The 144,179-nt window shown below is 38.2% G+C and overlaps 2 protein-coding genes and 1 long non-coding RNA gene across 8 annotated transcripts; 1 reads left to right on the top strand and 2 right to left on the bottom strand.

Moving 5' to 3' along the window:
- Positions 1-14,079: 14,079 nt before the first annotated feature.
- Positions 14,080-20,398, bottom strand: LRRC14B (leucine rich repeat containing 14B). 2 transcript variants are annotated; one of them, XR_001921825.1, is made up of 3 exons: positions 19,494-20,398; positions 16,589-17,998; positions 14,080-14,313 (listed from the first exon to the last, which is right to left on the bottom strand). XR_001921825.1 is itself a non-coding variant. In XM_008920695.3 (2 exons), exons 1-2 carry the CDS (start codon positions 20,396-20,398, stop codon positions 17,353-17,355), a joined length of 1,551 nt encoding a protein of 516 aa, XP_008918943.2. In that variant the 3' UTR covers positions 14,080-17,352. The 2 variants fall into 2 exon arrangements, 1 of the variants encoding a protein (XP_008918943.2); XM_008920695.3 differs by having other exon boundaries at positions 14,080-17,998.
- Positions 20,399-38,877: 18,479 nt separating this feature from the next.
- LOC108641200 lies at positions 38,878-40,256 on the top strand. Its single transcript, XR_001921826.2, has 3 exons — positions 38,878-38,983; positions 39,085-39,198; positions 40,214-40,256. It is a non-coding gene; the product is annotated as an uncharacterized LOC108641200 (long non-coding RNA).
- A 5,185-nt stretch (positions 40,257-45,441) lies between these two features.
- On the bottom strand, positions 45,442-99,791 carry SLC9A3 (solute carrier family 9 member A3). Of its 5 annotated transcripts, XM_018081699.1 has the most exons (17): positions 99,520-99,791; positions 76,362-76,664; positions 71,646-71,806; positions 69,586-69,664; positions 68,568-68,745; positions 67,480-67,700; positions 65,379-65,581; positions 64,490-64,579; positions 62,693-62,763; positions 60,658-60,787; positions 57,384-57,499; positions 56,700-56,829; positions 55,998-56,174; positions 55,356-55,431; positions 53,558-53,671; positions 51,987-52,230; positions 49,366-49,666 (listed from the first exon to the last, which is right to left on the bottom strand). In XM_018081699.1, exons 1-17 carry the CDS (start codon positions 99,707-99,709, stop codon positions 49,663-49,665), a joined length of 2,487 nt encoding a protein of 828 aa, XP_017937188.1. In that variant the 5' UTR covers positions 99,710-99,791; the 3' UTR covers positions 49,366-49,662. The 5 variants fall into 5 exon arrangements, with proteins under 5 accessions (XP_017937186.1, XP_017937187.1, XP_029819070.1 ...); XM_018081697.2 differs by lacking the exon at positions 51,987-52,230 and having other exon boundaries at positions 45,442-49,666; XM_008920694.2 differs by lacking the exon at positions 49,366-49,666 and having other exon boundaries at positions 51,454-52,230.
- Positions 99,792-144,179: the final 44,388 nt, after the last annotated feature.

Below are 144,179 nucleotides of genomic sequence, written 5' to 3' on the forward strand. Positions count from 1 at the left end.
GAAGGGAATTTTCTTGACCAGATAAGAGAAAGTAATTATCAGCGGGGAAAACTATATGGGTCACAGCAGATAGAATGCCAGAATCTACCAAGGAGAGACACCCTGTGGTAACAGCCTAAACTGTCATTCCTGCAGTCACCTGCAAAAGAAACAGCAGAGCAAATGATATATTGTGATTAAATAATTGCTTATAAAGCCATCTCTTTGAATCATACAGGTAACAACAGCACAGATCTGATATAAAAGTGCCATATTCTGTTTCCAAAGTGCCACTTACAAATTTAAGCTCATCTTTAAGCTCACAAATCAAAGTGTTGATCTTTTCTGTGCCTTTCTCTCCCCTTGCCTGAGATGTGACTGTCCATGCAGCTAGAGCTCTCATTCTGTCACATCCTGTATTAACTCAATTCACAATAAACACTTTTGCCATCAGTGTCAGGCACTCCCACCAGCTCACCACAATAAGGAAGTCCTACTGCTTTAAATTTGTTTTTTCAAATTTCCTGTCTTCACTTAAAAGATCCTTCAAAGCTGTTCCTCATCTGCCTTTTGTAGATGCCTTTGTACACTTACATTACCACTAGATCTCTCTAATTCCCAAACAAGGGATATGAAGGAAAAATTACTCTTCCCCAACTGTAGGAGCCACAAGAACTCACACCTGTAGATGTCATTGCAGCTTTGGTCAGATGTGGTATAATGATGTGCCCAAGCTGTGTGTTGAGGTCTCCTCACCTCCTCTGCTATACTCTGCTGCTCCCATGCAGAGAGGCCATGCTGCAGCAGAGGCCATGCAGCAGATGTGCCCCAAATGGCACCAAGTTAAGCTGGACCCTCTCTGCAGTTAAGAAAGCAGCTGAGCCCCAGGTGAATTGCTTAAAAGAAGTTCTACCCTCACCAGAGTAGAGGTGCTGCTCTATATTTCTCTGCATGTGGTCAGAGATGCCTCTGAAATGGCAGGATCAGGTAGAGTTGCTGCCAGGTAGGTAATTTTTCTAACGCAGTCAAAGGACAGTGAGGAAAACAGGGCTTTTTTTTTAGAGGGTTTCTTGATGATTCTCATGTGCGTTGGAAATAAACACTGACTGAGGGACTTTTCATTAGGATGTGCATGGTGCCTGGACATAACACTTTCTTTCAACTCTAACAGACCAGCTAAACATGCACCCTCTCCCTTGCCTGGTTTTATCAAAATGTGTTTTCCCTATATAGTTTAGTCTAATGGAGATGGGAGAAGATTGTGTCCATAGAAATAGGCTCAAGTGTAAGTACATGTGCCTTTATACTGGCAGCTCCAATGGACTGAATCTCAGGCTCAACTGAAATGAGTTTGACAGCAACTAAAATACAAAGATGGAGAAAAAAACATCAACACTTACAGAATCTGGAAAGATTATTTAGTTAAAAGGTAACTGAAATATATATATTTAAATTTTTCCATTAAATGAATATTTCTGAACACAAACAGCATCAAGGAGCCAATGCCAGCTGTAGTTTAATAAAATCAGCTGCGAAGCATATGGCTGAGCAGCCTCTGCTGTCTCATGGTAGTGCTCCCAGGTAAGACCATTAACACCACTGACTTAAAATCCTCTGACTCATTTAACTTAATGGCTTGGAATAAATGTCCATCATCTTCCTGCAATGCTAAAACCTCATTTGTTATTCCACTGACATTTCTCATCTTTACAGGCAACAGTTACACACTGAATACATATTTTAAACTTCCAGCTCCCTCTACTGTGCAAACGTTAAAAAAAAATAGTGTTTTGATAATTAAAACAACGTAGGAGTAAATAGATTTAGCACAAAAATAATGTAAGGAAATACTTAAAAGTTAATTTCTTATTTCCCTTTCTGTTTAGCAGCTAGGTTTTGAGCTTGTTCTGTACTGATATCCAGGAATCAGGCCTTGTGAACATGATCTTGAACGACCCTAGAGAACAACATCACAGTAGAGGAAGTAGCCATGCCTCACTGTATATTGCTTTTAAAACTCAGTCAGACGCACTGGACTTAAATACTGAAAGAACTTCATGCAGCATTCCCACTGTGTTGGGGCCACATCAATGTGCTTCAATATACATGTTGCACTGGTGAATAGCTGCCTTTATTTACATCACACTAAAATATCAAACCATTGCAGAAAACAGCTCTAAAAACACTTTCAAAGACACAAAATGTTCCAAGTGGAAACAATACTTTACGTTGGTTGATGAATGAAAGTGAGAACTTTAAGAATGAGGATCGGTAGTGACCACATACAAAAGAAGAATGAGATGTGTGATATCACGGGATGTTTTCCAAAGCAGGACACATATTGACAACGAGCACACCTTTTTCCTTCCAAAACATACTCTGCCACTGTGTATGTGGGCCAAGGAGGCATCAAAAGTGCTCTAGTGCCTGCCCAGAGCTTGCGTCGCCTTAAGGGAGAGCCAGGAAGCAGAAGCTCTGAATGGTGCAGCAAGTCTGGAGCCCTTCCAAGCACAGGCTCTTTTGCACAAGCAAGACTCCCTGGGGAAATGGAGCCAAGGGAAAAGCAGAGTTCACTGCCATTCCAAGCTTGCAGTGGGCAAGACAGACAGAGAGAGCTACAAAATATCAAACCACTGCAGAAAACAAAAAGAAACAAACAAACAAAAAAAATAAAACTTTTATTAAGCATCAATGAAGATTATAGTTCTGCTTCATTAGGAGCAGGTTAGCTAGTACTCAAAATAAAAATGAAAATAATGAGAAGCATAACCAAGGTTGTCTTTCAGTCTGTAAAAACTCCTACAATGAACAAGCTATAAGAATTAAAACCAATGCTGTATGGTGGATATCAGGCTCAAGAGAAACCTTTAGCCCAGTGAAGAAGGGGGTGGAAACAGAAAAGACAGAGGCTTAGTGCATCATTTCCCACAGTTCACAGCAGAAGTATTAGGAGAAAAAAAAACTACTTCTGACTGGAAGATTGAAAAGGAAAAAAAAAAAGAAAACTACCATCTTCTTTCATTATTAATTCCAAGAGCTGACATATGTTTTTAGATGTGCGAAAAAATATTCTCAGTTCTGGAAATTAAAATACTTTCAAGTTGGGAAAAAGGTACAGATTTACTTATCTTTCACAGAGAGAAAAATAATCCACCTTTGCTCTGGACAGACAGTTGTAGCATGGAGTCTGTATATAATAAATAAATGGACTCAGCTCCTTGATGAGATGGCAGTCAAAGAGGTTTATTCAAACTCGGCGCTCCTTCTTATCCCTTAAAACCATGTGACCTTGTGACCAATGGGGTTATCTATTTCGGCGCATGTCCCTTGGGATTCCCCGCCCTCGGTGCATCCTCTGCACCCTGGACACACCTCCTACAGACAGTGGTGCTCCACTTACAATCTTGTGATGTTCCATAAAGTTTCCACATTCTACCTCGAGATTAAAATTATGTTTAGGATTTCTTTGTAAAAATTTCTTGGGTAAAATTGATCAATATCAGTACAGCGAACTATCTTTAACCTCAGAACCTGGAAGAATGACAGAGAAGGTCATGCTGGCTAAGGAAAAACAAGAGAAGGAATCTTCACAAGGGAAGGAGCCTTCACTGGACAAGCAGGCTTCAACAAGTGACTCTGGCATCAGAGGGTAACAAGGTTCTACAGGAGAGGAGGCTCATCGCAGGAGGGAGGCTTCACAGATACTCACCCAAAACATGGGAAGGAGGCTTCACAGGTGCACTCTGCCAACACAGAGGGACTCCGGCATCACAGACAACAGATGCTTCAAACAGGGACTCAGGCACCACAGCACAAGGAGGCTTGCAAGGGGAAGGAGGCTCCCGCAGGGAATGGAGGCTGCTTACAGGAAGGAACCTCCAAAGGTGGACAAAGGCTTTTCCCCAGAAGGAGGCTTCACAGATGGACTCTAGCATCACAAAGAGACTCTGAATCACAGAGTCTTTTCAGGGGGACTCTGGGATGACTGCAGAATAAGGCTTCACATGTGGAGGAAGATGCTCAAGAGGGTAAGTAGGCTCCATAGATGTAGTGGGTTTCTGTGCTAGGTTTTAGTAGTGGGGGGGGCCTTCTGTTAGAAGCTGTTAGAAGCTTCCCCTGTCTGGTGGAGCCAATGCCAGCTGGCTCCACGACGGGCTTCCTGCCTCTGGCCAAGGACAAGCCAATCAAGAGTGATAGTAATGCCTCTGGGATAACATATTTAAGAACAGAAAGCTACTGTGCAGTGAAAATTCTAGCCAGGGAAGAGCGAAGTGAGAACATAAGACCAGCAAGGCAGACACCAAGGTCAGTACAGAAGGAATGGGAGGAGGTTCTCCAGGCACCGTAGCTGTGGGCCCTGCAGCCCTTGGTGCAGACCAGGGTGGAGCAGCTGTGCCCCTGCAGCCCATGGAGCACCATCGGGGTGCAGAGACCCACCTGCAGCCCATGGAGAAGCCCATGCTGGAGCAGGTGGATATCCAAAGGAGGCTGTGACCCTGTGGGAGGCCCAAGATGGAGCAGGGTCCTGCCCAGGACCTGAAGCCTGTGGAGAGAGGAGCCCACAGTGGAGCAGATTTTTCCCAGGCAGGACTTCTGGCCCCTGTGGGGGACCTATGGCGAAGCAGCTCATTTGTGAAGGATTGTATCCCATGGAGAAGTGACCCACGGGACAGCAGTTTGAGAAGAACTGTTGTTGGGGTGGTGTCATAGGTTTACTTGTTCTAAAAAACCAAGCAAGAATTTTTCTTTCCCCTGCCCCACTGTAAAAGAAAGATGTTGAATGGGGGAGGATGGTTTGCCTAGGGTGATTCAAAAGAACTGGCTGACAGCCCACATTCCAGGTTGATAGCCCTCAGAAGACTGGGGGGGGACCTGTGGAGTTTTTTTCTTTCTCCTCAGGAAAACGGACAAGGCACTCCATTTTTGCCTTAACTCAGGCAAGGTGTGTGTTGGAAGGCTCTACGGTCGTTTTGTTTTCAGCCTGGTCATCTGACTGTTTTCTGTCCCCGGCTTGTCTGCGCCCTGTTCTGCCCCCAGCCCAGACCTACTCGGACTTCACTGGAGAGGTTTGACCCATCTGCAGAGGAACATTTTGGGGAGGAGGTCAGCCTTTTCCCTCCCCCAGTCCCGTGTTTGGCAGCGGTTTGTGCTCATTGACAAAGGGGGGGAAATCCCAGCCACAGTCAGCCACAGCCAGCGTGAGTTTTGTGGGAAGAACCCGCCTTCTTTCCCCTTTTCCCCTTCCCCTTCTCGGTGGGGAGGGAGATCTCCATTTTGGCTTCTCCCGCACACCAGGGCCCCGCAGCGACCGCCAGAGCCCAACAGCGCCCCCTGCCGACCGACACCGAGCACTGCAGGCTCTGCTCCTCCAGTGATCCAACAGCGCCCCCTGCTGGCCGTGGTTGGAATTGCGCCAAAAAACCCCAGAAAGTACTGAACTGTTTCCTTTTGAGGGGGACTTTTGGGTACAGGATTATTGTTTAGTTGTTTTTGTGTTCTTTTGTTGTTCAGCCAATACACATATATTCTTTAATAAAGGGCTGTAATTTTTTTCCTTTTTTCCATACTTCCTCAGTTGGAGCCTCTTAATTTCTGATTTACAATTGCTTAGAGGGAGGAATTTGGTCTTCCTCATAACTCATCTTCCTTAGCAAAACACTTCAGTCTCATTAAACTGAGACAGGTAGACTCATGCCGGACAGGTGCGTCAAGGACTGTCTCCTGTGGGAAGGACTCCTCTCCCTGAGCAGTGTCAGAAAGAACAACTGACCATAATCTCCATTCCTCATCACCCTGCAATGCTGGGGGGGAGCAGGGAGAAAGTGGAAGGAAAGAGAGGTTGGAGGAAGGAGTTTTTCAGATTATTTACTTCTCACTCCTTAGTCCTGCCCCTGTTGGTAATAAATTCAATTAATATCCCCACTTTTAATTTTTTTTACCCGTGATGGTGATCATTAAGTGATCTCTCCCAGCTCTTATCTCAACTCATGCATTCTGCATTGTTTTTTATTTCTTTCCTCTGTCCAGTTGCAGAGGGTAGTGAGAGATTGGCTGTTGTGAGTCTCTGGTGTCAACCAAGGGTAAACAAACAACTAAAGAGTAATTATAATTTCAGAAGGGAAGGAGGCCTCACAGAGGGACTCTGCAACTAAGAGAACTCAAGTATCACTGAGGAAAGAGGCTTCAAAAGGGAATGAATTTTCACAAGGGAAGAATGCTTTACTAGACAAGCAGGCTTCACAGGAAGAGTGAACCTCTGCCACAAAATCACTGCCAAGTGATTCTGGTATCACAGGAGAAATAGGTTCTATAGGAAAAGAGGCTCATCGCTGCAGAGAGGCTTCAGACTTACCCAAAACACATGAAGAAACCTTCACAGATGGACTTGCACATCACAGACGAAGGATTCTCCACACAGCGACCCTGCCAACACTGAGGGACTTTGGCACCACAGATGACGGACGTTTCACATAGGCATGGAGGCACCACAGGGATAAAAGCCTTTCAAGAGCTATGAGGCTCCCACAAACATTGGAGGCCTCTTACAGGAAGGAACCTCCACAGATGGACAAAGGATTCGCCCTACAAGGGAGTCTCACAGACGGACTCCGGCATAACAAACACACTGGAGAACAGAGGAAGGGGGCTTTTCATGGAGACTCTGCCATCACAGTGCAAAGAGGCTTCACTAGAAAAGGCCACTCTCACAAGCACTCTGGGATGACTGAGGAATGAGACTTCACAGAGGGACAAAGATGCTCGAGACGGGACGTAGGCTCCACAGATCGATTCTGCTTTCAGAAGGGAACAAGGTTTCACAGAGGGACTCCGGCAAATAAGAGGACTCTGACATTCCCGAGGAAAAAGGCTTGCAAAGAGAAGCAATCTTTACAAGGGAAGGAGACTTCACTGGACAAGCCGGCATCACTGGACAAGTACAGCCTCTGCCACTAATTCAGTGCCAAATGATTCTGTCATCACAGGAGAAGAAGCTTCTATAGGAAAGGAGGCTTGTTACTGGAAGGAGGATTCATGGGCACTCAGCCAAAACACATCAAGGAGGCTTCAGTGGAGAAGGAGGTTCACAGATGGACTCTGACACCACAGAGGAAGGATACTCCACACAGGGACCCTGCCAGCACTGAGGGACACTGGCATCACAGATGATGGACGCTTCACACAGGGACTCAGGCACCACAGCACAAGGAGCCTTGCAAGGGGAAGGAGGCTCCCACAGGGAATAGCGGCCGCTTACAGGAAGGAACCTCCAAAGATGGACAAAGGCTTCTCCCCAGAAGGAAGCTTCAGAGATGGACATGACTGAGGCAGCACAGGGGAACGAGGCTTTCTTGGGGAAGTAGGCTGCACGTGGAATGGAGACTTGTTGTTGGGCAAAAGAATTAAGCTAAGAAACAGGGTTGAAGTGTTTTCGCCTATCCTGTAATAATCTGAGGGTTGCCCCAGGGCTGGGTTGGGAGATGTGGGAAATTTTGGAGGTGGAAATTGCTGCCTGGGGCTTTTTTGTAATGTGGCTCTGTTTCAGGGAAACAGTGCTCACAGCATTGCAGAAGACTGCCGAGGATCGGAGCTCATCGCTCAGCACATGGATTCGGGGTTTCATACAGCCTGGTCCTTCCTGACCACCAGAAGGCACTGAGAGTTCTTATTTAAAAGCCTGTTTTTAAAATCACTCTTTCAAAGTGGAAATTGGGATTTCTGTAGCCTTGATCATGATGTTCCACATAAAATCACTGAAAATTGCATTTAATTGCCTATTTGACACAGCTTCTAGTTGCTAGAAAACCCTATATGGCATTGCTCTAATGAGAGGGTGAGACCCGCCCCAGACACCAAGGTGTGTTCCTGGTTGGACACCTCTGACTGGAGGGGTTCAATGTTACCCTGCCAGCCTCAAGAGTACCCCCGTCCCCCCCCTTCACCCTCAAATCTTTCTTTATTTGAGACAGAAACAGGTGGTTTAGGCCAGGTTTGAGAGGAGGTGTGTAAATGAAGTGCGGGGGCTTTGTAAACGAGCGGGCCGGCCCCAGTGCCGGGGCACGGAGGGGCCGTAGTGTCTGTAAAGAAGTGGGGTGGGGTTGTGGCATTCCGTGAGTGCCGTCCCGGTGCCACCCCCGGGCAGCATCCCGGCCGCCCTTGCTGCCTGGTCGCGAGCCATCCCGCAGCCTGGCCATTCAGGCAGCGCCTTATCCTCCCCGGCTCGCCTTTCTGTGAAACCACAAACGTGCGGTCCGCCCTGTTACAGCGAGTTCACCCCGTCGGCACCCATTTGTCGAGGGGTGAGAACCTTGGGGGGGGGGGAATCGGCTGCTGGTAAAATTAACTGAGGTAGGTTTTGGTACCAAATGGCCACCGTTTGATGTGTGACGGCACCGAGTGCTTCCTCGGTCCATTAAAAATACATCAGGTGAATAAACCACAGCTTGTTGCTCTTCCAATTCTTTTCTAGTTTTCATTTGCCACTCACAGCTCAATTTCACATGTATTTAGTAATTACATCGTGGTTTGGCTTTGCCTTTTTGCACTGATGACTTAGGGCATTGGATTTGGTTTCTGTGGATTTGGTAACTCTCGAGTTATTTCGTAATTCAAACCCAGTGAACAATCTCTCCTTTTGACGTGGTTTTCCCTCTATTGGCTGTGATAATCCTGTTTATCCCATCTGTCTTAGTGTCATTTCAGTATCTAAATGTCTGAATGTGCTTTTTGTCACCATAACCTTTATTTTGCTGAAGAGCAATAGTTGAACTGGTTAAAGGTTAATTTGACCCAAAGGGAAGCTAAGGTGCAGGAGCCTCTGGAGTTTGATTCCCCTCCCCAGGTTCAGTGCAACAGGATTCAATATCGATGTGGACTCATCCTGTGTGACAGAAGTCGTGCTCTTAAACAGGGTTGCTGTGGCACACATGGGAGTTGCCTGTGCCATGCTCAGGTGCTGTGCTGAGGAGCACCCCACTAGTTCTGTTGTGCTCAGGGTGACTGCTGTAATCGTGGCATTTTGGGGCTGTTTCCTCATCCCCTGACATCTGTGGTGACTCTTTGTTTACATCTATTTTGCTTTTTAGCTGGGAATTCTTTGCATTTAAACTAATAGTGCTGATTTTTTTGATCTATTATTGCTACTATTGTTTATTATTCCACCTTCTATTCTGCTCATTAATCCTAGAGTGAGAGATAAGGTGACAGGATACTTCTACCCTGATGGTTATCCAACACCATTTGCTGCTTAACTTCAGAATAACAAGTGAATGATGCTTCTTAATACTCAGGCAGATAGTATTTCACAGTAATCAACTTTTAAGTAATTTTTAAGACATTAAGTAAATAATCAGTTGATTTTTAGTTTGCTGTCATCCAAATCTACTGGCATCCACCACAATCCATCTCTGAGCTCCTGCAGTCTTCTGATTAGAACACAGACCGACATTGCTACTGGAACAGCACTGAATTGGTGTCTCTAAGTCATTGCTTTTTTTCCCTTTTTTATAAAAGCATCAGAGGGAAGTGAGAAGGAAGAGCAGTGAATTGGTGTTAACACACAGCAGCCTCCTGATTTTATTTGGATACAACTTCTTATCCCATCCCATCTCAAAGTCAAGTGTTCCTTATTTCAGAGCCTTAATATGTGACATTTTAAGCAATGTGCTTGTCTGATCTCTTCCTGACCATGCACAAGTGCACAGACTGTGTGGTATGTCCTGAATAACAGCATGGAAGCTAGAACTTACACTTGTGTATCTTGAGTAAGAGTCTGAAGGCTAGAAATCAAGTCCAGTGTAGTGTGAGTGAGAGCCTGGAGGAAACAGTTTGTGACTCAGAATTTCTTTATGCTTGCTTTTTCACAATGTGAGAGGCTTAAAGCTAAATTAATTCTCTATAAGAAGGAGAAATACTCAAAATACACCCTCCGGATGATGATTTTTTTCCCAGAAGTAGCTAAATTTCATCTAGTAGTACAGTGGAATGTTTTACTTCAAAACTGGGCAGATAGGCAGCACAAGCAAGAGTGTTACCACACTCTTAACTTTTTATAGCTATCTTGGTATGGAGCTCCATATTTCCCAACAAACCACTGAACTTTGAACATCAGCTTTTTATTTTTTACCTTTTAGCCTCCTTTTCCCACTCTCCCATCAGAAATTGATATATTAATATCAAAACACAGAGCTTTAAATATTGTGAGTGGCTTAGTGTTTAACCTCAGTCCCATTTCATTTGCATTTTCCATCATGGAGGTACTAAAACTTGTCTCTGAATTCCCTGGGACCTGCAGAAGGTGAATTAGGAACTTCAGGGAAATGAGCTGCCAGACTATGGCTAGCTAATTATGTTGCCTTCACTGAGTTTATTATGACTTGTTGATTAATTAAAAGCTAAAGTTAGCATAGGTGAAGAGGAAACACCATGTTGATCCTCAGCAGGATTAGAAATGGGTTTGGATTTTGAGGAGAGGGGAGGTTTTTGATATTTTCTGCCAAAATTCATGAGCAAAATAATGTCACATGCCCAACAATCTCTGGAGCCATCCCTGTTGCTGCACATCGGTGATCTTGGTGGTGCTATTGGTAGAGTGAGTAATTGCTATGGAGACTGAGCCGTTGTTCATCTCTTGAGATGATCCTCCTGGCCCTGGCCTGTCAGAGAAGCCAAACAGGGAAGAATTTTGATGGTTTTGGCCGCTCTGTACTTGACTGGTAAAAACTGGAGGTCTGTGTTGTCCGGAGTTGTCAGACCAGTGCTGCTCACCTGTCCCAGCATGAGCAGCCCTCAAACATGGCTCCTCCCCGGTTCCTCTTTGCTTTTGCAGAAAGTTAATTTCCCTGAGTAATCAGGGAATTAACACTTCCACTCTGATACAGAGCCCAAGGACCATTTTCCTCAGTTTTCTGCAGCTGAGATGGCATCTTTACCCATTTGATAACTAACCAAAGCAAATTTTCCCTTCACCTGTTTGTGGCCCAAAGTGACTGAGTCGCATGCAAAAGCCCCTTTTTGGAGACACTCCTGCAGTGTCAAGGTAAATGCCCTGGTTCACTAAGCATCTGCAGGCTGTCTGCATTGTATCATTTATTATTATTACTATTATTATTATTATTATTATTATTATATATTATTATTATTATTATTGAAGGATATTTTATTGCATTTTCTTGATATCATCTGCCAGACACAGGTTAGGTCTGATTGGGCTCAGAATCAACTTGACTCTAATTTACTCCATATTCCCCATTCCTACAAGGAAGATGTAACATTTTTATGGGTTTAGCTTTTTAGGCTTTTTATGGGAAGAGAGAACCATGATGCAGGCAGTAGCTGATGACACCCAGCTTGTCATGGATTTACATATCTATCCAGTTTTATGTTTTTAGCAAAGAAGCAGAGATCACAACTCAGTATTTGTTGGGTTTTGGATGTAGCATGGAGTTGGGATGCAGTTTGAGTCTCTGTTACAGTATGGATTTATCTTCAGTATTGCTGTTTCATAGCTGAAATATTCCAAAATCCTCAAAGCCACAACGTTCCTGCAGGTGTGTCTGTGTGAGGAGAACCCTTGTAGGGGCCTTTTTTCCTCCCTGTCCAGCTGCAGCTGGACAAATTCTTGCAAAACTGGGTTACCTGTTTCCCACAGAGGTTTTTGGCATGAAAGATCTGTTTACTGTTCCCTGTGCAGGATAAAAACCCCAAGTTTAGTCACAGTATGTTGCTGGCTGCAGATAAATACAAAATTATGTGGGACACTTTGTTGGGCTGGCTTTTTCCTGCTGTGAACTCCTTAATGTCTTTCCTTTGAGCTCTTATTCCCCTTTTTCCCCTGCCCCAGCCCTTGCTCCTCACCTTCTCCAGCAGCAAATTGACCCAATTTTTGTTGTTTGCATTGCAAGCTGCAAACCAGGACTCCCGTGGCTGACAGGAAGCCAGCAAAAGATTAAAAAATACTTGAGTTCACATTTAGAGCATGTTTGAAAGTTGTTTTTGTTACCATAAAGAGTCAAAACATTTGGTGTGGTTTTGTCAGTAACATCATGGATCTGCATGGAATGATGCATCCACCTGCATTGAGCTTTTTATTGCTCATTTCGTGCAACAATTTCTTGGCTTTTTCTGAAATGAATGCTGTGAAATTGTTGAAAAACTTGAAAAAAACTATCAATATTATTTTTCTTTATAATTTTACATTAAAAGTGGCAGCCACTAACAGCTTTCTCGAGGGAGATTCTACAGGTTCAGACCCATTTCCTGTGTGTAATTGAGTATATATTAGAAGTAAGCTACTAAGCTCAGGCATAGCACATGTGTAGCCCATAAAAATTGACAGAAGTTTTGTTAGTTCAAAGTTAAGCTGCTCAAGGTTAATAAGTCCATCTCCAGGGGTGGAAAATATTTCCATAACTCTGATTATGTTCCTTTACTGCAGAAAGGCAAAAGTAACAACTGCCAAGACCTTTGTAACTAGACCTTTATCCATTAAAAGCTCTATATAATCACTTTGCAAAGTTTTCTGGACTAATTCAATAGGAAGTGTTTGTTTTCTTCAAAACTAAAGCTGCTTCGTCTAGGTATGAGACTATTAAAAAAAAGCATTAGAAAATAATGCTTACAATTGTAGCTTTTGGGATTAAACAGAGGCAGATCTGGACATTTGGCCACGCATTCATTGAAAGAGGATTTAAATTTCCATCATAAATTATTATCATACACACAATAATTTTCACAGTGTATTTTTACTAGAAAGCAGTATGGAGAGAAGCAGCAGCTCCTTCCCTTGTTTCTTTGCAAGAGTAGTTCATACAGTCCTGCTCCATTGTTGACTGATGCATGTTTTAAGGAGAGAGAGAGAAGAGTTTTGTAAGCAAAGCTCATACTTTTTCAGAAGAACTGACTTGTAGCTCTCAACTTCTGATCAAAAGAATATTAATTTGAAGGTGTAGGATTATATCAAGAAGCTTGTTTCAGTTTCATTAATGACAACTTTCTTGCAACAGTTGTGTTTATTTGCCTTTTTCTATTAATAGGCTTCTATGTTGTTCAGGTAGCAATCTCCAAGCACATAGCTACTGTGCTGCTTCTTCCACAGTAAAAATCTGACTGTCATCTTTTTTTCCCGCTACTTCTTTCAACTGCTCTTTGTGTGGCCAAAACATAATATGACGAGTTATGAAGAAATCAGAAGTAGCAAAGGTCTGTCCTTCAATTTCAAATTCTGTGGTCACAAATTGGTAGACCAAATCAGGAAAATAACTGCTGCAGTATATAGAGATTTCTTACCTGTTCTTCAATTTCATAAAGTTTATCAAAGTAGAATCATTATACGCTATGTACTAAGTATTTAACTGAAGTTGGTCTATGCACAGTTACTGAATAGGGGAGCCTAGCAATTGCAACAGCAGAAAGCTCTTCTGGCAATTCTCACCCTGCCACAGAGAAAGATTTAGAAGCAACTGTTGCTGAATAATGTATGTCTCAATTAAGGAAATGAAAATATGCTAATAAATAAAAAAAACTATTTGGTGAATAAAATGTGGATCAAATTAAGTATGGTGAATAAATACAAATTTAGCAGTTTTTTTCTTTTTATTCAAACAAAAAGTCAGCCTTTAGCTTCTTTATGATACCCACTATTGTGTTTTGTATTTAGAACACTTGCTTGAATATGGTGAGAATGGTGTTGGTTTTATCCTGATTTTTTTCAATGTATTTTTTCTACATGCATCTCTTCTGAGTCTTTTGCAAATAAACCTCAAGGGAGTTCAAGTGTTCATCTTCAGACACGTAAAGGGACACCATGAGCAGATGTTGTAGCAGGGTATTGAATACACCTTTGTTCAGAACACAGACATCTCCACTCCATTGACATCTGTGTGGTTTTGGTGTTGTGGCAACTCCTGTCCTGCTGGGCGGACTTAACTGGAGCCTAGAAGACTGTCTCTACCCCAAGGTGGTATGTTGTTAAGGCTTTAGACAGTTTTCTGAATAGACAGGACAAATGGACTTGAATCCACTCAGTTCTGAACCCAGTGAAGCTGATAGTAGTCACATACAGGAAGACAGGAGACACAGGGCAGGATTCAGTCAGTATCTGTCTGCATTTGCAAAGTAGAAGGTAACTTTATATGTTTAGGTCATTGTAGCATTAGTCCTTTTTCTCTAATAGCAGAATTCCAAGTCCCACAGTTCTACACATTGGAAAAAGGAAGAAAGAGTAGGCCCAAACCATAATCAGAACTGCTGGGGCAAAAGAGACACAGGAACTCTTCTGAGAGATGGCACAAATCCTTGTTGCTGGAAGTCAGGCCAACACCAAAATGCTAGTTTGACCTGCATTTAAAACCAACAGTAACAACCATAATTAAGAAAGAAACCAAAGAGACAAAGATGGGATATCTAAGAGCTAAAGCACTAGAGTTGGCTCTAGAGTTGGCAACTGTGTGACTTAAAGAATATCTGATTCCATTCCAAAAGTGTACAAATCCCTCCTTGCCCAAAATGTGGCATTTATCTTGAGAATTTCTAAGGGAAATAGAGTTTGGTGTCAACAAAATAGGTTTGGCCTTTTGGATTCAACAGTGTTCAAAGTACTGATACTTAGGTTATGCATTCTATATACTATATTTCTTACAATAAAATTTTAACATGCAAATGTAGACAATAAGACTATTGCTTCAATTCCAGCAAAATGCATTTTAGAAGATCACAAAACTTTAAACATGTGTGTGTTTCTGCAGAACAGCTGGTTTCCCAGGAAGAGGATCCGAAACCTTTCTGCACGTGTATTCATGTGCTCCAGCTCTTTGTTAGTCATTCACTGCTGCGCTGCATGAAGTGCTGCATGGACACCACTTCTGTAATGCAATGCACTCCATACTGCAGGCTCAAAGGGAATATTTGAAATAGATATAGGGGTGATCCTCTAACTTGGCACTAAAACAAAAGCTATGGTCTCTACATACTTCTCCTGGCCCAGGACCCTGCATATAGATGGGAGACTGAAAATGGAAGATGGGCAAGAGTTTGTGGGGTGCAGAAAAAGGAGGAAATAAAATAAAAGAGTGGACCATGACTGGCTTTAAGCAAGGAGAAAGCAGAGAGAGCTGCATAGACAGCAGACGTTGTAAGGTATCTAAATATTCTGAAATAAGAGCTGTCTGTTTTGTGTGTACTGAAAAAGGCAGGGATTGGCTGTTGTAACACAGTATGTTTCAAAACGGCCAACCTTCACCTCCAGGTACAACCTGTTAGGATGGAGGTGGAGGAATCACTACACATTTGCAGCTACAGTACAGAGTGTCCTCTCCCAGCAAGAGGAAGTGCCACTACTCATCCCAAAGGAGTAGATAATTTGCATAGCAAAATTCAAATTACTTAGGTCTGGCTGAGAAGTCATGGGTCAACTCTAGGATGAAAAGAATGGCAAGGTCAGAAAGAGGAAAAGGTAGAGTAGAGGCAAGAACAAAGGAGCATGTGGAATTCTGTCCAAATATATGCAAGGCCATGTGGAAACCAACTCTGGCATTCTCTGAATCACAGATGCTTGACAACTTAGATTACTGTTTATTTTTTTTTTTTAGTGATCTGTAAACATAAACAGGTCATGTCCATTCACTTTCAATTTTACCATCATATGTTTAATCAATAAAACATGTTAGAAGGATGAACATAAGAAAACAACAAAAAAATCATTTAAATGCACTCTGGAACCTGCAAGCTTTGCTTGGTACTCAGCCCATTAATTTTTTGTTTTGTTTTGTTTTGGGTTTCTTTTTTTGTAAATTAGGTTAGCAGTTGCTTGCATATTCTTATTGTGGAGAAACAGAGAGCTTGACAAACCAGCACTGCCTAAATGAAGAAATTTCCTTACCCTCAGACGATGAAGTCCAGTATTATTTCAAATAAATTGTCCTTGTTATCTTAATAATGATCTTTAATACTGCAGTGACACCTCAACTGCTGCTGCAACATTCACTTTCAGTGCTGTTTGATCAAGTTTTCATGAACTGGTAAATTGCATTTAATGGCAGAGTAGTGGGTATTAACCTGAGCTTCTTTTTTTTTTTTTTTTGATTACCTAGAAGCTAACCAGGTCTCTAGTTTTACAGGTGAGAAGCTAAGTAGACTATGACAGTACTTTACCATTCATCCCCCATTATAGTACTCTCCAGATGTGTGTTTTGTGGCCCTACTTCTGTATCCTGACATCCTGTTAACCCCTTCACCTGTGCTCCAACACAGCATATGTGAAGTCTGGGATTCTGTTTACTCTGTCACTCTAATACTTTTCTCACACTGGAGCTTGACAAATAAATGTGATTCTTCCTGACACTGGTTGCAAGTCTGTAGCAGAACACATACTCCTGACAGAAGAAGGCAGTGTTGTACACAAATGAACTTCTAGTTACTGAGCAACCAGCCTTGTCCCTTTTCCACATTTTTTAAACTGACATTAGATTCTTTTTTTTTACGTATGTTTTCAACACTTTTCTTTTTTCAGCATTACCGCTGTCCTAGACTTTCTTTAAAGCACCTGAAAGCAGCAGGGTACATTCTTACCAGCCAAGAAGCTGATTCCATGAAGGGAGTGGCTTGAGGCACTTACCAGCTGACGTGACAAGCATGGCTGTGCAGCACTGTCCTGGTCTACCATTCTAAAATACACATTGCAAGAGCACCAGGAGACTCCTCCGAGGCTGCTTTATATTTCTGGGGTAGGTGGGGTGGGATCCTCTCCTGTCAGCCAACCACTTGGTTTGCCACCTCCTTGGTATGGAATTTTACTCCTCACCAGCACAATATATTAGACAAATTGTGTTTATTGTTCCTGCCTCTGCACAAGAAAGAGAGGCACAGGGACGTGGAGGCTGTTGCATGTCCCCCACTATTGGGAGTGTACTGGATAAAACACAGATTGGTGAATTCAGAAGGCCTAGGGCAAAAAAAAATTAATTTCAGGAGCCACAGATAAGAATATGTGCACAACCTTTGGGACATCCTGCTGGACTTGAGAAAGGACTTTCCTGTCTTTTTTGCAGGGCTGCAAGCATCATTGCCAAATCCAGAGGAACCTGCATAAGAAATCAGCCAAGCTTAAATACTTATTGCTATACTGAGAAACAAAGTTCTTTTGTATAAAATAATAAGCTATTAAGTGTCCTCCCCTCTTGTGAGCATGTAGTGCTTTGCAAGGTGCATGCAATATCATAAGTTACAATACCTCAGGTGATCAGAGGCTATTCAAACAATAATAAATTCAGCTGAAAAATTAAAGAAAATACATGACTGATGATTGAAGGTGCAGTTCTAGGAAAAATTAAATTAATTTCTGATTTGACAGAGCATTATCATCACCACTATGTTACAACTTTAACTCATTTTGTTAAAAGATGTAGTGAACTTTTCTAAAGTCTCTTTGAAGGACTTGATCAAGTAAGCTCCCAGTTCGTTGTTTGTCTCCTGAACAGCTGCATCATAACTCCCAAAGAGTGGTGTTGAAGCCTTCACATCCTCCCTATTTGCTTGGAGTAAAATGAGGTTAAGATCCTCTGCTACACTTTCATATTTTTGGTGATCAAATCTGCAAATACTGGCATCATCAATGGGGTAGGTGATGCCAATAGGGTAGCAGTCCCTTGGAACTGGGAACTCCACATTTTTCAGCATTGGCAATTCACAGAGAAATGTGAAAAGGTGTTTAAGTGCTTGGGATGACAGTGGGTTTCCCACAAACTTAAACTCATGTAATTTCTGGCAAGGGCTTAAACCTAAAATCAACATGTTGACATGAGTATCTTGGATGTTACAGTCCTCCAGGGTAAGACTCCTGAGCACTGAAGAGGAATGGCTGAGCAGCTTAAAGAATGTTGATGGGTAAAGTTCAGGTATATCATGACCACTCAGGTCCAGGGCTTCTAAGTGATTAGCATGGAAGCTGTTGGCTAAATAGGCCATATCAGCATGGTTCAGTGAGCAGTTAGAAACATCCAGCATCTTCAGTGGAGTTTTTAGTGGGCTGCAGAATTAAAGGGAAAACAGTTTTATTGCATAAAACATTGAAAAGCTACATTTACAAAATTACATACAACTATGCATATTATGAGTGTAGCCATCTACCACATTCATTATTTTTTCTTACCTCTCTTGAGAAACAGAAGCATGTGCCAAAAATAACAAGTATATTTTTCTTCTGGAATCAGTTCCATGAATTAGCTTCTTCTTTATGTGACTGTTGTGCTATTTTAATGGGGATTAAACTTTCTATGTATCTATTTTGTAACCAGTTTTATGTTGTCAGGTGTCTATGACTTGCTGAATTAATAGCAGATCACTACTACCATAAAGAGATTGGTGGCTGCTTCTTGTAGAAAACTGTCATAATTCCAGAGATTTAGATAATTTCCATGAAGGAAGGATTAATTCCAAGATGAAAGCCAATCAGTATTGTAACAAAACATCTGCTTTTGTTTCTGGGGGGGGCAGGGTTTGCTGTTTTTAAGTGCCTGAAAGGTTTACACTTTGTAGCATTCTGCAGTTGCAAAGAGATATTCTCATAAAGAAGGTTGGAAGAAGTATAAGTGAGATTATTCTCAGATATTTTAGTTGAATATAAAATAGTTCTGATAAATGAAAATCAAGAGATCCCTTTCATACATGCTAAATCTTAGTGAGACTTCTGTTACAGAGCTCAGCTGGATCAAAGTTAGAAACTTGCAATTTATTTCTATTGATATAAGCGGTATGCCACTCATAAATTTTAAATAAAATTACTCCTTGTATGGGAGAAATTTTAGACTAAGGTGATTTGTCTGGATGAAACTTTTGTCTACCTTTTTTTTTTAGATGCTCTGAAAAGCATGCAGTTAACTGTATTTTCTGTTCCAATATGAACACTGCTCACTGGCAGTTTGTTATCTTTTTGAGAATTGCCAGTTTTTCACAGGAATTCATAATGAATATTTTTGTATCAGCTTAATTTGCAGTACAGAAAAGCATCAGATCTCTCTTGCCTTGACATCAAGAGACACGACAAACAACTGAAATCAAAGTCTCAAATCAAAGTCTACTATTCCCCTGCCCACCTAAAAATACAATATCTGTGGAATCCTAGTATATTTACTGCGTCTTTTTTAGAGGACAAAAATTCACTAGAGACTCTAAAAAATATTTGGTATATGACTCAGGTCTTGCACCAAAGCCAATGCAAGCTGCTTAATACATAAGCTAATATAAAAATTGTCTGAGTACCACTCTTTTATGTGGTAGCCAAAAGCATATTCTCCCCAGATAGGTTCTGGAAGACTAATAAAAACAGTCTGTTCTTCGAAGTGCATTAGGTATATATTGGCTGCCAATTCTCCTCAACAAATAACCTTTCCTGCTTCCTGCTGCCCCTTCCCACACACCCTCCAAGATACACTCACTTCCCTTATTCTCAGAGATTCTCAGCTTGCTGGTGGCACAAAGTGCTGTTCTTTACAGTCTGACTGAAAGCAGGAGGACCAAATTACCTGAGCAGTTTCTGTATTCTTCCTGTGAGTATAGAAAATGACATACACAGCTCAGTGAGGTGTGTCATTTCACCCATCTTTTCTCCAATATTAGTAAGCATCTGTTCATCTGTAGCTGTGAACCTCTGCACATTAAATGTTCGTGCTGGCAAGGTCAAGGACATCAATAGAGGGAAGTGGATACTGTTGAAGAGTATTTCCAAGTGTTCCATTTCCAAGCGAACATTGTGAACTATTTCCAGTTTGCGCAACAAAGAGGGATCCGTGAGTTTTATGATGTAGAAGAATTTCTGCAAGGTCAGGTTGTCAGATCTGAATGCTACACAGCAGATCTTCAGTGGACAACAGCATTTCTTCAACAGGGCCTCCACGACCAGCTCATAGTTCCTCTCTGTAACAAACAAGTCAATTAGCACATCAATACTGATTTCAAATGTACCTGGATTGCACTGTGCTTGTTGCAGGTAAACCACCAATTCCAAACAAAGCTTGGAGAGCAGCTGCGTCCTGGCCCACCTGCCCATTGTCTTCTTGCACTCACAAAACTGAACTTCAACATCTTTTATACCTGTCAGGTCAACCACTTTCAACCTTTTCCTGTAGGGAGAAAAATTATTCAGCACATAGTCTCTCAGCCCTGTTAGACAGCTTTCCAAGCACACTGAGCATGTTCTATGGCTCAAGTCTTCCTGGTAGTCCACAGTAGCTCCCAAAAGTTTTCCCATGTTAAAGTCAACAAGTGGCCAGTTCTCTACCAAGTCATGAATCACTTCCCCTTGCTCCAGTAAGTAGCTGGCTTTAAAAAGAAGAGGAAAAAGATTATGGGCAACAGCGCTGAGACTCTTCCTGGCAAACTCTTCATTTGACACGAATGCTTCGGCACTAAGGAATCGGAGAGACTTCATTGTTGCTCTGGACTCCTTACTGTCATGGAGAATGACTTCTATATTTAACTAAAGATTCTAGTTGCTTATCACCTTCTATTTTTGTCTGCAGCTGTTGTTTGCTGCTAGCAGAAGCCTTGCTGGAAAGGCAGAGTGGACAGTCACATGCTGTTCCTCTTTCTATTTTGGAGCTGTATCGTGACACTGCAGTACCTAATTGTGAGATCATTAGTCAGAGAGCTCTTAAACCCCCATGTTTATAACAAAGCTAACTCAACTAAATAGAGACCACTATCCAGCAGGAAGAGTAAAATCAAGGCAGCACACATACATGAGAGAAAAGCACTCAGACTTCCACTTAAAAATATAACATGATCTGTATTCCACTTTCTTACACAAAAGATGCTGTGCTGGGGATTCACGTGCTGATTTCAATGGGGAAGATTTCCCAGAGTTAGCACAGAGCTTCTCCATAAGGAAGGATTGAGGCACTACAGCCACTGAGCTACAACGATGTCCCTCCATTTTGCCCTTTGCCAGGAGAAAAACTTCTGTCACCCAGCTATCGCAAAAGCAGAGAGCATGTTTCTTTCTTTAAACTTGGCATTTCCTTCCAGGGGAAGCAACGAGGGATACCTCCCTTACAGTATCTTCTCATGTCTTTTGCTGGGCAAACAGAGGGATGGAGACCTTTTTTCAAGCTGTGCCGACCCTGATTTTCCAGATAATTCCACACCTGTTTTGCTGTGGAAAATTCATGCCACACTTAAGATTCGGGTTTTTTTCTTTTTAAGTAAACTTATTATGGAATATTTTATCAAAAGGAAAAGAAAAACATAAATATGCTTTAAATTACCAGGGAAGGGACATCTTTATTAGACTGTGTCATGCTGAAGAAGCTTTTTATTTTTGCAGACTTTTGGTTTGTGTCATTTTAATTTTGCCTTCAAATAGATGAGTTGCAAAAAACAAGTAAGATGAAATAGATAGAACTTGTCAAGGTATTAAGTATTTTCCTCTGTTTTTCAACTCCAGTTCATATATATCAAATGATGATGATATGATGTAGGTATTACAATATTTTGTGCAATTTTGTAAATCCCAAAAATGACAACAATATAACTGATCCCTATATGACAAGAAAAATGTACAAATAGCTTGAAACTTTTGTAAGAATAGTTTTATGGCCTTTAAAAATGTAATGGGCTAGTCACTAAGGCATATACACAACTTTTTATATGCTTATCTAGTACATTTGGACCTCATTATCTGCTTGCCTACTATATTTGTACTGGTGGTCCAAAAGATCCAAGACAAACTACTCCACTATTGTTGTATTTTATTTGAATACAGGAATAGGAATTCTGCCTGGTTGTGTAGAGATAGGGTCAAAAAGGCCCAGACATGGCTGGAACTGAAGTTGGCAAGGGAGGGAATAAGAAGGGCTTCTAAATTTATGTCAGCCAGAAAAGGGAGATCAAAGAAAGTATACTTCTCTGACAACCCAACTGGCAAACTGGTAATAACAAACTAGGAGAAGGCTTTTTAGTAGGATGTGTAGCAATAGGACAAGATGTAACATTTGTGAACTAAAAGAGGGTAAGATTTAGTCTAGATGTAAGGAAGACATTTTTTGCAATGAGGATGGTGAAACACTAGAACAGGTTGCCCAGAGAGGTGGTAGGTGATCCATCCCTGGAAACATTCAAGGTCAGGTTGGACAGGGCTCTGAACAACCTGGTCTAGTTGAAGATGTCCCCGTTAATTGCAGGGAGTTTGGACACTAGATGGGACTAGATAGGACTTAAAGGTTGCTTCCAAATCAAACTATTCTGTGATTCTATGAAACACTACTTAAAATTGTTTCATTTCAAATATTATTTGGTTTGGGGCAAAAATTTATATTTTGGGTGAGGATATTTTCCAGTTTAAGTTTTTTAAGGCTTTACAAGCACTTTAAGCATGTGATCAATAAATTTTTTTGTCTGTGAAAGAAAACTCCATATATTTCGTTTCTCAGCAAGCTACTATCTTTGCACAAAACCAGGTTGTGTTTGTAGACCACCCTAAGTGTAATATAACCCATAGTGATACTTGCTGGTCAGCATGATCAGAAAGGTGGATACAGGTCATGACTAATTTCCTAGATACTACAGCAGTGGAACAGCATATTATAACACTATCTATAGGTAGCTTAGAGATAACAGAGGTTCCTAATGAGCATGGGAAGCAGGAGAGTTAACAGAGCAGTGGTGGAGGTTCTATTTGCCCCAGACTAATACCCATGTAGCCAACTCAGCCTTCCATACACTCAGAGAGTCTGGCAGCCTTCCATAACTTGAACAATCTGACCCAGTCCAAAAAGGCATTAAGTCAGTTCATTTGCACATTTTCTGTTTGATTATCAAATTGGTACAAACAACACTGTCTAAAATTCAGTACTTGAAATATCTGTCAGTACATATTTAATACACATGAATCACAAAACACAGGTAAAAATGCATTGCTCTGCTTTCTGTCAGAGAATGGGTTTAATCTGTGATACTACATCATTTCATATACTTACAAGCAGCTCCCAAAGTGAGCTGCTTCATGAAAGTGACAGTGGTCTGAGAAATACTGAACATTCAAGTGAAATAAGAAAACAATTTGCAAGAAGGAGGTACACACAAGCTTTCCACCAGACTACCCTTACAAGAAGTGCTACAGATGTGATTCAAGCTCAAAAAGCTTTCTAATATTGTTAAAGCATGCAAGACAGATTTAGGAAATTCACCCCTATCCCAATATAATTGGCTATTTTAAAATAAATATGGCAACAAGCAGAGTTTTCCTTTTCATTGTTCTAGTACTTAAGAGAAAAATGTTACTAGTTTATATCTGTCAGTCAAACTACTGCTGAGAGATCTAATACATGAGAGATTTTGTTCTGATGGAAAAGGAAAACCTTTTTAAAACCAACCTTACTATTAGTGGGAATGACGTAAGCACATTAATGCATTAAAAAAACTCACAAGAGTGGGGGGGGGTTGGCACAGGAATTAATATAACATTTTCTTTGCTCGTGGAGTGGTTAGAAAAAGCCTTTCTAAGCATACCTTTCATCTTAACCTCAGTATTGATGTACTTGTGTCACACACAGATTGTAAGTAATGCCTCAGAACAGAAATTTTCTTAATGAGAAAATTTTCACAAAAGACAGCAGCTTTGACAAAGTAGAAGCAGAGATGTAGCAACATGTCAGCCATAAAGTAGAAGCATTTGAAAGTAACACATTAACATCATTATGCAGAAAAGTTGAAGCCAAGCTCAGCACTGACACTACTCCACACCTGCCAGATCGCTGTGAGCTAACACAGACAATGCTGTAACACCACCTTGGTTTCCCAGCAGGCTGGCTAGTAAGGTTAATGCAGGTTAATGTTGATGACTGGGTGAAAAAGGATAAAGTAAAGCAATCTCTGGGTGTGGGTTGTGTAGAGAAATGCTTCAAGGTGCGTTGGCTTTGGATCCATGCTGGCCAGCAACTTAAACTTGGTCTAATCCAAAATGAAGAGCCTAGTCCTTTTTCTGCCATATATATGAAACAGATTTACATATGTTCCTAATAAAAAACAAATACTAGCTGGGAATAGTATTGTCATTCTATCTGCATATTTGACTAATAAAGAGAATCTAGGTAAGCACTGTGCCTTCATATCTGCTCCTATTCCTTTATAAAATAGTATTACTTTTATTAACACTAATATTTCCTTCTGCTTCATCTACTTCCTTGAATGAATTTGCAGACCTCTGCTGGTCACATTTCTATACATACAAATATATGCATGCATGCAGTGAATGCATTGCACTCAGCTATTCTAAAATTCCAAAACTGATTTTACCAGGACTGTTTTTCCCTGTCTAGCCATACATGTACACAGAAGTGCTGGTAATGCACAACTGTATCCCAACTGCAGTTAGATGTCAGATGTCAGTTTTGATTGTAAATTCGTGGGCTTGTAAGATCCAGAAGTCATGTAATGTCCTTACATCATATACAGTATTTATCCTTGCAAAATCTTGCAAACATCAGGGGATCAAACACTATGGCAGTCTTGCTGACAGTGGTCCCTTGAGACAACAGGTAATTTTACCAAAGGTTAAAGACACCTGCACCTTACTTTAGAACTTATATATAAGGGAATTAATCTTAAAGAGGTAAATGCTCTGACTAGCAGTTGTTTAGCAGCATGCAACCTTTGACCTCCAGTTAGCATCAGCATTACAATATATTGTTATAATTAGCCGTACTTCTACCTAACCTTAAACTTTCAGTGTTTGTTGTGCCTAATTAACTAAGAATCACTTTGTAACAAAATCATATTCAGTCTCTACCTCTTTTGGGTGCACACCCCATCAGACAGTATTCCAGTTTTCTCTCTTTTGTAACTGTGAACGTACTGGTGTTCAAGATAGTCTCTAGTACATACAAATGCTATTTGAATACCACAGTAGCTCTATGGACAGAAATGCCCTCTCTCAAGTTCCAGGTTCTAGGAGGAGCTGTTAGACTAGGAGTCACTCGTTACAACAAATCTCTTAAGATTAAAAATATTGCATCACGCTGGAGTAGAGAAGGTCTAATATAACCAGAGATTACATAAATGTTTTGACAACTCTGAGCAGTTTTAACTTACCTGAATTGCTGTGTCCCAGTCAGGTCTAAAAGCACCCTCCTTATCAGTCAATATTAGCACACTGTGAGGAATTTTATTCTGTTAGGGGTGATGAGAGGAAATTAGAGTAAATTCATTACTATGAATATCATACTCTCTTCTGGTTTTTATGACACTACAGAAAGAAGTTTCTCTGTCTTAACTTCTACTCAGAATACAATCAAGAAGGCAACTTGGTTCACATGAAGCAACTTGGTTCACATAAATTCCAGGTAAATTCCATTATGCTAAAATAATTCATGCTAAAATTGCTGTTAGTTTGTGGAAGTTAATTTAAGTTTTACATAAATCTGTTTATTCTAAAATAAAATTAATATTGATTAGTTCAGAGTACCTTAGAATATCGTCCCTTCTAAGCTAATGCTGAATTTTTCAAATGTTTTGTGAGCTTAAATATGTTGGATTCTAGCCTATGAGCTATATTGCTGCTAAGTGTTTTTAAAATGGAATTTTAAGCCAAAAGACTTGTTATAGCATCAAAATGTGTCATCATTTCTGTAAGATCCCTTTTTTGAAAAATTAAAAAAATTTTAAAGGTACTAAAATCTTGGACCATTCTATAGATTAAATGATGTTTTTCTGAAGTTGAGCCTATATTTTAGTTTGTACTGGTTTTTAGTGAACAGTGTCTCCTGTTAGGAGAATATATTTTGAGCACATTTAAAAATCTGTTGTTTTGATGTTTAAAGGTTGAAACTGCTCCTGACTTATCAAATGGATATACCTAATCCATGGGATACAATAGAGTACTTCCTAAGTGTGAGACTGACTTGTGCTCTGTGTGAAGACATGGCATAAGGCCATTGCTATTGAGTACATGGCCTCAACAGGACGTGACGAAGCCAGTGTAGGCTCAGCTGCAGTGAAGATCAGTTTTGTGAATTTGCATCAAGATTTGTCCATGTGTTGCCTATTTTGTATTCTCAAAAGGTCTGTTGAGGATATGCATTCACCGGTGAACTGAAAATGTTTTTCTATAACAGTAAAATTACATTGCCTCACTCATATCCTCAGAACAAGTTTACTTCCAGTTCATCACACCTGCTGTAATTTCAGAGTCCTATGAACAAAGTTTTCTTCTCCTCTGATCCTTCCTGCATTATAGGGCAATCTTAACATCAGTTTAATCTTTGATGTGTTGTCAGCTTCAGCTAATACACAATATTACTTCCATTTTCATACCTGACCATTAAAAAACTAGACCCCCACCAAGATATTCTCTCACTCCTCTTCCTCAACAGGACAAGGGGAAGAAAATAAGATGGAAAATTTTGTGGATTGACAAAAAGACAGAGAGATTATGTACCAAGTACTGAGAGATTTCATACCAATTACTGCCAAAGGCAAAACACACTTGGCTTGGGGAAAAGGAATTTAATTTATTGCCAATTAAAAATCAAGTAGGATGATGAGAAACAATAACAAAACTAAGCACACCTTCCCCCATCCCATATCTTAGGCTCAGTATCATTCCTTCAATTACAACTCTTCTACCTTTCCCCCAACTAAAGCGCAGGGGGACAGGAAACTGGGGTTTGCAGTCAGTCCATAACAGTTTGTCTCTGCCGCTCCTTCCTCTTCCCAATTTTCTTCTGCTCCAGTGTGGGATCGTACCACAATTCCATGGCCTGCAATTCTTCAAGAACTGATCCAGCATGTGTCCTCTCCCCACAGTGCAGTCCCTCAGGAACAAACTGCTCCAGTGTGGGACTCCCATGGGCCTTAGCTCCTGCCTAAAAATCTGCATATTCATGATCTCCTCTTCCCAGGTGCAACTCCTGCCAGGATCCTGCTTCAGGAGCATGGGCTCTCCATGGGCTGCAGCTTCCTTCAGGGTACATCTGTCTCCTTCACTGTGGGGTCCTGCGTTGGCTGCAGAGAAATACCTGCTTCACCATGGTCCTCCACAGGGTGCAGGTGAATCTCTGCTCCAGTGCCTGGAGCACCTTCCCCCTTCTCCTTCTTCCCTGACCTTGGGATCTGCAGGGCTCTTCCTCTCACTTACTCTCGCTCCTCTCTCTCACAGCTGCAGCACAGCATATTTTACCATTTCTTAAATATATATTACACAGGTGCCACCAGCTTTGCTGATGGACTCAGGTTTGGCCAGCAATGGGTCCATCCTGGAGCTGTCTGGAAGTAGCTCTGTCTGACATGGGGGATGCTCCTGGTCTCTTTTCACAGCAGTCTCTCCACCTGCCAACAGCCGCTGCTATCAGGTAAAGTGCTGTTCTCAGAACTAATCTCTAGGATAGAGGACTTAATGAATTGCATCAGGTGGATAAACTTTGCCATATTCCCACAGCTAGCAAGATAATAAAAGCAGTCCAGAAAACTTAAAGTAGACCTGTCTCAGCCTGCTTTGTTTTCGGCCATAGAAGTTAAATGAAGTGGGCTGACAGAACAGGCAGATAACATAGATAAAAACAAAAACCAGATTAAAAGAGTTTTAATGGTAAACCTAAAGTGAAGCTTCTCAATCGCAAAGGAATATAAATAAGGGCTTAAAGCATCAGGAAGATGGGGATGCAACAGTCACAGCTAATTACTACTGCCACAACAAGAAGTTGCTTTAGCTCACAACATTGGCATTTTATTATTCTTTTTAACAAACTGCTGCTACGTAAAAATTTCCTTCATTGCAAAAACAACAAGGAAAAGTCAGAAAAAGGCAGGAAGTTTTGTGTTCCAATAAACTAGACAACTAACTGCAGATCTCAAGGATTCTTAATTAAAGATGGTCAATCTTCTTTAATTTAGAATTGCTTAGCTCATCTAACAGTTTATGTAATCTACCACAACCTCATCTAGTAATTCCCTTTACCCTTACAGATCTTTCACACGTGTAAACATTGATTATTGTTTCAGTCTTTCAAGGAAAAAAAAGATTGAAGAATTTTTGAATGCTTTCCACTTATGCCCCTGGAAGGAGGGGTGCACAAACTGCCTGACATTCTGCTGCTAAGTAAAACACCTAGATAACCTCTATGTTATTTTTCAGATTAGTTATTGTCTTACTGAGGTAATGAATATCCATTCTTTTTAACCAGGACTTTTATCCCACCAAACTGAATTAATCAACTCAATGAATTATAAACAAGAAATTGACAAAACGCAGAACTTGAACATTAGTATATCACCTCAAAATAATTAATAGGAGAATCACACACTTCTTTTAGCTATTGCTTGAGCAAAAAAAAATAATTACAATGCCTTCATGTAATCTTTAGCTGAATTTAAGTACCAACTGACATCAAGAAAAGATGTCGTGTTAAGAACTACAGATGTCTCTCAAGATTCATATTATTTATCACTATCAATACTACTTTTAATACTAGTTTTCTGTAAACACCACTGTTACTGATAACTTAATAAGTACTTAATAAGTTGCAAATGCAAGAATTTCACTTTGTGTAATAATAATAGGCCTCTGATTAATTCATGCTATTTATGTCAACAATTACTTGTGTATTTCAAACATGTTTCTGATTTTGTAAGCATCCTAAGATTAAATAAATCTTCTCACGTACTCATTGTATAAATCAGTGAAGAGCCTCTGAAAGATTCAGTTGCTCTGACATTGATCCAGCCACAGATTAACTAGTAGAAAGTCAGGAGTCAGGGAGTTTACTGTTCAAGAGACCTAAACTACTGACCTGAAGCTTGATATTTTTTTTCTTTCCATGTGTTACCTTTTAATTTAGCCTGACCATCTACTGGGCATCTTACTGGTTATTTTCACAATGTCACTCATCATTGACTTCCACCATAGCCTTCCAGAAGAAATATGCAGAAGTCTTTGTGCCCTTTAAAATCTATCTTTCTCAAAATGCACCAGCACCCTTCTTTCTCACCAAGTTAATTCAGTACTTCTAGATACTGCATCAATCTTGATGTTCCTGTTGCAATGCATACTAACACTAGAGGGTGGCAGCTACATGTAGCATAATTGTGGATAATGCTGGCCACTCTAAGAGGCTTTGATGACACCAAGATACTTGTAAATCGAAATAAGCTATTGAATAAGGGTGAGAAGAATGTTCTGTAAAAAGCAATTACATCCGTCATCAAGAGAAGGCTCTTTTTGATCTCGGAACGCAGAGAGACAGCATTAACCCAGTTTTCACAAAGGAGGAAGAGACTGAAATCTGCCTGTGGGTCTGCAGCTTTATAGTCAGTATCTCACAGTAAGGCAATAAATAATTCAGACTGACAACATACAACACCCAGCAGAGCTGAGGAATCCTGCCATGTTTCTGCAATTCTGTATTAGCTGAGAGACAGACTATCTAAAATACATTATAAAAACAGCACCTGCAGAAAGCCAGGCCAAAGATAACGTCTGCATCCTTCGTGGAAATCGTGGCAAAGATAATAGTATACAAGAAAACCACTTTTGCCTTAAGCTGAAATACCAGAGAATAAATAATGCTACTTCATTCTGTATCCATCCATAGAAGGAAATAATGAAAACTGAATGTCTGGACAGGACCTTACCTCCTAGTGAAGCCTTGCTCATACTGCTTATGCTGGTTAAGCATAGCCAGCAGCTCTGAAAAAATTAGAAGGTGTGCAAAAATAAGATATGTAGTCAGGTCTCGCAGATGTGTCACATTTCTGAACATTTTAATTCCAATGACAGTTTATATGCACTAAGTAGAGCCAAAATCTATATTTGCAGTAGATTTGTTTCTTTTTCTTTTTTTTTTCAATAACCACTCATACTTCAGTTATATCTCTGCATTTATTAACTTAACTAATCTTTCTCTTTAACATTTATTTAAGTTGATTGTCTTGGCTTAGCTGCACAACAGGATATGGCTACCTTACAGTAAGAGAACTGACAGCTCATCTTTCCTGATGTACAGCTGTGTATTTTAGCTGGCACAAGAATATGTGAGTAGGTGTGGTTTTCAAACTTTTCCACATTTGGTGGATATAGCTAGTAACCTCCCCAGTCTCCATTTCCAAGTCACTTAGATGGTCTGTGGTGCTTCTTCTGTCCCAATCATCAAAGCAGCTGTAGTTACCAGTGCTCCACAATCCTATTCTCACCTTCCTGATACATTTCAGAGCTCAGTCTTCTGCAACAAAGGGAAGCTGAGCGTAGCAGTCCGTAACTCTGCAGAGAATTCAGGACAAGAGTCTCAATAATGTATTACCTTGACTACTGTCGTCTTTCCTGCTTTGAGCTTACATGAAGAATGTGCACTCCCATATCTTGATTTTTTTTGGATCATATATGAATTTTCTTTTTAGACCATATATGAATTAAACACAAAAGAACACTAAATCAGTGACACTGAGCAGCAGAGGACAAGTGAAGGACTAAAAGAGTTTTTCTTGGAAATGTGAATAAAGTAAAGCAAAGAACAAGAATTACAGCTCTTTCCTGATTGCAAAGTTTTGCTACCTCTGTGTATTCTCATCTAGGCAGCAGGACAGACACTGAATAATCTGATACACTGGCTGACTACCTTGAACTAATTTGACCAGAAAAACTTGTTTCATTTCATGTTCCAAGGATCAAAGAGAGAAAGAGCAGATGGGTTGTGCAGACTAACAAGTTTCCCAGGTTCAGAGCTGATGGCAAGTCCAAAAACATACTGAAAACATTTGCAAGGGAAAAAAATCCTAAAGTTTTTAAGTAGTCCATCATCTATGTCTTGTGTTTTGTCCAAAAGCCCATAGTCTAGGCTCAGGCTATTTTTGAATGTTTATGGCTCTTGCCACCAGCTTACTAAAAAAGCTGCATTCCTACTCACACTGTCAGCAAAAGAAAAGGTCCAGTGACATATCAAGTTAAAAAAGGTCACTTCAACCAGATTCTGCTTTTAAAGGAAACACCTAGATATGGCTTTGTTTTGCATAATAAACAATACACACTTTGAATAGTTGCAGACAACTTTCCTAATATCATTTATGTATTAACATATCCATTATTTTTCCTCTCATTTGAGATACATATAATTTTTAACACCTATTTGCAATTACTTCATTGCTTCATCATACTGGGAAGTTAATCTGAAGTAAATTCAAATGACATAATACTTTATCAAGATAGTTTACAAGTTTGTTTGAAATGTTGTACGTTTATGGCATGTCCTAACACTCTTTGCATGGAAGTAAGAGAGATGAATCACAGACTCACACTATTATTTAGGATGGAAAATACCATAGCACTAAGTGCCACATCTAGTCATTTCTTGGACACCTCCAGGGACGGTGACTCCACCACCTCCCCGGGTAGTCCATTCCAATGTTTGACAACCTTTCCATGAATAATTTCCTCCTGATATCCAACCTGAGACTCCCCTGGTACAGCCTGAGGCCATTTCCTCTTGCTGTGTCGCTAATTGCCTGGGAGAAGAGGCCAATCCCCCACCTGACTACAGTCAGTCTCTTTTCAGGTAGTTGTAGAGAGCGATAAGGTCACCCCTGAAACTGCTTTTCTCCAGGCTAAACAACCCCGGTTCCCTCAGCCACTCCTCACCAGACTTACCCTCTAGACCCTTCACCAGCTCCATTGCCCTTCTTTGGACATGATCCAGCACCTCAATGTCCTTGAACTGAGGGGCCCAGAAGGGACACAGGATTTGAAGTGTGGCCTCACAGGATTTGAAATGCTGAGTGCAGAGGGAATATCACTTCCCTGTCCTGTTGGTCACACTGTTTCTGATACAAGCCAGGATGCCATTGGCATTCTTGGCTACCTGGGCATACTGCTGGCTCATATTTAGCAGCAGGCATCCCCAGGTCCTTTTCCACTGGGCAGCTTTCCAGCCACTCTTTCCCCAGCCTGTAGAGCTGCATGGGGTTGTTGTGACCAAAGTGTAGGACCAAGTACCTGGCCTTGTTGAACCTCATACTGTTGGCCTCAGCCCATCGATCCAGCCTGTCCAGACCCCTCTGCAGAGCCCTCCTACCCTCCAACAGATCAACTCCTGCCCGACTTGATGTCGTTTGTGAACTCACTGAGGGTACACTCAATCCCCTCATCCAGGTCATCAATAAAGATATTAAACAGGACTGGCCTAATCCTGAGCCTTGGGGAACCAGCCATCAGCTGGATGCATTCACCACCACTTTCTGACCCCAGCCATCCAGCCAGTTCTTAACCCAGCCAAGGGTGTACCTGTTGAAGCTGTGGGCTGCCAGTTTTTCCAGGAGTATGCTCTGGGAGACAGTATCAAAGGCTTTGATGAATTCCAGGTAGACTACATCCACAGCCTTCCCCTCATCCACTAGGCAGGTCACCTGGTCATAGAAGGAGATAAGGTTGGTCAAGCAGGACCTGCCTTTCCAAAACCTGTACTGGCTGGGCCTGATCCACTGGTTGTCCTGTGTGTGTTGTGTGATTGCACTCAAGATGATTTGTTCCATAACCTTCCTGGGTATTGAGGTCAGGCTGACAGGCCTATAGTTCCTTGGATCCTCCTTCCAGCCCTTCTTGTGGATGAGCATCACACTGGCCAACCTCCAGTAATCTGGAACCTCCCTGGTTAGCCAGGGAGGTCGTTAACTACTTCCTCCTGGATTGCAGGGGTCTATTCTGCTCCCAGTCCCTGTCTACCAGCTCAGGGAGCCATATGCCCTGAGAATAACTGGTCTCACTGTTAGACTGTGTCAAAGAAGGCATTATGTACCTTGGCCTTTTCCTCATCCTTGGAAGCAATGTTCCCCCCTGCCATCCAATAAAGGATGGATCTTGAAGTACATTCTGAATGTGGAGAGATGTAAACCAGTTTCTGAAGCTGTTGATTCATTCTAAAGGACATATCATAGAGATAAGCATTTTATGAAGACAACTTCTTTTTTTTAAATTAGCATTCAAAAAGGAAAACATGGAGTCTTCCGAAACATGCAATAGGTGATACAAAAGGTATTTCAAGACATCCAGCATTTTAAGCCCATGGTGTTGAATGTCCACACACAAAAATTCATAGAATCATATAATCATAGAATATGCTGAGTTGGAAGAGACCTATTAGGACCATCAAAGTCCAGCTCCTAGCCCTGCACAGGACAACCCCAGGAATCACACCATGTGCCTGAGAGTGTTGTCCAAACACTTCCTGAACTCAGACAGGCTTGGTGCTGGAACCACTTTTCTGTGGAACCTGTTTCAGTACCCAGCTGCCCTTGCGGTGAAGAATCTTTTCGTAATATCCGACTTAAACCTCCCCTGACACAGCTTCAAGCCATTCCCTCAGGTCCTGTCACTGTTCACCACAGAAAAGAGATCAGTGCCTGTCCCTCCTCTTCCCCTCACAAGGAAGTTGTAGACAGCTATGAGGTCTCCTCTCAATCTCCTCTTCTCCAGACTGAACAAGCCAAGTTCACTCAGCCACTCCTCATACGGTTTCCCCTCTAGAGCCTTCACCCCCTTTATAGCCCTTCTGTGGATGCTTTCTGATAGCTTTATATCTTAAGACTGCTGAGAAACAGAACAGGTTATGCAGCATGGACTGAGAACATCATCATGACATCTTGTGTCATGGCACTTAAGACACTTTAGATAAACTGATCACAGAATCACAGAATGGGTGTAAAGGGTTGGAAGGGACCCCAGGGGGTCATCTGGTCCAACCTCCCTGCTCAAGCAGTTTCATCCCAGAGCACATTGCACAGGATTGCATCCAGATGGTTCTTGAATATCTCCAGTGAGGGAGACTCCACAGCCTCTCTGGGTAATCTGTTACAGTGCACAGTTACCCACATAGTAAAGAAATTCTTCATATTCATGTGAAACTCCCTGTGCACCAGTTTCTGCCTGTTGCTTCTTGTCCTACTTGCTTGGCACTACTGAGGAGAGCCTGGGTCCATCCTCTTGGCACCCACTGCTTTATATACTTATATACATTGATGAGGTCCCCTCTCAGTTGTCTCTTTTCAAGGGGGAACAGGCCCAACTCTCTCAGCCTTTCCTTGTAAGGGAGATGCTCCAGTCCCTTAGTCAACTTCATAGCTCTCCACTGGACCTGCTCCAGAAGTGCCACATCTCTCTTGTACTGAGGAGCCCAGAACTGGTCACAGAACTCTAGATATGACCTCACCAGGGCTGAGCAGAGGGGCAGGATCACCTCCCTTGACCTTCTGGCAATGCTCTTCCTAATGAGCAGGATTCCGTTGGCCAAGGGCACACTGCTGGCTCATGGGCAGTTGGTTGTCTACCAGGACATCCAGGTCCTTCTCTGCAGCACTGCTTTCCAGCAGGTCAGTCCCCAGCCTGTACCTGTGCTTGGAGTTACTCCTCCTCAGGTGCTCAGGACCCTGCATTTGGCCTTGTTGAATTTCAGAATGTTCTTCTCTACCCTTCTCTCCAACCTGTGGAAGTCCTTCTGAAGAGCTACACAGCCCTCTGAGGTATTGGCCACTCCTCCCAGTTTTGTATCATCAGTGAACTTGCTGAGGAGGCTCGTTATTCCCTCATCCAAGTCACTGATGGGCAAGTTAAACAGTACTGGGCCCCATATAAAACCCTGGGGGACACCACTAGTGACAGACCTCCAGCTAGTCTCTGTGCCACTGATCACGACCCTCTGGGATCTGCCATTCAGCCAGTAATGAATTCATGACTTCCAGGTCAAGCTGGAAGTGATAAATTCTCCAGCCCAGACTTCCAGATGTTTCACAGAAGAGTGAGCTTTGTCTGGCATTGCAACGATCTGACAAGTTTTACAAGTGCTGTTTTAAAGTCAGAAAACTGGACTGAAGGGTTCAGAGTGACCTGGGGTTGTGTCCCACAGAATCTGAATATATTTTACAGCACACAGCATATGCCAGAATCTTTTTCTATATTCCACATTTCTGATGTAAGATATAAAGGGATGGATGGTGTTATTCATGTGGAAGCAGAGCATGAAGAGAACCTGTTCCAGAAGCATTTGCTAAGTTTCAGAATCTCTGTTCCTTGAAGAGGAGCAAACACTGATCCTGAGAGTGGTGCCCGCCTCACACAGAGCAGACAGGAAAAGGTACAGTTTTAGCTCACTTTCCCACCAGCTCACTCATCTGGAAGCAGGAAGAAAATGAGTCACAGACCTCCCAATTCTTTTTGGCACATTGCCCTTATTTTCATTGGCATGCATGCCAAAAAATTCCACACAACAATTCTACTGATACAAGATTATGCCAGCCTCGTATTGCAGTAAAAACCTTTAGAGACATACCAAATGCTAGTCAGGGAAACATTTGTTAGTGCTGCTACATAGACTTAGCCTTTCTCTAAGTACAGTACTTCAGATACTTCAGACCCTTTGGATCCATCTCCTCATCGGCTGCATCTTAGAGCCTGCATTTATCTCAGAGGCAATTGCAATTCTGTGTATTTGGTAGCAACAAAGTTATTCTTGAACATTAAAACCAGGTTTGATCTTGAGAAAATATTTTCCAAAGGCAAGGTCCCTTGAGGCAAAAGAAATAGTTTGATCTGTTTTATAAAGTTAAATTTTAAGTCTTCTTTTTCAGCTATTTCAGCACATACTTTGAACTCTGAAAATGCACAAAATAGAAATAATTTTTGAGAGAGAAAACTAGATTTTGATTGCCTGACTTTTTCTGATCTATTTAGTGTCCCTTCTACAAGGATGTCTAGTTGCTTCTACCTGCTAGCATTAAAAAAAGTAGAAAAAACACTATCAAGTGCACAGCACAATTTAAAGATTCCCTTACTGCCCCAAGAGATCTGTAGATGACAAAGTAGTAGGAGGTAAACTTGGTTCACCTGCTGATTAAAGCTCAAAGACAAACAGGGTGGTAAGTTCAGTCTTCATAGCAAGACACTACTGAACTCAAAAAAAAAGTTCAAAATGTTCCAATTCTCTTTTGAACTATCTACTGAACTTTAACTTCTCCCCCATGCTGAACTGATTTTAAACAGAGGGTTCAAAGAGTGTAACCACTGAACCAAGTATTGCTATACCTAGAATGTTTCTCAACAGGCATGACAGATTTGTTACAAACTTACTAAATGTTATCTTCCTCATTGTGTACCAGACAAAGGTCAAAGCTGCTGAGCTTCCCTGTAACCGCACAGGAAAACGCTACAGGTATCCTTTCTATTTTAGTTAATGTATAAAAAAAGAGTTTGAATTTTCTTCATGGCAAGTATTGTATAGCTAAAATATACACTGAATCAGACAGCAAAATATAAGCACTGAACACTTAAAATATTTTGTAAATTATGGGGATATAGCAATAGAGTTACATCAGTGTGCTGATGTAACTTTCTCAGTTACAAAAAAAACCCAAAAAAAAAACAAAACAAAAAAAAAACCAAGGCAACCTGACAGATCAACAAATTTGTCTGTTCTTTAAACTTCCTCTTTAATAGCAATGTTTTTGGATACTAAAAACACTTTCTTTTCCTTTCAAGCATTTTTCTGGCATTATTTTCTTGCACACTTAATGCACAAACTTTTGGGGCGGGCAATCACGTGCTTTTCTCCAACCAATAACAGTAAATGCACCTGCTCTTTTATTTCAAATTTGATATACATATAAAACATTGTTGATTAGCAATCTTCATCTACTGAAATGATGCCCAATCAAAACCTTTTTCAAAAACTTGTATGCAGCTAACACTGTCATGTTTTCCTGCTTCATTGTCATACCTGTTAAGCCAAATGCAAAGTTCTATTAATAATAAAAAACAATGGCTATAGTTGAAGAGTGAGGATCTCTTTTTTTTTTTTGAAAATGAGAAACAGCCTGTTGAATGTGCTCTGTTCTAAAGCTGAGGACCAAAGGCAGAAGGAAGGATGGTGTGTTGCCCCTTCCCTCATAACTTATACACCGGGACCAAGTTATTCTTGAAAAATGTGAATGTTTAATCATATTTGTTTTGTTTGTCTCTCCTGGAAGAAAGAAAACATGGATGCAAAATGCAGAATTTACCAAATGCTACCTGAACCTCTTGATTAGTTACCATAATCAGAAAATTATCACCAACATCTATAAACATACTTGTTGTTGTCTCAAGTTTTATGGTCACACACATTTGCTATCGCTTCTCTGAAAGCACTTGCATTCAATGTACCTTTATACCTAGACAGCTATCATCACTTGTCTTTGGAGCTTGGGCTTGGTGATTCATGTTGAGACTTCCTCTGTTCCAATTTTAATACAAAAAAAGATTGCATAAATGGCACTTGGGCAAGACTATGCAAAGCACTGACATCCATGTCACTTTAAATTTCACTTGACATTTCCTTCAGCTTACACCACCCTTCTTTATGCAATTTCATAAACAATAAGTGCTCCCAGGAAACATTCCTCACTGCCAAATCACACATATCTCCCCCAGGTTAGAGTAACTGCTTCCAAATGCTGCAAAATGCTCTTCTCCTACCTCGTGTTGTGTGCTGATGTAACTTTCTCAGTTACAAAAAAAAAAAAAAAACCAAAACCAAAAAAACCAAACCAAACCAAACCACAAAAAAAAAAAAAAAGGAGAGAGATCGCAATAACCATACAATAGCTGTTCCACTGCCTGGTCAGGAGCTAAAAGATCTCCATCCATCTGGGGAAGGTTAAAGGCAAAGTGATAGAGAAAGGGGAGGGTAAATATAGGTTTTTCATATCATAACGCATTTGTTTGTTAGTCACTGGACATCATGGGCACACCAAAGCAGCACACTCAGGAAGAAGGACATTTCACTTTATAAATATAACATTTCTTTAGTAATAGACACTGATAAAGACAATAACAAGTAGCTCCATCACAATAGTTTTGTTGTTGTTAAGTTTCTTATAATAATAGCAATGTTGGTGCAATCTAAATCTACTAGATTTACTGTGAAAGCAAAAGAACAAATCTGACAATTGTGCATGATTCTGTTTTTCTTGTGCTAATTTTAAGAAGGAAGTAATTAAGAACATTCAGTGAATACTAGTAACTAAAGCCTTCTAATTCCATATAATTAACCTCCTTGAAATGAAGTGGGTAGACTGTACACAAAGTGAAATTAATAATTTCCCTTTAATTTTTACTGTCCTCAAATGTAACTGTTGGAGATACTCCACAAAACAAAGATATTGTGGTCAGTGATAGGAAATTACAGAATAGAAAGAGGAAGAGTTTGTTTGTGTCTTCTTTTCTTTTAGGTTGGCTAGGACTGTGTTTTAGAACCTGAGGGAAGACAGATTCTGCTCATAATTCATCAGTTTTCCAACTTCTATAAGAATTCTCTTGGCCTTTTAGAAGAGGATTTGTTATGCAGTGGTACAATAAACTATGCAGAAAGTAGTGCTAGCTAGTTTTGAAAAAAAAACCTATAAATTCTGGCATGTCTTGATTAGTTCTTTGAATTAATCTATATATACTAAATCTTTGGTATAGTTCAGCTGCAATTTAACAGTTCAAACTTTAGATTGTTTTTAAAAGTAGGCATTTTCCAAGTAATTAGAAGACACTAAAAATAAAAGGTTTGTAAAATCTGGGCAATTTGAATGAAAGCAATCATGTACATACGATCCCTTATTACCTGGAAAGAGGTTATAAAAACTGAAAAGTCCAAATGAGAAAGAGAGCAAAGGAGGAGGGGGAAAGTGATTATCTCATGATTGCATCACTTCAGAATAGAGAATGAAGCACCATGATCAATAAACTTCATTGCTATCAAGTCTCAGCAAGACAAGGAGAGTTTAGAATGAGCCGTGGAATGCAAAAGCTTCAGGCAGAAAAGGGAGTCCTGCAGTGAAGAAAAGTCTTCTGTGTCAAAAGGAGCTGTGGTGTTTTACTGAGAGTTTAGTAAATTATTAACACGCTGGTCTGCTGCTTAAAAATATATTATCTATCTATACTGGTTGAAGGTGTGTAGTCTGCAGCTGCAAAAGAGGTAGCTCTGATCTACTCAAACCTGTGGGCATGAGATGGAAAGACTGGGTAATCTGCCAAAGGGGAAAAGAGATTAAAATGCAAATAGCCAAGTTATGGAATATAGAAAAATCAAGATATGGCATGCTCTGATTTTTTTGTTTTCACAGTTTAAAGGTGAGAACTAATAGCCTTGAATCTCTATGTTAAATCTGAGGAAGAGTGTCCAAAGAAGAACAATGAAGCTGGTTAAAGGTCCTGAGAACAACTCTGGTGAGGAGCAGGTAAGGGAGCTGTTCAGTCTGGAGTAAAGAGGCTCAGGGAAGATCTTATCACTCCGGATAACTGCCTGAAAGGAGGCTGAAGCAAGGTGGGTGTAGGCCTCTTTTTCCAAAGAACAAATGACAGCATGTGAGAGGAAACAGCCTCGAATTGCACCAGGAGAGGTTTAGATCAGATCTTAGGAAAGATTTCTTCACTGGTTGTCAAGCACTGTAACAGGCTGCCCAGGGAAGTAAGTGGCTGAGTTGCTATCCCTGTAGGTATTTCGAAGACCCATTGGTATGGTGATTCAGGACATATTTTAGTGGAGGAGTTGGCAGTGTTAGGTTTATGGTTGGACTCATGATCTTTTCCATTCTAAATGATTCTATCATTCTAAGAGGACTAGAAGTAAATGGTATTAACAGTTGGTGAGCAATGGTTTTTGCAGATGCTAACACAGGATGCTAATTCCCCAAAGTATACCTTTCAGGGGCTTGTGAAGAGAACTTTGTTTTCTAGTCATAGCAGCATAAAGATTGGAGGTCACATTGTTTGTGCATGTATGTGGTATCATAGTCATAGTATGTGGTGGTATTTGAGTATTATAATCTGAGTCCATTTCTCCATCAAGCACTTGGAGCATGAGGGGAAAGTATGCCTTTTTCCCTCCTAAATAAAAGGCCTTTGTACCATAGTGCAAACAACTTCCTAAATATTTCACGTAAAACTGTAGATATCAGTGAGGTTATACTCATACTAGTGAAAGAAATAGAGGAGAAAGCCTAACAATTCGGTATGAACACAACTGTCATAACTAACAGGACAATGGGGAGCCCAGCTGAAATCAGCTGGTGATATTTGGAAAGCCCCTGGAGAACACTGTCTAGGGAAACTGCTAAACTGGAACACGGGAGCAGTTTGAGCCCTGCCGTCCCTTTTTCTGACAGAGGTTTGTAGGTCTGAAATCCTGCCAGCTAGAACAAAATTCTTTCCTAAAACTTGTTCGTTCCAACCCTCTCTGCGCCTTTCTCGCAGAAACCAGAGAGGTGCAGCCGGGCGGGCAGGAGGAGACCAAGCGGAGCTCTGGGTCAGGAACCGCCCCAGCACGCAGCGGGACTTACCATGCCGGGCGGTGCGAGGTCTGAGAGCGGCGGATGCTCAAGCGGGTGGCAGCGCTGGGTGACCGGAGGCCGGACCCGAGGATGCCGCCCACACCCACGGCACCGGAGTGGCCCCGGAGCGAGGAGTGCGGGGCGCGGAGCATCCCGGCGAGGCTCAGGCTCCAGAACATCCCTGACCTGCCCTGCCCTGCAGAACCCAGCCCAGTCCGTCCGCATGCCCTGTTCGGGCGGTAATCCCGCCTCTCCGGTCCAGCGGCAGCTCGGCCGGTCCCGGGCTACAGCCCAGGCTGCCTCCAAGCTTAACCACTTTAAACAGCTCGTCTGCATCGTGAGCACCGGGTCCAGTAACTCTTCTAATCTAATCTAATCTAATCTAATCTAATCTAATCTAATCTAATCTAATCTAATCTAAATCTAATCTAATCTAGCTATCTGATCTAATCGCCTTTTTCCGTGTAGTCTTCTGTAGTAAAATTCTAAGTGTTCACAAGGCAAACTGAAACGTAAACTCATAAAGCTACTCACAAAGCGTTTATCTGAAACTATGCTGTCCATGGATTGCTAACACCTGTCATATGCTATACTCTGTGCTTGTGCAACATTCCCTTTTTGAGGGATTTGGCTGCATAGCCATCCGGATTGCCCAATACGTATTTGTCATGATTAAAAGTGAGCCCAATTTTACAGGGCATTGTGAAGTAAAAGGTCCATTAAAATAAAAAGGAAATACATTGTTAATGAAGATGTGGAACTAGATCTATTATTTGCAGAAAAGCCTAAGTATTTATTTCTTTACATTATCTAGATGTCTCTAGTTTCTTTATGTGTAACTGCTACCTATTTACTTATTCAAGGATGTTTGAACATGAATGTAATATGAAATGGATTTATAGCTGAGATGGGTCAGTGAATACTTGGAGTCTGCTACTATTTCCTCATTAGGAAGATGAGAGTCTGGATTCTCTCATGACAGATATTTAAGCTGATAATTCTGCACCAAGTAATTCTGGCGGTTCAGTCACGGACTTTTTTTTTCTCCTTTTCTGACCCTGTTGTACAAAGGTTACTACAAACTGTTGTAACCTGATCTGTTGGCCATTGGCTATTCAAACTCAGTATTCTGTTCCTGCAAACTGGTATTACTGCTAACAGCTACAGGTATTAGGAATCCTAGTAAAAACTAGTGAAAAGGGTCTATTGGTTAGCACTCTTAAAATTAATTACTCTCAAAAATGTAGTCACTTTGGTTTGCTTGCCTCTTCACATATTCACCTAATGTATAGGTGAATAGCAAAAGGCCCAGATCTTCCTCCATAATAGATTTTTTTTCTTCTAGGCCTATCCAGAGTGTATCAGACCTACATAGCAAGAAAAATTCATTCAGATTCCTTTTCATGTGGGAATCACCATATGATCTGGAAATTCTTGAAGAAATTAGATACATGTTTCAAGATATGGGAGATGATAAAAGAGCAGAAGACAGTCAGCTCTTGCTTTTCCACCATATGAAATTAGTTGCACAATGGCAGTGTTTGCATGGGAAGATATACCATAGGTTAAACTCCTTCTGTACTCCCATCTGTTTCATGTTAGAACTAAGCACAGTTCTAACAAAACCATAAGCAAAAACACTTTCATGTAATTTCAAAATTGCCATTTGAAAAAATGTCTACATTTTTTACAGTGCAAGCTTGGGAAAGAAATGAAACATTCACAACGCAAGGTTGTCTCCTAAAGATTTGTATACGAATTAGAGTTTCTTAGAAATGTATATTTGTTTCAAAACAAGAAGGAATTATGCAATGTAGAAATTAGATTAAGTACAGTAAAAGCACTTGCAGGACAGGAAGAATGGATTGCATTCTCTCCAAATTAGGCCAGTTTTTGTATCCATATGGTAATTGTTATATATATTCTCACTATTTTGCTTACTTTTGTATAATAAAAGTTTTTTTACTTCAGCTGTTTCTTCAGCACACTTACATCTCTTATTAGACCATTCATGTGCTAATGCAGCCAAAAAATCTATTTTACGATACTCCAGAACATCTAGTTTATTTAGGTCTTTGTTACAATTATAACATCTTCCCTATGGTCAGTAACACCTGAACCCTTGACTTCCAATAGCAAGGGCAATAGAATCAGAGATTCTGACTCTAGACCAGCACTCAGCATTTCAGTATATGGATCTGGTAGTTTATGATGTGTAAAGTGTGTAGCTATTTTTCAAAGTCTTTGCAGTCTCCACTAGCTCAAGTTCCTCTAAATTCACAAAAGGTTGATTCACTACAGAAAATTTAAACACTTTATATATATATTTCTTAAGAGGTCTTTCTTGCTTTAGAAGAAACCTTTATTTAGGATAATTCATTTTCAGAGTTTTGTTTTGCAGGCTTCGGAAGGCAAGTAAAGTAGTTAGAAAAAGATTTGATTGATTTTCACAGATGTCACCACAGAAAGGGAAAGAAAGCAAGGCTTTCTGTTTGATAAAGTTCAGGAATCACTCGTATGATGAATCTAACACAGATCTTCTTTCATTGTCACTTTGGGTGTTCTATTTGTCATGTGTAATATATTTCTACAACAGACCTACCCATGTTAATGCGAGAGACTTTACGGTCATCCTACACTTGATGCTCCCCAACATATCCATATCTCATACATCTCTTAACTCAGCATTCTGGCCTCATTCCTCAGCGATAGGACAAGAGGAAACAGCCTCAAGTTTCCCCAGGGAGGTTTAGATTGGATAGCAGGAAAAATTTTTTCACTGAAAGGGTTGCCAAGCACTGGAACAGGCTGCCAAGGGAAGTGGCTGAGTCACCATCTGTAGTGGTATTTAAAAGATCTGTAAATGTGATAACTAGGACGTGGTTTAGTGATGGACTTGGAAGTGTTAGACTAACGGTGTGACTCAATGATCTTAAGGGTCTTTTCTATGATTCAGAATGCCTGAATAGCTTCAATACTCAAGAAATTTAGGCAGTGTTCGGTTGATTAAATTTAGGGTTGTACATTACCTATCAGTTTGATCCAGCTTTTAAACATTTCAAAGGAAGTGGGAGTTTGTTGGACTGATGTGATAAATAGTGTTACTGAAACTCTTATCTGAAGAGGTCAATTGATTAAATTATAATTGCCAGTTTGTAATGATGCTATTGTTCTTTATGCATGTCAGGTGGTTGATAGAATCAGCTAATTTTTTGCAGAAACCAGTTTGGTGCAGGTAACTCTACTTACCTTGATAATCCCAGCAACATAAAAAATACCACTTATCGCAGGCAAAACCTGATCAGTTCACAGATTTTGAATCATGTGATACAAAAGTAAAAATAGAAAATCTTCTTAATTTTAAAACCTTTTTTTTCCCAGAATCTAGAGTGAAACTGTTAGATTATGAAACAAGAAGTTCATATTCACAGAGACAGAGGTGCACAGAGGGACAGTGATCGTCAGGAAACCCTTATAACTGAAGTAGAGAAACTGGAACATTCTGATCTGGCTTCTTCCAGGGCAATCACAGAAGGACTCCATTTTCTGTGTGGTGAAAGCCATCAAGATCAATCAACTGGATCACCTTACAGACCAAGGAGGGTTACTGGTTATGGGATAAAGCTTGGTATTCTGCAAGACATTTTATAAGATGTTTTTAATATGAAACAGACAGGGAAAGGGGGAGGTGTTTGGGAGGTAAAAGAGTGTAAGAAGATAGAGATGTAAGGGTATTTAAGGGACAGGTTGCATGTAAACAGATTGCTTGTCAGTATGCTCTTTTGACCATACCCTACAACTGGTCACTTCAGTCTTTTCTGTCTTCTGACCAAAATTCATTTCTATTTCCTGGGTGAAATGCTCTATATTCTATAGTGTTCTGAGACAGTGAGTATAGGACGATAGCAAGTTTTGTAATCAGCACTTCGTTTCTTGAGACCTTATTGCAGACATTTGGTAGCAACAGTTTTAATTCTTTGCTACAACTTCTGTGATTTTTTTTTTCTCACAGTTTGAGTTGTCAATCCGGAATTATTTGTAACTACACTAACTGGCATTTCTAGTGCTTTTACACTGAAGGAAATGTTAGTATTAAATTGTCAGCTAAAACTGTTCATTATAGAGTTAAAATTTGAAAATATGTATGTGTGGGAAGGAATTAAGCAATGGTTATTACACAGGTGATATGTATCTTTTGCACATGTCTACATTATCTTCCTTTGAAGTCAGTTTTACCCATATCAGTCTTCATTGTTTCTATTTTGAACATTCACATGCACATAATTAGCCCACATATGTTTTTTTTCCCATTCTTAGCTACTTACATCTTAGCAGCACAAAACTGATCCTTCTGTTTCAGACTTTCTTCATTTGTTTTCAGCCATGAATACAGCTATACTGCCTTTCAGGGTCCCTTTAATGCATAGACACGCGTGCTTCCTTAAAGCACTGCTGAATTCACCAATGGGTCTGAAAAGCTCCTTTCCTTATAAATAGTATATATTCTATATATAACTATATAAATAAAATAAAATACGCGATATAAAATTATGAATACCTCCTATAGCTGGTAGGGTTTTGTGTTTATCACTTCACTTTTCTAAAACTTTACTGAAACTGATTAAATCATTTCTAAGACTGGTCCAATCTTTGCTTCTATGATGTTGGATTGCTCCAATCCAGGTGCATAATAATAATGAGATGCTATATTACATTTATGTAAAATTTAAATTATAGTGTTGTTATGATGACATCTCTCTATATAACTTGACAAAATACGGGCCCTTCTGTTCTATAGATGGAAATACTGCCTTATGAAGTCAATGGGAATTCTATCATTCTCTACTGTGAGGCTAGAACTATACAAAAAGTATGATAGTTGTCTGAGAGAGCCTCAGGAGATCTTCTACAGCTTCTCTTGCTGCTTTTAATGATTTGTGTTTTATAAATTACATGAATTATCAGCACTCTGTTGTCTTTTTTAACTATGATTTTGGAGCAGAAATGCATACTTCTCAGAAGTCTTGTATATGAGGAGTCTTTTCTAAATGTAATAAATAAATGATTCTCTAAATCAGTTGCCAAAGGAGTGTGATTCCATCAAAGTGATATAATTTATTGTCAAACTTCTCATTATGATATACTATTAAAACATCTCTATAAAGACATTAGCAGAACATCTTTACTCATTTAAAAATATATGCAGTAAGTTGACACCTTTTGGAAAGTACATACAAGTATGTCCAAACAACAGCACTCTGAGGAGTGACAGTTTAAGGCACGTGATTATTTTGCAACCTTTGTTACATAAATCTCTGAATAGACCATATATTTGTAAAACATAACTTCATATATTTCAATAACTAGGTTCACAGCTCAGAGAGACAGAATTCATCTCAATACAGGCAACACTTCTGGGGTTTTCTTTAACATTGCTAGGTCATAGTGCAGCATAATAAACATCATTAAAAAGAACCCTGTTCATGGAGTAGAATATATAAAAGAAACATCAAATATTTCTTCATTTCATCATTTTGCAACAAGGTAGGCCATAGTTAGTTGTTCAATAAATATCAGCTGTGGAATTTTCCGCTTGCCTTTCTTTGACAGCGAATGTCACAAAAAAAATTTAGAGATAGTTTTAGGGAAGCAAGAAATTAACTGGGCTCCCCAGACGTGAACTGATATTCCAATCTAATAAACAAGGGTAAAAAAACAAAAAAGCCAGATCCTCAGCAGCTCTGAATCTATGTTGCTGTATTAGAAATTAGTGGTGCTTTATTGATTAAAGTGTGCTGAAGAAGTAACCAAACGATTGAACCCACAGGTACATATACCACGGGAAATGTAAAAGTACAATCAAAGAGTATGGGAAAAACAATTGAAATAGATGATGAACACTTATAACCTGTTTTTTGTATATACCGTGGTAGACATTGGGAACAATTGCCCTGAAAAAACTCCAAGAACTATAATCCATTATATTCTAGTTATGAGTATGTTCTCAATGTGGAAATTGGGGACATGAAAGTTTTTTTCATCACATTTCAAATTGAGGAACTACGCCAAACAAAACCTTGCTGCAGAAACAATTCTACTAGAAACCCTCTTTGGGAGGCATAAAAGCCTCAGAAATTATGCAAGATATTCCAGTGAAAGGTCTCTTTGCTATCAGAATGGCCTATTTTATTCTTCATCTGTTTAACTATAGTGATGCAACATATAGAAAATGCCTAGGGCCTTTGAAATGGAGAGGTAAGCCCTTTATATACAATGTCTTTCCTTTTCTATTGTTTAAAATGGCATGATGTTCCGCTTTGTTTTATAAAACTCCTACAACCCACAGCCCTCTCAAAAGCATACAGGATCCTTCTGGCTTTTCACAGGCTGCTGTGTTTGTAAATACAGTGGCGTTTATTGATCCTTTCTTGTTTAGCATAAAAGATTACAAAAACAATAAAAATGTGTATCCTGTGATTTTCAAAATTACCTACTCTTGTCTGTGCAACATTTATCTGGTGAAAACTGCCACCTGCTGATGACAATTTAAAAGCGTTTCCTTGAGGTAGCCTGTACACAAATAGATTGGGAATCCTCTAACAAGCATGCAAGAGGCAGTCCACAGTGTGGTTCTTTTCCTGACTGCGGCACAGCAACGACCTCTGTACAAAAGCAATAAGAAATGAAAGTTTTATTTCAAAACCAACACCTGATGAGCATCTTGCCAATTTTGGTGTTGGTACTTCAGCATTATGCTGTGAGACTGAAGGGTAGATTTTGGCACATTGCACTTTACCTGTCCTAATATTTGGGATTGGTAATGGTCCTTTTATATATGCCAATTACTAAAATTGTACCAATTGTAATATCCGGAACAGTATTAATATGCTCTACTTCACCAAAATATGTTCATACGTACTCAGTTCACAAAAATTGTATTTACATTATTGAATTATAACAAGACTAGTTGTGGGTGATGAAGCTTTCCAATTGATTTGCACCATTGCCCAAGATGACTGCCAAACAGGCAGCTGCTTGTGAACTGATATCAAAAGAACCACTTCTCTGTATCTAATCTCTAAACATGTGTGTTTTGTGTCTGTCTAGGTTTATATATGACATTTGCCATCCCATGTCTGCAATGTGCACCAGTCAAACCTCTTTTAGCAAAGAGGACAAAAATAGAAAGAAGATGTGAACATGAGTTATCACACATTGCTCCACTCTTTTTGGGTGTCTGGGTAAACCTCTATTTTGACATCTGACACAGAATCACCTAGAAGCCATTCAAAATCTGGGCAGGCAGAGTGAAACAATCACTAATTCCTATAGATAAAGTAAAATTTACTAGAAAAGCCTCTGTCCAGGATCCACTCTCAAACAAATCAGATATCACCCTGAAGGTGACTTAGTTCATTTACAAATGGCTTACACGGATATAAAACAGAAATAAGGAACATATTAGGATCATAGACTGGCCAAACACTCACCTTCTATTGCTGTTATAGAACCTTTGCAACTTATACCACTGAAGATTTCAAGCCAAAATTTCAGGACTGGAATCTTCCAAGGCAAAATACACGTAAGTCAGAGGACTATATGCTGGCATGTAGCATTACGCATCTATGAGAGGTCTCAGAGTTTTCACTTTTATCTAGTCTTCATCTGAGTTGACTTTCACTGATGTCTCCAGCTATCTTCAAGGTGATGTAGATCTAATTCATATGCAATAAGGGTCTAGTGCAATCTTAAGCATTTTAACAGAAAACCACACACAAAAAAATAAAGGACGTTCCTAGCACAAACAGGTAGGTATATATATGCACATGCTTCTGTACAATACTTTGAACCGTCAACATCCTGAGTCATTGTGGCACTTAAACCATGTGGCAAAACTCAGAATACCATCTGAGAAACCATTATCCTGATCAGCTATTGAAAGTGATACATAAATTAACAGAATAATCTAAAAGTATTTGGAAGGTGTCTTCCAAAGCAGCAGTAAAAATGACAAATATTTACAGTCCTATCTGAGTGAGGCTATTTAAAATAGAGCAGTTTAATTAAGAATATGAAATGAATCGCTTGTGACCACACAAATTAAAATGCTGAGCTAATTCTGGGTGTTCTTTCATTCCAGTGCTACTGAGTTGAGGGAATAAAGGTGAAGGAAGGAACTGGCCCTCCTGGAGTACTTGATTAAATTTCAAGATGCCAGGACTTTCCTCTCCCTGGAAAGTTTTCCACGAGAGTCAATATCCCACTATTACTCAGTGACACAAATATTCAAGAGCAGGAAAATGTTTTTCTTTAGCTTGCACTTATAAAAGCCACCAATCAATTTCAATCAGAGTAGACTTAGCATGGAAGAGGTTAACCACTTGCTTCTCCTACTTTAATTTCATATAGCATAAATATTTAATTCCATTACTGAAGAAGCAAATACAGTCTAGTTCTTTAAATGTATTTATGGCATAATGGCATAATAAACCATTTCCATGTAAAAAAAACATCAACGATTTACCATTTGAAAAGATTCTTGGTTTAACCCTCCAAAAATAATAGATTATTTGTAACAGTCTACATGAAAAAATAACAAGGAGTCTTATTTCCCCCTCACTATGCACCCTTACATTATGAATAAGAACTTAAAAATGTAAGTACAGCAGAAAAGCTCCAGTGTTTCTGACATCACAGGACCCCACTCCCTTTCCATCTGTTCTAGAGCAGATCCTATGAACCAATAGGTTGCTCTCTATTGTTACAGAAGCCCTTTGTTCAAGTGATTCTCTCTCATCTTCTTCTTTCAAGTAAGTCCTGGCTCACAACTGTGTTTCCTCTTGTTCCAAAGAATGTGGAGGGACATGGCAAGATGCTGGAAGAGATGCTAGCTTCTGAAGCTTAGGGTGTTGCAGAGGTTTTGGCCTGTGAAAAGAGCGTCGGCTTTGTACACGTCTGGCTGCAGCAGACCTGTAATTTCCTTGTACATCAAGCAACATTTTCTTCTCTTGGGGTTCCTTCAGGTAAGAGTCTTCCAGCCCTTCAAAGATAAGTAGAGAATTCTCTTCTTGTGAATTCTCTGACTTGTAACTAACTTCAGAACAATAACCTGAGTTTACTGTCTCTTTGTTATTCGTATCTGTACCCGATTCCCAGAAGAGATCAGGTACATTTGGGTCACATGAAGCTATATACTCAGAGACAGAAGAAAGAGATATATTCCCTCTGTTTTCCAATGAAGAATAGTTTTGGGTCCAAGGCATTTGAAGACAAGAGGGGAAGAAGTGGAGGGGATTCACTGAAACACTTCCATTTTGGTTTAGTTGATCATCTGAAGAGGAGTATTCTGTCATTTCAACATCATGGTCCATATCACCTAAAGAACACAAATAAATAGAAACATTTGTAGTACATACTTTATCTATTAGTATGCTGGCTATTGGGCTTTGCTTTTGGCTATTTTTATGAAAGTCTTATGAAAGGGCGTGGTTTAAGTTTATTTGTTTGTTTTTCTGAAGAACTCTACTCTATACCCAGTTCTATCTTGGACAACCTAAAGAGAGTTAATTAAACTTCTTATCCTTGCTGAGTGTCAGGCAAAACTTGGCTCAGTGTTTGTAATAAACGACTAGCTGTTTCAGATAGTTAAGGAGATGGAGCCATCCTCTGGGCACTAAAGTGTATCTTTATCTTGAAACGCTTAGTCCTGATGCTCAGTAAGGAAATAGTTCAGAATTTGTTTATATAGATTACATTCTTTCAATGAAGTAGCAGAGGGTATCTCCAGGGAGTCAATTTCTTATTGATCAGAACCTATGATCAGTTTTTGATATATGTTAGATATGTAAAGAAACAACCTTTTCACTCTTGGCTTTCAGTTTCCATTGTTCTTTAAAAACTTTTAATTGAAATTTCAATATCATTCTCTTATTAGAAGAATTTTGTTAAGGAGATCATTCAGAGGACTGTTTCTGAGAATAATCAAGGTCTAAGCTTATTAGCTTGGGAAATCTAACTTTCCAAAGCACTTGTTAAGAAACGCAGCAGTAAAAATCCAGTGATTTTGATATGCAAAAGTTACCTGCACAAGAACTTACAAATACCACTTCCTAATAATAAAGTAAATGATAAGTTAGGCAACTGAATGGAGGAAAAGAACAAAAGTTAGCAAGAAAATATTCAGCAAGTCATATGTCAATATTCTGTGACAATGTTCTCAGTGGGGAAGAAAAAATAAAGAGAATTTCAATGTGGATAAGTGTCAAGGAGAAATTTTCCTCTTGGAGTGTTGCTCATTGTTCACACTTTTAATCAGGATATTGGGTTGTAATTCATAGTTCTTTAATCCAGTATTTATTTGAAAACATCATTTAAAAAATAAGCCAAGATGCATTAGTAAGGAACTGAGTGCTAGAACCAAACACAGACCCACAGGCCACTTCAGTAAAGAAAGTGGTCTGTTTCCTTTAATTGCACTTAAACTAGCACATTTTCTGAAAGGACAGAAGCCAGAATAGAAGAAAAATAGGTCTTCCTTTTCTATTTCTTTTCAAAAGGTTATGAAATTCTTCTCAAGTCAAGATTAGCAGCATTCACTCTTATCCTGAAGTCTTTGTCTGAACAAAGTTTCATCAACTAACCACAGAAGTGCATTCCACTTACCACATTTATTTGTTGATGTACAGAGGACACTCATACATAGATTTGTGATCATGTATTCCACAAATGTGAATTCATGATGACACCACCTTCGGCATTTCATTGCACAATCCCTGCAATGCCCTGTGTTCTATTCAATTACGATACCTGAACTGTGACCTGCCGAACTCATTTGAAGCATTGCCCAACTTGATTATAGAAGTGAAGGCTGCTTTTTATGGTATGGAAAATTTCCACACAGCAAAAACTAAAGGGCAACTAGGATATTCATTTAAATCCAGAGTAAGTTTAATTCTAAGCCTCTAACACATTAGAAGCAAAAAGTTATTCACTGCATCAGAAAGCTAAGCCTCTTTCTAGTTTCAGAATAAGATATGGATTAAGATAAACTCATAATTTAAGGATAAAGCTCTAACTGGAATACTGTTTCTCCACAATACTGTGGTGTAATTATCTCTGTCCGCAAAAGGGAACTGATACATTCTAGTAAACATGATTCCTTTTAAACTCCTTTCTTATGTAATGATACATCAGTAGTGTCACTGAGTACTTGTATTGTAGCAGTGGTGCCATTTTCCTTCCCGGGCACTGGGTAAATAGTCTGGACAAATATTCAGAACTGACTCAAGGCTTCTTAGCAAAACAGTCAAAAATCATACTCCATTTAGGGAATTCAGGTATCAGTTTTATCATCTAGCACTAACAAAGAAACCTGAAGCCTCTTGAAAATGAGTGCACAATATTCTGGCATTTGAAATATTCAAGTCAAAACAAAGAGAAGGATCATTATCTGCTGTAAAAATAGCAAGGCATTGGACCCCAAATAGTTGAACAGCTCTTCTGCAGAAGGAAAATCGAAAGATGTTTTGTTAATTAAGTTGGAGGAAAATAGAAGATGTTTAGTTGTACAAAGAACTCAGGGAGGAAATAGATATTCTAGAAGAAGAAAAATCAGAAAAGTAAGTTTACTTCTCAGTAGTCAGGATTGATAAGAAGGCTGGTTAAAAATAAAGTGGTAACATTGTTTAAAATATTACATATGTGTTGATTCTGGGAGAAAAGTTCTGGGTCGGTCCTCTGGGCCATCTGCTAGAAGGAAGGAATCTACTGATTTATTGCTGAGCCGGAATGGAGCAAGTCGCCTGAAGTTTTCTGGAGAATACGGGATCTGCACTCGGGCCCTTTGTGATGGTACCACAGTATCTTCACTGGATAACCACGGTGAGAATTTCATGTAGATGCTTTGATCGTCATCAGCTGAAAATACCGGGTTATCAATTCCTAAAAACAAAAAATTCACAAGGGACAAGTAAAATTAATCAAAATAATATCTTGATAATACAGCAAGATGCTTTGTAAAGGAGATGGTTGTTGGTGGAAAAAAGTACACTGATGCACACTGGTATAGGTGTGACTAAGCCAATACACAGACCGTTATACACACATACACCTTGGTTATTGCTAGATATATATGGATTTCTATTAAAGGGAAAAAATGGATATTATATCCCATATGCAGTTATGTTTGGGATATCTGGAGACAAAAAAAAAATCAATAAAAGAAGAAATCGGCCCAGACATTTTAATTTAAAAAAAAAAGCACAACATAAAATAACTGCAGAAAATTCTTATCAAATCCACAAAAAAGAAAGAAAAGATGGGACAACATGCAAAAAAACCCCCAAAAAACCCAAAACAACTTCACCACTGTATAAAGGAATGAGATTTGTGGGAGGTAGCTAAAACAGGCCATGAAACAGTCAAAAGTAAGCGACAGGAGACTGTTAATAGAGTTATCAGGTTTGTAATGCTTTTACAGAAACATTTTAGGCCTGCATCTTGCCACCCACTTATTTCTGGGTGTTTTTATACATACTCAAACATAGAATTTGCCACAAAACAGTGAGAAGACTGTATCAGCATGTTTGCCAAAAGAGTACAGACACAAGCGTTTTTCTTCACTATATGCACCACATTACATATGAAGCAAACAATGTCATGCTGAAAAATTGAAACACAAAAGTGTTTAAAACTTTATAAATCATATTATATGATTTCTGTTATATATAGTGATATACTTCCAAGCTGATATTTTGGAGCCTTTCAGGGCTGGAAATCAAGTGCAATGAGTGCTCCAGAAATGTTGCAAATCTGCTCTTTTCGGTGACTTCTGTGAACCTGTAAAGAATCTGAGGGAGTTGTGAATTTAAGAGAAATCTTGTCTGAAATAAGAAAAACAAAATTTCTCACAATGAAGTGCTTCCAATGCAAGTAGAAGGTAGTTCCAAAGGACTAATATTGACTGCTCTTTTGAGGTAAGACAATTTTAAAATTTCTGTTGCTAGAAATAATTAATGGTTTTAAAACTGGTTTAGGTAGTCATGTTCACAACTTCTATCAGTAGCAAATTTGATGTTCTCCATACATCCAGATATCCAAAACTTTTTATGTTAACATTAATATTAAACAAGTACATTTTCAAATAGAACACATAAAATCAAAGCAAACAACAACAACAACAAAAAAAAACAGGCTAAATCATCAGCATTTCTAATAATTTTTTAAAAATTTGAGAAAAAAAACCTTTGTAGGTAATAAATAGTTTTACCGGCAGGATTATCTGTGAAATTTTGTTGCGTCACATTAGCCAGGAAATCAACTCCTTTGCCCAGATGCAAAGTCTCATAATCATTATTTTCTTCTGATTCAGAAAACTCCAAATCTGTTGGGGAGAGGGGGCAGGGGGAGGGAAAGAAAGTCCAATTTGATTAGAGATTTTTATCAATTCTGATAGAAAATGCTATTTCATGCTGGTTTGATGCTGGCATAGTTATCAGATACATCTTTAACAAGGATCTAGATAAGGGTAAAATTTAATCAACAGTTGTGGCACTGAAATGTGAATGTATATACAGGTTTCAGCTTAGATACCAATTATATCAAGAAACTCAGTGCAGGTTTCTGGCTTGCATTAACATATGGTGCTGTGATAAAAAGAGATTTCACACTCTAGCCAAACTTTTGCCTAACAGAATTGCCTTCCTGGAACTTAAACACACCAACATATGACATGGCACCACTGCTCCTACTGTGTTCTGTGACTTAAATGCTCATGAGTTGACAAAAGCCCCATCACAATGAGCAGTGGCTGCATTTTCATCACTTTATAAAGGTCATTTGTATCCTGACTAATTTTAGACCTAACGAGGTCATTGCTGCTTTTACTGCATTAGAATAAGTTTTGCAATAGCTGCTAAATCACTTGTTAAGACTGTCTTACAATTAAGCTTTTTTTGTTTTAAGTAGATGATGACATCTTACAAAGTTTTTTAATAAGACAACATTGAATGACTTACTAATGAATATTTGGGAAGCTTTTCCCATGCAAAAAAGTTTGAGAAAATTACACTTAGGAAGCCAACCTGTACTGCCCCTGTCAGTAAAAGAAAAATAACACTCAGTAAATGGTTCAAAGAAGATGCATAAAGAAAAATATTTTTGCTTGGAGCTATCAAGAAAAGATGAATCCCTCTCTATTTCACTTGAGTTCTCTTTGACATGAAGGGATTGCAGGCATAAACAGAGGAAAGAACACAAATAAAAGTTCAGTGGCTTTTAACCACATTTTGAAGTGTTTTAAAGTGACACATATTATTTTATAATTATATAACAAACATATAAGCATCCATCACATATTGCTGTGCCTGACATCAATGGCCTAAAAAAAAAATTTAAGAATTTGGGGCTTTACATGAAAAACCAACTTTTGCAAGGAGTACTCCCTAGACTGGATAGCTTCCGATTACAATTTCAAGGCTGACCTGTGTTTTAGATTTGATGATGAAGGGTGACTCAGCACTGAAACTGGCCTCTGACTCTGTGATCCTTTCAAAGCTATGCTCTCGAATACTGACATGCTTTCTTAGCCTCAAATCTGATTCAGACCCTTCTAAAACAACGGACTTTAACTCAGATTAGAATGTCGTTTCAACTGCTCAATTTTATATGGCTGATATCCTGGGCAGACATATCCTGCTGTGGTGAAAAAGAAAAATTTTAAAAGCTCTGTGCACCTTATCCAAAAGGAAGATGAAAGTTCATTTCACTGCAGTATTGTAGCCACTACATTGTTTTGTTTTCAAAATTTAAATGTGGTATTTTAGAAATGTGAGTAAAAAGGCCAATTAAAATTATGTTTGTCATCCAGCTTCCCAGAAAAATCACTTCTAAACCATAGAGACAATCCATTTAAGAATGGAGAAGATCACTACTCTGAGTTCTAAATTATTACTAGAAGCCCCTTTTTAATAGCAGTTTCACTGTTGAATATCACAAAAACTTTTAGTGATGCTTTACTAGTAATGTAGCTGGTAAAATGCAGTTAATGCATCTAAGAATCTTTTTACCTTTTTCCTTCAAAGTAAAATCTTGTACTGGATTTTCTGAAGGAATGGTTCCGTTTGGTATGACACTGCTGTTCCTCTGAAAAGAAAGCAAACAAAGCGACCAAAAATGCCAATGTCTTCAAATAGCAATGGCAGTGCCATCCTTTGAAATGACGAGTCCAGCAGCATAACCCTGAAATCTGTTGTAATCTGTGCTTGAGACTCAATATGAATGCCGTTAGTTTCCCACCTACGCTGATAGTATGTACAGAGTCAAAAAAGAAACTTTGTCTCTCTGTGTTCCCTCTTAGTTTCATATCAATTTGGTTGAATGCTCTATGCTGTAGTGCTTCTCTGCTACCTCTATCCTGCAAAATCTCCCCACAGTGTTGTAGCATGGTTCAGGGTCTGTTGTTTTCCAAGTGATCAGAAACCTCTCACCCAGAAGAGTCTCAAAACATAGAGAAAAGGAGAATGTGAGAAGATGCCCCCTGAGTTACCTCATAGTTTAATCTCTTCTTGCTTAGGTCCTTTAAGTTCATGAAGTTCTACAGGACAGAGATAAATGCAGGACATAGGACCCTTCAGAGTCCTCCCTGCCCTCCCCACCCCTTAGTTTGTATAATAGGTGGCTTTATCTGGGTCCTTGTGAAAGTATTTTACCCTTTTTTGGCCCCGGTCTCGCTTGTGGATTTTATTGAGCTTCTTGGGATGGTTTATTCCTAGTTTGGTACTCTTGAAAGATTCTAAGCGCTTCCTCATTGTCCTATGGAAAATCTCCTTGTCTTGTTTATCATCTTCACTGTGCATGATCTCATGTCGACTGTACAGGTGTTTGTGCTGTGGCCAGGAAGGGAAGACAATATTCATTTATTTAGAAATACAGCTCGAAGCCCTGAATCAATTCATTCAATCAGTGTCATGGAAATGTAAACAACTCCATAGGAAAGAATGAACCAAAAACTAGTCTGAAGGCATTAATGAAACTTCTGTTTTTCTTTCTTCTCTATGAAACACGTGTAAGTCCAAGAATCTTAAATACGTAAGAGTGGACTGTCATTCAAAGTCAGCCTCTCCCTATAAGTATCTGAATTACTTCAGTCGATACACCCCATTTAATCCTGATTAGAACCTATGTTGGACACAGTTCTGCGCTGCACTGGCCTCAGTGATTTCAAAGGCACTAATTGTGTTAAAAAGGCATGTTCTCAAGTGAGAAAGCACGCAGACAAAGAGCCCATCTTCCTCAAGGGTGCAGATTTTGCAGCGAGTTGTCTCCTTTTGAGTTTCTCTCCCAAGTTTTGGTTCATAATACCTCCTAGTTTTAGATTGGAAAACAGTTCAATGCTAGCCTTTTGCTCTCACCTCCTGCCTGGGTTTATACAGGTACTGTTGTAGGGTGTGATGAGCAAGTGTATCTTCTGTGTCCCGGATACTTTTCCTCCTCTGCTCTAAAGCTTGCATGTCGAGGCAAACTGGTCCAGCTTTTTCTCTCCTGAAGAAGAGAACAAACAGCAGTTTTTAAAATCATTAATTGCTGAAGAGGGGTAATAAGCAGGAAGATGAGGAACAAGAGGGAGAAAAGAAGATGAAGTTTTTTAAAAAGAAAAGGAAGGGTAAGAACTGGCTAAATGGAAATGAGCGAGCAAATGCCTAATGGGAAATGTGAAAAGATTATGGTTTTTTCTGTCAAGTGGATGTAGCATTAATTTCACATGGTGATTTTTTTCCTCACTTCTCTCTTGACTTATTCTGGAGCAGATAAAGAAATAACATCTAGCCATGTATAGAGCAGCTGATGAACCAAAGGCAAATGAAACAACTCTAAAATGGATGTCTGCTTCCTCTTACCAGCTTTTACTGAAAAAAACTGTTTGTGTGTAAAATGCAACAATATAAATCCGTGTATACTGATTTTATGTGAGAGAAAATATTAATTAAAGTTTTAAAAAAGTAGCAAATGAAGCCCCTGTAAATTGCATTTTTCAGGTTTTTAAACATTGTTTCAATTTCCTCTCATATACGTCCCCATCAGTTCACATTACTTACAGTAAATAAGAGACAGAGCTTTCCACAGTACTTGGAAGTGGGGTGCTGAAATCCACATTCACCATGTTGTCTGTGCTTGGAGAACGTATAAATGCCAACGAACCTCTACGTTCTCCCTGGTCACAGAAAGAAACAAGACATATTACAGCTGTAAACACCTAGGACAAAATGTGTATCAGAAAATACTGATAATTTGTGAGACTGCTGCACTCAAACGGCACAAGAGGCATGGGAAAAGCTGTATTTCGGTAACAAATACAAACCATTTTTTGGTTTTATGGTTTCTTTACGTTGAGTGACATTAGCCCCATGAACAAAGCCAGGAGTAAAACTATTCCACTTTTTAAAATTGATTTTGAGGAGGTGAGTGACTTCTTAGGCCTCAATAGATTTGCAATTTTACTTTGTACCATGTTTCAAGCCACGTGCATAGGAATATACACATAGATTTCTATGGATTGACGCACCACTGCACTAACAGTAACATTTTCAAAAATAAAAGACTAAGTTTTCTATTCTGTACCAGACTGGAAGCAGCAAACGTTAAGTGGTGATAGAAGTCTACAAGGCTATTTGAAAGAGGTTATGGCATGTCAGAATGAGATACTGAAGGGATGAGATTTTCTTTCAGTTCTAAAACTAGCGTACAGAAGTGAATTGCTCAAAAAACTCAGATTTATGTCGTCACTGATCTCCCTGCAGTTTATGTAACCTCTTGTTTAGGTGAAAGGTATTTTTTGGGTGACATTGTGGTTACATAGGTTGAACCCATCTACGGTTTTGAAGTATCATCATCAAGGCCAGGCTTCGCGAACGAAGATTTGGGAAGGCCCTATCCACATTTGTTACAGGCACGGCAGAGAGAAATCGCATAGCAGGTCTCTACATTTTAAAGACTAATAAAGAATACATCAAGAAAAGACATCTCTCTTGCAGAACATTAAAAGAGATTTTTTTGTACATTTCTCCAATTTTAACTGAACTGTGTTCTCTTTACATTTTGATATTCACAGAGCAAATCAAATAAATGCTTTCTTTTGCTGTGGTAGCCCATGTACATGTCACAGTATGTGTTGGATCAGACTAATGACATTAAGCAGTACACTCTGGCTTCTGCAGGCAGAAAACTTGAGATTAATAAAATTACTTTCTGGGACAGCATCATTCCATCCATTTTCTTAAGTGAATCTGACTTTCTTTTCAAATCAAGTTTAATGTTTCATATATACATCATACTGTATCATCAGTGGAGGAATTTTAGCCAGAACAAGTTATGAACTGTAAGTATTTTAAATCACTTCTGTTCACCTGCTCTGGATTATTTTTATTTTGCTTGGCTTAGGTTCTCCTCTCTCAACTGTAAGGAATTTATTTAGGTTAACACTGAACTCTCTCAAGCTCCTGTTTGTTATATAGATGCAGCATAACAGCAGAGCTGAACAAAGGAAAAAATATAAAATTGTTTTTAAAGTCCTCAGTTTCTTGCAAGTGAGAAGTAAGCAGCTGGGGAAAGCAGATCTTTACTTCTCCTGGAAGAAATGGCTTCAATTTCAATATCAGCTTGTAATTAATAGATATTTAGTGCAAAGATATATTTGAGAAGTCAAGAAAAAGTCATTAAAGCAGTGTATCACTGAAGCAAATATTCAAGTGACAAAAGTGAAATGACTTTAGGATTCACAACTAGTAACTAATTTCCGCTGGAAGAAATTATGTTGCAAAACTTCAGTAGAGCTTGGAGAACTTTTAATTACTTTGTCTATTATTATCACATCAGTAAACATTCACCAATAGAATTTATCTGCAAGACACAATATACAGAAATAACATTTGGACTAAGGTAGCAAAAGTCAGTTTTCTTGTGTTTCCTTTCCTAAAAAATTGGCAATCTGACTACACTATGTGGAATTGAAGACATTATTGGTCAAAACTTCTGGTGCTAAATCTGCATGGTTTAGTGATACAGCCCTTTGCATCTGTTAAAGAGAGGAAATACTGTAATAAATTCAACACTGAATCTGAACATGAGTTTCATGCTCATCTATATCAAAGTATTATCTAACTTTCTGCCTCTGAGGTGTGACTCAGAAAGCATCACAAGAAAGTAAATTAGTTTTTGAGCTCAGATGGTCTGAAAACCAAATGGGTAATTTACAAAATCTCAAAAGGAAGTATTTGCTTGTCTTTTGAACCACTCCCCATTTTTCACACTAACATAATTTATGAATTTCATCTTGTTTTCTGAATTCAATCTTTGAAATTACATGTTCCACTGGGAGAAGTCCACCTGGCTGTAGCTCATTAAAAAAAAAAAAAAAATCTTAGTAGCAGTAGTATTATCAGTTGCAGTAATAATTTATTTTATTTAAATTAAGGAAATTAACTGATATATCACCTAGCTGTGAAAAAGAGTTCATCTGGAGATTATAAGGATAGATAGATTATAATTTTAAAGATCACCTTTAAAAATATTTCATTTAAAACTGTCCTTTACACTATGAGAACACTGCACATTTGTGGCTATTTGAACTAAGGTGACTAGTTTCATACTGAAGAAGATTGGGAATTCTTACACAATCTGGTAACATTGCTCCAGTCTGAGAATGGTACTTCAGCAGAAGGTCAGAAACTTTCTTCTATTCTGTAGTTTTAAAAACTTCTCCTATTGCAAATCTTAAGTTTCCCTAACTTCATAATTCTGTGACTGCATTTGATATTTGTTGTATCACTTTAATCCTAATTTTTGAATTGTGGGGGTTATGATTTCATTGAATTAGAGTTGCCATTCCCACTTTTTATTTTTTTTTGTGTTATGATGATCTGGCAGATTGAGATTAGCAGTCCACTTATTTTGGCCATATACCACACCGCTTGGAGGTAAGCTTCTTCAAATTAGATTTGTCACTGCATAAAACCACTCTTCTGCAGGAGCCAGACTGTTGATACATTCAGAAAGACAATATTCCTCCAGTATTTTTTCATGCAGTAAATATAGAAACAAAGATATTCAGTAAAATCCAACAGAAGAGTACACTGACGTAAGTACAATATACTAATTCTTGGTGATCAGGCATAATACTGAGAACTACAGCTCCTCAAAAAGGTAACACCGAGATTCAAAACATATTTAAAAAAAAAAAAAAAGCAGATAAGAGATGGAAATATTTTTCCTTTAGACATCTCCTGCAATATATCAACTTTAGGTTATATTATAAATTTTAAAAAATCAAATCCCAAGTGATGCTATAATATGTCAACAAGTATTCATAAGTACCTCAGCCACATAGCTAATTGCATCCTTCAAGTTGAGTTCATGGAAAACATTAAGGATTTGGTCTCTTGATTTTTGAGCAGACCTTCTCATCAGTATTTTTCTGAGGAATTTCCTATCAAAATTGGACCACCTGATAATTTAAACAAACCGTGTTAATGGCAACAAGCAATTTTAGTTTCACAGCATTTTTAATTTAGCATAAATGATATTTTTTGAGTTAAACACTCTAAAAAATGATGAACACGTGATCGTGTTTTGAAGCTTTTCAATTAGCATGTAAAGTTAATGAAAAGCCTCCTACAGACTTGTACAGTTATCACAAAGCATTTAATCTGTTCACTTACCAACACTACTACAACAAGAGTGCTATGATTATAGCATCCCATTTCAAATTCAGTGAGACATTTTATACTTTAGGAGATCATGCTCCCTTATTTTTCTGCTTCTGATTATACTTAATTTTCTTCTCTCCTTTGGAAAATAATCTGCTTTTCCCCAGCTGTATTGTAGGACAGCCAGACTAGAAAATCAGATCACAACGGTGCTCCTTCAAAAGCTCTACCAGAGGGCCTTATTCATACCATTGATATACTCTACTCTGGGGAATAGTAGTGATATGTGTTTTCTGTGATTTACATTTCCAAGATTGTCACCATCAGTGAGGGTGGCAGGAGCTGCCATTACTCTGAGGAAGCACTTTCATGCATATAGAGTCCAAAAGGCAGCCTTAAGATGGTCTCATTCAAAATACATTAGTCACCAAACCACACACTCAACTATGAATCTACATTAAGCTACTCCTTGTTATTCAAGGAGATTCCTTTCTGACATGTAAGAAGTCAAACTCTAATCTGCCACTTAAAAGATACAGTTCCATCTTCAAGGCAGTATTTCAAAATTGGGGATGTATTCTCCCATATTATATATAGCCCACTGAAATTCATTGCCCAAAAGCAAACTACAAATTTAGACCAAAAGAAAGAAGATATTCTGCCTGGAATGCCTCAGGAAAATTCTTCACTGCATAAATGAATGAAGAGAAAAAGAAAAGGAAAGAGACTGTCCCTATAACTGGATGTAGACAGGTGAGTAATTCTGCTTAAGTTCCACTATGATCTAGCTCCAGCCTAGTAGTTGTATAGTTGCATAAGCATAATGCTAAGCCTAAGCTAATAGACTCAGCTTCTTAGGAAGGGTTAGGGGAGTGCTCGGCAGAAAGTTAGCACAGCCACATGGCTTTTGGATTGGAACTGGCATATTGAGTCAGCAAGAGGTTAGCAGGTCAAAACTGTGACTGCCTGCACCTATGAAATGACCTAACTCCATGAAGAGAACAGCCTAACCTGAAACAACACTCTTAAAGATGTCCAGATTTAATGTCCTTTTTTCCACACTTATTCATCTAGATGTGGAAGTGTGCCCATCAATGGTAACTCTTCACATGTGCTTTAAAGAAAATGGTGTATCTGTCAGCTGAGTAATTTTGCTTCTCTCAAGACGAATCAGCTATAAACAGAGGGGAACAGTTCATTATTGGTTTCAAACTAATAGGCTGAAACTATCAGAGTCATTTTAAAGCACCCTCTGCCATTACTTTCAGAGATGTTGTACACATCCTTTGTAGAAATAGGATAAGCAGCTAGCCCAGCTGTAGCTGAGGTTTTTTAATGCCCCCACACATAAATATTTTTCATTAAATGTAGTATTACAGAAAAGTACCAACATTAACATTTTAGCTTAAAACTTGTACAAATAGCCAGTTCTCTAACCTTGAGAGAATCTGACTCCTGAATGTGAACTGAGGCACCTGCAAAGGCATAATCTGAACTGTAGAAGAGAAAGAACAGGTTCCAGTTGTAAGGGGACAAAAATACACTGTTTTCACATTTGCTATATTTCCAGTATTTTCAGTATATAACCTCTTAAACTACATTCTACATCCTTGCTTTCCCTAAACTCACAGGTTTAAAAAGTGATAATGTACAGATAAGATTTCCTAGCAGTATTTCAACATTCCAAGTTAGTTACTACTTACTTGTCTCTCAGATAATGGTGGCCTATTTGTCCAGAAATGTCTTCTATAGCAGAAAGAATGTGATCAAAGGCCTAGGAAAGTGAAAGTGGGGTTAAGAAATAAAAAAGCATAAATAGAAAATAGCTCAAATGTTTTTAAAGTTAGACCAGGTGAGTATGCAGAATAATTTTATTGCTGTTAAGCAAATTTATTTCCCATTTACAGAAATACTAACTACTATAAGCTTTTCTTCAAAGGTCCCGAGCTTTCTAACCAGTTCTTTATAAAGTCACTAACTATTCTTGAATTACAATGTTCTCAGCAAGAAGGTACTCATACCCCCATTTTAACATTCAGTTTTAAAACTTTTTATTGGCTCATTTTGCCATCTCCATTTCTGACCTATGAAGTACATCAGCCACTATTAGTGTCAATGATTAAATCAGTTGAACAATTTCCCTAGTGTGTCTTTTTAGATGTTTCAGGAATCCATACTCCCCTCAGAGTAGAAGTAGGCATCATTCTTTTAATATCTAGAGCAAAATTTTGTCCTGATTATGTTAGATGGCTGATAGAAATCCAAGGTTTATAATTGTTGATTCAAACCAAGGCAGCTGCAGGTACAATTTGGTCTTTTTCTGCATGTGGTTGTGAACATTTTACTCTGAACATTGGAGTGATTACTGCAGAATATAGATGCTAGATTTGCAACAACATGGGTGATATATTTGGCACAGATGAAGCTGTACCTTGAGTACTGTGGTCAGTTTTGGGCCCCTCACTCCAAAATGGACATTGAGGTGCTGGAGTTGGTGAAGGGTCTAGAAAACATGTGTTATGAGGAATGGCTCAGGGAACAGGAGTTATTTAGTCTGGAGGAGGCTTAGGGGGTGACCTTATTGCTCTCTCCAGCTACCTGAAAGGAGGTTAAAATGGTCTTAAATTAAGCCAGGGGATGTTCAGACTATATATCAAAAAACATTTTTCACTGAAAGAGTGGCTAGACATTGGAATAAGCCACCCACGGAGGTAGTGGAGTCACCATCTCTGGAAGTTTCAAGAGGCATCTGGATGTGGCACTTGGAAATATGGTTTAGGGGTAATTATGGTGGTGCTGGGTTGATGGTTGAACTAGATGTTCTTGAAGGTCTCTTCCAATCTTGATGCTTCTGTCTATAGTCTTCCATCCTATAACCTATATTTGTATTGAAAATATATGGGGTTTTTTTACTGAATAAGAATTTTATAATGTTGTGTGAAAGTGAACTGGAAGAGATTGTATTTCAAAATCTTTTAAAAGGGTAAAGAAATGCAGGAACATACAGCACTCTCACTGCATTAAAACTATTGCCATTGATCAGGAATTTCAGTATATAATTAACCTGTACTGGGCAGCAGACTATCTTTCTATGTAACATGCAAGCTACAAAGCCTGCTTTTCATACCTTTTCCAGACATTAACAGCTTGTAAGATGGAAAAATAAACTTACTTCCAGATGCTTTGCCCTAGCAGTCGTCAATCAAACATTATCCTCTTTTAAATGAAGACCAAGCATATTCAATTTGTGCTGTTTCCCCAGCACTCTCAGCCCTATTGAATTCTCAAGTGAAAGACCAGAACTTTCAGTTGAGTATCCCCTCAGAGGAGACAAATAGTAACCTAAAAATAACTTTTGAAATGTTTGAAGGATTTTGCTCTTGAAATTTGACGGTCCCTTCCCTTCCAAGGAAAGAAATTCTCTCTAATATTTTTGTTTTCTCTTAAGATGCTCTGTAAACACCCAAAAGACACCATAGTTTTATTTTAAAATATCTTACTCTGCCATGAAGTTTCTCATTCAGTTTTGGCTCTCTGTGTTCAGTTTTCTTCACTTTCAGCCACTGTACCAAAGGCTTGATAGTTAGTCCCTGAGGATTGAAACATGATAATAAATACTTGAGTTTTCCTAGACTTTCCTCCAACTGGTGTTGTTAAAGAGAAATAGAGCACATTTGTGTGTTACTTGGTGGTTCTCATACTTTCTCAGTTGATCTCTGTCCTCTCTAGAAGATAAAATGCTGTACCCTCAGCTTCTGTTACAAAGGTTTGAAAAGACAACAACCAACAACTTCTATAGTAAAAATATGGTACTGGAAGTGTACAAGTATTCCTTTTACAATTGATTGTGGTGTTTTCTCCACATATCAGGAGTTTGTGACCACAATTAAACTTTCTGTAATACACTTCAGATAAAATTAGAAGCTGCTATATACTGACATATCTCCACTTAAATTAATGCTTTTTCATCCAGAAAGCGCTATTTTGTTTGGATGTTAAATACTTTCTTGTCCCACTGCTATTAAATATAATAAAGCGAGGACTGAGACTCAGGTAGATCAGCTTAATGACTTATCTTCCCATTAAAAGGACTGTTCCCTATAGTTATTCATATGAGGTGAAGGATGTTTAATCAGATATTAACTAGGCACTATTAATACTAAGTGGCTAAGACTGAACAATTTTTAGCACAGAGGAAATTGTGTTTTGTCCCATGTGGTCCCATATGAAAACATAAAATGGGATCTTTGTTACTAAAATTACAAATTCAATTATTCTTTCAGTTCAGTGAAACCACATGCAACCTTCAGCTGAGAACTGCTTTAAGCATTCAGTACTTTTGGGGGACTCCTTCTCCTTGCAAGAAGCATGCTTAAGTAGTTAAATTACCTGGAAAATAACAGTAAAAAACACAACAATGATAGTTGTGCTGACAAACAGGTTTTTGTCATGCACTTTGTCCTTATCCAGAAGTGCAACAAGAGCAAAAGCAACTGCTCCACGTAGTCCACCATAGGACATCACCACCTGGTCTATTATCTCCAACTGGACCGTTCTGTAGCGGTTGAGAATCCATGTCTGTAAAACTACACCTGTAAAAAACAAATGTCAGCATGTCTAGAAATACCCTTGTGCAATGTCAATATCCCAACCGTGTGTAACAGAAATGGTACCACCACACCACTTTCGTAACAATCTACTCCATCCACTTCCCCCTCTGTAGCACTATGCTGCCCGCTTGTGTCTTCTCCTTTACATCAGGTCAAAGGAATTAGATGGAGCTGCTTCTGTGAACCAGCAGCTCTTCTTCTGAGAGCGCTGCCCTCCAGCACAGGCACTACAGGGCAAGTTCTGCTGCGTCCTGATCTTTGAAATTCGTTGAGAAAGAATAGAATTTCTAGCACCATAACCAGTGATATTCACATGGTCATTTAATAGAAATGGGTTAAAACAGCATTGATTTACGGACTAAGTGTGGTACCCTTTACAAATCACTAAAGAGGATATTTATGTCATTGTCTTAGGAAGGGTGGTCTAGTTATGCTAACACTGTCTTCAGACATACAGGTGAGATGCTGCCTGCTTCAGGAGACCTAAAGTTCTAGTTATCCCAATGTGTTCCAGAGCTCCCACCATACAGAGGAAAAACAGCTTCACCACTCCTCCAAGTGGCATGGCACGCATGTCCCACTGCAGCATGCCAGTGCTGTTAACCAATGCAAAACAGATATTTCTCTTTTTAGAGAACTCTGAACTTGTGCCAAGGGAAGAGTGTCTGGTCACTGTAAGAAAGGACTCTTAAAAATCCATTCATGCCACCAATCTACCTCTTCAGGGTATGAGAGCTGCAATTACATGAGGTATCATCAGGTATTTAGTGATTTGCCAGTGTCTAAGATCAACTACTTTAATGGGTGCTTATTGTTATTGCTGAATATTTACTATTTAATTGTTGAGCACATTTATTACAGGATAGTTAAACACTTATTTCAGGAATACAAACAGTGTCAAAGACAAGATATCGAAAACTCTTTTGAACACCTCAGGCACATTAGCAGTCACTGAGAAGCAGCTAAATGAAACGATGCTTACAGACTATTCAGAAAGGAGGACAAGGAGCTAGACACTACATTCAGATCAGGAACCTCTGAGACAGAATAAGAACACAGAGTCTAGGAAACTTGCCAGCTAGATAGACATGTAACCTGTTATTTGAATTTAAGTCAAGACAAACAGGCAAATAAACCAGTTTAATTTATTCCCAGGTGTAAGTACATACACCAAATCACTACATGTGTTACTCTCTACAAATGCTTCATTCTATGCCTTTTTTGTGACTTCAGCAAAACTACAGTAGAACTACATACATAGCTGGGCAAGACATTTTTGGTATTTTGAAATGTTTGCAAACTTATATAACCCCGGTAAATTGACAGTAGGTAATCACTACCTGCCACAGTCTTATTTGCTCATTTTTTTATCAGTCCCTGAGAATTATTTCTTAAGCCAGAGACCATGCAGTGTAATTAATGTATGGTCCGATATCACTCTGTGTCTAAAACCTGAAGTCAACCATAAAATTAGCTTAAGACAATCTCTCTATCACCAAATTTGAAAGAGCTGAAGGAGCGATATGGCTGACAGGATTCACATATTTTGTTAAAGAACAAAGTCCTTTTCACTGGGAGATTTTGCCAATACCATGTACTGGGTCAGCAAAGGTTAGCCACTGGATGATTCATGTTAGCTGCTGGGCTAGTCATATCCTCAGACATCATCAAAAATGAAATCTTGCTATATTTTCAGCATATGATGAAGCTTACTGTAGAGATCTACTCTCCTAACCCAAACCGAACCATAAATTCAACCAAAATAAAGGTAATGTTTTAAAAGAAACAAGCCTAGAACTCCAAATTTTGTAGGGAGGGGTATAAAGAATATGTGATTGCATTAGCAACACAGTGCAAGAATAGGAAGATTATCCCCTTACCAATAACTCTATATACTGAGATGAAGACCAGAGTCAACAGAATAAAAGCTGTATTCCACATCCAGATATCTGGATTTACAGCTGAAATTCCCAGGAACATGAAGATAATAGTTTCTGCTCCACTGGCCATCATTTTCATGGTATATCTTACAGTTGTAGAAGACTGTTCAGATATGTTAGCTTTGACATATTTCTGACAGCAAATGCCACAGAAGGTTATCCTAGAAAAAGAAGCGATTGTTCAGAAAATATCCGCGGCAACATTTAATATTATTTCCATCTGTCTGTCACATAGTGATAAAAACCCACCATTAATTCCTAAGAAAAAATAAACTCAGGAGCCCATGTGGAGTCTAATCTAGGTAAAAAGCATATCTCAAACATTCATTCTGAGATAACCTCAAGAGGCCTGAAGACAGCATTTCATTAGATCACAACAGACTTTAATTCTCCTCAGATTATCATACATCTTACATGTAAAATTTTAAATCTTGTTTACATTAGACATAAACTAGTGACCTCTTTGCAGAAAGATTTTTAGATCTTAGATATACTTACTGTATCATCTACAAACATGATAAGCAAAACTGAGAAGAAAGGTATGCCAGGAGTCAATGAGTATTAAAAGAAGAGAGATCACAGGGGTACTCAAGCCAAAACAGGCAAACTTTAGGCAAAACTTAGCAGACCAGTCAAGTCAGAGAGAGCAGTGAATAATGACATTCACATAATGCCATAGAAAAATATTGCTTTGGTTACACATTATAGGGAAAGATGTCAATACAAATGGACAACTGTTAAGATTGAAGTATTATTAATAACTAAGAAGGACGAGTCATGTCTATATTTTGTAAAGGAGTTCTCATGTTGCACAGCAAATACTTGAAAACATATATTCCTTTTCAAGGCTGAATAACAGTATTTGCAAATTATAATTTACTGCAGTGTGAAAATAGTGTTATCCAGCATAAGCTTCATGAGTGTCATATTTATAGCTGTCCTATATAATTTAGGCCTTCCTTTCAATATTTTTAAAAACCATATTTCCTTCTCAGCCCCTTCCCAGAGAGCAATAAAAAGAAACTTACGCCAGGATAGCTGAAAGAGACAGCATCTCTGCTGTGAGGTAGGACAGGTAGGAAATGATAAACACAAATCCAGGTTCAATGATTCTCACGTGCTTGGTGAAACGACTGACCAGTGAGAGCAGGAATGCAAAGAAAATGCCAACAAGTGTCCCACCAAGGCTCACCACAAAGAACGACACTGAAAAGCAAAACCTAACACAGCTTAAACAGTAAAAATACAATGGTTTGAATTCATTCTCTTGCACAGACCTAACAGCAAATGGCTAGTAAATGAGAGAAAATTTTGGAGGACATGTCAAAACTTATTTCTAAAGTGAAACAACAGGAAATACTTTTGAGCATTTGGTATGTGAATGTAGCATTCTGTAGAAAATCAAGGTTACTTTCTTCTAAGCCTCACCATTTTAGCTTTATACAAAAGACACTGCATTTAATTGGTACTGTTTTTTTCCCATGTTCTATAAACAAATGTATTCACAAAAGCATATTCTAGAATATGTCAAAGTCATTGTTAAAACATTTATTCATAAGATAATGTAGTAAGTACCATGTCATGCTTGGAATTGGAAATAGGGACTCTATTTTTAGGTAAATAAAATTTCTTGATAGTCACTGGCAAATGTTACTGGATAGCAATCAGTGATAAGGGGTGAGAATGCCTATACACAATCTCAACTTTCCTGGAATGCAGGGAGGAAGAGCATAGGCTGAAACTAAGGACATGTTATTAAATACAAAGAAAATATCAAGTTTGGTGATCTTATCAAATGAATTCCACATCTGTTGAGTCTCCTCAAAAGAAAACAGATCTATCTGATTAAGTTTTCCAAATATTCAGGAATATTTATCTAATTGTTTTCTTAAGACATTTGTCTATGCCATACTAGTGTGGTAATATGAGTAATAATGAAAAGGGCTGAAAAATAGCAGTTACCAATAGCATATTAATAATATTTTGTTTAAAATACTACATATGCACATATATCACATATGAGATACAGAATTGAATTCTACACACCTATGCCTTTGAGACATTCAATTCCTGTCACATTCGTTGGACCTATTGCAACGAAAGATTCAAACACATTGTACAGGACCTGAAAAGAAAAGTAGACTAACTTAATAATTGCTCCTGAATTGAGCCTATTAAAATAATCTCATTATGGGCCTTAATATTATGAATCCTGAAACAGTGTGTGGCTGAGGGAAATTCTGTGTGGAGGGAGAAGACTTTGCAGATTTGATACTTTTTCAAAATGGAGAAAACGCAGTGGAGCAAGAAGAAACAAATTTTTTTTAAGAAAAAACCACAATTTTCCATTTCTCATTTCAATGTTTCCTATTGATAGGAAGGATTGTTACATAGAAATGTGTTTTCTAAGGCACTTCTCACTGTAAAATCCAGATATTTGACAGATTTATTTAATCATCTGTATAAGATAAATAAGATAATTAATAAGATGCTAATAATGAGACTAAATTGAAATATATTGAACATATATAAGTTGAACATAAAAGAGAATAAACTGCAATAATTGTATTAAAGCTTTTAAAATAATAAGCTTTTAAAATAATGAATAACCTTATTCATACCCCTGCCTAATGAGGTTTGTATGAGCATATGCCTGTTTAATCTGTTCTTAATTCCTCTAGTGACAGAGGAGAACTTTACTATGGCTTTCTCAGCTTTCCTTGTTGCAACTAACCTTGATAATTCTTATCATATTTACCCAGTCACAGTACACAGGTTACTTTGCTTTGTAACAGTAGTCTTTTACATTTTCATGTTTAAAGAATGCCATATCATCTACTTTCTTCTGTCCTCCAGGCTTTCCGTTTTCAAGGTAAGAACTCCACTTGTTTCAAATTTCCTCATAGACTGTGCTTTCTGACTCTTGATCATGCTTGCTCTTCTCTTCTAGATTTCCTTCAATGAATCAAATTTTCTTCTATTTGTAGAGTGAGTGTTCATGTTCATTTCGCAGTAACAAAAACTCATTTGCTTCTGAAAGCCAGTAATGTTGATACTTGAGTTCATCAAAGGTTTATTTTAATATTTCTTCCTGTCAATACCCCAAAACTACTAATGATACTGATATCAAAGGGCAATTAGGTTTCTCTGGGAGCCATTTTCAAATTCGTGTGAACAATTAGGCTGCAGCCAGTGACCTTGCAGTGCCTTGCTTCCTCGGTTGCAAAAAGTTAAGAAACTGAGCCTAGTGAACATGTCTTACCCTCCTTTGGAGATAGGCAGGAGCAGAAACAGGAAATGATCCAAAAGTGAACTGAAGTTGTATAGCAACTTGGTTGCACAGCACCTTTCTGCCTTAGGACTTTCTGGTCCCTGTCCACTAACACTGCACTACAAAACTATCGACTATTTTATTGTAAGAAAAAATTTTATGTGAAAACAGGTTTCAATCAAAATAAAAATATCGGTAGAAATTTGAGTTGCTTTAAGTCTATTAAAGTCTTTCTAAATAAAAAAAGAAAATTAACATGTTTGAAAAAAAACAAAACAAAACAAAACAGAAACTTTCTAAAATGTCACACAAGTTTTTCCAAATCGGATCTTTGTTATATATCTGTTTGATAAATATCTGATTGAAGTAAAACAGAGGGAGAAGGCATAAACACTTTGGCGAGTATTCTTTCTCACTGGTTGAGGTATGCATAGAAATTATAGGCATAACACAAATATGCAGAAAAGACTATGTGCATTAAAAAACAACAGCAAAGAAAGGCTTAAAATCCTTGGAACTAATTTCATTAAGTCATAAAAACCCTACTTGAACAGCAAAGGCAAATAAAACATGCATCCCTGAAACTTCATTTGAAGTGTCCAGCCCAGGACTGTATATTTTTATGTCACTTACCAGCTCCAAATAGCTTTCATGTTGAAACATCTAATCTTCACAATATAGGATTCATAAGTAAGACAGAAGACACCATGAGCTACACTACAATAGCCCATGAGTAGATACACACAGATACTACAGCATTTCTTTTAAGGGGAAAATGCATTTCAGAAGAAACCCCCTAGAGTTTGGGTGACTTGGGGCTGTATAATTTACTTACCACAGTTACAGCATCGTTCAGAAGTGATTCTCCAAAAACAATGATAAATAGAACTTCATTGACATGGACTTCTTCAAACACTGCCAGAACAGCTACAGGATCCACAGCAGCAATTAAGCTGCCAAAGAGGAGGAAGTCCAGCACTCCAGAGTTCAGTTTGCCTTCAAAAACAAAGCAAACAAATAATAAGCAGAATCAGCTCTGTATTATCTATAGTAATGACAGACTGTGATATTACAGATAATGTCAAATCCTTCAAAATAGGGATCCTAAGGTATCAGCTGGAAAGTGTGGTACAGACATTATTTAAGAAGTTCTGTACTGTGCCATCTTGTTTCCTACAAATTTGTTGGATCCAGCATTGGCCCATGTGGATCAAAGTTGTTTCTGGGAGCAGGACCAGTACAGGCCTGTTCTTACAGCAAAGTGCTCCCATATTTAAACTGAGTTTGTATCTGTGTGTGGTATGGTTTGTCTAACTTAAGTAAATTATCGTAGGGTAACTGAGAACTCACAAGATGTCAAGAGGACTATACCAGTACTTCTGAAGTGAACATTACAAGACAGTTCATGTCACAGGTCAAATTTGACTTCTACAGTGGGGCTTAACTACACTCAGTGCAGTTGAACACCAATTGTGGCCTCCTTATTCAAGTAGGCATTTATTGATAGGTGCAGTTAAGCCACTTGTTTCCAAATTAGGATTCATGAGGTCACTGTTAAATTTTCTGCAAGTGGACCATAAAAACAGATGAAGGACCAAAATGTACCTCAATATATTTGTGTTGTGGTCCCTTAGGAATTTTGACAATGTTTTGGAACTACAAAACTCTGGCAACAGTGTAACTGGGTATTTTTTTTAACCTTCTTTTAGTTATTAATGTTATTTTGTTCAGTTATGCAAACAGACCAAGACAAACATCACTGTCATTTTAAAAGGAGCAGAAAAGGAAGAACCACAAAGATCTCTTTGATCAGCTTACCCTCTTCATGAAATCAGGAGTAGTAATATCCCCAGTCATTTTTTCTGGGGAAAAGATTTCTGAAATAGTATAGAACAGTAAAATTCCCTTTGTGTTCACTAATGGATGGAGAAGTAAGCAAGGTTCATTAAGAGGTAATGGTGCTAAAATTACATGAGGAAGAGCAAAGAAGGAACATATTGAGAATTTGTTCATTAGAATGCAGTGCAGAGGCCCATGCCCAAAATTAATCTATAGTTGTATTAGGCATGATTTCTATAAGTAAAGAAGAAATTCATCTGATTAAATGGTTTGGAAGCATGAGTCAGGCAATGATAGTCAGTAACCGTAGCCACAGGATCAATATTACCTGTAAGGTACTTCCAGAACAACCTGGCCACTCCTCTAGAAAGTATTCTTATGAAGTAATTTTTCAAATTCAAAATGTTTTGTGCTTAGATCATAATTGAAAGAGAAACTAGATTCCGAATGTTTTTGATACAAAATTATATGGGCATATTTACTCAAGGAAAGGATACTTATATGGGCAGCCAGAAACATGAGTAGACAACAGCCTGTTATATGTGACAATGGCCAATAATCTGATGGAGCTGCAGATGTATATATTCTCTTAGCTGCTATCTGCCAATCAGAGCATCTACAATGTTTTCCATAAAATGTATGGGAATCTTGGTAAGGCCCTGAAAACAGAAATTCATAGCTTGCATATGACTACCTCATATATTCAAAAATATAAATAGTCTTGTTCACTCTTGGACATATTGGGCCGTGAAGAAGGACTGAATCTACCCATTTCAGCATGAGAGTGGGGTTGAAGGAGTGATCTTAAGTCTGTGCCAAAAATTCTGAGAATAGCCTTGAACCTGAATCTAAGTAATGATTCCACCAAATGTTGTCCTTCTCTGGCATGCTTAAGGAAGGAACAAGTCCAATGACAATAACTATCAGAGATCAGGGTATAATAGAATGTAAGGTTTTAAAATAAATTGGCTCACTGAGATTTCTTATCTTTTTTATGTGTTACCAATTACAATCATTGGTACATTCTTTGAAGACTTGCAAAGCTAGTGAGCAAATATTTATGGGGAGATTAGGACACATCTGTAATTCCTACAAAGCACTGTCAGGAGGCATGGAGTTTCTGAATCAGACTTTTACATAGACTAATAACACAAGTAATTTCCAAGTGACTAGCTGACAGCAGTGACACCTGAGCAAGATAAGTTTGCTGGGCTCAGTTTAAGACTTCTAGACACACTCAGCATGTTGCAGCTATGACCTAGATGGTACAGGAAAAACTGCTCTAAGCATTAGTCACAGCCACAATTATTCCACAATACTGCACGTGTTAGTTCTCCAGCAGATGGGGAACAGTTCAGTGCAATCAGCCAGAAAGGTTTAGGATTAGGTAACTCTTCCTATTCTGGGAAAGCAGACTGATATGACTATTAGTTAACAGTTAAGGTGCTAATCTTTTCATTTCACTTCTAAAGAAGGATTTTTTTGTCCTTATCACCATCTCTATTTTCCTACAAGGGTATTGAATACAAACAAAGAGCTGCTTTTGTTTATTTATGTAGGAAATCTAAGCAATCTAATTTGGATTATGCACCCTTATATTGCTGGACAGTAGTACAAGCCCACTGAATGGCAAAGTTGAAAGTCACTTGTTTTTATTTCATCTTAGTCTGTAGTGGATTTACATTTCTACATTTTAATGATATTACTTTTAGCATTATTCACTTCAATTGTAGAAAAAGTAGGATAGAAACAAAAATATGACATAGAACTTCAACCAGAAGCTACTACAGAATCTTCTAGAAAATGAGTAACTCGGCATTCTCCTAGCTTCAGCAAGTAAGTAACAACAGCAAGGTTTATCACAAAGGATGGTGCTTAGAACTTATTGACATCTTGGAGGTCAACACAATGTATTTAGTAGATTAGCGAGTATTTTAAAGTCCTGCTCAGCTTTGCTGGAGAATGGCACAGTTTGAATCAGGGACAGCCTCCTCTGGCCTTTTTCATAGCTGAAATTAGAACTCTAGTAGGTTATACTATGTCGTCGTGGCAAAGACAGGTCCCCAGGGTATACCAATTAATGGTCTTTCTAAACTTAAATTCACCAGGCATGTCAGTTTATTGTTTGCATTTGTTAACATCCCTATATTTATCTTGTAGAGCTTTAGCTGTGACCTGTGGTAAGGGTTGATTCTGCTGTTTAACTGTAAGCTCAGAGTTATAGTAAACACTATCACTAAAAGATTTGCATAATGATGAAGCAGAACATGTAGACACCAAATCCAGCTTTTGCAGTTAGATGAGAGTTGTTTACTGATTGGGAGGAGAGGAAGAGATAGGAGAATTTTTCAATTAAAAAAAACTTTTTTGAAAAGACTTGACTTTTCCATTTCACGTTATAAAGAGATCAATCCTTTTCCTTTAATGATTTATATCAAAGTAATTATCATTCATTATATTTCCCAGAACACAATGTTAAGAGAATAAGTTTGGTGGTATTTTTAAAATCATTTGAAGCATCTTGGATATTTAAATAAAGAAATCCTTTTCCACTGTGTTGCAATAGCAACATCCTTCTGTCATATATTTTGTTCCTGAAAACCTGATTTTATTTATAAATATGATATTGTAGACGCAGTATAAAGAGTCAACAGTGTTTGTACCTGAGCTCCCACCTTTGTAACTTCTTAAGAAAAAAAAACACTCCTTCCAAAATGTGAGTTATAGTAAGGTAAATATATGAAATGTAAGCTAAATTTACCATAGCTGTCTATATCACAAATATCTGCAGTTAAATAACATGTCTCCAAAGAACAAGTCTGTACAGATTAAGCACTGCTGTTCTGGGCCTGTTCTATCAGCTCTGTGCCCTTTTATTATAGAATAATTGAGATAGAGTGCATCTTAGAATCATAGAACGGTTTGTGTTGGAAGGGACCTCTTACGCCCTTCAGTCCATCCCTCCTGCCATGGGGGACAGGGACACCTTCCACTAGATCAGGTTACCAGGTTACTCAGAGTCCCATCCAACCTGGCCTTGAACACTTCTAGGGATGGGGCATCCACAGTTTCTTTGGGCAAAGCACAAGCAATAGGGAATCTTCACTTTTTGGATTTGTGGTCTGGGAAATTCTGCACCCTTTCAAACCCCATTGGGCTGCTCTCATTAAAATGACCTTTTTTTTTTTTTTAGTAAGACATCTACTGTCAGTAAGACATCTGCTACCTCATTCTGTAAGTTTAAAATTTCTAAATCTTCAGTTACAATTTCCAGGCTCAGAAGACAAAAAAGAGATGTGGAAATGTGTCACACATATATACCCACTCAGCAACCATTCCTTACTTAATATTAAATCTGACTGAAGGAAGGCACTTCCATTTCACAGTAACTTTTGAGGTTTCTATCACAGCAGAAAGAAACAAGCCCTTCACTGTGTATTTTTGTCCAGATGTCCATTAGCAGAAAGAATCCTGAGCTTTACCCTGAGAGTGTACACACACATTTAGAGCAGGACAGCACGAGAGACATGGATTCAAGTTGCTTTTGTGCTGTCTCCAGGGAAGATTTCTCAGGTCATTGTTAAATTTCGTAAAGATATTACAAATTGCTCCTGTCAAAATTGAACTTTTCTGCTGGAAAGTGTTGTTAAGTTGTAAATCATCACCCATCTAACAGTTGGTATACAGTAGTGCCTTCATAGATCAAACTTACCCATTATTCCTGTCAGATAGACACCATAGAGAGATAAACCAGTTGTGGCAGCATTCCAAACTGTCCCAATGACAGCATACAAAAGGATTGTGCCAAGATTTCCAAAGAACAATCTATTTGGCATAAAATATCCAGCATCCAAAACAATGGGGGGTAACAAATAGAAGAAAAATACAGTTGGTGTCAGGGTGAAGGAGGCAATGTGATCTGCTGCCAATACAATGCCACCAAGAACAATACCGAGGACAATCAGCAGAGCACTTTCTGGAACCACCCGAGTGACTTTGTGGGACAAATGGAAAACTGCAAAGAAAAAGGAAAACAATGAGTCAGAAATTAAATGGAGAAACAATTTGAGCAATAACTGTTATTAGCTGGCGGTTTTGACTTCACACAAACTTCTTGCTTTCATTGTTCTTAGACCCAAAAGCGTGTATGGAATGCATGAGATACAGACGGTGTAAAAAGCCACTTATAGAATAAAATAAAGGTTGATTTTCAGATTTTATCCAGCATATTTTAACTTATATGAAAACAATATTTATTAACATTTATTATCCTTTATTGGGTTATCTTCTCCATACAAGATCTGTTCAGGGAAAGATAGTGTTCTATGCAAAGCAGTAAATGCAAGACTGAAAAGAAATGGTGGAAATGCTAGAAATGTATGACTTTATTGTTTATTTTTGTATCTAAAAATACACATCTGACCTAATAATTTGTTTAGAAATTATCAGTGTACTAACAGGCATACTGGAAGATGGGAGAAGAATGCTGACAAGTTTCAAGACAACTCTTTTTAGATTTATAGACTATTCTGATAATGTAGCCTTCAGCAGGAGCAAAATGAAGCTCATATCCTGGGAGGTCCATTTTGAGCCTTTTCCTCAAAACCTCCGTAATACAGATTTCAGTTAATTCAAAGGCTTTCTGAGGGAATGGGGGCTTTAGTGGTGCCTTCAAATATAGATATATTCATGCAAAATGGTTCTGCAACAGGCTACTTTCTTTTGTATAAAGTGTCGCAAAATCTGTGTGTTACAGTAATATGTCAAATCTGTTAATAGAGACAAGCAGTCAATGGTATCTGTCATAGAAAAACATGTAGTGGTATGATGTGGTAAAACTATTAATATAGCAAATAATCAGAGGGAGGGAATATTACTAAATACCATAAGTGAATCTAAAGAGACAGAAAGACGGCACAACCAGACAGTAAAAACAGACTTTTCAAAGTGACAGAAACACCACTAAGACTGCAAACACATGTAGCAACATATATTTAAAATGTCCTTGTTAGGTGTCAGATAAAAGAAAAAAGAAAGCAGAAAGAAGAACAGAGAGAAGTCAATTCTACAAAAACAGATGGAATATGAAATAGGAGGAAGTGGCAGAAGTGTTTGATAATAAGGAAGCACGGATAGCTTAATTGACTTTCTTGGGATTTCTGTGAGCTTGTTCTTCAGTTTATCTTAAGTAATGATGTGTCCCAGGTGACCTGAACCCTGAACCCACTTTGTGATACTGACCCAATAAATGCGACTTCGCTTACATAGCTTTGTGTTGAAAATGGGAGTTTCACTTCAGTGAACTTTCCCCTAGTTTGAACATCAGCTGTGTTGAAGCTGTTATAATGCTAATGCAATTTAGCTCAAAACTAGCTTGGACAAGAAGCTATCATTAAGATTTCCAGACTCTTAAGCCATAGTGGAAGAATCTTTCCCATGATCATGTAGAGATCTTAGACCGGGTTACTTTACTGAAAGACCATTGTTTTTCTTCCCACCTAAGTATTTGTCCTAGTCAAACATTTACTAGTTACCTTTAGATTTTAAGGGCCCCATTCCTGAACTGTCTGCTTTCGTCTTGGCTGCATCTATACAGTCAATGTTAGACGCATCATCCATCATTATAGCAACCCCACAATAACATGGTTCCTGTAAGCTGTATAACCTCCCTGGTCTCATCAGAATAGAAAACGTAAAAGGAAAAATGATAACAGCCTGTCTACACCAACAATGAGCATGAACGTAGATGCTCCTGAGTGTTTGTAGACAAGACTTGAAAACGAAGCCATCTTAGAACACAGCTAAAAAGTAGGATTAATACAATAGCAATCAGACATGAAAACAAACTGCATTCAGTGAAGCAGACTAAATCATGCCAGTTTTCTATGTCATCTGTGTCATGTAATCAAGAGATGAATAACACTTCACAGAAACAAACACTGTGGGTTTCCTCAGTTCATCTCTTCTCTGTTATAAAATCAATTGGGCTTGCATTAAGGAAAAGAAAAAAAAAGAAAAAGAGAGAAGAAATGAAATAAAGAAAAACAAACTAGCTACTACTCCATGTGTATAAATTGCAGCATTTAACTTCTCAAAAATCTTTCCTACTAGCCATTCTTGATTCCTTGAATTTTCAGTCAGTGAATTATCAACTAATTTATCACCTTACAGAGTAGGGATTATCTCCTTATCCCTGAAAATGAATGTTGCTGAGCTAGTCTTACTAACTAAAGTCTGTTTTTCCTACTCTCATGTCAGCAGATAAGCCATGACTACAAGACATTAAAGTTAAAAAATTAAAATAAACTTGTGAAAATTTTTTAGAACTAGGCATTGGGGGAGGGGGGAAAGCTTGTCCATCTAAAAATTTATATTCTGTAGAATTCTCCCCTTTACAACCAAAACCACTTTTGAATGCTGGGAAGCCAATCTGATTTTGGTTATAACATTGTCTCCACCTATAAATCACATGTTCCCCAGGAATCAGCTCTATCATATTTGTCTGTGTTCCCTTTAACTCAAATTGACTGATTATCTGTACCAGATTTTAATACTAGCAGCCATAAATTCTTCCACTCTGTTAGTTTAGGGATGAGGGCCATGGACAGGAAAGTCATTGCATGAATGAGCCTCTAAGAAGATTCTTTTCATTATTGCATTTGACCCAAGCAAAATCTGAAAACTAGACTCTCTTTGGTTTAAGATAACTGCCTAGCTAGCTCTTCAGGGAGATAGCATGCCATATGATTAACAGAAACATGTTTATAAACATAGAAATAGATAAAAGGAAAATACCACAACTGATGAAATTAAAAAAATAGCTTTAGACTAAGATGCACTTAGAACTTATATTGATGTTTGAGTTCATATTTGCACTTACAATAACTAATGGGGTTTTTTGGCTATGCACATGAAATATATTTAATCAAGATTGTGCATTATGAGTAGTTATTACACGTATGAAAATTGAAAGAGATTAATTCCAAATTCACTCCTTAATGGTTTTTTACAATTCATTATCCTGAAGTGATGTCCCTAATACATTCTGAGTGTGTTACAAACTCACCTAATGATAGTACTTTCATTTCATGAAGTTTGCCTTTACTTGCCTAGAAGAGGTCCAAAAATAGTCCCACCAAATGAATTATGTCCCCATGACAAAGTAGAATTGGAAGCTTTAATTACATCTAAATGTATAGCATGACGAGGTATTTCACCTGACTGAAGGGTAAAATACAATCCAACACAGTTTGAAAACTCCTAATGGACAAGGAGTTTAGTTTGATTCTGTTATGAAAGAAATTAAAAATATCAGGAAGGATAGCATACAGTGCTGCTCAGATAAATTACTCTGTAAGGAACCAAGAGATGAAATTAAGTCTATTTTCACTGCTATTGATAAGGAAAAGTACATTAATGTGTTTTAATGAGGAGAGGGAAAGGGTAAAGAAACAAAAATTGTAGCCAGTCCATGGCGTAAGAGGAATAACAGTGCACAGGACAATTTTGTGATCTATAAATTTTAACATTTACCATTTTAACATTTAGCATTTAGAATTCATGTACATAAGTCTAGACACAGTATTAATGAAAAAGTTAAACATATGCCTTCCATCCAGTACATGCTAAACCTGGTTTGAAAGTGGATTGGACTGGCTAGTGGTTAAACTGCTTAAATTCAGCCTGAGCATTGCTTAATTAGAAGCTTTCTACAAAATTAAGAAACAATTGCATGGTATAAACATTCTGTGATTTTTTTTCAGATGTTTGCTTCGAGATCCACAAAAAGGTACTATGGCATTTAACCTATCTGATGAGAAATACGAAACAAATCAGCAATCTATGATTTGTTGGCTGGAACCAGTTTCTTTTGAGCCAAAGAATGAAACATACTTTAAGAAGTAAGCTGAGTTTTATGGCCTTTTAAAAATAGAGTAACTTAGATGAAATTCTTCACTGGAATTTACAGCATTCGGTGAATTCTCTTCCTTTCTAAGGCTGTCTGAGACTGCTTTGCAAGATCTGATTCAACAAAATAAGATTTTTCTCAGTTACTCAATGAAATGAAGACAGAAATACTGGTTAAATAGCAAGGGAAATAAATTTAAAAATACTAAAGAAAAGATATTGTACAATTCATTCTCAAGTAATGTAATATTTGTAGACAAACAAAGAAAATTTTCTGAAGTAGAGTTTTCACATATTTATTTCCAAATTGTCTCTAATGAAACCTATTTTTAGATAATACTGATTTTTACTTATCAAATGAAACATTTTAATGCATTAGTTCTAGATTTTTTTTTGCTTTGTTTCCAGCTGAAATGAACAATTCAAGGTATATTTACCACCTTTAGAAAATACAGCACTACAAAAATGAAAATCTGAAACTACCTGTTAAAAATGCTGCTAAATTTCAAGATTTATGCAGTCATTTCAGCACTATTTCAAGTGAATAATTACATTTCCATTAACTTTGACAGTGTAAAACCAAGGCCCTGAAAACACGAAACATTTTTTTTAGCTAATATCATTGTTCCAATCCATCACAAAACGTACTGCACATGCACAGTACACAACATGTCATTCAGAAAAATCAGGAATAATGATAGTAATTCTCTGCTGAGGTTTCTTTTCCATGTATCTTTGGATAAAATCCAAGGAGTCACGAAATAATTTAGAAAATTAAAAGATTCTCAGCTTTTTAATTTCCATAGTTTCCATGAAAGCATAGATATGAATTTGCAAACATTTCTAAGCTCCTCCTATCACTGCTAGAGGGAGGTATGTGGTCTTTTGTTATTTTCTGTGTGTGGTCTTTGTATTTTCGTTAGTGGGTCAAATATCCACTGACAGTATGCTATTAGTCTATTTTATGCAGTTGAAGTTATTGTACTAAACTAAGCCATGAGTGCTTTAAATTTGAGATCCAAGACTTGATTCTCCGTAACTGCTGAAAACCATTCCATTGACCAAAGTGAGAACAAAATGCTGCAAATTCCTTTGTGATTCTTCACTTTTCAGATATACAATTAATAGTATCTCCAAGGCAGTATAGAATCAGATTTTTGTAACGGCACAACATAGAAACCTCCTTATAGAAGATATGATAAGTTTCACAGAAGAATATTCTGCCCAAAGGGAACTCTTTCTTCTAAACATCTTCCGGCAGTTGGACTCTGACTGGCAAGCATGAAATTTTTCTTATCTTATCAGCATTATAACAAGGGAATTCCATTCAAAAACTGTTTAGCTCTACCCTTTCTGCAGCTTTTTCAGTGGTGTCTTCTGCAGGTATATGTTATTACTAAAAAAAAAAAAAATCCGAGAGCAGACATGGCAAAAAATCTGCTTCATCTTGCTTGTATAATAGCTCAAAGTGTACGTATAGGTCTGTTTGTAACCTAAATTGTATCATCTGTAATCAGCTGTAGCTGGACATTAAAGAAGTTCAAAAGACTCTGGAAAGTCCCAATCCATTCCTATTGTATTGGTTTACCTGATTAAAGAATGGGCACATCCTCTAAAATATAACACCAAGCACGCATTTTCAAGAAGGGATCATTTTGCTTCCACCATCCCTAGAAGGCATGCATGCCTGGCCACTCTCTTGCTCCATAGCTCCACGCTACCACTTTAAGATCAAATTTCTCCAGAAGTTTTGCTGATAAGTGTAATCTCTACTTACTCCAATTTTCACTAAGGGAAAGTTTTTGATACAATTTCCTGTTTAATGAAGTTTGATGTATTTTTATTTCTCTTATCTTTTGTTATGGTTCCCTTCTCAACAGTCATGCCCACCTACAACTACTAGTCCTCTGATAAACTTCCTGGACTTGCTATCCTTGATTTATTTATACTCTTAGATCTTTCATTTTCTGCTTTATCCTCGTAACTTTTATTATTTTCACATGACGCACCAGTTTTTCATCTTTGTGCATTGACCTCAGTTGTACTAGATCTCTTTTTAAAGATCTCTTTCATTATTTGACTTCCTAAGTTTTGTACATTACCAAACACCACATTTCTTGCCTGCATAGCCGTAGGCATACCTTTCAACTAATAACAGTTGCTTATGTAGCCTGCACAGAGTATCTAGGAATTTTAATTAGGACCATAAGTACTAGAAGAGGTATTTGGTTGTGTGGCCAGGCCTTCATTATCCCACCACCATTATTTAATGATCCTCATTTCAGAGGATTTTTGCTCCAGCTAAGTCTATGTGAAGGCACACCACCAGCTCTCATCGCAGAGTTAAAGACTTCATTCTGATTTCTAGCCTGAGCTTGTTCACAGCTATTTTATATCCATTTTCCTTTGTGAGAGTGATATCAATTTTCTTAAATAGCTATTTTCCCCTACTATTAATTCCTTCATTTCCTATTATATAAGCACAGAGAAAAACACACTGTCTTTATTTTCTTGTTTTAAACCAAACCACTTATTTTCAGTCTTTAGCTCTCTATTTCAATCTGAGTTCACTTTTGTGGACTCAGAGACATCAGAAATATAGACTGCATTCTGCATGAGTCATAGAAGCAGGTCCAACAGCATTAATAATTTCCTATCACAATCTATAGTTCAGCTACATCCTGGATTCATTATCACGTGGGTGACTCATAGTCACCGTGTATTCACTTTGTACAGATGTGCATCTCTCTTCTCACTCACAACCTCATGCCAGTTCCTGTCATTGGCCCCTGAGTGAAACTGCCCATGGTATTACTGAATTTCATCCCTTCCCTACTCCTCAAGTTTATATGTTTTTTCTTGTACAATAGCCAGATCTACATGAATACTGGTAATGCCTACAAAAATGTGTCATCAGAAACCTTCAGTAAGATGCCCTACCTCTTTATGCAGTGGTAAATTAAAAAAAGAGCAAACCCAAAACCCTGCATAAGATCAGTCAAAAAGCTAAATTCTAGTGACTTCCTATGACTGATAAATAATCTTCTTATGGTTTCATACTTTTATCTCATCCTTACCTTACCCACCTGGAAACTGTTATGCCCTCTATCTTATTAGCGGATGATTTTAGGCCTAAATCAAGGAAAAAATCTTCTATTGTGTCCTAAGAGGGATTCGGTTGAAGCAAGGATTCAAAGCATTAGGGAAACTGCATTTCTAGTCTGTCCAGGAAGTGTTTGAGCAGACTCGTCATTACTGAAGCTGATCATTATTGCCTATATTTGCCTTTCTAATCTTTATCAACAAAGTGTGCTTGGGGTTTTTTTTCCTGGTCAGGAGTCTGCTAGCATATTTTATAGTCCTTTAGTTTCTGTTCTGTGGACCTTGCAACAACAGTATTCTGCAAGAACTGTTAGTTACCATTTTGAATTGTTTATATACAAGTGGTAAAAACCCTTAAGAGTTTCTATGAATTTCTTCTAATTAATATTACTTAGGCAAATTCAAAATTATTTTATGAATCAGTACCTTAGACTTTTACCAAATCTAGCAAAAATTGAAAGATTCATTGAAAAATCTTGGAGTTATTTTATGTCTGAAGAAATTCAGAGGTATAATATACATGTATTATGTAACAAGCTATAAAAACCATTTTTGGTATTGGATCTTGGGTACTGTCTTAAAATATACTACATGAACATGAACATTAATACTATTTATATTTAGTCTTGGACATATTTTTCCTAAGCAAGGTTCAAAAGTCCTTCATGTTTAACTTGTTTAGATGAACTGGTTTGAGTTTGGTTCAATCCAGCTCAAGAAAGCTTGCCTTATTTGTCACATATGTAATGACCACCATTTACAAAGCATACAGCATTGTAATGAGCTCATTAAGCAGGAGATTTTAGGTCGCTGTTCTTTGGAGGCCAACGATTAACAAAATATGTTAGCAATTAAAAATGCAACCAACATACAGGTCAATGTTCTCAGCTGATAGGTCATAACATAATAAGATAGCCTCAAGTCAAATTCAAAGAAGTGTGTGAGTAAGCAACTATTACCTATATAAGCACTTAGAACATAATGAAGTTAAAAGAGTCAGGTACAGTTTATCATAATTATGCCAAATAGTTCTTTTTTGAAGGAGCAGTCCCACTGCAGTGCAAGTGTGGTAGCATTTGGCCCTCATGGAACTGAATGGCACTGAAAGAAAAATGGGAACAGTCAAAAATAATATTTCAAAATGAGAGCAAAGTACACATTAGAAACACCTTGAAGTATAGTAGAGGATATAAAACAGGACAGCAAAAGATTCATAAAACTGCTTCACTCTCTATCCAAAGGTATTAAAATTAAGTCTGAAAGACAATCTTCTTGCTCAAGTTAATATTCCTCACAGACTGAACTCAGTTAAGGGTTACTATGAATTTTCTGTGTTTAGGTTGCTGTCAGTGCATGATATTCCATACTGAACACAAATATAAAGAAGTACAGTTCAAGATGTTACATACTGGAACTATTCTATATACAAAAGAATAAAACCAGCATATTTCTGTCATTACTTCTTCCAACTGCATGTTAAAGAGTCAGCAATAACTGTAAGTGGACTTAGTGCTTATTTTCTGACCACTAAGGTAGTTATGATAAAAATTATTTTCTGAGGTCTAAAAATCCAGCTGATATTACAATATAAATTGAAAAAGCATTTAGGGGCATGAAAACAAGGTAGAATTTACTTTCTATTAATGGTGTATATTGCAACTGCTCCAGTTTTAAAACTGTCTTCAAAATTCACTGAAATTTATTGACATATAGGGAAGGCAATCTTTTTATTTTAAAATACCAAACCTTTTTCCACTAACATGAGTTAAATAAAGAAATGAGTTAACTTATTTCTCACTATGAATTTTAGATTTTTTTTCCTTTTAACCTTCATTTTAATATGATAAATCAATTGAAATATAGGTCTCCCTATAGGAATATTTTGGCATTTGCTCATACAGATTAAAAACTGCAATGAAATGCGGTACTAGTAATATATGGAAACAGTTGTTCTGGTGTCATGATAAATTGTGTAAGGAATTACCAAAGTCTGAACAGAAAACAGAACCAGTTCTTCTCCCTGATTCATGTCTACCATACAAAGAAGAAAAAGAAGATGAAGAAGAAATAATGTAGCGAATACCAATATGGTATTCTGAATATGTCCCTATACTACAGGGACTTTCTCTTCTTCCCCTGTACTGCTTCTAGCAAGGCATTGGATTGTTCCTGTTAAGAAGGGCAAGAGGGACATAATTAAAGCCTAGGGTCTAGAGGGAATAGCTATGAGGGCTGCTCCAAGTCATGACGTAGGAAAGTAGTTTTTTTTCAAGCACTGGCAACATTCCTGTCCCCTTTGTTCCACCCTGGCAAGATTTTACTTAGTACAACTGCAATAGCATGGAATTACAGTGGAAGTATTCCTGATTATAGCAGTAAAATAAGTAAGCATGTCAAGCAGCTCTTGAAAAAACCTTAATTTCAGAGAACTAACAAAATATGCCTGGCTAGTTTTCATTGAAAGTAAATACTACCATGCACCTTGAAAAGCTTCAAAGTTTTTCCAGAGTCTTATGTGGGGGGAGAGTTCATGTTGGAGGAGTCTCCATCAACTAAGAGAAGAGTTTCATGATGGATTACAACTCTTGTATGTAATTTCAGAAACTCAAGTATGTTGATAGGACGAGGGGGAGGATGGCCTTAAACTGATATTAGGAAGAAATTCTTTGTTATAAGGGTGGTGAGGTACTGAAACAGGTTGCCCAGAGAGTTTGTGGACTCCCATCTCTGGAGGTGTTCAGGACCAGGCTGGATGGGGCCATGGGTAACTTGGTTTAGTGGAAGATGTGCCTGCCCATGGCAGGGGTGTTGGAAGCAGAGAACAGAAGACATCACATGCTTTGTTACTGAATGCACTCATTCCTGCCCATAAGAAAGTAAATTTGCTCAGAAATCCAGGTACATGATTTATTTTCCCTCAGATTTAAGAAGAGCAAGATGGACTTAGTTTATATCATCTAACTTTTTCCTGCAAAAGGCTCTGAAATACTGCTATCATTCAATGTGCTTTAACATGGCGTTTGATTTTTGTCCTTACGGTTTCTCTGATTAAGTAATACATTAACTCTCATACCTTCACTATCTCATTTGAGAGGTGAAGTACATGATGGTAACAGCAGGAAGAACCATAGTTTAATTAGTGTCCTCATACTGCAAAAGGTAGTACATCAAAAATAGCTTCTATGTTTTGAAATGGAGAAGGACGGTGGTAAGACAGCTCTTTTTTCAGTTATGCATTTGTGTATTGTAGTGCATACTCAGGCAAAATGAGAAAGGTTAGCATGCAAAAGCAAGTTCATGAGGAGATTAGATTTTCCACAGTGAAGAAAGAAAAAGGAGGGGAACAAAACAGGCTAAAGCTGTATTTGAAGCAGCTCACAATTCAAACCTTTTGCTTACTTGACTGCTTATTTCAAGAAAAAAGGGAGGGTAGAAACCAGATACAAATCCCTTCCTAAGTAAAAAACATCCCAGAGTGTCACATGCATAAACGAAACACGATTCTGTTCTATGATACATAGGATTCTTTGCTTTGTACAAGTAAGTGTCCTTTATATAGTCAGATCCCTTCCAACATAGTAAAAAGGTTTTGCATAGATTCCTAAAAATATCTATGCAAAAAAATAAATTTTGGGAGCAGTAAGAATTCAGTATGAATCAAATGTAATTAAACTATCCACACTAGTGTCTCTTTTTGACTTCTATTACCATGTATATAGGAATTAGACTTCAGTAGAATCATAAAGTGATTTGGTTTGGAAGAGACCTTTAAAGGTCATCTAATCCAATCCTCCTGCAATTAGCAGGGACATTCAACTAGACCAGATTGCTCAGAGCCCCATCCTACCAGACCTTGAATGTTTCCAGGGACTGGGCATCTAACCACGTCCCTGGGTAACCTGTTCCAGTGTTTCACCATCCTCACCATAAAAAAATTCTTCCTTATATGTAGTCTGAATCTTTTAGCTTAGAACCATTATGCCTTGTCCTATCACAGCAAGCCCTGCTAAAAAGTCTGTCCCCATCTTTCTTAAAGGCACCCTTTAAGTAGTGAAAGGCTGCAATGAGGTCTCCCCAGAGCCTTCTCTTCTCCAGCTGAACAACCCCAATGCTCTCAGCCTGTCTGCATAGGGGGGGTGCTCCAGCCCTCTGATCATCTTCATGGCCCTCCTCTGGACCCAACCCAACAGACGGATGTCTTTTCTGTGCTGGGGATCCCAGACCTTGATGCAGTACTCCAGGCAGGGTCTCACCAGAGCAGAGGGAGAGGATCACCCACCTTCAGCCTGCTGGCCACGCTTCTTTTGATGCACCCCCGGACATGACTGGCTTTCTGGGCCATGAATGCACATTGATGAGTCATGTCCAATAAAAGGAGTTCAATTATTTACGCATAGATAAATCATAAATGAGAGAAAGCCTATAACTGAATAAAAATTATATACGTGGATTTAATTCTGAAGGGATTAGTGTAGCATCTTCATGTACATGTAAATGCCAGGGTAAGTTCTGGAAAAAGAGTGCTGGAATGGAAAAGCGTCAATCTGAAAGACCTAGATGAAGTGATACTGCTTCATACCAACTGTAAAATAAAAAATGTTAGTGGATTAAGTCCTTCTTTTGTTCTGAACTATAAAGTGTTATGAAAAGCCAAACTTCACAATTTTCTACTAATATTGTTTTTTCTAATAATCTCTTAAAATTGTGCACCTGAATATGCTGTTAGATCTGACAGGAAGGCAAAAAAAGATGAACAAATGTCAAGACAGAAGGCAATTTTCAGCTGAATTTTCCTTAAATTTATGGATTTTCCATTTTCTGCCACGTTCACTAGCATTTAAGTAAGCATGTGATATACAGGATATATTTTAGAATTTTCATTTCTGTTATGAGTGTTTAGTTTTTCAGCAGCTGAACCTGCTTGATGATTTATCTACATTTCTATCATATCCTTAACTGATAAGCAGTTCCCAAAGTATGGGGTTCTTTACCAAGCCAGGTACGGATACTGTGTGTTGTGTTTTTGGAATGGCATTCCCCAATTTAGTGTTCCCACTGAAACACTCCAAAGCACACACCACTCCATCACTCCCCCTTCATTCCCCCTTCGGTGGGCTGGAGAGGTAAATTGGAGGCACAAAAGGTAAAGATTATAGGTTGAGATAACAGCAATTTCCTGAAAGCAGCAATAAAATGAGACAATGAACAGCAACAATACTACTGAAAGAGGATACAAGAAAAAAGGTGAATGATTCAAATGTTATTGCTCACTCCCCACAGAAAACCCTTGACAACACCCCACTGCTCCCTCTGCAACCCTACGACCCAGAATGGGAGCCCTTCCCCCATCCTGGAAAATGATGTGAGGTGGTATAGGATAACCTCCCGGTCCTAGCTATGCCCCCTCCTCCAGGTCCTAGCTATGCCGCCTCCTGGCTACTGCAAAAATTAACCCTGTCCTGGCCAGAACCAGGACACTGTGTTTTAGACACTACAGAACAAACCCGACTCTTGGCTTCAGTACTTCTTCACTTGCCTACAATCAGAAAAAATTTATCAGATGAGGGTATATAGACAAGATATACTAACTTTCAACACATTAGGATCCTCCATTATGTGATAAACAACATGTGTTACACCAGGCACCAAGAGGAAAATACAGCTATAAGACCCTTCATCCTTACATTTGCGTAGGTCTTTCCTGACATAAGTACTTCCGTACCCACATAGGAGCTGAATTTCCACTTACAGTGGCAGGTTTATCTTGGACTACTTTTAATCTTTACTCATAAATCACAATAAACAGAAGGAAACTTCATACTTCCTCCTGGTGTTTTTACATCCTCATACTTTCAAACACCAAACAGCATGATTCAAGTGAACATGCCTTAAAAAGTATTGGTTTTAGTAAGGCCAAACATGTTTTATTCCTTAAGAAAGGCTGAAAAATTAAGATGCTTTATTAAGTGCTCAAAAGTAATAGATTTTCCTAAAGAAAAAGCTTTGGCTTTTCACTTAATTACCATTTTCTTCAGTACAAGTATTCAAGACATGAAAACAAGATGTACTTCTGTTTAGTGAAAAGCTAGAGAACATAAGGTTTCGAATAAGATTAGTATATTATATATCAATTAATTGCTGCTCCCCTTAACTCCATGAAAAATGTGACAGTCCATTTTTTTCAGACTCGTGTGAAGTGTAATAACCTCATCCTCAGAGCAGAGGATCAAATTAACTTGAGCAAGGAAGGAGTGAAGGTGAATTACAAAATGTTTATTTTTCACTGACTTCAATGCCGTATCTATCTCACTGTGAAATAATAAAATAGTGTCGTTTCTGAATCTGCTAGGTTCTTTATTTCTAATAATTTTTTTTTTCAGTTGGTTGGTTTGGTGTTATTTTATTTTTATTTTTTGTTTTTGTTTTAGGGTTCTTTTCTTAGAAGAACAAGGGCAGTCTTCCTGAGAAAAATCCCATTAGAAATAGAGAAACTGAAATAGGATTTCAAAGTGCCAGTGCTGCAAGTGGAAGACCCAGAAGTAATACCTGCACGGTACAGAGGAGAACTACAGAGCTGTGTTTTCTGGCATACAGTTGTGTGCAGATGAGAGATTTGTAGGAAACACTGTACACTACAACCACCAACTCCAGGTTTACACATCTTCCTGCTGACTCATTTAGCTTCTGTTTGAGCTTGGTACTACCAGTTAATAGATCTCACTGCACGTTTCCATCAAGTAGTACTATTCACTAGAATATCAGTTCATCCTGGAAAAAGCTTTGGCTAAAATAAGAGATGAAACTTATACTGTATCAGATAAGGAAAGAGAGAAGAGTGGATGACATATGAGTGGAAGCCATTCTCACCAGAAAGCATCCAGGTTACAGGATAGATAAACCTTATACTGGTACCCTGTCATTCCTTTCTTTAATTCATGATGGCATGACCATTGTGGCCACTATATGGCCACCATGTATTCTTCTCTCTTCTGGTAGTGTGCAATTTTGCACCAGTTAATCAAAGTATACCTACTGCATCAAAATGGCATGCAGATGTGTTGCTAACTTCAACTACGTAGGATGTGGATAAAGGTCCATCCACGTGTGAACACTGCTAATTTAAAGACTAGGATCTACAGAACTAATTGATACAGCAACTAAATCTGGAAACCATTACCAAGCACATGAAGGACAAGAAATTCCTCAGGAGTAGTCAGCATGGCTTCATGAAGCCATCCGATAAAACTCTACAATGAACTGATGCACCTGGAAGATGAGAGGAGAGAATTGACTTGTGTCTACTGAGCCATCAATAAGGTAAAGCCTTTGGCACAATCTTCCACAAAAGCCTCACAGCCCCTCAAGGTGGTGTTGTAGGGGCTGGATGGGCAGACAGTGAGGTGGATTGAAAACTGCCTGAATGTCTGGGCCTTGAGGGTGGTGATCAGTGGTGCAAAGTATAGTTGGAGGTTGTTAACTAGTGGTGTACCCAAGGGGTCTGTACTGGGTCCAGTCCTCTTTAACGTCTTCATTAATTATCTGAATGATGGGGAAGAGCGTACCCCCAGCAAGTTTTCTGATGACACAGATTTCGGAGGAGTGGCTGATAGGCCAGAGGGTCAGGCCACCATCCAGAAGGACTCAACAGGCTGGGGAAAAGTGCTGACAGGAACCTTGTAAAGTTTGGCAAGGAGAAATGCAAAGTCCTGCACCTGATGAGCAACAACTCCATACACCAGTATATGCAGAGGGCCATCCAGCTGGACAGCAGCTTGGCAGAGGGTATGAGCGTGACCAAACACTGGACAGGTTGCCCAGAAGCATTGTGGAGTTTCCTTCCTTGGAGGTAGTCAAATGCTGTCTGGACATGATCCTGGGCAACCAGCTGTAAGTCACCCTAGATGACCTGGGGCATTGAACCAGATGTTGTGCCTTCCAACCTCAACCAGTCTGTGAGTCTGTTATTCCATGATTTCTGTGAAATCTATAGGAGTTCCAGTATCCAATAAAATATCAAGCTGATGTCTGTGTTAAAGGACACAATGCATGTAGTCCTGTGTTCTTTTTCCCTATCCATCAGCTTCAGAGACAAGTTACATCACATGAGCAGTGCATCACTGACTTCAGCTTTAAACAGAGACCAACCCAATTTAAAAGATCACTTTTCCCCAGTTCACTACCGTCCCAAAGTCATCCCCAGAATGTCTATGCTGCCAAGGCCTGAAAATCTTCCTCCAAATATTCAGCAGTTCTGATATTCCACTGGAGTAGGAAGATTGTAACACCTCCATACTACAACTATATTTAGTTTTATATGTGGTCACATAACAACTATACCTCCAGTACAATTGCTAGTATATCAGTATTAACATTAGCATAACATAATATTAACAAAAAGCCATATTATACCAATCTGTGTCACCTAGTCCCTGGAATGCTACTGTACCATCAAAACAATGTAACAGTATTTATTTTAATAAAGGAGTTAGAATATTTTAACAATGAGTTTTGTGTTTAACAAGTTTCTCCATCAGTTTACAATCTGTTCGCACCTGGGAGATTTTCATTATGAAATCTTACTTGTTCAAGACCTTTGCAGGTTTCTGAATATTTAATATTTCCTCAAAGCCCACCTTACGGAAGTGAATGAATCCATAAAGTTTTCCCTTTCTACTTTTTTTTCCATCTGTAAAAAACTGTAATTGAAGAAAATAAAAATCATAACCACATGTTTTTGAAAATCAGTATACAATCTACACTGAGATTTTCTGTCCTGGTGTGTGATTACTGCAATTTTAACATTCAGCTTTGACAAAACGCCAAGGCATTTTTTTCTTTCAATAGACAAATGCAGAACTTCTCTCCTAGGCGCATATTAGTGAATCCAGAACTAGTGCTTCTATTTTCAGTTATTGGAAGGAAAAAAACTCGCCAGATCCACCTACTTAAAAACTCTGGTTTTGAGCAGGCCTTTCAGAATACTTTCCAGTTTTCTTGTTCCGTGAATGAACATTAAATATTCGTGCCTTAATTAAAAGTGTTTCCACTTGATGTCTTGCATTCCAACTCAGTCAGCTCTTCCTTGTCAGCCTGTAGTTTCAGTATTTATGACTTTACAGTGCTTTACATAGCAGCCAATGGGGTAACAAGTCGCTCCTTTCATAGGGGTGAATACTCTGCAAACTCCTTTACAAAAAGCAATCAAAATATTAACCACAGCCAATCTGCCATGCTCCGTGGTTTTCCAGGACTCTTTTCATGGTCTCTAGTTTTAAATGGCTACCACTTGTTAGCAAATTGAAGAACAATTAGAGCCTCTAGTTCTTTGGGACATTAGTTTAACCGAGCAGCTACAGAGAGATGAGAAAACACAGAGACATTTTCCTGAAAGGAAACAGAATATTCGGATAAGAAATATTCTTCTATGACTTTGGACTCAACACTTCCTCTTGGAATAGAGCAAGACATAAGATACAGAAGAACTCAGCAATCCATTACCCCTTTACTTCAGAGCAATTAAAACTCTGGTAAACGGGGAAAAAAAGTCTTGTATTTGAATTCAAAATGCTACTTAAAGCAAACTGGTGGTGAAACTCACTGATTTTTTTATTGGCTTCTGGTTGTATGAGTTAAACAAAGTAATAATTCAGGATTTACATTGCAGCTTCCCTGCTAAGCATCTCTGACTCAAAAAGGTCCACAAAAACAAAGAGAGACCCTTTTGCTTGAAGAACCTGTGTACACCTGAAAGGATATACTGCTTACCCTTATTTCTTGCAGGACTGTGGTCTGCTGCGTTACTACATGGGAGATTTACAGTCACTTCGGGGGTCTGTAGATCACTTTTAGTAATAAGTGGCTTTAGCTCTGAAGACAGTAAATCAATGGTTTCAAAAATCCCAAGATTACAGTATTAAAAGGATTCCATTGTTCTGCAGAGAACGCCGAGCACTTTGCACACAGGTGCCTGAAAGTAATTGATGGCAGAGATCCTTTCTTAGGTATGCATGCCTGAACTGTATTCAATTCAGGGCCATTCTCAAAATGCCATTGTTTTCTTATGTAATTCACACAAGTTGCCATTGTACATTTGCTATTAGTCAGGGGATGTAATCTGAATCTTGTCAAATTATACTATCCTGATATCTTCTTCCCTGCTCTAAATAATTAAGACTTGAGACTTACAAGACTTGGAGGGGGAGGGAGAAGAAGAGAGATGTGTGTTTCAGAGAGATAGGAAGTAGAGGAAAAGGATGAGTAAGGTTCAAGAGTAAAATGGAAACAAAGCGTGGGAATGGGCATGCACTTACAGTTCTTAAACTCAATAAAAATATGGCTTACACAGTTGTTCCTAGCATTAAAAATGCAAAGCTATTATTCTATGTTGAAAATGTTCTTTTCAGCTGCCTAAGATATATAAAATGTTGGATACAAAAGATAATTCCTTAGAAGGTAGAGATTTTACAGTACTTAACATTCCTAGATCACAGGTATTCTAAACAGCGCTTTGCAAAAGGACATACAGCATTTTTCAATATATCACAGATATATATATCACAGATATATAACACAGTTGCCAGCACAAATTTATAGCTTTTCTATGTATATCCAGGAAGGAAATGCATATGCCTCCACTAGAAGTGTGTTAACCTGTTCTAGCTTCTACTGACTTCACAATAAAGGTAAAAGATGTTCCCTTATCGTGTTCAGAACAGGGGAAGGTAGCCAATTCAGACTTCCTAAATCACAATGCAAAGCCTTTTTTCATATTATCACTTGCTAATGAAAGTAGCTTTTAACAAGCACTACAATCAGGGAAAGGCTGGTAGTTTAAACTTTACAGGGTCTGATAGTATCCACACCATTTTACCGTTTTAATTTCTGACTCCATTTTCAGTTAAATACAACCAATAAAGTTCTGCTAAGCATCCTTTAACATTTCTTCCTAAAGATGTTATTTACTGAAGAATTGGCAACAGAAGAGCAATTCTCACATTTTGTTTCATTAAAACAATACCCTAAATCATTTTCGCTTTGTAACTGACACTTATCAGTAGCCTAGAATGCCAGGAGGAGAAACTTCAGAGTCAAATGGGCTTTTGTTTTGACAGTTTGCTTTGGAGGGAGGGTTATTGATTTCTTCAAAGAAAATATTGCCCCAGGAGTCGAAATTAGATGGGTGGTTAGACCTGCATTTCACAATTCCTTCCCTAGCCCATCCCTAACATGCTTAAAATTCTCCACAGCAATTGTTTGTGTTCACAAAATACTCTAAACAGATCCTTTCTCAGGGTACTTTGAGACAATGTGAAGGAGCCTAGGCATGCAGAAACTAGTGTGTTTGTAGGGATCCATATCTCTAAGTTTAGAGATGCATTGTGCTTTGCAGATCATGTCCTCCTGGAGTCTCAAGAGCTGATGGACTCAACCAGTCCATCTGACATGGTATCTTCACCAGCCTTCTCCTAAATGTTTGTTCATTGTTATTGAATCACTTGTTCCCCCTCCTCCAAAGCATTGTGGCATTCCTGAAGACGGATTTACCCACTGTCCTGGATTCACATTTCGCTCCCACTTTTAAATTTCTAATATAAAAGCCTTTAGAATACATATACAAATACACAGAAATTATAAAAAACCCCAAGCTTTTGTGGCATTCTTAGATGCAGCATAAACTATACCAACAAAAACAGCTGGCAGGACATTTGCCTCAAATAGTGAAAAGGCTTTGTACCCTTCTTCATTCCTGTTCACAGTCACTCACTCTCCCACCATTTCTTCTAGTTGTTTATCTGCACATATTGAGCAAATCCAGAGAGCTAGACAGACAGACAGACTGCTTTGTAAGTTTATTATTATTATTATTACTACTACTATTTTGGGACTGATTGCTTATCCTTCTGAAAAAATGTCATAAAAATGTTATAGTACACAAAAGGATTTAAACTACAAGAAGGAATTTAGGAATTTTCCAAGTTCCCCAACATAACCTCCATTGAAAATATAAATACAATCTTTCTCTGTTACCTAGGATTTTGAACAAGTACAGAAGCATGCACTGGATAACCCCCAAGTAGAAAGCATTCTTCTTTCTCCTTTTTCTTTTTTTTTTTGCAATTGAGAGATATCCTCAGAAAAGAAAAAAAATTGTCTACAATATTTAGTGTTTAAACTATTTCTTCTCTTACCTAATTTTAGCTTCTGGATTCATTATTCCTTTCCTTCTTCCACTTGTTTCCACAGCTGCTTTCTGATTTCCTGCCTACTTCTGGTTTTTTCTGTAGCAGATTTTTCTGCCAAGACACTCTTTGTATCTTCTACAGGTCTGTTATTAAAAGATTATTTTCAAGATATGTTCCATGAAAGACATATAAAGAAAGAGGAGAGCACATGAAAAAGTGAATTTAGAAAGCATATGCAAGTCTGGTCAGTGTACACGTCTTTCGTCTTAGAACTGTACTCTGTACGCATGTTGGTTAAAAATGGCACACCCTCTACCTGCATAGTTTTGGTAGGAAATGCCCTAGTCTATAGCAATAAGTGCATGTTTGTTTGGGTTTTTTTCAGTGGTATTTCTTATTTCACCTGGAAAGCTGAGGTATCAGGAAGTGGACACATAAAGTCCACTAGGAGGGTTCTCAGTTGTACCTCATGTACCTTCTTCACATAGATAAGATATTTTTCTGGCTTAGATTTACACCTGTGAGTAGTTTATTGGCCCTATCCCATGTGGATACACATCTATAGTGATAAGAAAGCCTATCAAAAGAGGAAATAAAGACCATTAGCCAAAATGGAACATTGTGAACCTTATGAAAGTTCCACTTGAAGTGGAAGAATGATGAGTTGGAACATTTCAAATGAAGAGGGTCAAATCAAATCAATTATAATATGTAAAACAGTACACCAAGATGCATCAGCAGTTTCATAGGAGATACAAATTAACTTATTTCCTATTATGCATGAAAGCCAAGTGTATGAAGACTCTTCTTCCACAGTTTCATTTGTAGCAATACTTAGACTTGACCAAAAACTAAACTAAAGTAAACTATAATAGCAGCTTCCTTTCCACAGAGCCCAAAACACTAGGCCACTTCTTCATGTATTTGGGATGCTTATGAGGTTTCACACACAATAGTTTATGTTGCAGAACACCTTGTCAGCACTAATTTGCGTTCTGAATGTACACAACATAAACATCAAACCTCAGAAAATCTGTAAGAATCTCCTAATAAATACAGCCCCAAGCCATATGACACCATGAACTGAAACTTTTTGAAAAAAACTTCCACACAAATGAAAAAAACAAAACTAAAAAAACCAACCAAACAAACAAAACAAACACAGAAAGCCTAAGGCTATTCTAATGTAAGAGAAGGCAAAGTATTCTTGTATACATTTATCCCCAGTTACCAACTGCAATTCCCAGAATACTCTCTGCTGACCCAGTTGCCTATCATCCACTAGTAAAACAGCTCTCTCAATCTCTGTAGCCACGGAAAAGTGAGCTTGAGTATATAAGATCAGCTCCTCCCCTGCTGAAAAACCCAGAGCAAAAACAGCATTTTGACAGCACTACCTTTGCCCTCCTTCAGGTAGTAAAGCAAGAGACTGAAGGGCAGCTGTCCTGTATTTTCTTTCTCTGTTCTTTTCTGTCTCCTTTTCGGATATGTAAATCTTCTTTGAACAAGCAGAGGATTCTTGCCACTCAAAATCTTCTGATAGATTTCTGACCTACTTTCCAGAACCCTTGACACACCAAGGCAGATAGAAAGGTGAAAAGCTGTGTTTTTTCTGTTCCCTTTCTCATTGACTTTTATGAACACCTTCAGGCTTTCTCCATTAATAAGCTGTTGAAAGTGAATGTACATTCCTGTTTGTCTATGTGTTATTTGTGACTGGTGGGGAAAGCAGGAGCATTCATAGGCTCTCGGGGGAATACAGCAGTTGTCCATTGCTTCTTCAGAGAAAATGTCCAGTGTAGTATAGAATCACAAACACAAATGTGAAGAGAGAAAGGAACGAAGCTTGAGAGTTTCGGGGAAGAAAAGTGATGGAGTTGATGATAGGTACTATCTACTAGTAAGTGACATGCTCTGTGCATCTCTGAAAGAAGTACAAAGAACTTTAAAACAGAATCAGTACCATTCAGCTCCTGACAATTAGTGCTTTATTAAGAGTTTATATTAAGGACTTCATGGTAAAATGGCTCATCTTAATCACAATGAATCTCAATCGAGGCCATTGTAATATAAATAGAGTACAATCTAACTGTTCTGTTAGCTTCATTGGGTTTCAGAGACACACTGATATAGCTGTGCAGTACTAATATTACTCTGTACAACTGTGGCACATGTACAGAGCAGCAAAGGCTAAATAATACTAACACAAAGCCGCCTTAATAACTATACTTATTTAGAAAAGTATCACAAAAAGAAGGTTCAAATGAGTAGCCTGTTTATTAGTTTAGTCTGCACAATTTTATAGCGACTCAGTGTTGTCAGTTTTTTCCTGTATGTGGTTTCCCCAGCTTTCTAATTGCTATAACCCATCAATAAAAGTCAATTAAAACAAAACTGGTTCTTATGTAACCCAGGTGCTGCAGCAACCATCTGAACACAAACTATTTGCATGGTTTAGATAAAGGTTCAGATAAAGGTATTTAGTTATATATCTATGGTTAATCAAGTGAAACCCAAGATTCAAATATTGCTGAAAAGTGCTGTACGGTATCACTTTTACATAACTTAATCCTCATTTTTAAAATGTTTTATTTGGATTCGGAAACAGCATTTTCCACGCAAGTCTTACTGTGCTTGTCTTTTGTGCTAGATAGAATATACCTGAGTATAGCTTTTTACATCTTTCATTCTCTGTGACATGTAAAATCCGCAGAATGTGATTCTGGTACATCAAATTAGTACTAAGAGTACAAGTTCAGAAAAATATTAATAGGATTTTCAGCTGACCTTCTGAGTTGAAACTGATTATAGAGAAGATTTCTTGAAAATGGAAATGACATTTACAGTGTTAGCCAAACTGGAAGTCTTTTTACCTTTTCAACTTTCAAGATAAAAGGTCTGAAAACAATAGCATATATGAAATAAAATACATTCCAATTGAACGATGACTCTTCTAGTTCAGCAAAGAGCATTATTGATATAAAACTGCTTTCAGAAGAGTCACGAAGTTCAGGACAAAAGAGTTAGAGCATTAATAAAAATTCATTTAGACTATACTGAAGTTAGGCTAAGTCCTTGTTTTTCATTGATTCTAATTTCTTGAAGAAAATTCTGTGTGCTCGAAAGCTTGTATTTTTTCAGCTACATCAAATGGTCTGATAACAGATATTACCTTTATAAACCATGCTCTTTCACTAATTCAGCAATGCACTTCAAAGCTGAGAATGCTACGTTCATACGTGTAGTTTACAGTGTTTATTTTTGATTTTACTAGCTGATAGAGCTAACAATCATAATCAGGAGAATGGCACACCGTAAAGTGGAACAGGTATTGTGTAAGCTATAAGGCTCGATTGCTGTTTCACTTTTGCAAAAGGTTTTCCCGGGAGCAACAGGAATGAAAGGTCTCAAGGAATTGCAAGGGTTTACAAGGAGACAGATGCAGAAGACACAGTCTGGGCGGTGAAAATGAACTAGGTAACACCTTGAGGCAGGTGAAAATCACCCTACTAAGCACTGTGTAAGGCTGTATTATGAAATCAGGACAGAGTACAGTAAACCCCCTGAAAACGGGTCAGTGGACTTATGACAAGCTTTCCTCATTCACGTTGGGTGCAAGAAGGGGAAGGGGGAAGGGAAAGGAAGAGGACATGTATTAATATATAACTCCGGACTTACCGATTTTGGCCAAGCTAGCCACAAGTATCCAGAGTGCAATGATATAAGGCTCCTTGACGTGATCCCATTCGAAAGAGACGATGGCAAAGCTTTGGTTGCTATTTTTAGCGCTTTCCGAGCTTCTCTGTCCCAGCGCCACTGGGAGAGCCATCAGCCCCAAGAGGAGCCCCACTCCAGATACCTGCCTCATCTCCAAGCCACACAACAAAATCCTGCTTCCCCTTCCCGGAGAAATCCCGCCTCTTCGGAGGTCCTTGGGGGCGAGGTCCTTGTCCCTTCGCAGAGACGCGCCCGACGGCTCAAGGCGGCGGGACAGCGGCGCGCGCGGCCGGCGTCGGGAGGCTCCAGTCCCGTCCCGTCCCGTCCCGCGCCGGCTGCCCCGGCGGGCTCGGGTATCGCCTTGCGCGGGTGGCCAAGGGCGGGTCAGGGCTCCGCGCACAGCAGATGCTTCGAGCTGGGGTCCCGTGCTTGCCCGCACCTGCCTTTATCAGGCTGTTCCGGACGGCGGAGCGAGCCTCCCGCCGCTCCCGCAGAGGCTGCTGTGCGGGACGGCGATGCCCTGACTGACAGAGCACCGGCGGGATCGGCGGAGAGCTGTGCGAGGGTGGCGGCGGGATCGGGGCTGTGCCCGCCGTCCCAGCGCGGCGCTGGGCAGGGCGGGAGCGGACAGGAGCTGCCTGGAGCTGCTGGCGCTCGGAGCCAAGGCTGAGGCGCTCCCGCCACCTTGTCCTATGGGAGCCCGGGGTCCGCGCCTAGTCCGCAGCCGGGTGCACAGGGCATCCACAGATCTCCGTTCGGGCGCTTTGGATGAGCGGGCAATTGGTCAGACTCCCTTCCTCAATCCCACTCTCCCGGCAGGTTGTCACAGATGAAATGCACTCTGCCGCTTCTCAGCCTTGAATCCTCTGTTGAGCCTCATCTAGCTCACCGAGGGCACAGCAGCAGGTTTCTCAAAACAGCTTTTCTTTCTGTCCACCAGAGAGCATCTCTTCCCACGGTGCTCCGGGAAAGGACACCAGCAGGCAAGGTTTGGCTTTCCACTTAGGTCTGCATGGAGCTGCTTGTTGAGATGTGCTATATTAAAAACACTATCTGGCTTCTTCTCCTCCTCTTCTTTTTGTCTTTTTTTTTCCCGAATGATTACACCGTGAGACCTTTTAGAAGGTTCTCACTTTCCCTCTAAAACCCGTTTTATTGCTGATAGCGTTTGTCTGATACCATGCATGATCCATGTTATGTGCTGTAGGTAGATGGACCCATAATAATCGTTACTCTGCAGTAAAAAGGCAGCAAACCATTGTGTTCCCAGTGGGCAGATCTGAGGGTACCCTTCCACAGACCGCAGAAGCAGCTCCTCTCCTCTACTGTGTGCTCCAAAACAACCCAGCTGGCCTCACATGCGGTCTACTGCTTCTGTGACTTTCTGTGGAAAAACACTACCTTTTTTTTTACTTAAATGACAATTGATCCTATCAGGAGGTCAAAAATGAACAGGATAAAGCTTTCATTTAAAGTGATTGAAAGACTGAGAAATTATTTTGATTATTTCAGTCACTTGGGAGAAAAGCTAAATAGTTTTTCATAGTCTAAGTGACCTGTGCAGACACTCTATAAATCAATTAACTGATTAATTAAAATTATAAATTTCCATGAAATGTTGATATTATTACCTCAAAGCAAGTGCGGGCCTCAAATTGGACTGGATCTCTTTTCAAATAATGAAACATCTTGGGTTGTTTATTTCCACTTCTTCATTACTTATGGGAAAGGAAATTATGGAGGAATTTTTTGAAGTAGGAACCAATCGGAAGATGGAATTGGCAACTCTTTTTAGGAAGCATGACAGACAACAAAATACCTTCATTACCTTCAGTAAATGTGGCAGACAAAGACCTGAAAAATACTTCAGTGTCTAACAACTTAAATTCTATCTACATTTTTTTTATCTTTTCCAGAGCATGACTTGGGCACTCAAATGTCTTTTAGATTTGCTCTTAAGTTTTGTAAAGGTTCTACAGATGGCTTTAGCCAATGTGAGAGTAACATTTTTGTGCATTGTCATCAGAGAGAGAAAACTACAGCTGGAAGTAAGTAGCAGCTGATCATCTGTGTAAACTTTTGCTGAACCCTGTCGATAGTAGTAGTTGTTATTATCAATTCTGTTTGCTGATATTAAGAGAACCATGAACCATGAACAGCGACAAGCTGTCAGCACTGTTTTTATTGTCACAACTTATTCCAAGTACCATCACATCACAATCAAACATTTCAGCTTGAGATGATAAAACAGCACCACACCTGCCAGTGTCCTATCTTATATTCATGTTTCTTCCTAAATCTAGTTCCACAAAATGATAACTGGGTTGGAAATAAATCTTTCTATTGAAAGTGCTGAAGCTAACCATAATGTTTAGACAAATATATCATAGATCAAGAATACCTGCCGAAGAGCTACAAAAATGAGAAAGCCTTCTCTAGTGGATCTTTTCTACAGACAAGCAAAGGCTTACACTTCCCATGGAAGAGCTGCAGCTGAGATCACGCCTCTGATTGCCCTTAGGCGGGGTTCTACCCATGACAATAGGAACCAGAGTTAGACGACAATTCAGAGTTTACTGGTGGAGATAGACCACTACTAGGAAAAAACAAAAGGTGGTAGGTACCACATAAGCACAGAAAAGCTGTTAATATGCCCCTGAGTTGAAAGTATAACGCCCATCAATCTACCTCAAAGAGATGTTGTGGGAATTTTAGCATTTCTAAAGATTTTTTTTTTAAGGCCTTGGTCTAAACTGCTACAAAAGTATATAATTTTGCTTGTCACAAAACCTTCCAAAACAAGGTTTACAACACTGTTAAAATGCCAACACACTACTTTTGCTTAACAACAACAAGTTAATAGTTCAAAGTGTATCTGTGACTGCTTATGGAATTTTTTTAAGTCGGTTTGGTATCAAATGACTGTAGATATCAGGGAATTCTTGTGCAATTCATTAATATTTCAGTAGGACACAGAGAGGACAGAGGTAGGAACTGACAATCATGAATCTGCTGTAGGTACATCAAAACATGCTAAAACAAGAGTTTACTGAGCACACACAAACTTGTACAAAATATGTAGTTGTACAAGAAGACATTTGCATTTATGTATTTATTAATAGATTCCATTTTCTTGTGTGTTCTTTATGGAATCCCTTATGTAGTCTCCCATGACCTCATCCTGTATCAGTAATGAAAAGCGCTAACTTGAGTATTATGTTTGCAAAAAGATATCATATCACACAACAGCTGTTATTTCCCGACTTTCAGAAAGATTGCACAAGGAAGATTTCTATTTACTATAAGTGTTATATTAGTATTATACATACCCTTCAGGTAATCTGTGTCCTGTAATGATTTCTTCTTGGGAATTTTTGTCAGAGCTGAGGTAAAAGACAATTTCAGTTAAAACAACTCCTAAAAAATAAAAGAAATCCTTAAAATTATATCAGTTTCCTCTAGAAAGCACACTCAGTATTTCAGTTGCGTTAATTTAGAGGTAGAAGTTACAATTAACTTTCAATATTAGCATTTGAAACAAATCTGTTTAAGCTGAAGTGAAATTAAGAAGCACAACCCTGTCAAACTGAGAATTTTCATGAAGGAAAATAAATAAATCTAAACAGAAAAGATTTGGCAAGTGAACTTTGAAAAATCTCCTGATGCAATACAAACCATCATAAATCATTTGTTGTCATTCCTGTCTTTCTACAAGGAAATGTACACTTTTTATGTTAATATCTATTAAATGCATAAGCAGGTTAAGATTTGAAAGGAATATAGTTCCGGTGTATATTTTTATGCCATAATGCCAACCGTATACATAGTATAAATAGAACAGTATAAATAGAACAGTAATTTTTGTGAATAGCATTGTACCAGTATAACTATGATTTGGTGAAAATTAATGTAGTTTATATGCAGATGAATGCAGAACTATATGAATTTATAATGAATTTATTTGATTCAATAGCTGGCATTTTGCCAACCACTCTCCAAGTGAAATTAGTGCAGCTGTGCAATTTTAAACTGCAACGAGGTGGACAAATAACTGCTGGACTAAGAGATGTTACAGAGCACTATTTTACAGTATTACTAATATGAGCCTTAGAAATCACATTAAGAAGCAATGTATTAATTCATCCCTCACATATTACTACCAGTTTAAGTGAACAAAATGAAGGCTAGGGTAAGGATGAATTAATCAAAGAGGTAGGTGAAAATGGTTTTGGCCGAGAAGTAGAGTGGCAGAGGAAATTAGCTGGATTTTTCACGGCTCATTTCAAGACAAGACTGAATTTAAAGAGAGTAAGTGGAGGGGATTTTTACCAGAGCCCTCATTTTCAGTCAATTTTTTTGAAATTGGCAGACATTTCAGGCAGTTTGTGATACTTTTCTTGTTTGTTGTTGTTGCCATTACTGCTTTTAATGAACCCCCACACTTATATTACATTAGAATCTAATCTAGTAGGAGTGGGGTGGTACTAAACACAAACACTGACACCACCTATGACCCCCATTAAGGAAAGCCCTCTCTATAAGGGACTATATGTCTGTGTGAACTGGTAGTTTAATGAGAAGGGAAAAAGGAATGGGACAGGGAGATAAGTTGTTACATAGCACCAGACACCTGATACTTTTTATCATTTATGTTCAGAGAAAAAACCAAAACCTTTTATAAAATGATAGGTGTATTAAAAGTACTCTTTCAGTTCCAGTTTCAATGAAAATTCTTCTGTTGTGTATTAGGACTCTTCTGGGCATCTTCCACACTTCCCTCTTGTACTCTTCTCATTCCCATGTTTCTGGTATCCCATTCTTACTTCTCTGTTCTCTGTATTTCTGCCCTCCTCTCTTTTCATGCATGTCTTCTGTCAACACTCACCAAAAATCCCAAATAGTGAGACCTAAGGAATACTCAAAATTTAATTTTTGTGTGATGTTTCACCCTAGTACTTATGGTCCCACGATAACTCTCTCTCTATCCCTTCAAATTCAGCTTTGTCATTTTTCACTACATATCCTTCTTCCAGGTACTTACATTAGCCTGACCAACACAAATGCTTATACTAGTCTCAAGACACAAGTGACTCCTGGTTTTCCTAGTCATAAGGGAGAGTGTATTTGCTGATCATTAAAAATCAATTGTCATTTTGCTCTGTGCTAAAAAAACCCGAGGGAAGACTGACAGAGACCACAACCACAGATTTCAGAGATTCAGAGGATTAAAAAAAAGAAAGTAAAGTTGCATCTTGGAATTGTTTCTGTGTACAGGTATTCCGTTTTCTTGTAGCTTAACCTGAGAAGAAAACCAAAACAGAGGAATTTCTCAGGTAAAAAGCAAATGATCCCTAAATAACAAAGGCAGCTAAGTAGAATAATTTCAGTTGCTGGCACGATAATTTTACACTTATTTTTTAGATTTCTATCTAGGCTCAGATGCTTCTTGATCCTAATTTTTGGCTGACCTATGGAGTGGGAATCTCTCCTTTTCCTAAATTGTCCATAGACCTTGCCTTTGTGAAATCCATTGTTTGTGCCTTCACTGCCTAGTTTAACATTTGCATGTCCACAGGAAGAAATTCAGTTGATTTCACCTAAGGTAGCTATAGAGTCAATACACCATCCCCAGTGCTCCTATTTTGGCAGGCACATATCTTGATTGTTCAAAATCAGCTGTGATACCGACAGGTGGAGACAACCCCCAGCCTCTCCAAACTGACTCCTGTTCTCCCTGCCCTCCATGAATTAAGTGCTGAATTCTGCACAGCGGGCAGCAGCCACTGCCCTGTAACGATTCATACTTTTTTCTACTGGTAGGCTGTGGAGTGAATGTGGATGATTCAGCCAGTATGTGTTTAGCCAGTGTTTACCCAGCAACACGAGTAAATTAACCTACCTTTTGCAGTACAAAGCTTATTCCAGCAGGAGTGACCCTGTAGTGTGCCTGGGCTTGAGGGCACTCAGTAACCTGTTGGGACAGAGCTTCTCTAAGCATCTCTTGGATTTGCTGATAGTTTAAAGCTGTTCCTACCTTCAGGATGCTTCTCAATGCCAAAGGGCCCAATGTAAGCCTTTCCTCTGGCATTGCACATAAAGGAAGTTTCCTCTGACATATTTCTAGAAGGCAGTTGAGATTTTGTGAGAGCACGTTTTTTCTTTATCTAGACTGTGGTAAAGAAAAGAGTGAACCTTGGCTGATATGCAGCAATAATCATGTAATAATTAACAATTACTTTGAACTTAAATCACATAAACCAAAGAGTCAAGTAATTAATTATGATATAAACAAAATCTGCCAACACAGTTTATTGCTTAAGGTATTGATTATGGCAATTTTATCAACAAAAAATATATAAATAGCAGGTGGTACTTCCTTGTTGTTGATGTTTAGTTTAAAAGCTGCTGCTATTTAAGAATGATGCATTAGATGTAGTGGGGAGTTTTGTTAGCTAATTCCAGCTTATAAAAATCAAAACATTTAAGCAGAACGTACATATTTTTATGAATATTTCTTTATGGAGTTTTCACATGATCAGAATGGCATTCCTGGCCAAAGCCACTAAGGAAGGAAAAACTTCAGACCTGACAATGTCAATAATCTGCCTAATTCAATGCAAAGACATAACCTTGAATCTCATATATTTCAGGTGAATGCCGTAATCATGATTTGGAAGATTTTAATATGGTTCTGATTTTAGTTTTTTCTGCACTGAAGTAAAAGCAATTGTTGAAACTTCAATTTTTGAGGGAAAAAATAAAGAAAACTACTTTTCAACCAGTTTGGGCTATTAGAAACATTTATTATGTATTATATTTATTACATATATTATAAAAAGAATGAAGTACATGTTTTGTAGTCAGTGGGACAGTAGTGGAGGGGAATGGGAAGAGACAGTTCATTGCTACTGGTGTAAAAAGTGACAGAGATTCTTTGAAGTCAAAAGGCACTCCACTGTGAATTGAAGGAATCTGAACTGGGTTGCTGCTTATCTCATCGAAGTTCCAAAGGCCACAGGGTGCAGCCTGTACATGGCAAGCACTTCCACATTGCCAAAATAGCAGCCATAAGCGGCCTCACTAAGATCAGTAAATGAGTAAGTAAACAAACAGGAAGAGTGATGTGTAAACATGGAAAATAATTTGACACTAACATATTTGATAATTAACTACATCAATCTGCTATGAGAAATTTTTGGCATCTGGAAGCCTTGATCAGAATTATTGTTATGGAATTTTCAAGATACTATTTAAAATCAAATCATGATAACTCTAAAGTGAAAAGAAGAATGGAAATTATGAGAATGTTACTCATGATGCTGTACAAACAAAATTATGCAGTGGATTCAGGTTTTGTCAGAAAAACGTATTTTAAACTGCTGCTTCCTAGAAAGTCACACTATTAGAAATACAGAAAAATAAGCTACACAGTTGCAGAGAAGCAGTATTAATTTTATCTGCTACATGAAAATAAGAATCTGCATAGTAAAGATATCATTTGGGAAACCTTTCTAAATTTTAACTGTCATAGCCACCTTGTTTGATATAATGACACAGGATGCATCCAGTTTTAGGAGCTGTTGGAGAATTTGTTCCAGGGACAAAGGATTCAATTCTATCACTTGGCCCCTGGATGCACATTCTTTTTGTTTTCCTTCTATTTCCTAGCTGGACCTTTTGATAAGCCACTTCTGCTTTCATCCATTGCAGTCTTGAAGTGAGGTGATATTAAAATCAGAGGTACTTGTTCTGAAAGGCCCTCATTAGCTTAATCTCAGTTCAGGACATCGTCAAGCTTTATGGACTGTACCCTAGTCTTAAAAAGGGAAGAAAAATGCATGGAAATGCAGATAACACTGAAGAGAGATACAGAAACATGAGACTATCCCAGTCTCCTGGGGTTACAGACAACATGTTGTGTATTTCCCACATAAATGTACCACATATTGTCTTGAAAATGTTATCTCAAATGCTGATTAGGCATATTCATATAATTTCTAGCCTAAATTTAATCAGAAAGTTCACAACCTATGTATTCTTGTATGATCATTGTCCTTTGCCATTGTTGGGTTTTACCCTATCAAAGAAATCATACACTTGAAAATAAGTTTCAATTAATCCTTCTTGAACAGAACCAACCAGGACACACACAAATGAGGTTTTGCTAAGCTTTTTATGCTGGCAACAATACTTCGTCATTACAAACATATTGACCTGAAGCATGCCAGAATATTTGTTTTCGATGGCTACATCCCAGAACCTATCACAATACTCACCCTGAAATCAGGTAACATACCCAAGTGCTACTCTTTTCCACTGATTCCAATGAATGAACTTGTAGCTTACTGATCATCATGTTGCTATTGCTTGAGTTATCATTTCATAGTGTGGAATTTCATTATATTAATGTTACTTGAGTCCTCAGCATCAAGATGTCCTTTCAATACAATCTTCATCTGAATGGATGGTGACTCCAAACTTTGCATCATCAGCAAATCTGTTGTGGATGCTAAAAGCACTGACGAAAATATTAAACAAGATGGACCCCAAAGCGTAACCTTGAGGTAGTCCTCTTTTGGCCTCCTTCCAGCCTGATTCTCTCCCTGCTTTTTCAATAGTATTTGTCTCCACAGATTCTTGCACAGCTTAGCACCCTGATGAACTGAACACTAAATATGTGGTGTTCCTGCAAGAAGCTGTGGTAATTATTCACATATCCTAATCATACTCCCCAAAGTTTTCCCTGCAAGAGTGGATTTTTTTATGCCATACTTAGGAAACCAGCATCACACTTGGGCATCAACAAAATTCTACTTTTCCCTGTGCCCCTTACCGCATATCTTGTTTTAACTTTTCCTTCTCTGACTCTTAGAGTAATTAGGTGTTTATCAAAGGAAGCATCAAATTATTGTAGGGATATAGAAAAATTTATATTACTGTTCTTGATATTAATATCAGTATCAATGCAGGGTAGGAAACAGTGCATAATTAAACTTTTCATTTTTACTTCTGCTTCTTATTTATATTTCATTTAACTTTTATTGTGAAAAGAGGAATCACTGAGAAGTACAACTCATATGTTCCTTATTGAGATTCAGTAAGATAATTTTAAAATTTTTGAAACTATGATCTCAATATTCCACATGCTTTACTTCTTTCTCCTCTTAAACAAATTGAAATTTTCCTTGCTGTATTTTTACATGTCCATTTTTACTTTCTTTTTTAACTAATTGTTTGAGAGAGGCAGAGAGACAGAGAGAATGCTACTTCAACAGTGTATCTGAAAGAAACCACACAAGCTACAAGTTTTTACTTCTCTATTCTATTGTACAACAACTATGACAGTCCATCTGTTGGGTCAGTCAATAGAGTCTTGGTTTGTTAAAAATCAGTTTGCATCTCCTTGCATCATCATGTTCTCTGCTAGTGACCTTGCAACAACTGCCTTTAACCCACTCCTCCTTGTGAGATCAAGGGTAAAAACAACCATGGCCCTGTCGAGGTAACAAGTACCTTCTAAAGCAATAAAGTAAGCAAGAACAGGCTATATAATGTACTATAAACTAGTGTCCTGTACAGATGTAAACACTGCATATTATAGTTCTCATTCTTCAGCTAAATCAGAGATCTTCTTGAGCATCAAGGATGACATATTTGTGATTCAAAGGACAGGATTTGGCTTTCTGGCCCTACTTGCACAGAGCTCTCACATTGCTAAGAGAAATTATAATATCCCAATGTGTATGTTGTGTCACTTTGATGGAGTCATTATATATAACCTTAGTGGCATAAAAATACAAACATCAAAATGTAAATAGTGTGATATAAAAACATATCTCTGTTCTACATCAGATGATCCAATAATTAATTAATTTGGATCTACACAGTACGTAAGGGTACTGCATCCTTGAATACTGTAGACTGATCATCAAATCTAAGGATGAATCAATTTGCTTTTCATATCATCTCTTCTTTTATACTGGTATTTATAATCTTTAGATAAGATTGAATAGTCTTGATGGTGATAGATCTACAAGAAATGCTAACAGGCATCTCTGCATTTTATTTTTCTCTTGAGCAAATGTGTTTTCTTTCTCTCACATAATAAATTATGGTAGATTAAATTTTACTCTCTTTATGTCTAAATAGGTTTATCATAATTTAGGAGGTGATATTAATGTGGGGCACTACTCATAAAATCATATTTACTTTTCAATTATTTCCATGTGAATATGTTTATAATGGTTTGTAGGCTGTGGGAGACAGGAAAGAGGAAGAGGCCCAAAAGTATTTCAGTGGAAGTAAGTAATTTAAATTCTTTTGATATTCTCTAGATTACAAACTATGGAGAAAGAAGAAGACAATCCCAGTTAACTTCCAAAGCCCCTTCAAAACCTGCAGACTGCTCAGAGTTGTAGTAGGAATTGGAAGCCAACACTCAAACAAAACTCCAGGAATAAACACACAGTTTCCTTCCAGGAAAAGATACCAGAGGCATACTTATCCTGTTCTTGAACTCCTTACTAAGCAACAGGTATTTACCACTGTAAGAGAACAAGGTGACTGGTTTGAATCAGGGTGACCTTTCTTATATTATTATGATCATATCACACTTAACTCTAGCAGTGGTGCTCGTCACTAACATTTAACATGAAGCTTCATGACCTAGAAAGTAATATAACAAAGGAAAAAGAAGCTGAATAGTGTCAGCTTCTCATTATAGGGGAGGCTTCTGAAAGGTCAGAAAGTTTCTGATATAGAATGCAGTAGTGTATGAGCAATACAGTTTAAAAAAAATTAAAATCAGTAGTAGGTGTTGAATTTAGACAATATTTTGGATGATTAGGCTCTATATAAGTAAGAGACATTTTCATAAAATTAGGAAGCATTTAAGCCTGGAGAGTTGTTTAAAAAAAAAAAAAAAAAAGACAGGATTTATATTTGCAGAGCACAGTGTTCAGTGATTTTGTTTTTTACTCAAAATAATGTGGCTGGTGCCCACAAGAATTGACTAATGTCTTTATTGTTCCCACCTCTAATTTGTAGGATTGTAATTATGGACTGAGTGATTTTTTTCCTGTTCATGAGTTTTGAGTTTATTATCCTACAATTTCACAGAATATTTCCTTGTTCCTGTTATTGATAAGAAGAACAAAACATTTAGTCTTGTTTCCTGTGTTATTTTCCCATGTGCATTTACTATATACCCTCTTACTCTCTTTTCTCTTAAACCATATAATTCTTCCACTTGTTCTTTAGAGCAAGATTTTTTCCCATGCTTCCCAGCTTCCTCAGTGTTGCCTCATTCTGAACTACCACTTCAATATTTTAGATTTGGATATGTGTTAATTTAACTTTACATTATATACCTCACTGAAGTTAGGATCATATTCAGTTAGGACCATATTCACTTCAGCATTCTGTATTCAATTGAAAGGCATGAGCTGCCCATAGGGAAACTCAGGATATTCCAAAATAAAAAAAATAGAGAGGTGCCTCTCTATTTTGAAAGTAGGGTTAAGGAGTCTTATTTTCATAATTTAGCCATCTCAACGATACTCTTAATTGAGAAGAATGTGGACTGAAGTTAAAGATAGTGAATAAAATATTCTAAATAAGATTGTAATTTCTTTTTTTCTTTTGCCTTTTCTATTTTTTTAAATAATTCTAAAACTTCCTTATTCCTGTTACATGCTTGCCAGGGTTGTTTCATTGTTGGTTTTGGGGGTTTTTTTGAGTTGACAAAACATAACTACATACAACTTATCCGTAAGATCATAGGATTTACTTGGGAATTTTCTGAGTGGTTGCTCAGATCCTCCCCAGTCAAATATTTTGCTTTAATCAGCACTGTCTTTCATCATTGCTGAAGTTTCTCACAATTATGTTTTTCCCTGACTACTTTCTGTAACGTCACTTGGATATTTTAAAGCATATTAAATTGGAAGTTTACTTACTACAATTGAAGTTTAAATACTTTTGAACTCAAATCATTTTTAACCAGGGAGTGATTGATTTCTACAGACTTGATTTCTACTGATTCAAAGGTTTTTAGTCAATTGCTACCAAGAAAACCATATCAGTTGAAAACTTGTTCTCAGAAGCACTGTTTGAAAAGCTAAAATCTCTTTGCCTTTTCACAGTTATACAAAAATGTCTTGTATTTTCTTTTGAACTGATGAGAGTATGATCCTATTTTAGATCAAATAAGACATCACTTTAGTTTGTAAACTGAACTGTAGGACTCAATAAACTTGAATTTTGGCAATGTAACAAATGCAACAACAACAAAGCCACTTCTACATGTTGTTCTTCCTTGTAGCTATGAGTAACTTCCCATATATCAAACACAAAGCTTAATATAATCTCAGTCATTCTTCTCCCTCTTGGGGGTCTTTGTAAATTGTATTGCTTTAGGAAATTGAATACAGTGACTACCCCAACAAAAATATCACAGAGGCGTGGGGAATACACACTTAGTGAAAAGATCTGTTTACTTGTAGGATTTTTTTTTCTCCTGCACATTATCCTTTAGGAGTTATATTGTTATCTAGTATATTTGAAATGTTTTAGCAGAAACTATAAGATTTCATTCAAAAGGATGTTATGTCTTTTTCCTCAGAAAACTTGCTTTATTGCACTTATTTTTGGATTTAAATATATATAGATTTCATTATGACCATTAAAATACTTTTTATAGAAAATATGTTTGAAAGCAGATTGACAGCTCATGGCAAGAAGTCAAATGGCTATTCTGCACCTGAGACTCTGGGAAGGCAGATAGCAGTATTTTTGCTTGTGAAATTAGGTAATCTTTTGCCTGGGATCATAAATGTATCTAGAAATTAAGGGGGTTCTCCTTCTTTCATTTTGGTTTGGTTTTTTTTGGAATCGAATACACTCAAGAGAGGGCTTTTCTGTGCTTCTATTTTTTTAACAGATTATAGCTATACATAAAAAGGTTCTATAATGACCACAGAACCAATTAAATATTGACATAACACGAAATTAGAAACTGAGAAAAATAAATTATTTTAACTGAACTGTTAAGAAATGTTTGCTTTTGCTTTCAATTATTTATTTCCAATAGTGAAAAACTGAAAAAAAAAAGCAAAACAAAACAAAAAACACCCTTCCTCCCCCCCCAAAAAAAACAACCAAAACCAAAAAACCAACCCCACACAACAGAACAAGGGAAAGATCCAACACTTTTAAATCATGCATACAGAAATGAGTAGAAATTACAGGAATTCTTACATGAAATCAATCGATTTAGTATAGTTAAGGAAACAAACTCAAAAGCTCAGCCAAAATGAGTTTTTAAGGAAATACACCTTATTTTATAAATATGAACTAGGTTGTTTGGAGAAATAAAAATGATATTATTATCACAGGATGCACATCCTTGAGCAATATTTTGTATTTGTTTATATGTCTGCACTTTGCCATGCTCATGTCAAATAATTTGCTTATAAGACCTTGAATATAAGGAACAAACTTATTAGTTCATTTAATTGAATCTGTCACAGGCTTACTGGGAGTGATGGAAAACATTTTCTAGGTCCTTTAATGCAATATAGCATCACAAGACTCAGCTACTAGCTTGAAAGTCTCAGTTTTATAACACTGTTGCATGATATAGGAAAATGGCTTCTTACTGAATTTTCCAGTCTTTGATTTCTTACGAGCAATAGCAGATATCATTTCCATCCTGTCTTTCTCCTCTGTTTTACATCCTCCTGGAATTGCATTGCCTTTGTTTGCATTAGACAAGTAGGGTCTGCTGACTATTTCTTCTGCATCTGTGGTTCATATCTAGGGTAGCTCAGGAGGCCATTTAGCATAGCTATTAATGAAAGCAAGATAATTCAGCCATCTCATTAGCACACTTCATTGAATTCTGTGAATACTTTACTTGCATTTGGGATTTCTCAGCTGGTTTGCTCATAGCCACGAAGACTGACTTTAACAGGCATTGTCATTCAAACTCATTTTAGCTGCCACTCCCAGAACAGTTCAGATTGCATACCTGAGTATCACAGCTATCCAACAATCTGATCTTGGCAGGTAGATGTTTTTGAACAGAAAAAATTACATTTCTAAGAAAGAATGTTCCTGTTTTCTTCAACAATGTACGGCATCAATAATAAGGGATCAAGGCAACAAAAGAATGATTTTTATATGACTAACAAAAATTTTAAAACTGCAAATTACAATGAGAACAATAACATTAGAAAATTAATATTATCTTTCCTTCTATTACTCATTAAGCAAGTAAAAATGGATCTTGCAGCATAAACAATACTAAGTGCAGTTACATGCTAGTCACTGTTCACCCATTCATTTTAGTTTGCTGGCTTTTCATTTTAAAACTAGCCTAAATATCCTTAGGCAGAGCCTGTAGTATGTTTTTGCTTTTCCAGAAGCAAATTTTGTTGCTCCTGAAACTCTGATGCTCTCTTGTTCATTTTAGTAAAGTCAGAATTTTGAACCATAACAGTAGATAAAGAAATTACTGCCACTGAAGAAAGAGAGGTGTATACATAGTCTGCTACTACAGAAATGAAATAACACTAAGAACCATTCACTTAAACCTTTTTCAGTGGTAATGTTTTCCCCCTGTTGCTTTAACAGATTAAAAGCTCAAATAACCACAGTCAATATATCTTTTAACGTAACTTTAGATGGATATTATGGAAATACTCTAGTTGGACTGCAGCTTTGACCGAGATACCTTTAAATGAAGTGTCGTGTTTCTGATAAGCTTAGATGACTTAAAGCACAATGATCTTGGTATTCATGTACACTCGTTCCTTTACCTTAAAATAATAGTAGGTGTACAGGGGAATCTGCAGCTAAGAGGGAGAAGTATTTTCTCAAGCTGTGGAACAGATACACAGAAATACCAGCGAGTGCTTTCACATTTGCAAAAGGAAAAAGGAAAAAATAGTTACTGTCAGACAAATAAGACACACAACTGCTTTCTTTAAAACATCACGTAACAGTCAGTGTAGTTGCAGGTTGTAGTTTCTGAATCTGCCTGTACCACATGAAAACCTCTGCCAGTGTTCTGCGTCTCACTGGGTTCAGTTTCCTACCATGAGCCTTAACCTCGCACTGCTCCGGAGCAGCCACTGCTGTCACTTTCTGGCTTCCAAGGCCAAACAATCAGGATGAGCTAATGCTGTTCAGAACTCTCACTGTATCCCTGCACTGTGCTGCTCAACACATCTGCTTCCAACAACGTTTCATGCAGATAGCAGAACTGCACTCTGGTACAAGTAGATAGTCTACTTATTTGGGTCCTATGCTATATTTCATCTCTAGTGTCTGTGTGTCTTGCTCCTGTGAACCACTCAACAAACAAGTGGGAACCACTTGTACAGAACATATATGGTTGTTTTTATACTATACCAAGGAGGAAAAATACTTCAGCGCATTATTTCTACAGGAAAAAAATATATGTAAACCAGACAAAACACATAACTGCTTAAAGTTAGTGCCCAGACCCCTGAGTAAAGATTGGCAGATGCAATGTGTTTTCTCCATATGCATTAGTAATTGGTAATTTACCAAAGGAAGACATTAGACCCCAGTGTCTTTGTTGCTAAACCACATTTAATTGTTAGAAGGGCTCTTGTGGAGTATGTCACTACTAAAAATTACTCACACTTCATAGACAATACACAAAGTCAATTTACAGTTTCTTTTTGTGTGAGCTTCTGCTGGTATTTTAGCAAATCTTCACAAACTGCTACAAGGTATACTTATGTGTCATTCACTCTCACCCTTTTATATTTGTGAGCAGACTTTCTGTAAAGACCATTTGCCAAATGGGGGTACTTAGTTGTTTAATAATTATTTTGACATCAAAGTGAGACATATCAGAAAAAAAAAAGGGAGGGTATTAGTAACATAGGCAAGACAAAAGAATAGGAAATTGCTCTCCAACTGCTGTGATAGATTAGTGCATGGATATTCCCATTAGGAATATGTTTCTCTTTTTGCGTTATTACCTAGCACTGTGCATCATTGTTTAACACCTCATTACCCTCTGTATTTCAGGACATTGGAATACTGTTGATGAATCAGGGAGTTCTACTGGCCATAGCCTATCATTAACCAGGGAGAGCAAAGGGCCATTTTATGACCTTTAGCTCTTACCTGAGAATCTCTCTGAATAGACTAACTGAAGTAATCCATGTGAAGGTTTAATAACAACTTGCAGGATGCTCTGGGATGCTCATTTTCATATTGATTACATCAATTTGTATCTGTAAGTTCCTTAATTACTAGTACCAGAAGGCATGATGTTATATGAAATCCTCTCCACTTTTCTTCTCAAGAACAATATTTACCATGTGCCCCAAAGCTTAACAACTTAGCCTGATAGAGATATGCAAACCGAAAAATACAGGGTATTCACACTGCTGCCTCCAGTGACTCATCAGCTTAGGACACCCAGCAAATTGCTTATGATACTGCAGATATTAAGACTTCTTCCTAATGTCTGCCCCAAGCCATACAGAAGCCTTGAAATACAGAATAAGCAGGATGAAATGACTGCTGAAGCAAGTCAGAAGCCTATACATTTTTCCTAGTTTCAGGCAGACATATTTTACACAGTAAAATTCCTATAATGTAGAAATGCACCACAGAAACCTTGTATAATATTATGGTAAAGTAATTACTGAATACTCTAAGTAACCAATAGTACGGGTAGAATGTATTCACATTATTTTTGAGCTTTATTTGGCCACATATAGAGTCAATCAAAAATTCCTAGAAGCATATCCATCATGTGTGATGTACTAAGTAACAGCACTATGTAATGGTGCTAAGATACAGTAATACATCCACATTGGCAGCCAAACTAAAATCTGAGAGAATATTGGAAAAGTCGAGATACTAAATTACATATAGCTTCCACAACCACATACATATTGGAAGCAGAGCAGGATTGAAAGGCCATTGCCCAAATTATGAATTTTTTAATGAATGTACAATCCTTTAGAGAGTAAGTCTTATAAATTGAAAGTTTTCTGCACCCCAGGCTACCACCATCATTTTGCCTTGGTTAACTGCCTCATTGACATTCAAAGCTCAGCCCACTTCTGGGAAAGCCAAAACAGCCAAAAAAATATGCAGCGAAACTAAATGTCGTCTGCATCTTTATGAAGCTAGAGCTCCAGAAGCCACAACATTTTGGCCATGACCAAATACAGTGATGCAAAACTGATTCAGGAATATCTGAATATCAGTCAACCTTTGCCCTGCACCCCTACATCTTGGTTGACTGCACACTTCTGCTTTACAGAAGTAAAAGCCTGAATTTGCTTCCAAAAGGTAGTCTATCCCTTTGGGCACAGCCCTAAGCAAAGGTTGGTGTTTAACCTTCATAATGTGAGGGGGAGTCACAGGAGACAATGTGTCCCAGAGCCACACCTCAGAGGCCAAACTTATATACATCATTTCCTCATTGCTTCAAGAGGGTAATAATTTACTACTCAATCAGTAGCATTGCCCATCACCTGTCTCATGTCAGGCTTAGGCTGTTTCTTATCCATGTTTTCTGTCATGCTCTGACAGGGTTGAGAATGTTGTCATGGTAGGTATCTTGCACAGAGAAAGGAATGAAAGTGTGTATGAGACACACACTCTCTTCCCCAATTACTTTTGTAAGTGCCTACTCCAGATAAGTCACCAAGGACCTGAATCTCCAAATGAATTTATGTAGATATTTTGGCCTCCACAAGACCTGGTACATTCCTTATGGTTCATCTTTTCTAAGTGATTTAGATTTACCTCTTCCTTCTAACTCCTTATTTTACCTAGTTGTAGGCAAAGAAATAGAAGGCAGTATGTACTGATGGAAAAGGGTGATCAAACAAGGCCCAGAGGGAAGAAGAACGTACTTCTTCTGCTCATTTTATTTATTTCATACAAATTAACCTCAAAAGAAAGGACAAGATAATTATTGAAAAATAAAAGAGAAAGCTTATAAAAGGTTACAAACTCCACTAGAACAGATTAAATAGTTTGAATCCCAAAAGTCTTGATTTAACTAAGATTTTTTCCAACGTTAGCCAGACATCTTAGCATCTAGAAATTTGCCTTAGTTTTTGTTTGGTTGGTTGGTTCCTTGCTTGGTTTGTGCTTTGAAACTAATCAACCCATAAAAATTCTTGAAGAATGCTATAAAGAAAAATTTGCTTCAATTTTACCAAAAAGACAGTGTAGGTGCTTCACATTCTTTTTCTATTAAACATGAATTACTTTGTCTTTTTTTTTTTTTTAATTTGCAATTGTCTACATGCATTATCTTTAAGGTAAAGAATAAAACTAAATTGAAGAAGGGAAAGCAAAACTATTTGGTAAAGTTTTAGGGCAATAAGTCTTACAGGTAAACAACTCTTTCCCACGTCTTTTAAGAAAAAGCTGACTTCAGACTATCATGTTTTTGCTGATTGACAGGGTCAAACTAAGGTGAGGAACTGGATTCTCTCACTTGTTCCTATTACAGCAAATTTTGTTGCAACTCAGCATCTGCCACTAGTTTTAGACTTTCTCATTCTCCTGAACTGCAACTCATTTACAGACTTGCAGAATGTGTTTCCAGTGAAAATCTGGCCCAAAAACAATGGCATTCAAAATTATCATTGCTTCTAGGCTCTTGTGATACTCTACCTGGAGTATTCCCTTCAGCTCTGGTGTCCTCAGCATAGGAAACACATGGACGTGTTGGAGCAGGTCCAGACAAGGGCCACCAAGATGATCGCAGGGACAGAACACCTCTCCAACGAGGCAAGACAGAGAATTTGGGATGTTCAGCCTAGAGAAGAGGTGGCTTCAGGGAGACCTTGTGGCAGCCTTCCAGTGCCTAAAGGGGACCTAAAAGAAATCTGGAGAGGGATTTTTTTACAAGAGGTTTTAGCGATAGGACAAGAGATGATAGCTTTGAACTGAGGTAAGGTAGATTTGTATTGGATATTATTGGAAAATTCTCTGCTGTGAGGGTGGTGAGGCACTGGAACAGGTTGTCCAGAGTTGTGGATACCCCATCCCTGGAAGCGTTCAAGGTCAGGTTGGACGGGGCTTTGAGCAACCTGGTCGAGTAAAGGGTGTCCTTGTCCATGACAGGGAGGTTGGAACTACGTGATCCTTAAGGTCCCTTCCAACCCAAACCATTCTTGATTCTATGATTCTATTTAAAACCCAAGTAGTTTCTGAAATTTTAGAATACTGATCTTGTCCCATGTGGGCCTTCAAGATGCACAATTGTTGACTCACTGTTATGATTATATATAAGGCTTTAGGCCTTCCCTTTTCTTTTTATTGATCCTCTTTGTTCTTTTCCTTACCTTGTTCTTATCCTTGGAAGGCTGAAGATAAATGATGAGCTAAACAAAGAAGACGGGTCATGAAATCTAAAGTACAATGTGGCAGGATGTGTTAAAGTTTTGACCAAATAACACATGGGAAAATATATAGTCTGATATTATAATTTAGTCTCCTCCTAAATCTGTAAAAGGAATAGCAGAAAGGAACTAATTGGTGTGAATAAATCTGGCATAGTTTTGTTATATTCATAAGAACATATTTGTTCCAAACAAAATATATTTTAAACAGAAACTGCTGTCTTATCTATCATACAGACTTCATGGCAACTGGATAAGTAGTATAATTAAGGCACCGCAATGGTTAAGAAACTGAGCAGTAGCCAATAGGTGAGAACAGGTTTTATAATTAGGTAATTCAAAACCTTTTTATTATTATTTCATTTTTCTATAGAGTGCTGATCTCCATTAACAAAAATTGAGGAAGGACACCTTTTGTTATTTATTTTCAAGAGTTTACTAACTCAGTTGAAGTGGGAGAATTTACAAGCCTGGACACTGCTGGAGTAGGTTCATTCCTAAAAAATGCACCTTCAAGTGATTCAGTTCTGAAATTTTGAATTTCTAAAGTATAACACAAGAAGATACCTTTCTGAATGTAAAATGTATAGAATACATTACTATTGTGATTCACATGCAATATGAACTCATAGAACAGCTTTAGTTGTAAGGGACCTTAAAGATCATTTAGTTCCAGTCCTCTGATATGGACAGGGACACTTTCCACTAGATCAGATTGCTCAAAGTGCCACCCAGTCTGGCCTTGAATGCTTCCAGGGATGGACATCCAAAACCTCTCTGGTAACTTTTTCTGGTGCCTTACCATTCTCACAAGAAACAATTTCTTCCTAATATGGGGAAAAAGTCCCTCTCCAGCTTTCTTGTAGGCCCCCTTTAGGTACTAGAAGGCTGCTCTAAGGTCTCTCTGGAGCCTTCTCTTATCCAGGCTGAACAACCCCATTTCTCAGAGCCTGTCTTTGTAGGAGAGGTGCTCCAGGCCTCTGATCATCTTCATGGCCTCCTCTGGACTCACTCGCACTATTTTTATTATGCTCGTATCAGTGATCAGAAAAAAAGTGCAAAACAGTCTTTATTTTGGTGTCTAATCCACTTCAGGTAAAAATCTGGCTACTAAAAGCACAGTTGGATAAGTGGGATGCTTTCATCTACTTCTCTTCCTACAAGTACCTTAAATTCTTTCCCCATACCAGACCTGTTGCATGACAGGAAGCAGTATATTAAGCATTGCCTGATCTAGCACACAATGGACAAGTAACCTTGAAACCAAGAATCTTCCATTGGGTAAATCATCATATCCTTGTTCAAACTCATATCTTTGTTCAAACTCCAACAAGACAGCATTTCCTTTATTTATTTACCATGTTGAGATGTGTAGATGTCAAAATCCAATCTTTATATTGTATTGCTTCTCTCTTATAGAGATGTATAAGGAAAAACATATTGTCAGGCAATAATCACTCTACTTGTTGTGGTTTTGGTTTTTTAAGTTTAGATAACTGAAGTACATACTTTTGGATAATGATAATAAGTAAAATTCAAAACTGAGTGTTCTGAATTGACAGAATGTAGTGGTTTGGAAAAGTACGTGTAGATACACTTATACTATAAAAAATGGTTTTGTCTAGAAGAGGTTATGATAGAGAGAGAAAAAGACTGAATAAAATTATAAATACCAGCTTGCATTTTATGTTGAATGTATGTATTAGGTTGTCTGCAACAATTAGCATGTTATATTAGTGACGTTTGTCACACTGCAGGGAAACTCAATGCCTCCAGGAAGGACTATGCTTGAGAAACAATGGGATGGCAAATTAAAGCAGTAATAAAGAAAGTAAAGCCTTCCAAGTAAGAGACGTTTGTCTGATCTAAGATACTGAGAATCTGGGCTCACACGGAAAGTGAAATCAGAACAGGATGAGGTGCATCTCTAACATCTAAGTGTTGTAAAGATAAAATGACTTAAAAATATTCTTTGCTAAATTTATATTTCTGAATTTCCAGACATCCCTAAAGGGATTAACCAGAAGTTTGGGAATTTGACCTGTAACTCCATTAATGGAAACAGTAGTGTTCTATTTAGTTTTACCTGGCTATCTGCCATACAGGGCACAAGTATCACACATGGGACTTGGTCAGGCTCCAACAGACCTGTCCAGCACATTTCAGCACAAGTTTACATCCCTCTGTAACATCTGCCTCCTCTTCCCCACTTGCTAGCAATTTTTCTAAAGTAAGGTCAAATGTCCCAGAGTTCTTAGCGCATTTATCACTGTCTCTTTGGATCTCTCACATGTACGGGACAACATAAGCTGCAAATTGAACTTCATGAGCTCATCATGGAAGAAAACCAACATATTTGACAAACAAGGGCTCAATCCCCTTTGTATAGAATAGTTGAACACAGGAATTCACTAATTCACCTCTAAATCAAAACTTGTAACTCATGCACCTATGAACAATATATACCTAGCTGAATGAGAGAATGCTCATCTTATCTCCTCCCTCATGATGCATTCATCCCCTGTATCCCATGAAAGCTTTGAGAGTACAGCTGCTTTTGAATCCACCTCAAAAATTTTTTGGGTAACCTGATGTATTTATACCTTCCAGCTTGTAAGATTGGTCTATTTCCATCCATTTTCAGTGGATTCTGAAGCAACTGCCAGTCAACTGCTAATGCAAGGATTATGCAGGAGGTCACAAGCTATAGGTGATAGCGGCTTCACAATGACCTTTAGCTGTTTCTGGTCATCATATCCTGCCTACGTGTTGTCACCTTGCTTTGAGCTAATGGCACAGCTCACAGTATACATTAGGTCTTAGCATAAGCTGTGTGTTAGCCAAAATTTGAGCAAGATTTGAGTGAACAGTCACTTCATCTTAGATAGAATTTTTTGATCATTGTTCTACTGTCAATGGTAGGACTGTTCAAAGAAAGATCTACGTGTTTCTCTACTTCAGACCTTCAAATGATTTGTGAACAATGACAAAATTTTAAAAAAAATTCTGGAGATAATTTTTAGAAATGGAACTTCAGCAGATATTCTTCCTCGTTTCTGGTAAACTGTATTTACTCTTTAGAAACAGAGTTTAGCAATATGCAGCTTAATGAGTCATTTAATTCATGCCTGTTGGCAAGCGCAATACCTGCATCGCTATATATATTACATGTAGATGAAAATACAGGATTTTAACCATAATAAGTGAACAGTTGTCACAGCCCGAGGGAATAAGGGTCTGGCCACTTTGGAGATGGAGGGTAAAATGGCACTTTATTGAGGGGAGAACTCAGCTTAAGTAAGGGAGGAAGTGAAGGTGCTGGAAAAAGGGGTAGAACTAGGGGGGAGTTAGGGAGGAGCATGTTAATATGGACCAACGAGGAGAAAAAGTAGGAGGAGATAATCAAATAAAGGATTACTAATTAATTAGGTACTGCAATGCAGCAAATCCTAACCAATCGAGCGAAAGGGCGCGAACTGGGATAGAGAACACCGAGGGATTTTATAAAAAACTGGGGAATAAGAGTACAATGAAGGGTAGGGCACAACAAACATCAAACATGACCACAAATACAGAGTGTATCGACAGTCCCATTCATTAGACGAACATGGAGAAGGTATTTTCCTCAGGGGTTCCACAAATTTCCTCACATATTTCTATGTCCTTTTTCCATTGCTCGTAGTCAAACCTCTCCTGGACTCCCACAAACAGTTATGTGTAACTTTCCTCCAGCTGCATTCAAATTTTGCTTAATAATGACTGTGTGCCATTGTGCCAATGACTGTATTTTATAAATTCGTAAGCACACAAGTTAAAGAAATGAGAAATGTGCATTAGAACATGCTCTCCATTGATATAATCCTTGTCTCTGCAGAACAGTCACTGTACTTGCAGTCTACTTGTATAGCTAAAGAAGGTTTTATTACAGTGAGCCAAATTAATCATTTTTCAACACTGAGAAGGAGAGATCCCACTTCTTCTTTCCTCCATCTTTCTTTTCTAGACAAACACTGTTTTCACCTTCTGTTAACTCTGGCATTTGTCTGCACTGTGAGCTTATTCAAGCTAAACACACACATATTTTTGCTTGGTTAGTGAATTGAATCATCTTACCATGTCATCAAAGGAGTAGTGCCAAAAGCTGGGAAGAAGCAACTATACACTTGAGAGCATAGACACAGAGATCGTGGTTGCAAGGTGACACCAATTTACACACAAACATGGGCACACACACACACACACTCTCAGTCCGTGAAAACTTATTATTACTGAACTTATTATTGTAGGCAAAGTTTTTGCTGGAGTAAGGCACTCTCTTGCTTTTGATTTTACTATCACACATCATGGCTACATAGTTTTTGCATTAAAAAATCTTGTCTAGATTTGGATAAAATTTGTTTAGGGTTTTTTTTTTATAACGAGTGCTCACAGTATGCAAGTTAATTCTTGGCAGTTTAGTTTGTGACACACTTTATGTAATCCAGTAATGTATTGGCAATTTTTTTCCTAAAAAGCGGAAAAAACCTTGCAGTCATTTGTGCTGAAGAGCTTAGGTGGGGAAAAGCAGAGGGAAAGAGGTTTTCTAGTTAATGGGGAACACTGTCAAAATAAATATTCAATGTAGAGAAACAGAGTTACACAAAACCATCAGAGCACCCATTGGCTCCCTTGGCTTTTTCAATAAATGCACATAGAATACGACAGTTAGAGAAATATTTGATCAGTGGTCTCCCCAAACATTGTTAATAAAATTTTCAAAAAGAAGTAAATGGGCTAATATGCTTCTTTTACCTTCCTTACATGACTTCTTAAAGCTTAATTCTCTCTGAGGGCTTGAGGTCAAGGTCAACCCTTGATATCTTTTAAGTTCTATATATAGTCTGAGTACAGCACAACTACAGTACTATTTTCAGGGCAAAGAGCAGAGGACAGACCTGTGCCGAGTACTGACGAGATAGCAGGTTGCAACCTTAATATAATTAAGGTGGGCTCTGCTCTTTCCAGGGTTGTGATAGCTGACTCAATGTTTTTTCTGGGGAAGAAGAATAATTAGTTATTTATCAGCAGTGAAATGAAGCAGCATGCTCCTTACCAGTTGCATTCCAGGAAATATTTGAATTGAAGTCTGAAATTACAAGCAGACTTGAATCAGTTAGGGCAGTTTTATTCTTTTGTCATATGTCTTCTGATATATATGCTCAAAACCCCAATATGACACAACATATAAGCACTGCACTATAGCATACCTCTATGCAGCACAGGGCACAGACTCATCAAGATATTTATGCTAATTCAAAACTAATTAGCCAAGGGGTCAGCACTGTGGCTACCTCAGTTTAGAGTTCTCTTGCTGTGCAATTATTCTCACTGAGAAGCAGCATATGTTATTGAGAGTGGACTCTGAGCTGATGTCAGTTAAGACTAGTATTTTCATATGGCACTGAGCTGCCCTCTGTAGACGTACCAGCTTAATCAGAAGTAGCTCCAGGTTTGCTGTGTAAGCTGCACTCTGTGATAGTGACATATCCAAAGTTTTAGGCTTTGGACAAAAGGATATGCTTTACAGTCAAAGATTCCATTGTACTGCACCATTATCTGAGTGAGTCTATTGCTCAGGTAACGAGCCATTTATTAAGCACACCATGGAAAGCACGATGTTGCAAGTTCCTCTCTGTCTGCTGTTTTAAGCAGTATAACCCAACCACTTGAAACAGTCAAAGAAATCAGGGACTCAGATGTGAGAGAGGTCAGGTTGCACATGTGTATTGGTAATATCCAATTATTCAGTCAGCATTACTCATAATTAAGATAAAGCAGATAAGTGGATGTGCACAGCATTTCAAAGGAATTCTCCCAGCCCACTAAATAAGCACATTACCTGGTTTTGGTTAAATACATGAACCAATCTGATGTCCAATGAAAATATGAGAGACACAGACTGTATAAAGAAACTGATAAACAGAGAAGCAAAAGGAAAAACTCGAGTCAGAACAGTGATTTTAAAGCAGCCACCCTACCATTAAAGCTGGCAAAATTATTGAGTAAAATCTGAAAAAGGTGCCCACTGCCCACTGAAAAAAAACTTTGAAGTTTTGATAGAATATCTAGCGAAGGATATTTCACTGAGTGCAACTGGAGAGAAATCTTGATAATCCCTGTTGCACAAAAGCATAATGTGCAGGATGCAAAAGTCAGCAAGTTGAAAACAGAGATATTGTTATTGTTTTTACTGCATATTAAACATACTGTATGTTGGCAGGCATTTGCACGAAGAACATTCAAAGACATATGCACAGAACAGGCAGCTAACACCAATACGTGTTTTGTTTCTTTTCAGAAGGCATTTTCCTGTAAAGATCTGCAGTGTGGACTTTCAGCTCTACGGAATTCCAGTTTGTCCACTAGTATCATCACATTCAGATATGAAAGTGACCTGTAGGGTTTTAACAATCTGATAAAAGAATATTTCCATGTGAAATGACCAGGCTGATACAGGATTACATCTCTTCACTGCTGTTTGGCATTGGTGCAGACTTCAACAATTGAAAAGACAACAGAAATTTCAGCAAAACCACACTAGACCTAGATTTTGGATCTATCAAACACACTTAAGAAATCCTACAAGCAAGGAAAAATAACCTGGAAGAAATAAAAGATGAGATTCAAAATCTGATAAGACATGCTCAAACCCCCATAATATCATGTCTAAAGGGAAATGCATCAACAAGGGAAAAATATTCCCCAGGCACTAACACACAAGCTAAGACATAAGTCAGGTACATCAGGTTTAAGAAACTCACTAGCAGTATTTACTGAGTTATTGGTTTACACAGTAAAAATAATGGATATTATGTTCAATATATTTTAAATACCATATCTCGGAAGGATTTTTTTTCTCTGATAAATAAACTCTGATAAATACAAGCAAAAGACGTGGGTCATCCTTACACATTTGCTGCCCAGCTATTTCTTTGGATTTTTCTAGAAAGTACATGAGTTACCTTCTAGTGAAAAACTAGTAGTTTAGAAAGTCTTTAAGATCGCCTTCCATTTTCCAAGATGAATTGCACAATACTACTCATCAACACAGGAATGAAAAAGAATTTGAAGTTTTGCTTCATATGCTAGGTTCTTGCAGTATACATATGACTACTGGCAATAAATAATTTTTTAAAAATTGAACACATTTTTTCTTGCAAGATTATATGTACATCATGACTTGTAAATGCTCTCATGTCAATGTTAAGCTCTTCTGAATAGAAACATTTTCCCATTCATCATCTGTACATCACATCATCATCATCTAGCTAAACTCATATTACAATCCAATTAAAAATCAAAATTTAAAAAATTGATCTATAAAGAATCTAGATGTCTGAGTGATACATTTCTGTCTCTATTATGCTTATATTTCATTTAACATAAACTATATATTCTCTGGGATTAGGAGCAGCCATGATTGCCAGATCAGATGAGGATACTTAAACCCTGGGTTTTTACAAAATGAGAAGTTGAACAATACTCTTACTTGGATCATATGTAGAATTTTTTAATATGTAGTGGAAAGAGGTCTAAATCATTATAATTTGCAAATCAAGATACCATGAGACACAGTGGATTGCCTAAATTCACTGACTACCTCAAAAACTGAGCTGAGAGCAGACCAGCCCTGTTCCCTATTGCTTATGAAGCTACAGATCCTAAGGAAGGATGGCTGTAATCAGGGTGTGCCTGTGATCTTAAATTATGTGCTGCCAATGCAGAAGCATGTCTGTGTCATTTAGCTTAATGCAGGACACATGACAGGACACCATGTCACCAGATGCAAGAAGTGAAACCACATCCCTCTGCCATAACTATGCACCTTAGAAAAAGTTATTTCAGCTGAAAAGCTGTGTCTAGAAAAGGAAATTGTTTTTTACTTTTTTCTATAAAAATGTAATGCTTCTGCCAGCTTTAAAAACTGGATGAAGCCTTTGAAGTCTGACATTAAGTATTGAAGCAGAGGTGCTCTGTTACAGTACACACAACTGGGAAAAGCTCAACTATCTAAGCGACCTAGTGACAGCAGAGCTGTGGGACCTCTAACGATTCCAAAAGATAAAAAGAATTAAAAAAAAAGCCACCATTGTTCTCAGCTTGCATGAAGTAAACACACAAAAACCCCATCTGTAAACACAGGGAAAGGATTTCCCGCAAGTTAGGTGGAGTATTCAAAGCTTGTATCTGAAACAAATTGAGCCAAAAATGCAAGAATTCTAAGGACATTTAAACTCTTCTACAAGGGGATGTGCCTGTGTCTGTGAGTAAAATCATAAGTGCTTCCTATCTCTTAATTTCAGAGGACATAACAGTGTTTGCACAACAGCAGTTTCCTGTTACTAATATTTATGTACTATCTTTTTGAAAGTATTAAACTCTGCAGCAGGGACAGTCTTGGTTTTATCTGAATCACTGAACATGTTATCAATTGTCTTATTAGACATCAGTAAATTATATTCCTGATACTAGAATGTAAGAACATACTCATTTTTGTATTTTAATCAATATATACTCTAGTCTCAAGACAGTGACCTCTAACAATTCATTCAGCTTGCAATGAAACCCTCAGAAAAGACTGAAGCAGAAGCTAGTCTGTGCAGAGTTGGCAATGATTAAACGCAGTTCATGCGAGAGTTTAAAAATGCATTATTTCTTAAGCTAGCTAAACACAACTTAAAATGGAACTGAATTGTATCATTTAGGAGGCTTTTTAGGATACAGGAATGAGAACTTACTGAAATACATGATTTTATAAGAAGACAACATAGTAGGGAAGAACCTTGTTTAGCAAAGATGGCTTATCAGTTCCCTCCTCCACAAATCTCATGCCTTCCAGCTGCAGCTGACTGACAAATTTCCAGTGCTATGATTCATCAAGTCCCATTGTGGGTGAAATGTTTCTATTAGAATCGTAAGTTTCTACTAGGAGCGATGTCTGGACTGCTGGATATCTTCTGCTTACTGTACCAAATCCGGAAGTTCTGATTCAAAAGTAGACAACTGATGAAGAGAAATGCTCATAAGGCTTTGCTTCTTGTTGAAGGATGGAAAAATAAAGGTCAAAATCTCAAGTTCTCATGAAAAACCCTGATACCAGATTCATTCAGTGGTTTTGGAATTACAATGTTGCTAAACAAAGATCTTTTGCTAAACAAAACTAAAAATCTTACATTTCACATCCACATAGAGATGTAGAGAGGCTAAACCTTTAAACTCTAATCTAATTCTCGTCTGTGTTGCACCATTGTGAACATGTCAGTGTTACAATTGAAGAAAAGCACTATTTTATTGCTCAAGCAGAAGTCCTTGGCTGCTTCTTAATTTCACAAACTAAGTGAATTACCCAATTAGTTGAGTTGAACACTAGTTCAACATTCTTTTTCTTTCAAATAAAATAACCTTTTGTTCTATGGGTGAAAAAACAAAAGCAGGAATTTTCCTTAATCCTGAAAGGATACACCTTAGTGACTTGTCTACATACCTGTCACATCTATTTTTTTTCAGGAGTCAGCATTTGTCTGAAACCTGTCTCAGTTGTTTCTTTGCTGACAAAAACCCATCCCCTCACAATTCTATTAGCTGATTAGTGAAATATATATTTTTTATTGAAGCAAATGCTCCTTCTTCCCACCTGTCATTTCATTAGGTCTGCAACAGTTGTCAGCTGAGCTGTTTTCATTTGTTTATTACCTGCTGAATCTGCATTTGAACTGTATGGCACAGTCCTGGAAGACAATGATGATCTCTGAACTATCACAAGTGAATTCCCCGTGGTCAAGAAAAAATTGTGTTTAGATAGGCTCCAGTTCCATTTGCAAATACTAAAGGAACAAAACAGCTGCTCTGGAATAGAAATTATCTGTTTCCTGGCCCAACCACAAGCACCTCCAGACTTCATGACAATGAAGGAGGAATAATACCATCTTAATTACTTTTCATACTGGTCTCAATGTGCTTGACTGGGTTTTTTAAGAACTAAGACAGCAAACAACACAATTTACATGTATGTAGTGTTCAATACTGATTGCTTCCATCTGCTGCATAATGCTATAGCAGAGAGTAGGAAACAATATTGAGAATCTAAATTCAATGTGGCATCCTCGTCTGCCTCCCAATCACTCACAGATCATAATTATTTGTTAGTTATGTCCCATAGAACTCTAGTATGTGCATGTTCTTTCCTCATCTTAAAAACTATTAGAGAAAAACTGAAAAATAGTAAAGGTTTTTGCAGCTAGAGACTGTTCATTACGTTTCCATGCCTTGGAGCTAGCTGGATACACAGAATGACATAACATAGAATCATAGAATATGCTGAGTTGGAAGGGACCCATCGGGGTCATCGAATCCAACTTCTAGTCCTGTGCAGGACACCCCAAGAATCCCACCACGTGCCTGTGAGCATAGTCCAAATGCTTCTTGAACTCTGGCAGTTTTGGTGGCCACTTCCCTGGGGAGCCTGTTCATTGCCTAATCACCCCCTGGGTGAAAAACTTTCTCCTGATATCCAGCCTAAACCTCCTCTGACACTACTTCAAGCCATTTCCTTGAATCCTGTTACTGGTCACAAGAGTGAAGAGATTGGTACCTACCCCTCCTCTTCCCCTCACAAGGAAGTTGTAGCTGCAGTGAGGTCTCCTCTCAGCTTCCTCTTTTCCAGGCTGAACAGACCAAGTGACCTCAGTCGCTCCTCATACGGCTTCCCCTCAAGGCCCTTCACCATCTTCATTGCCCTCATTTGGATGCTCTCTAAGAGCTTAATATCCTTCTTATCTTGCAGTGCCCAAAACTGCACACAATATTCAAGGTGAGGCCGCCCCAGCTCAGAGCAGAGCGGGACAATCCCATCCCTCGACCAGCTGGTGATGCTTTGTCTGATGCCCCCCAGGGCACGGTTGGCCCTCCTGGCTGCCAGGGCACTGCTGACTCATATTCAGCTTGCTATTGTCCAGGTCCCTTTCCACAGTGCTGTTCTCCAGCCTCTCATTCCCCAGTCTATACAAACAACCAGGGTTGCCCCATCCCAGGTGCAGAATCTGGCACTTTCCCTTGTTGAACTTCATATGGTTGGTGATTGCCCAGTCCTCTCATTTGTTGAGGACTCTCTGCAGGACCTCCCTGCCTTCGAGGGAGTTGACAACTTTTCCTAATTTAGTGTCATCAGCAAACTTACTAAGTATTCCTTTGAGTCCTGCGTCCAAGTCATTAATGAAGATGTTGAAGAGCACTGGGCTGAGGATGGAGCCCTGTGGAACTCCACTAGTGACAGGTCACCAGCCTGATGTTACCCCTTCACTCTTTGTGCCCAACTTGTGAGCCAGCTGCTCACCCATCACGTTCCACAGTTATCCAGGTGTGTGCTAGACATTTTGTCCAGAAGGATACCATGAGAGACAGTATCAAAAGTTTTGCTGAAATCCAAAAAGATTACATCAACTGGTTTCCCTTGATCAACTAAGTGGGCTACCTCATCATAGAAGGAAATCAGGTTTGATAAGCAGGACTTCTCCCTCACAAAGCCGTGATGGCTGTGACCAATGACAACGTTGTCATCTAAGTATTTTTCAATACTTCCCAGAATAATAATTTCCATGATTTTACTGAGCACTGAAGTGAGATTGACAGGCCTGTAGTTTCCAGGGTCCTCCTTGCCCTTCTTGAAAATCAGGACAACATGCACCAGCTTCCAGTCAGCTGGGACCCCTCTGGATTCCCAAGACTGCTCAAAAATCATTGAGAGAGGTTTTGCAACGGCATCAGGTAGCTCTCTAAGGACTCTGGGATGAATCCCATTAGGCCCCATAGGTTTGTAAGGATCCAGCTGGAGCAGCAGATTCCTTGCAAGTTCAGGGTCAGATGGGAATTGATCATTCTCACAATCATGGTCCTCCAGCTCAGGGCACTGAGACCCCCTTGGTCCATCATCTGTGTGGAAGACAGAGGCAAAGAAAGTGTTAAACACATCTGTCTTGTCTCTGTCCCTGTCTGTGAGGTGACCATCCTGATCCTGTAATGGGCTGTAACTGCCTTTTGCCATTATTATATCTGAAAAAAAAATATTTTTATTGTCCTCCACATTTCTGGCCAGCTTCATCTCCAGCTGAGCTTTGGATGAACAAATTTTTTTTCTGCAGCAGCATCTCTGTATTCTTCCCATATCACTTGACCTTGCTTCCACTGGGCACACACCTTCCTTTTGTCTTATTCCCAAGAGAAGATTGCTGTTCAGCCAAGCCAGCCTTCTGCCTTGCTTGCTTGACTTGTGGCATTTAGGAATAACCCAATTTTTATAGCACAAAACTGCACAGAGCTGCCATAAAATAACTTTTTTGATAAAGAAAAAGAGACAGAATGAATTATTCAAATTACTATATAAGGAAATACTTTTATGGTATTTTTGCATTTATAGCATTCCTGCATTAAGGCAGGAATTTTAATTCTGATTCAAACTAAGTAAAGTTTATCACACAGTTAGTCTTCCCCAGAGCAGTATATTCACATACTCCACATTGAGCATAAAGCTCACAGTAAAACAAGCTTAGATGGGATCAGGATAAAAAGTATGAATGAAAAGCCTAAGGAGTGTTCATACAGAGTGTTCAGCTCTGTAAACAGATTTTAGAGGCTGTAACTAGCAAGAGGAGCTAGCTGACTCATAGGAGCCAACTACATCTGCTTGGATGTAGTAACGTACTCGCTTATCTCAGCAGCTAAGTGATTTACACAAAAAGTGTAAATCTATTCATATATACTATTTATACACCCAAAGAAACACTATAATCTCCAGAAAAAGCAGTGCATTTCAACAAAGTTTACATGTATTTTAAATGTTCCTTCCAGGAAATCAAGATGTGTGTGCACACGAGAGAAACACTTAGAGCAGGAAAGGTCAGTTGTGGCAGTGTCTTCTTGATGTCTGCCAAAGTCTAAGTTCTCTTTGTGTTCCAGAAACTTGACACTATCATGGTCAGACACAGCCAACTGTATAGAATTTGTGTGAAGGGATTAGTCTAGAAGCCAAAGGCCTGTCACATTTTTAGTCCAACAACAATGTGAAAGGTGCAGTGTTCACTGGAAATACATCATGGACGGTGCAATATTCATCCAGACTGGCAAGTTGCTCAGCACCTAGAACTGATCAAGTTGTCGTGGAGCAAGGTCACAGCAAATCATTTTGACATCTTGGGCAGCTTGCCACATCTACGATCTTGCCATGTCTTGCTTTCCATAGGCCTGTTTAGAGCAGGTACTCAGTCTGAGGTGAGGCCAGTACAACTTTTCTACCTCCTCTCTCTCCACTCAAAGAAGCAAATCTTCAGCATTGTGCCTAAAGTAGTAGGAGTGATCAATGTTTGCTGGGGATGTGGAAGATACCTATGAGAATGGGGCAGTTGGTCACTTCCAGGAGTCGAAGGTATCTAACTCATCCAGAAACAGACTTTGCCTTTACAATTGCAAGTGTCCACACAGAAATGATCTGCTGCAGCATATTGCTCACCAGTAACCCACCTTCCCTCTGTCATGCTTATCACAGCAGCTGGAGCAGGACACCATGCGATATGTTTGTCATTGGTGCTGGACTCCACTCACTTTTTGTTGTCTGACATGGTTATACAAAGCTGTTTGTGCACACACCCACTGCCCAGCAGGCCTGACCAATTGTACTTACATTACAAATTCATTCAACCTTGAAGCTCCTCTGTCATTGGCAAAGTTTATTGGTCTTATTACCATCTTGGTTTTATAACCCCATTTCTTTTTCAAAGAGAAGTCAGACATTCAGGAGAAAATTGTGATGAACACAGGTAGTTGTTGCCAACATACACAAAGCAGAGTAACTTGTTAATCAGGATCACCTGCAAAGGAAGACAGTGGCTTTGAGCTCAGTCAAAAACTAATAGTTTCACATAGCTGGCATTCTCTAAATCAAAGAAGTCTATTAATCGTAAAAATGTTTGGTTTTTTTTTTTTTGCTCTATATCCCAAGGTTTATAAAGAGAGAAAAATGTTCCTCTGCAGTATGCCAGTGTTTGATCTGTGTATTACCTACAGTAATGAGATATATAAAAAAGACCAAGACACAATACAGTGGCACATCTAAAAGACTGAAAGACAGAGATTCCAGAAGAAAAAGAAACAACAGGTTCCCTTTGATTGCTGCTTTATATGTTTTGCAGAAGCTCAGGAGAGTAAGTAAGAGAGAACCTTGCACAAGGGAGTAGGAGAAAAAGCAAGCCTAGTAAGTCAGAAAGGAGAACTCAGTGAAATGACACAAATTCAAAAAATGAGGGATGTATTGCATTCATACACTGATACTAATTCCAGCTTTTCATCAGTATGTTTCTTTTTCATAGAGGACATGTCTTAGGAATGCTACATGTCTTCTTGACTCAGTATACTGTTTATCATAGCTTAATCAGATTGATGTGTTACCACATTTAATGTTATTTTTGCTGCACATTCATGCATAGTTTGTAATACAGTTCTTGTAACAAGGTTGAAGTTTCCATGTTGTTTCAGAGTCTTTGAATGTTATGATGATGATGAAATAAAAGCAAGATCAATGACTCAAAACAGCAAAAAGTCAACTCTTTTATTCAACAGATAGCAATACCAAAAAATGAAAACAAATCTCATAAAAATCTTGGCCTAGGCTTTCCTAGGATAATGGATGTTCAAGTGACTACCTTGCTATGTACATCATGAAGTTGTTTGCCTTTGCAACATCATTCACTATCCTTTCACTCTCTTCACCCTTTCTTTTTCATGGCATTAGATCTATAAGGCAAAAAGCAGAAATAGATAACTTCCTCACATGCACAGATACTCCCCAGGTGAGATATGAAGCAGCATAGTAAAAACTGGTTGGCCTACCAACATGGAGAAATGAATGACCACTGACAATCTGCTGGTTCCTGTGAATATTGTGAAGACACATGTTGACACTATATTAGTGAAAACCTGAGAGCTATATGTGCTCTTTGATCCTCTCAAAGATATCACTTACTGAGTCTCTCTTCTCTGTATGTGTGTCTTTAAAACAGTCCACTGGATATCACCCTTTTCAGAGAATCAAAAGTCATCCAGGCAGAACTGAAGAGATGAAGCACCATGATCTGGGACACAGAGTGGGACACTGTTTTTGTTTGCATGTACTTATGACAGGTGGTGTGCAGGACAGGTGAATAGAAGCCAGGATGCAGGCAAGGTGGTAGGAAGGCGCTTAATCCATGAAACAAACAAAAAAAGCTGCGAGTGCCATTAAGTTTTTTAAACCTCCCTACCCCCTGTGCTAAAGTTATATTCCACTGTATCAATTTCTATTTACTGGATTTGGCCCCATGCACTGATTTTGTCCCCTGCTTGTGGTTCAGATTGATTCTTCAGTGTTTTCCAGGGTCTTCTAGTTCTCCATGTCACTATCAGGATTTCTGAGACCCAGTGTATCTGACATTCTTGTATTTGTGTTACTGAGACTGCCAAAGCCCAGTTAGTAAGATACTATCAAACTTTTCATAAAAATACCAAGTCATGGTAATTCTTATCCAACATCTACTTATGAGACATTTGGTAAAACCACATTTAATCCTATGTATTCCTTCATCTGACTGTGTATTCCTTCATGCTGACTGTACAACTGCAGAACATTCTGGTGAAAAAAAGTCACTTCTCCAAGCTTCTCAGTACACAACTCCATCCAACATCATACACGGCAGACAAAGCACCAAGAGTTCTGGTTGGTGATCTCCTTATGAAATAGGCATAACCACATAAAAGTCTTCAGGTTAGTGTTTAAACAGCACAATAACAACTTCTATATCATGCCTCCAGAACAGAAAAGACAACATGGATGGACAGAAAGCCAAGAAACAGCAAAACATAATAAAAAAAACAGTGGTAGGTTTTGATGGTCTTGCAACATGACATGTTTCGCAACATAGAATCATCCATACTGGCTCTGGTGCAAGAAAACTTGTAATATTATTTGGGTAAAGTGTCAATCATAAAAGCACAATTTAATGCCAGATAATTTACAATAAAGCATTTTAATCTGAATATAAAACATCGTAAAATAAATCAACTCAAAGTACCACACAACAGTTTTCAAATGTAGGCAAACCCCAATGACCTCAGAACCAAGGATGCTTTGAGGTATATTTTTCCTTAACCCTTAGTAGCCCTATAACAGATTTATTAGTTTTACACTGTCACTTAATTCTAAGCAAAAGAACAGATTCAAAAGGAAAATATTCAGAAAAGATGTTATGTTCAGATATGGAAAACAGGTGACACACTTGTAACAGATGCAATCACATATCAGTTATGTGTTAAGTACCTACATAGGAACGTACTTGGGATTTACTGTTCATGTAGTGCACTATGATGGTGCTAATTTATCAGCCAATAAACAGCTACTGCCATCTACTGGAAAAATTGTTAAAATACAGAAATTACATTATGCTGTCAGCAAGGGATCTGGAGTACAATATCCTTTCTGGAAATGAATTATCAACATAGAAAAACTGTTACAGGAATATTATCAGGGGCTGTTAGCTTAGATACGGATGCATTACAGGTATGGAAGTATAAGCTAAAGAAATTTTGTTCAGGTCCATTTCAACACCGTTGTTAAAACTTGATTCTAAAATACCAAGTGATTATAAGAGATTTCATGCCCACACTGTACACCACACAGCTGTGCTGACTGCTGCTGTGCTGCCTATGAACTCTGTGTTTTCTCCTGATTTGTGACACTCAATCTAAATTTATACACTTAAATGTTGTAGTATCTCAATTATACAGTATTCCCAAGGAAATAAAGTTCTTAATTTACTAGTCGCATGACACTCATAAACTGATTTCTTTCTGGCTGTAAGTGGAAAGTTTCCAGTAGTCAATCTTATACATAAGAACCTGATTTTTTAAATTATTATTATTTTTCAAAATACACCTTCCATTTTCTGATCAGGTTGTACCAGGACCTTGGTTTTGATTGAGGGAAAAAAAAACAACCAAGTTTACTGACTGATAATTAACTGAAACAGAAGAGCACCATCTGCTGAGTAACCACCACTCCTTGCTATAACATTTAAGGATATTTGCAGGTTTCCTCACAAAGGTATAGTCCTGCCTGATCTTTATTCATTATCCTAATAAACAATAGAAACACCATAAGGTTAAATGCAATGGTATTAAATAATTTCATTCGCAAAACAAAAGACACTGAAGCCAGCATGCCTCTAAGTGTTCAGATTACAGATTTCATGCTGCACAGCTTCAGTTAAGGCAGTGCTGACAGGCAAAGTATATTAACAGTCTTAGTAATGATATTAGCACTGAGCTAAATGTGGTGTCCAGTTGGCTTGGAGTGTGAGCATAAGACTTGAGTAGACATCAGAAAACCATTTTCCTCATATAGAAGATGGGACAGTTACTAGACACAAATGACTAGATCCATGTTTGCTGGTTAGAAGGTGCAGCAGTTCTGCAGAGTAGAATGGTGAAACTTGCATGAAGAAAGAGAAAACAAGTAAGTTTCTTTACATGAAACATTTTACTTGAACTCCATGCAGATATTTTTTATTTGTAACCCCATTTGGATTCACATAGGTTCCTTGGTTGCTGCATACTGCAGGATACCTGGAAAGACTTACTACTGAGAATTAAGAAATAAAAAAATAGACTTGACTTTACTTTTCAAAATTCACAATTTTTCAAAAGAATAATAGTGGTCAATACTCAAGCCCAGATTCCTAAAATTGGTGACAGAAAATCTTGGCCAAAAGGACCACATGATCCAAGCATTTTTATGGTAACTGGATCTAGGGTGGTACTTGTTTCTAACAAGCTATTTCATAATTTCAGTAAGAAATATTTTTCCTTCCCATCCTATCTTGAAATAATATGGCACAAAATGTCTTATTACCTCTTTAACTTGTTATAAATAGCCTTAATCTGCCTACAGATTCTGTCAAATCACTTGAAAAAAATAAGTAAAAACTGTGGCATGAACCTGATTTGGATGACCAACTCCTTTGAGCTTTTATCTAGTAGAAATATTTAGGAAAAAAAAGTGTTAAAATATTGCACTTATATCACTGCTTTTTGCTTATTTACACTTCAGTCTTCAAAATATATTCAGTCCTTTAATCAATTTAATCAATTCTGACTTCATATTCACTAAAGCATATAGACTTTTATTAGTGGCTATCAAATATCTTTGGTGGGCAATAGAAATTGCCAAAGAACCCAAGAGAGAAAATAGCAATGAGAAAAGATAACGGCTTTATTGATTTATATTTATATACATATACACATACATAGCTGCATAAAGTCTATCTATATATGTACATACTAGAACTCGGAATTTAATGGAAATTGGTGAATTCTAATTTACTGTATAATTTCAGTCATGAAATTCAGGTTTTTAAGAGCTTTTTAGAGGAATTAAGCAAATGGAACTTAGAGAAATTAAAAAGAATTCTAGTACTTATCTTCCTTAGACTCTTTAGCAAACCCTGTCCCCAGATCAGTACAAGTACATACCATAATATGACAGTGAAGACTTGATTTTTTTACATCTTTCTGTGTTCTGCTCCAGACCCTAGGGTACACTGATTCAATGCTGGTAAATGCCACCTGCAAAATGTGTAGAAATGGCCTCAGCAAAATCACATTTTCAGGACAGTCTTCTTTTAAGGAACAAATTGAACTTTTAAAAGCTACACAGTGTCTGTTTAACTGGTGGAAGAAAACAGTTGAGTAACTAATGTACACAATCACTGGAAACTAATCCCTATATGTGACTTTTCACTAACTAGAACCTGCTGGAGTAGTCCAAACATCATTCACTCCCGACCACTATTACACAGGGCTCAATGAGAACTTCAAGCCTGCAGCAACTTCCAATTTTTCTGTCATCTCCAAATGAAAACAGGAAAAAAAAAAAAAGGGAAAAAAACCCTCACCTTGATTTTTGACTATTTCTTTACCACAATGCAGAATACAGATCTGAACTGAGAATTAGTCCCCAACATTCCAGATTTATTTTCTCTCTAGATACACAATGCAACACAGTAAGTTATACACTTGGCTTTGCAACCAGAAGACTTTAGAATTCTGAAATGACTTCTCAAGTCTCTAAATTATTCCTGGCATTGTACCATTGACCTACAAAACCATTCCTTTATATTGAAATGAAAGCTTGTATCAGTTGAGTCAAGGAAACAAACTGCTACTTAAATGAGAAAAGACCAAGGGAGCTGGGGTTTTGGTTTAGAAGAGAAAGCTCAAGGGAGATCTTATCAAGTGTTTATGTATATTTGAATGGTGTATAGAATAATAGAATCACGGAGTAGAGGGGTAGAATCACCTCCCTTGACCTGTTGGCCATGCTGCTTTTGATGCAGACCAGGATATGGTTGGCTTTCTGGGTTGCAAGTGCACATTGTTGGGTCATGTCCAACTTTTCAACTACCAGCATCTGTCCTCCAGTCATCTTCCACAAAGTGGCTCTCAATCCCCCATTCCCCAGTCTGTACTGATATTGGGATTGCCTCCACCGAGTTGCAGGACTTAGCCTTGTTGAACTTCACAAGGTTCACTCAGGCCCAACCGCACAAGCCTGTCAAGGTCTCTCTGGGTGGCATCCCTTCCCTCCTGCATCAACTGCACCACTCAGCTCAGATCTGACTGGGTGCACTCAATCCCACTCTATATAAAGATGGAGCCAGACTCTTCTCAGAGGTATCCAGTGGATGGACAACAGGCAATAGGCATAAACTGAAATACAAGAAATACCGTTTGAACATAAGAAAAATAAAAAACAATTTTATGGTGAAGTCAGGTTGCATAGAGGGGTTGCTGAATTCCCATTCTTGGAGATATTCGGAAATGGCCAGACAATATATTAAGCAACCTACTTTAAGTAACCATACATTGAACCAGGGGGAGGGGGACTGGGTAGATGATCTCAAGAGATCCTTTCCATGACAAAGAAATGGCCTCACACAGAGCACAAACCGGGCTCCTAGTCTGGTATGAAATGAATCTCAGGAATAAAGGCAAGAATGAATTCCGCTCACTTACACAATCCTTAAAGTTGTTACACTTTGTAGGATGATTTTATGATTACATAGTGTCAGATATTTTTAGGTGTCCTCAACCCTTCTGTCTTTCTTTGCCCAACCCATACTGGTAATTGTTTTGTGGAACATGAGCTGACTGATCAAAAAATATTTCAATGAGTTTGAAACTGAGGTAAAATATTTGTAGCTGTTTTAATAACAGTATCTTCAATCCACAGATTTTTTTAAAAAACATCTTGTAGATGTTTTTAACTTTGCCTAATATCTTCCAATTCCCCCTTTTTCATCTGGCCAATAAGTCTTCATTCAGTACTTCTACATTCTTTTCTCCTAAATTAGACTCAAGAGAAAAATGAAGTCCTTTATCTTGAACACAGTGTATCTTCTAGCTTTACTATCATTCCACTCAAAAATTGTTTTCCTTTAGGCCTTCCACAGAAGTTATTTGGGGCACATTTTTCAAAGGCAAAAACAGCAGGTAAGGAATCAATCATCAAGAAAAAATATTGTCCATTGGGTCCTCATTTCCAGCAATGCCTTCGGAAATTTCGTTGAATACACTTGCAGAAGGGCTGCAAATGAGTGTTAGAATAACAGACAGAGACTAATTTATAATGGCTATGTGTCATTTTTTCTAGCTGAGCAAAAAATTAAGCACATAGAGAGGAAATCAGCACTTCATGAACAGCAGTAGTCCTGAGCAGAGGGACAGGTGAACACAACTAACAGCCAGTTGTTTTGGTGAAGAGGTAACCAACATTAGAATTAGATGTTCAGATGGTAGAAACTCTGGTACCAAGTACTGTGTTTAAGTCTCTACACTGGCAATATAATGAATCTGTTCCTTTTTGCCTTAGTTTGTTTAAAGGAGATAATCTGTTGGCTGTAATTAAAATTTCTGAGATAAATAGTCTATACTGCTCTGAAAATTCCAGCATTTAACACGTTGTTCAGAACCATGCATGGCTACAGAAACATACCTCCGTTATGAAAAAAATCTCACCAATGCACTGAAATGCATTACAATGTCTTGTTTTAACACAATGAGTTCTCCTTAGCCGGTATATATTTGTTGAAAAAATCCTACTCAAGATAACATAAACAGTCCCTGACATTATCATCTTAAAACTATATTTAAAGAGAAATTTTGAACACTGGCGGAACGTCAAAATACTTTCTCCTGTACTTCCTTCACATAATAACAAGCATTAATTTCTTTAAAAATCTGCATTATTTGTACAACTATGATTACTGAAAAATACACTGAATAGAACATGGATGAAACACATTAACCCTTCTGTGTATGAGTAGAATACAATTTCCACACAAATGTGGGAGATTTAATTTTCTGAGTCATTCTATCCAGGAGAAAAAAAAAAAAGAACTCTGCACAACACCACTTTCTTTTCTTATGAATCTTTTTTTTTTTTCTACCAGAAGCTTTCAAACTCTACTTAAAATCCTCTCTTCACTGTGTTTTATTGCAGGGACTTCTTAGTAGTTTTATATGCAGTAGGGTTTTGTTCATTTTTAATAGGAATGTAAAGGATTTGGATGTCAAAAAGATTTGGAGACAGTAACATTTCATTTTCCCCTTGATAATGACCAGTCAAAGGCACTCTGGGAACTAACTACATTAATTTTATCTTGTGAGAATAGCTTTCATTTTATCAAACTTGTGTTGCAAATTTCCATAATGGTAGAGGTTAAGTTACTACTCTAGCTGTGTCTAAAGAACACTCATTTTTAAAATATTACTGATCTGAAAATTTCTTAGTCTTCATATCCATTACTATGATGAACCATGAAAACATTAAAAACTAAAAAAAAAAATCTGGTTGGCCTTTTCACTGCTTAAGAATAATCCACATGGGCTACATTACATTATGAAGTATTACTAAAAATCAGGAGAAGATCTGTAAAGGAAAATGTTTGGTGCTGACTCCCGTACCCAACACACTTGGCATATTCACTTATAGCTGTTACTTTATAGAATATTTTCCTCCCATTCCTGACAAAATTCACATGGTTAGAATAAAATGGGAACAAAATACATTTCAATTTAAAGTGAATGGGCAACGTACATAGTAAATACACTGTCTCCATTTCATCCACTTTAAACTAATACCTACAGAATTGGAATTGAGATTAGCATTAGTCTACAATCTGGACAAAACCTGGACAAACCTGTACCAAAGGCCTAGCTTATTTAGGATAGGTAGTGGTCTAAAAGTGTAGGCCAATCTCTGAAAACTTTCCTTGGCCATGAGAAAAGAGAAGAAATCTTTCCTGGACCTACTAGCAAAAGAGTGTCAGACCGGTTGCTTTGAAGACAATAACACGAAAAAAAACCCTGACTCTAATTTTATAAGTTATTTTAAAGGTGTTCATATTTATTTGGCTCTGTTGCTTTTCAAATTTGACTTCTGAGCTTTTATCTTGTACCCTAAAAAATGTAAATTAAACATTGCACGTTAATGTCAAAGTAACTGATAATGGCTCTAATAGATTGATGAGTATATTCCATTAGCAATAAAATATTATTCCATTTTCAAAAACTGAACAAGAATTGAAAAAAACTTACATGGTCAATCACCCGTATATTATAATGGTGACAAAATTAAGCCCTATAACATAAATAATGGCAGATAGTCTAAAGTAGATCAAATAAAAAAATAAGGTGCTTGAGATACAAAAAGTCTTATAAGGAACAATGATGCTTACTGTGAACAACGAAATTAGGGAAAAATCTTTACAAATATCTCCTAATAAGCAGAAACAACACCAGGAAACTGAGACAGGATGCAAGAAAATGGCGTAAAACTCCGTCAGCATGAGTTCAGACTGGGTATTAGATAAGACATTGTCATTGCAAGAGTGGTCAAGCACTGGTACAGGCTCCCCAGGGAAGTCAGCATGGCCCCAATCCTGTCAATGCTCAAGAAGTGTTTGGACAATGCTCTTTGATGTGTTTAACTTTTAGGCTGCTCTGTGTGGAGTCAGGAGCTGGACTTGATCCTCGTGGGTTCCTTCCAACTCAGGATATCCTATGATTCTGTGGGTTTGGATTCAATATACAGGTCTTTCAAGTGACAAGAGCATAATCTAAATAAAAGTCCTATTTAATGGAATTAAGAGAAAAAAGCACACAGGTCAGATGTTAAATACAATGATAGGTATTAATGTTGGAACTACTTTGCCCTTTGATTCTCTTCCTTCTTCCTAACATCCCTTAATACATAAACAGCCAAAGATACACTATACACAAAGATAACCTATATTTCAGGTTATATAGGAATACAGTAATAACCCATCTGCATATTAACATAACTACATACATTCTGGCCATCTGTCCCAATTCACCACACCTGCATAGATTTTACACTTACCAGTTCTTAAGGCAGTGCCAGTATGAGATTAGGTTCATCTTGCCTAACTCGGATAGTATAGATTTGTAATGAGCTTACTTTTGTAAGCACCTTATCTACATATGAGAAGATCAGATCCTGTTAGGAGTTTCTTCCTTTTTTCCCCCCTTTTTAAGAAATTCACCACTATTCAGAAGCAGGCTTTTTATTTGTTCTTTATCATTAATTCTGTTCTCATTAAACCAATAGAAAGACTCCCTATTGATACTGAAAGGAAATATATCTGATTCATAGTCAATATAACAAATATTTTGAGAAGACCAACAGAAATAAAACCAGTTTAGACAATCAGTGCTCGAGAGTTTGTATCAGTTTTTTAAAAGGCTGACAGTACAGGCAGGTAAAACGACAGGACATTTTCAGGGCTAAAGATAGTAATATTTGTTTAGTATAGCAACATGGTTGCAATTAGTTTACTAAACCTGAGTGTAAGCTTGCTGTTTAAAACTGACACTCAGTAAAAACTGATCGGCTGCATTCACAGCCCATAAACGTATTACAGCTCAAAATCTCCCCACAGCAGTTAAAAAAATTCAGGAAGTCCATCAAGTTAAAACTTATTTTATTTTCTATCAGTATGTAATTTAACACCAGAATGTAATTACGTTCTCATCACCGATGAATATTTCAAGTTAAGGGTTTACAAAGGGTGTGCTGCACACACACACGTGATGCACGGAGGACACTGCGGTGATTCCGCACCGGCTGGCGAACGGCCGGAGCTCACTGGTACTGACAGACATTTCCACGGGATCACAGAGCACTTGGGGCTGGAAGGGGCCGTTCAAGGCCAGCCAGCACAGACCGGGCCGGTCACGTTTCTCGCACAGAACCAGGAGCACGCGCCCAGTCCCGCTCCTGCCGTTCCGCTCCCGTTCCCTCCCGCCGGCCCCCTCCCCGCACAGGTAGGGCCGAGGCACGAAGCCCCACACCAGCCCTGCGGCCTCAGGCGGGTCCCGATTGCCTGCGAGGAAGCGGATGCACGGAGGGCTGGGCGGTGGCTTCGGCCTAGAGTGTCCAGGGGAGGCAGCGGAAGGGAGGAGAGGGAGAGAGGAGGACGTGGAGGAGGGAATTGCCTTGAGTGATGCGGCGTGCACTGCCTGTATCCCCCTCCCAGCGGGCGGGGTTAGAGATGACTACGTGCAATCTTAGTGCTCCCTCGGCTCTTGCTCGTTGCGAACCTGAGAGGCAACAGTTACCGTAATACAGTAAAAGTTTAACTGGTGTCGCTTTGCCCCAATCAACAATTCATGCATTAAAATGACACTGCAGTGGTTCATGTCAGCAGACCATTTAATGCAGGTTTGGGGTTTTTGCAAAGGAAGAAGTAATAGCCAAGTCGATATGCCCGGTTGATGAGGACAGGGAACCAGGGCCCTCACAAACAGTGAAGTAAACAGAGCCCAAGATTATCGCGGAATCCCTGTCATATGACAATCTGCACAGTTTGTGAAAAGATGTTACTCAGTGCCCAAACAAGCCCATTCTGACCTGGTTGATCTGAGTTCAGGACCTTATGGTCGAAGGCCTGCAACTTGAATGGCAATGAAGCAAGGTATTTGGGAGCTCTGGCCCAGAATGTGGCCATCAAGCAGGCATTTGTGAGGGAGTCAAAACCCCTTTCTCTCTGGGCACAGCTTCTAACA

The sequence above is a fragment of the Manacus vitellinus genome, unplaced genomic scaffold, assembly GCF_001715985.3.
Source record: "Manacus vitellinus isolate BGI_N305 unplaced genomic scaffold, ASM171598v3 scaffold_55_pilon, whole genome shotgun sequence".
NCBI classification, from domain to species: domain Eukaryota; kingdom Metazoa; phylum Chordata; class Aves; order Passeriformes; family Pipridae; genus Manacus; species Manacus vitellinus.

Bases quoted from the DNA above. Each gene is read 5' to 3' on its own strand.
- LRRC14B (XM_008920695.3), bottom strand. From the start codon at position 20,398: ATGAAGTCTCTCCGATTCCTTAGTGCCGAAGCATTCGTGTCAAATGAA. The intron at 17,999-19,493 runs GTAATTTGGTCC...TTAATTCTGCAG, and splicing joins AGAATACAGAAACTGCTCAG to CCCACTAAAAACTCCACTGA.
- SLC9A3 (XM_018081697.2), bottom strand. From the start codon at position 99,709: ATGAGGCAGGTATCTGGAGTGGGGCTCCTCTTGGGGCTGATGGCTCTC. The intron at 71,807-76,361 runs GTAAGTTTGATC...TTGTTTTTGAAG, and splicing joins CTATCTGACAGGAATAATGG to GCAAACTGAACTCTGGAGTG. The intron at 57,500-60,657 runs GTACTTATGAAT...TTCTGTGACCAG, and splicing joins CAATTAGCTATGTGGCTGAG to GGAGAACGTAGAGGTTCGTT.